This window comes from Rhinolophus sinicus, chromosome 15 (genome assembly GCF_057876585.1).
Source record: "Rhinolophus sinicus isolate RSI-liver-muscle chromosome 15, RSI-T2T, whole genome shotgun sequence".
Lineage (NCBI taxonomy): Eukaryota > Metazoa > Chordata > Mammalia > Chiroptera > Rhinolophidae > Rhinolophus > Rhinolophus sinicus.
In genome coordinates this window covers 75366055-75506340 of record NC_142515.1, presented here as the reverse complement: position 1 = coordinate 75506340, position 140286 = coordinate 75366055, and the positions used below count along the sequence as shown (strand labels likewise).

The window sequence follows — 140286 nt, the reverse complement described above, 5'->3', positions numbered from 1 at the left end:
TGGTAGGAGGAAGCTTGGCGTCCCCGAAGGACGGTGAGCAGCCAGTGCGATTGACCGGTGTCCCCTGGCCAGGAGAACAAGATTTCTTTTATTTGTGGACTCTGGTGCTGCGATGAGCATTCAGCGCCACCAAGGGGCGCTGCTGGACAGTGTTTCCAGCCTCTCCCCCTGCCAAGAGAGCCCCTGGGACAGGGAACCCCAGAGTGCCAAGTTCCAAGCCATGCCAACAAACCATCTCTCCCCACTTACAGCCTCCATAAATAACAGGGGCCATATAAATCTCTCCATTAACTGAGAAGGCAGACACATGCCGTAGGTCACAAAACAAATTCTACCGCTGCTGCCCAGCCTCCATAGCACCTCTGCCCATACAGAGTGCCCCCGGGTGGGGATCTTTTATTTTTAACCTGGTCAGTGGACACAGCCTTTTTATAGCCTTGGGAGGAGCCCCGGGTTTCCAATTTCCAAGGGAAATTTTAAAAAAACAAAAACTTTTCTTCCCAAGAAAAGGAGCTGCTTGAGCCCTCTCAGGGGAGCCTGGCCCAATCTTCTCTCTTCCCCAAGGCTCACCTGGGGTCCCTCTGACCCCTCACCCGGCTCTGTGCCCATCCCTGTCCTGTAAACCCCATCGCCCTTCTCTGATGGCACCCGGGCCCTGGAGGCCGTCAGGCTGGGGGGGGAGGGGCTGAGGTGTGCCAGACCTATCTTTTGCTGGGTCTCAGAGTCCCCTTTTAGCATAAAGGGTTGTGACGCTCTGTGGCATCCTCCCACCAATTCCCAAATTGTGCTTATCTGGCTACCATCCTCATGATCTTTGCCGGCCATCTGCCCTCTTAATAATCTCTATTCCTTGGGTCATTTGATAATTTTTTTAAGCAGACTTTAAAATTAACTTTTTTTCCCTCCTGGAATTAGATAGCGGTGATGGTTACACAATAGACATTGCAACTATACTAAAAGCCACTGACTGTACACTTTACAATGGTGAATCTTATCTCAGTGGGAAAAAAAGTGTATAAAATATGAACTCGTCTTTATTTTTAAACTTGGATCATTTGCAGTATTAACATCTGTGAACTCACATGTTGGGGTGGGCTAGCTACGCTTTGTTCTTTAGGACACATTCAAATAAATACACGGTTATTTAAAAATTTTAGTTCGTCCATGTATTCTATGTATGAATGGGCATGCAGCTAGTAGGCGCCCTATTATGTGCTGGGACGTTTGCATGGGTCACCTCATCTAAACCATACGATGCTGAAGCAGCAGTTACCGTTACCTCAGTTTACAGATGAGGAGACTGAGGCTTACGGAGGGGAAGTACTGTTCCCAAAGTCAGGTGGCCTGGGCCCTAATCACTACTCTGCACTGCCCAATAAACATGTTCGTTCTCTGAAAGAGGAAACTGGACTAAATCAGAGGATTGATGGCCAGTTGGTGGCCTGAGGACTGAATCCAGACACCCCCCACCCCCAAACTGTGTTTCATACTACTTAAACTTTTAAAAGAAGAACAGCTTTTTGTTTTAGTAAGACAATATTTATTTTGGTAAATAAATACAAAAATGAAGCTGGATTTGGCACACAGGCCGTAGTTTGCAGACTCATGCCTTAGATCATCAATTCTCTATTTTTTCTCTTCTAAATGTTGAAAGCTATGCATTTCTCTCGAGCACTGCTTTACCTGCATTCTACACATTTTCATATGCTGTTTTATGCTCAGTTCAAAATATTTTCTAGTTTTGTGATCTCTTCTTTGACTGAAGCTTGGTCACAGATACCCACCTGCCTGTTACCTGCCAGCCCCGAGTGCCATCTGAATTTGAGGTCCTTTGGAAGTCAATGCTAAGCTGCTTCAGCAACTCAAAGGCCTACCTTCCCCGGGACTGAGAGTCAACAAATACTAATTGAGCGCCTACTACGAGCCACGCATTTTCCTGGGCACCACGTATACAGTCGTGAACGAGGCCCTAGGGCCCCCTCGAGTCCAGAACTCGGCTCCATTTCTCTCCAGCCCATTAAACGGCCTTACCATCCACCCACCTATGGGCTCTGGCTCCAAACCTGCTCTCGGTCCCCATTCCCCAACCCAGATCAACAGCTCTTGCCAGCCCAACTCCAAAGTAGATCAGGAATGTCTGCTTCTCCACCTGTGCCCCCTCCCCTCCAGCACTCACCTGCACTGCCTGTCCCCCCCTCCAGATTCACCCCTCTAATCCCTCCCTCCAGCCTCAGCCAGGTTGACCTCAAAGCTTAAACCAGATCACTCCTCTTGTTGGCTTGAAACTGCCACAGCTGCCCATCTCCCCAAGGATAAAACCCAGGGTGGCTAGTTTGCTCAGTTGGTTAAAGAGCATTGCTGCTAACACCAACGTTGCTGGTTCGATCCCTGCATGGAGCACTTTGAGCTGCACCCTCCTTAAAAAAAAAAGAGGAAGGATAAAACCCAAACAGCTCACTAGGGCCTAGTCCCCCTCCTCCTCCTGCTCACCTTTGCTCACTCTGATCTGGCCACACAGGCCTCCTCGCTCTTAGGAGGAGCCACATGAGTTCACTTATTCATTCAACAAACACTTCAGAGAGCTACTGTGCGTCAGGCCTTTCAGGTACTGGGCACATGGCAGGGAATGAGCTTGCGTAGTTGACATTCTAGGGAAGGGACACCATGAACAAAAGAAGCCATAAAGATAATTGTAGAGGTGAAGGTTATAAAGGTTAAGAAATACACAAGGGACATGTGGTGTAGGACGGCTGGGCCTGTGCTTTGGATGATCTGGGAAGGCTTCACAGAGGAGGTGGCATTTTATCAAGCTCATTGCCCCATGAGTTTTTAGTAGGGGACATCAGGGCAGGGGGAGGGGGTTGCACTGGGAATCTCAAATGTCTTCTTCAGTGCCTAGGTTCACTGTCTCTTCTGTAACCTATGAGAAACACAGGTGCCGGGGTCAGGGAGGGAACACTTCCCCGGCCCTGCAGGAGGGGTGGCGCTGCCCGCATTTAGGCTGGGTCTTGCCAACATCTGTTGCAGCAAACAGTGGCACCACCTTCTTTGCCCAGTCCTAACAGTCTTCTACAGGAGTCCACGCCCCCAGCCATCTTTCTCCGGGGACGTGGTCAGTGCCTCACTGGGCCAGCAGTGCCAGGGGCTGGTTGTGTCACTTTTCTGGCCTGTGATGTGACTCGGAGCTGTGCTATCTTTAACCTTGGGCCGGGACACTCCGCTCCTCTCCCTGTAAACACTGCTCAGATGACAGTGCTGGAATCCCATGGGGCAGCAGGCTCTGTGCAAGGCCAAGCCATCAGGGCCTGCTCCGTGCCCTCTGCTGCGGCCCCAAGTAGTCCCAGGAGGACGGGCGCTCTGGGAGGCGAGGCATTTATCCCTGAGCCCACTCACTCACGGGTGCTGAGGACGTGGCAGGGACCAAGGCGGCTCTCACAGGGCTCTGGAAGGTCTGAGAAAGGCAGTAAGCAAGTATATAAGCAAAGGAGAACTTCAGGCCCTGATTCAGTTCTGTGGAGGCAGGAAGTAGGGTGGGAAGCGACAGTGAGTAGGGGGCAGTGGACCTCACGGGTGGGGTGGCTGAGTGAGCTTGGGCAAGCCCCCTCCCGTCTGTGCGCCATCATCCTGGCTGTCCTTGGGCAGGCCAGCTGGTCTCTGAGCTTGTTTCTTCACTGATAAATGGCAGGCAATGGCATCTGTCCCTCGTTTTACAGTAACCCCCATTACATTTGGAGTACAGATGTTTGGGGAGGTGGGCTCTTCCATCCCCTACTCCTGGGCTACTGGTTGGTGCAATTTGAGGGAACCCCAGGACTTGGGCTGGCAGAAAGATGACTTCCGTTCTGCTGGCTGCCGCTGTCTGGGGCCCTGCAGGACCAGGTCACACCTACGCGTTTTGAGCCTATGACACCACCTCATCTGAAACCTGCCTGGGTTGTTTCAGAGTGGCTTTCATTGCAAAGTCTGAGGCCAACAGTATGATTCTCTGGTCTGAGCTTGTAAAGCAAGCAGTTGGCACAGATCAGTTTTCCTCTTTGGTGACCCTCATAAAACCTAATAGCCTTCGTTTCCCCCACCTGCACAGTGGGAATGATGACACCTGCTGGACAGGGCTGTGGTGAGCAGTTAATTAGGTGGCCCCTCCGCACTTAGAAGGGGGCCGGCATATAGTCAGGGCTCAGGAATTACTTTTGCTAGTCTTGTGTCTGCAGGGAGGGCATGGGTCTGAGAGCATCTGCCAATTTGAAACCCACTCCTTTAAGGCAAGGATATATTCACACTGTAGCTGAGTGGGTGTTAGCTGTTCAGAGTTGTTGGGTCCCCAGTGAAGCCAGAAGACAGAGAACCCTCCAGCCCAATGTGCTACTGGAGGTGAAATGTCACCATGGCATGGCCTTCGCCATTGCCATGAGGTGAGAACATGGGGAGATCACCCTGGGGAACAATGGCTCAATCTGTACCCCTAAGGGGACCGGGAACATGCCAGGCACACAGCAGGACTTTCAGGAAGATCAAGCCGTCCTCGCTTCGGTGGCAACCCTACCGTAATGTGGGGCTTGAACTAAGTCAGTGGTTTTCACTTTTTCTTTTTACGCAGTGACACGCTATTTCTGAATGAAACCTTACACAGAACCCCAGCACATAAACAGAAACTCTTCCAGCTGGAGATGGTGGCCCGAGGGCTGGTCCTTTATGTGGGCTGGCACCATGGCCTTTTACTCTTAGTGGCACCCTCTTCCCGCCTTCTCCCTGGCCTACCCCGCAAGGAACTGTCAGGCGGTTGTCTTGGAGCGTTGTCTTTTTAATGACTTAAACAACACCGCCAGCACTCACATTTAAATGGCCTCATTTCTTTATTCCGTGCTTTGGGACAGTAGCTGCGTTTACCGCCTCGATGGAAGGTAAAACCTGGTCTTGTAAATAAATAACATCCTAACTAACACTGCAAATCCACACGAGACCGAGTTTTCTCGGAGGGCGGGACATCCAGGCACCTGCTGTGGCTTCCGAAGGCCTCCATGTAGCTGCCACTGGACAAGGCTGCGGGAAGGCGTGGGGTGAGGATGCCACTGTCCCGAATGTGGCCCTTCTCCTGAGCTTCTGTCCCCTTCTGCCATTCACTGCCCTCTAAACAGGCCAAGAACAGTTTCCTTCTGCCCCCAGGGCATACGCAGTATCGCTGGAGAAAAATCTCCCTGAAGCAGGTTCTCTAGCATGAGCACTTTATGCCCCAAGTGATGGGATACCAAGATTTTGTACCACCTCAGCTCTCAGCATTCAGCATCTCCTCCGTTGACTTACTGACTTCACGCTGCACTTCAGACTTTTTCAGGAAGACCTGGACTCGGGTCCTTGAGCAGCTGTAAGAGGGGCTGGCCATGCCCACAACGAAACTGCACTCGGATGTGATTCATGGGGCTGAAGCGGCCGGAAGTCAGAAACTATGAAACCCAAACCTCAAACCAACCTTACTAGTTCTCGCTGGAGGGAAACTCATGCTAAGCTCAGCACCTTGGGCGTTTTGCCTGATTCTTATTTAGAAAAAAAATTCTTCTCTGATGAGAATGGGAAGGTGGGAGGCCCAAGGAAAAGGCAAACGAGTGAAGTTTTAAGAAACGTACCGCCACCTCCGTTTTAGGGACCAATATCATGGTCTACCATCCTTTACCACATTCTTCACACAACAAAGCTCGTTCCTGAGGGCCTTGGCCCCCCTGCACAACAAAACCACTGCTGCAGGAAATTAACTTATCAAGTCTTAAACAAAATTTCAAATTCTTAAAAAAAAAAAAAAAAAAAAGGCAGCAAAACCTCAGGACTCCTGTGTAATGCCTGTAACCTGCCCACCTACAAATAAACAGAACACCAAACCAGCCGAAAGCTATGTAAGTGGCAGGCTCCCCTGGGCACAGCCCTGCCCGCCCGGCCCTGACTGTGGCAACGTGGGAGAGAGCCGGGTGTGACTGTGCTGGAAAAAGTGACAGGCGGTCTTGCTTCTTGAGTCTCCACCTTGGGAGCCCCCAGTCCTAACACTGCATTCCGCGGCTGGGTTTATCCAGCCATGCAAGGGGCAGAGGACAGCGACAGATTCTCAGCTTCTTCCTGTTTCTAGTAGGGGAGGAAGGCAATGGCTTCAATCCCTCTGCCTCTTGGTAAGAAGGCAAAATCTTCTGAGACCCAGGCAGGTGGGACATGCGGTAGGTCACGTGTCTTCTCCCAATTAAGGACGGGTGTGTGTCCTTCCGGAGAAAGACAATGTCCGAGCACGTGATCCTGAAGGCTTCTAGCACCAACAGCTCGCTAACTGCTTCTCCCACTCTCTGCAGTGGTGAAGGGCCGTGCAGGCGGGAGAGCCCTTCTCCTGTTCCGTGCCACCGGAAGCGCTCAGCGAGAGAGCAAGGACGCATGTGGGCTGTACCTGTCCGGTTTCCCCCTCTCAGAACTCTGTCAGTGCAGCTCGATGAAAGCCTCCAACTCCTCCGGGATGAAGCCTTTGTAGGGGATCTTGTTCTTGTCCAGGGCGCGGGCCGCAAGGCACTGCAAGGTGATGTAGTTGAAGGGCTGAATGGTGCTCTTGGCCAGCAGCTTCTCATCCAGCAGCTCATAAGCTGTTTTCTTGAAGGCATTGGTGGCGTCCATGTGGGCCCCCGCCTCAATCAGGGCATTCATGATCCCTGGGCAATTGTTCTGGGCTGCTATGTGCAACGGGGTGTTGTTGTCAAAGTCCCGGCTGTCTGGGTCGGCCCCGCAGTCCAGCAGCACCCTGACCACCTGCAGGGAGGGGAATCTCCCCACCAGGTAGCGGCCCACGTTCGTGCTCTCACTATCCACGGCCATGTGCAGAGGGGTGAAGCCGTTCTTGCCCCGGGGGGCACACTTCAGCAGCCGGTAGACGGTCTGGTGCTTCAGATGCTCCTGCTCAGCCGTGCACTCCACCTTCTCCAACAGGTAGAGCAGGTGGAGGATGATGGCCAGGGCCTTGGTGAACTGGGCCGAGTCTCCAGGCTCCTTGGGCAGCTGCAGGGCCCGTTCCACTTCCCGGACCCCTTTGCAGAGCACCCCCATGAGGTCTGCAAAGCCTATTTGCGTGCCCAGACTGCCCTTGGCCGCGCGGTCCTGAAGCACATACGAAAAGAATTCGGCAAAGGAGAGGAAGCTGCTGGCGGTCATGGGGCTCAGAGGCTCCAGGTTGTTCTGTTGCATGTCCAGGGCATACTTCCACAGGCGGATGCAGCGCTCGAAATTGCCTGAGTCGGCGTACACCGCGCCCCTGTAACGGATATAATAGGAAGTGTCTGGATGAGAGGGACCCAGGATCCGCTCTCGGATCAACAGGGCCTGCATGCGCATCTCGTCCGGGTCGGTTATAAGTGCTTCCAATTCCTCCGCGGTGTTCACCTCCCTGGAATAGTCATAGGCCAGGACCAGCTGAGGGGGTTCTGGTTTGGGCAGATACGCACCGCCCTGGTGACGCAGCTCCATGGCTCGTCTCCAGTGTTTCAGAGCCCCAAGCAGATCCCGCTTCTTATCCACGTACGTGGCTCCCAACAATTCCAAGGCTTCCACTGCCGCTTCCCGGCTGGTGGGGCAGCAGCTCTCGTAAGAATCACCACTGAGCGGTTCTTCTGCCAAGGAAGTGCAGCAGTGAGACCCCTGGGGCTGCACGCATCCTGCGCTGGTGGAGGGGCCTTCTCGGGTCAGCCCTGGCTGCGCCTCCTCCTCGGCAGGCTGCTCCTGGATGAGGTACTCCACGATGTTGGTGTGGCCCGTCACGCTGGCCGCCAGCAGCGGGGTCATGCCGTAGCCGTCGCGTTCCATGCGGGCGTTGCACCCGAGCAGCAGCTGCAGGATCTCTAGGCTACCGGACTCAGCGCAGTCGTGCAGGGCTGTGTTGCCCTTGGCGCTGCGCCGGTTCACCTGGGCGCCCTGCTCCAGCAGGTAGCGGGCGATCTCACGGTGGCCCTTGTAACAGGAGATCATGAGGCACGTGTGCCCGTGCCGGTTGGCCACCTCCAGGTCGGCCTGGTGCTCGCCCACCAAGTAGCGCACCACCTCCAGGTGCCCATCGAAGCAGGCGGCGCGCAGGGGCGTGGAGTTGGTGCGCGTGGTGCGGTTCACCGAAGCCCCGCGGCGCAGCAAGCTCCGCACTACGTCCAGGTGGCCGGCGGCCGAGGCGGCCCACAGTGGCGGTGCGCCCTCGATGGTCTCGCCATCGAAGTGCACTGAGCCGCCCGCTTCCACGCTTGCGCCACACCGGTCCACCAGGTACTCGACCACGTCCAGGTGGCCATAGCGGGCGGCAATGAGCAGCGGCGTCCCCCCGCCAGCCACCTCGCCCGTCAACTCATCCAGTTCTTCCCGGGTCCGGCCGCTGAGCAGCTTTTGTAGCAGCTGAAGTTTGCCGTCGCGGGCGGCATTGTACACGACGGTGCGGAGGTCCATGGTACGGGCCTCCACCAGGCCATGGGATGGCCGCCGGGGGACGGGGAGGCGATGGATTAGAGCCTGGAGAGGCAGGCTGCAACCTTCACCGTCTCCCCCGCCGCCATCTTAGAGGCTCTTAGGGTGGAACAAAATGGCTGCTGCGGCCTGGTGCCGTTGGGTAATGGGAGCGCGCAGGGAAATGTAGTCCTCTGAGCTGGCCTACTTCTTAGGATAGCGAAAGAACTGTGAAGTTTGAAAACTACATCTCCCAGAAGGCCATGGGCCATCCCCAGCGAACTTTTAGCACGGTGCATGGTGGGAATTGTCGTTCTATTTGCAGCGGAATCTGGCGGAAATTGTCAACCGGAGGACTATAATTCCCGTGATTCAATGTCATCGCGATAGCTTGTGGGACCCGGGGAAGTTTGGTTAAGCATTTCCTGTGGCTGGCTGAATGCCGTAGCCAACAGGAGACGCCCGCGAGTGCCAAAGCACTGCATTGCCCAAAAAGCATGGGGAGCAACTCGGAGCCAATTAGGAGAGAGAACGAAGGCTAAACCGGCCAAGCGATCTGATTCGGGCTAGGCATGGCGGAACAGCTGACCGACGGGGGGCGCTCGGGAGAAGCGGGAAAGCCTGCGGGGCAAGGATGTTAGGGGTGCAGTCAGTGCAGGTGACCCTACGTGTCAATCTCCCGTTCTCACTCACTTCTCGTTCATTTAGTTCCATTTCATTTATTCCTCACTCATCAGTACTGACACCTAAAGGTGGTCACCACCAGTTCAATGCCAGCAGAAATCCTTGGTGTGGGGTGAAGAGGGAAGGCTATTTCGTGAAAACAGCTCAATTGGATCTAAGACAGCTTAGGTGTGAGACATCTCAGTCCAGGGTCTCCAGCGAGGAGACTCTTGCGGTGTTACAGCTCCTGCTAGAGAAATTCAGTCTTGGAGGAAAACTGCAAGCGCACTCCGTTGAAGCAGAGGTGAATGGCTTATATAGAGAGGAGTGCCCATCCCTGTCCCTGATAGGTCCATTTCTATGCAAATAAGGATTCCAAACCCTCACAGTTTGATTGGTCCCTGATCCTCCTCCCATGAGAGGTGAGGACTGTGTCCCTTCCCCTTGAATGTGGGTGGACACGTGGCTGCTTTGACCTGTAGGGTAAGACAGAAGTGGTGCTGAGATTTTTGAGGTTAGGGCGTGAAAGGCCACCAGCTTCCCAGTCTCTCGAGGTGCCCACTCTGGGGAAGCCAGCCACCATGAAAGAAGTCAAGACCATCAGGTGGGACAGACCACGTGTAGACCTTCTGCTCCACCATCCCAGGTGAGCCCAGTCTTCCAACCTACCTTCTGGGGTGTCCCCCTGTGAATGAAGCTGTTTTGGACCTTCCAGACCAGCTATCCACCAGCTGACACCACCCACAGGTAACAAGAAGCACCCCGCCCCCCAACTGAGCCCTGCCCAGATTCCTGACCTACAGAATCCGTGACGTATAAGAAAATGATTGTTTTAAGCCTGTACGTTTTCAACTAGATTGTGATACAGCACTAGTAACTGGAACCTGTTAAGTGAAGCTTGTGGCTTTAATTTGCATGTCTATAATTACTAACCAAATCACGTGGTTCCCCACGAGTTTGTTTACTATGTCTGTTTCCTCTCCAGAGAAACTGCCTCTTCATTGGGAAAATGTGCCATGGTTTAGTTTTTAAGAAACAGTCTTAATGTGTCCTTGAAGGGAATAGATAGATCTGTGTTGTTTAGCTCGGCCTGAGGTATTCGTGTATGTCTTTGTTTCATTCATTCAGCCATACTTATTGATACTCTAAACACTTACTATGTTTTGGGTCACATGCTGGAAGCTGGGAATGTATCAGTGAGCAGACAGACATCTTCTCAAGAACCCAGAATCTGATCAAGGGAGATAACTTAAGTCAGTGTGTGTGGTCAGGGATGTGGGAGTCCAGGGGATGAATAGAGCATTCCAGATTATTCTAGTTATCTATATTGGCTTAACAAAGTACCCCAAGCTTAGTGACTGCTGTGGACTGAATTGTGTCCTCTCAAAATTCATGTGTTGAACCCTAACCCCCAATGCGACTATATTTGCAGATAGTCTTTCGGAGGTGTCATGTAGCCCTGAAAGTCACTCAGTGTCACTTCAGTTCCATGCTATTTGCTGGAAGAAACTTGATAAGTCTGGCCCGCTAAAAGGGAGAGAATCAGACGCCACTCTTTCAGGGGAAGGGAGTTAGAAGTGGGAGGGATGTCAGTAAGTTTGTACGTATGTGGTTTTAAAAGCACACACAGGAGCAAAGACCCAGGGGATGGACCATAGGCACGTTCAGTACCTCAGTGAATCACTCCACGCCTACAAGACAGCTGTGGGGACAGAGTCCCAGAGAGTAGTTTCCAGGCTCTCGGCCTCATGTGGAAAGGTGCTGGCCCGGGTAGTAGTTGGCCATCAGCTGTGGCTAGTTGGCCGTCAGTTGTAACCAGTTAGCCAATTAGCCACTGATATTACTGCCATGGCTGCGCTGGTTGGTCAGTCGTGGGTGGCAGGCAGAGAAGCAGACAGCAGGTTGCAGGTCGTGTGGATCCAGCCTCCAGTGAGACTATAGTGGTATGACTCCCCTATCTATGGCTCCGTGGGTGTTCCTTTGTGGCCTCACCATATCCTGCGTTCTTGTGTGGGGAGCAGGAGCTGAGACCCCGCAGGCCGTCTCGCATGACAAATGGGGCAACGAGCAGGGGCTCCCGCATGACAACAGCATTTTAGGGGAATTCTCCGCCAAAGATGAAGGGACACTCCCTTCTCTTTAAAAGTCCCAACATTTATTGCACAGTTGGTTCTTTTTATAACATCAGTGAGAGATTCAGAGCTAAACACATCTATCAAAAGGACATTTCAATAACGTCCTCTTGATTTTTTCCATCAAGATAAAACATAAACAGACATTGTCCACACTACTTTCTTAGCTGTCTGTGGTGAAGTCTCCTTTTTTTTTAATTTTTTTTTTTTTATAGCAGTCCTCTGAATTGTGAGGAAACACACACGCTTGAATTTTGGGGAAGGAGAGAAGACTCTGCCGTGGGAGAGCTATGTGGAGGCATTTTGGTCACAGCTTCTCCAAGCAGAGGTGACTGACATCAGTGGCATCCAATGATATTTTTGGGGACAGAGCCAGGAGTGCAGTATCCAGGTTCTCAGCCTCACGTGGAAAGGTGCTGGCTCAGGTAGTAAATGGCCATCAACTGTGATCAGATGGCCATCAGCTGTGGCTAGTTGGCCGTCAGCAGTAACCAGTGAGCCATTGGCCACTAATATAACTGCCGTGGCTACGCTAGTAGCAGATTGCAGATTGCAGAGAGGCACGGTTTGCAGTTAACATGGTGGATTGCAGCTAACAAGTGAGGTCGGTTGGCAGAGAAGTGGACGGCAGGTTGCGGGTAGTGTGGCTCCTGCTTCCTGTGTCTCCAACCCAGCCGCCAGCGAGAATATAGTGGTATGACTCCCCTATCCATGGCTCCGTGGGTGTTCCTTTTTGGCCTCACCATGTCCTGCGTTCTTATGCAGGGAGCAGGAGCTGACACCCTGCATGACACCCGGCATGACAGATATATATTGTTTTCTTTCTTATTGAGGGCCTGAAGAGGTGACTCTCTTCACTAGCCTAACAGAAATGCTATTGAGTTCATGGTTCCCTATAACAACAAGCAAGAAAGAAACTTTTCTTAGGGTCTGTAATTTTTAAAATGGAAATAAAATTACCCACGTTAAGTGTACAACTCAGTGCATTTAGTACATTTCCTATGTCGTGCAACCACCACCTCTGTTTCCAGAATTGTTTGTCACACCAGAAGGAAACCCTCTCCCCATTAGCAATCACCCCCAATCCATATATTTATTACATAACATATATAATGAATGTGTTACATAATGTAAGTATATGATATATGTTTATATTATATAATAATACACACCTATAATTTATAACAAAATATAATAATGTTGCATAATATGTAGAAAATATGTAAAATAATATATAATGTATAAAACATTATAAATTCATATAATGTACAAAATGTATCTACATATAGATACATACAATGTATATGTAATGTTTTCTGAACCATTTGAGGAAGTAGGTTGGAGTAAAACTTTTACTCTTAAATATTTCAGTGGGCATTTCCTAAGAACAAGGACATTCTCTCACAGACCCACAGTTCAACGATCAAAATTGGGAACTTTAATACTGATAAGGCCTATCATCTAATCCTCCATCCAAATTCCAATGCTTTCCAAGGTTCTAATAACATCCTTTATAACTACTCTCCCTGGAAGTCAGAGACATTCACAAGCCTCTCGTACTTTCCTTTTGTTGACAACTGGTTTATCACTGAGTCTGAGCCAGGTGGGATAAAACAAGAATGAATTTTTCTCCAATTATTGCCTCCCCTGCTGTCTGTCAAATCTCCCTGTTCTGCCCTGAGGAGCACATTCTGAAACCCACCTGGTCGCTGTCGGTTAAAAAGTCTTACCCTAATACATGGTGATGGAAAAACTGACTCTGGGTGGTGAACACGCAATGTGATATATAGATGACGTATTACAGAATTATACGCCTGAAATCTATGTAACTTTGCTAACCATTGTCACCCCAATAAACTTTAATTTTAAAAAAAGTCTCACCCTGTCCAGTCCTGTTAATTTCCATCTCTGAGCTGTCTCTAACCCCTTGACTGGCTGGTCATGTTACTGGGAAAACTTGAGTTGACGTAGGGGCCCCTGGAACCCCCCTCCCCATGCTCTGTCCCTTCTGCCTTATGTTGCTCATGTGCCTGTTTTGCTGTTTCTGTCCATCCCTCCCTCACCAGGCTGGGGCAGGGCCAAAGAGGGGTATCTGAGCAAAGCAGCCATGGAGAGCGCTGACCATCCACACAGCTGCCTCTTGTCTGGGCTTCTTGGATCCAGAAAGGCAGGGTTGGAAGGGGACAGATTCCAGAGCCTGATGTGGGTCTGGGGAGGAACCTCAGCTATCTCCTTATGATGCCGCCTGCCTGTTGTCATGGAAACCCAAGCCACTCTCTTTGAAGGACCCATTAAGATGCAGGATCTAATCAACGCTCTGGCTTTCTCTGGCAGAGCCCACCTCCCCGGTGGGAGGTGACTGCCCCTGGAGCCCAGGAGAAGCAGCCCCGGGACAATCAGCGCCTGAGTTCTGCCCTCACCAGCCCTCTGCAGCCATGGCTGGAGATGACTTTCTGTGTGACCCCAAGTCTCCACTCCTGTCTGTGCCTTGGCCAACTCCCCTGTGGAAATGAGAGAGGAACATGTCACAATTGCCACGTTGTGTGTACCAAACTATGAGAAGGGTGTAAAATCATGCTTCACAATGCAGACACTGGATGCAAACTGCCCATGTGAAATTCTGGCTCTGCCACCCACTATCTGCAAAACCTTGAGCAACTCGCTTACTTCCCTGAGCCTTGGTTTCCTCTCCTATGAAATGAGGTATAATAATGGTACCTACCCATAGGAAGTGATGTATCTAAAGCTATTAAAACAGTGTCTGGGGAAAAAATGAATATATCCACACTCTGGAATATTACTCAGCCGTGAAAAGGAGGGAGGCACTGACACTCGCCACAGAGTGGATGGACCTTGAACACATGGTGCTCATGAGAGAAGCCGGACACACAAGGCCACACAGTGTGTGGTTCCATGTACGTGAAACGTCCAGAACACACACATCCACAGAGACAGAAGACACAGTGGCTGCAGGGAGGGGGATGGGGAGTGACTGCTTAATAGAAACAGGGTTCCTCTTGGGGTGATGGAATGTTCTGGAAGTAGGTAGTGGTGATGCCTGCAGAACTTTGGGAAGGCACTAAATGCCCCTGAATTGGTTACAATGCAAATTTTATGTGCTGTGTATTTTATAAGATTTAAAGGTTTTTTGATGACGGGACATATAGCGACACTCGCATAGAAGAAAGGCAGAGCCCTTTGTTACTTGGAGCTCCAAACAAGAGGATACAAGGCGTGCACCAGGGACCGGGTGACAGTAAGTGGAAGCTGTAGGGAGCCGCTTCTGTCTGACAAGCGGCTGGGGTTAGCTGGGTTTGAGTCATTTCCTAAGCTCCTGAACAATAGGGCTGTTCCTGCTGCCTGGTGCCCGGCCCTGGGCAATCAAAGCAGGTGTCTGGTAGACCTGGAGGATGAGGGCTGATAAGGAAAGTGGTCCAGCTGTGGACTTACTCAATTGCTCCAGACCAGGGGGGTCCAAACTTTTTCAAAGTTTTTCACCAAGGGCCATATGCGGTAAAATATACAAACAGCTGGCCACTCACTTGAGGTGAAGTACATATTGCCTCACCTGGTTTATTTAAGTAAACTAAATATATTTTTGGAATTTGCTGCGGGCCAATAAAAAATGGATTGCGGGCCTCAGTTGGCCCGTGGGCCGCAGTTTGGACACCCCTGCTCTAGAGGAAGGGATTCGCCTCTGAAGTGGGTCCCTCCCTCCCTCTCTTCATGCCTTCCTTCCTTCTGTAGAAACAGATATTCATTTCTCATCTGTGTAAATCGAGGCATGGGATTGCTGAGTCAAAGGGAAGAAAATAAACTTCCCTTTTGGTTAAGCCACTGTTATTTCAAGTCTGTTAGAGTAACTGGACTACATTCCTTATATTGGCATTCCCAGCTTCGTTGCCTCACTCTCCGGTCCCTTTGCTCCTGCTTTCTGGAATCACCTTCCAAATAAACCACACACTTGGGTCCTTGTCTCAGGCTCCACTTGCCTGGAATTCCAAATTAAGATCATTGGACACTGACCAAGTGTAATAACGTAGCTCAATGACTTGTACCTTCAGTTCAGATGCCCACAGCACCACTGTGGATGATGGCTCATCTTTACCAGGTGTGGCCCTCCATGTTTGCACGTCTGACAACAGGGCTCAGACACCAGCATTTCCATCTCTACTAGTTATTGGGTGCTAGCACTGAACTGGGCGGGGGGTGGGGGTGGGTGAAGGTATAAAGATGAAACTAGTGAAATTAACTGAGGTACCCTCTCCCAGAGGTGTTTGGGAGAAATGAAAGGTTGGTGGGGTTTTTAAAATCATTTTTTTAACCAAAGGAAAGAGTCCCTTAAATAAGAATCAGTGGTTAAAATGCAGATTCTGGGGCCTGCTCCACCTCTCACTTATTGAAACTGGGAGGGTCCTAGGGATCTGCATTCTCTGTGAGCTTCCCAAGGGTATCCCAGCGAGAGATGTCCTGGTTGGGCTAGTTGTTGAGTGTAGCTGGTGGGAAAATGATAGGCAATTACTCTCAGCAGGAAGGGGCCAGATCACGCAGGCTGTGTGAGGACATTTGAATTTTATCCTACAGGCAATGGGAGTCTTGGGAAGGTTAAAGGCAAGGGTGGGACTTGATCAGACTTGTGTTCTAGAAAGACTCCTTGCTGTATGTGGAGAAAGAATTGGCTCTCTCTCTCTCTCTCTCTCTCTCTCTCTCTCTCTCTCTCTCTCTCTCGGTGTGTGTGTGTGTGTGTGTGTGTGTGTGTGTGTGTGTGTGTTTGGGGGTGGTGGTGAAGGGAAGAGACCGTGAGATGACCAGGCAGTGATGGAGGCAGAGGGATGGAGAAGAAGATGGATTTACCCAGAATGACTTGCGTTGGTGAATACGGGGGTGGATGAGGAAGGAAGGGAGTCTGGGATGTGAAGACGCTGCCGCATTGGTGGGGACATGGAGGGAGGGGCGAACTGGGAGTTGGGTGGATTGGGTGTTCAGGTTGAGATGATTAATTTGGAGTGATTGTGAGACCCAGGGGGAAACATTCATAGAAATACCAGGGCAGAATCTCCTCTTTCATAGGGGTCCCTAAAGGGCAGTATCTTGGAAGACTTTTTTTTTTTTTTCCAATCTGAAAGCTCTTCCATTCCCAAAGGATGATTCTAAATATACAGGAAAATCTCTCAGAATTAGCCTTAACCCAGACATTGAACCCCTCTCCCCACCCCATTCTCAAAGAGCCTCTGGCATGTAGGTGTCTTGTAATTGTATTTTCTCTGCTTGTTAATGGACCCACTGAGGCAGTACTCCCGAGAGAAAGATTTCATTAGTCTGGGGCTGAGAAGGGAGACAGGGTTGCCAGAACTAATGAGGAATCAATGCCTCATAATTGCTAATTAGAGCCTGATTCTCTCCTGGGGCTATTAGTAGGCTGGCTGACCCTTGAGTGTCCACAAATTTAATTATACTACCCAATAAGCACCTGCAGCAACCATCATCCTATGATCTCTCTGGGGGAGACCTTGGAGAAGCATGATCGTCATGTATATGCTGAAACCATCAATTCATTTATTGATTAATGTATTGGTTTATTCTCGGATGCCTTTATTGATTCAACAAATGTTTATTGAGCACCTGCTGTGTGCCAGTCCCTGGATTGGGTGCTGGGAACACAGCAGTGAAAATACAATCTCTGCCCTCATGGAGCTCACAGTGTAATTGGAGGTGGCAGACAATCCTGCAAACAGTTCACACAACAATAATTGGAATAAGTACCAGAGAGATGATATCCCAGGTCCATGAGAGTGTATAATACAGACTTGACATGAGGGGTGGTGAGAGAACAAGGGAAGTTTCCCTTGATGAAATGAGGCTTGGATAAGAAAACAGAGGTTGCTGTAGGATGCTTTGGGAGGCAGAGCATTCCGAGCTGAGGGACAGCAAAGGCAGAGGCTCTGAGGCCGGAATGACCTCGACGTGGTGTCTGTGACTGGACTAGGATGTCTCAGAGAACTGGGGGTGAGCCTCGATGGTGCCATAATTCACTTACCAGGCACAAGTTTGCACTTGTCCTGTAGTTGGTCCATGAAACTGATAGGGGGTGGGGGAGAAAAAATCATTCCTGAAATGTTTATTGAAAAGTCTCCATAGAATCCTGGTCTAGGGGGGGATTCGATTACCATCCCTTCACTGATTCCCCAGGAAAGTGTGGTGAGGTGGTTAAGGCCCTGGGTTCAGGGTCAGATGTTTTGTATTTCCAGGACTGTGGAGGCATATGAGTGACATGGCCAACACCATGCATGGCCATCACTGGCATGTTCACGGGGTGCATGCCCCTGTTTTATTCCTTGGAATTAGCCCATCGACTTAGCCAGCTCACCCCCTGGGTAGAAGTGATTCCTCCCTGATCCTCCTTCCCCCACACTAGCTTGTCCATCTTGGGCAGAGGTCGATGGGAATCCACGCTATGGGGAAGCTGTGACTTGTTGTCATCGTACATCAGAACAACAAAATCACTAGTCTTCCACACAGCACTGGACCATAACTTCTCCAGCCTTTGCCACCCTTTGCCCCATGTCTCAGACCCTCCCCCTCTCACTGCTCTTTCCCAGCTTGTAACATCTGGGCTTCTTGCTTCCCCACTGCCTCCTGTCTTCTGTTCCTGGTCCCCCTGGAGAGAGGCAGGGTCTGATCTCCAAGGGCCCAACTCTTACCCATGAAACATGGAATTTGGAGTTGGAAGAACGTGGGGTTGATTTGCAGGTTCACCCTTGGCCTGAGATCCCTTGGGCTATTATTATATACCTGCTCCTCTCTGGTTCTCAGCTTCCTCAACTGTCACCTGGGGTGTGTAATAACACCCATGTCCTAAGGTTAGAGATGGCATGACATACTGTATGTAAAATTCTTCCACAGTGCTTCTCAGAGAAGTCTAGAAAGAGCACAATAATGTAATGTTGGCAGGCTCCGTTCCCCCCCAGTTCTACAGATTGGCCGTCTCATCTGTTGGGAATTACAGATTTCTGTGTATGGTTTCATGTTATCTACTCATCTGGAAAATAATGCGTTGAAAAATCCATTAAATGAGGGACAAGCCTCCAGAAGTGTCAGACACCTCAAACCATCCTCTGTTCCCATTAGGGTACAGGAGCTCCCCGTTACCTGGGAAGCTGTCCTGGGTCCTCGTGCTGAAATGAAGTCGGCCCGGGAAACCCGCTAGGAGCTGTCCTCAGCCTTGGTGCTGAAGCGGTTCCCTTTCTGGGCCCCGAGAGGCGCTGTCCGGAGCCTCGGTGCTGAAATAAATAGCAATTTATTTTTTTGGTCGTCGAAGAGCTGTTCTCGGCCTCGGTGCTGAAGAAACTTGACTTGCTTCCCTCTCTTCCCCGGCACACCCCACGCCCCTCTAGTCTCTGTTCCTCTGACTCTTGGGAACCCTCCTCCCCCAAATTTCTTCACCCTCCCATACTCTTCCTGGGGCCCTTGAGAATGGCAAGGAGGGAAGGCACGGAAAGGTCGCAACTAGGACACTTACCCGCTCCTCACCTCGTGGCATGTTCCCAGAATTTACCGCCCAGGTAGTCAGCCTGGTTGGTCTTCGCTTTCCAGACCGTCAAACTTCACCGTCTTTGTCGCTTTCTGGGAAGATGTCCATGAGCTGACCTGTAAATCAGCCCCATCTCCAGGGTACGGAGTACCCCAGACCACCCCTCCCCCAATGTAGCTGAAGCCCTTCTCCTGTGTGCCTCACCTGCTTCCAGTTTTGTGGGCTGATGCAGGTGTCCAGTGGCTGCCGATGCCGGGACGTGCGCTTTTATGGGCTCCCGGGAAGGCGGGGAGCCGGTATCCCGGGGTGGGGCTTTGCCAGCCGGCCAATGGGACTCCGCCTCGAATACAGCCCCAAAGATTACCTCATAGGTTGTGGCCTCGGCTTCAGAATAAAAGTCTGGCATCTGCCCAAAAACTGAGTAGGGGTTTTTCTGGAGGGGGAGGGGGCAGACACTTATTGTGGTCCCCAGAATCTCCCCACTTGGCCCAACCCCCTCCTGGGTCTTTGAGCTCCCCTTTGGCTCAGGAGCTCTTGCTGGCACCTGCTTCTCCCCATCTCCAGTTTGTGCTATTGCTGGATCAGGAGAGGAAAAGCTGGTAAACTGTGTTGGAGGGAAAACAGGTCAGGTTCAGAATATTTAAGATCCAGATCCAGAAACTGAGGTCTGTGGGAATGTAGGGCTCAGAGGAGCTTGGAGCAGAGATGGGGCTCAAGCCTAGGTATTCTGATTTCCTGACTCAAAACCTGACTCATAACTTATTTTATAGTTTTGCGTTACTGAGCAGTCTCTGAGCCAGAAAACACACAAACTTGGGTTCAAGTCCAGATTTTTTTTCCTCCTTGCTGTGGGACTGTGGATGCAGTCAAACCTTGCTGGGCTCACTTTCCTCAACTGTAAAATGGTGATAATGGTAGTATCGTCTCACAGCGTCGTGATGAGAAGTTAATGATATGGCATGGATTGAATGTTGGAAATAAATCATCAGGACCCGGACTAGGGTGAGGAAGATACCTGCCTCAGGTGCAAAATTTAAAGGGGCACCAAAAAAACTCAATAATCAAAATAAATATTATTTCAACGCAATATTTGAAGAAATCAAAATCAATGCAAAAAATCCACGATGAACAAAACATCAACATTTTAAATAAAGACAGGATCCATATTACTGATTTTTCGTGTTGCCTCAGCTTGGCATGACATTAGAAATAATGTCTGGACATGGTACATTTTCCAATAATGTAGCTATTGTTATTTTTTGAGACATTTCATCCATTTATTTACTCAAAAACTTTTATTGTATTAGGCACTGGGGGCACATACATGAATTCAGCAACGAACCTTCCTTTAGGGAGGGTGAAGACATGAAAAAGTAACTCTATTCAAACATTTGTATGATAATAGAAGGATCTGTGTCCTAGCTTGTGTTTTCCCAACTGTGACAGTCCCCTAAGAGGGCTGATTATTCTGTGGAATTTGAGCTCACAAATGAGCTCCCTGCTGATCACCCATGGATAGAGGAATGTCAGATAAAGCACCTAGTGTTTATCAACAAAGGTGCCCAAACTAAAGGTTAACTCCATCAAGACACTGGGGCAAAGTCTAGTGAAACCCATAGGGAGTGGGTACAGAAGCTATGTGGGATTCTGACACATAGTAACTACTCAACAAATTCGCTGTCAAGTGCATGACTTGAGTGAGCTCATCTGAAACACATTAACTCCTCCATTTCGCCTCACACGGAGAGGCTAGTTCTGGCTTTCCAGTTCCCAAGGAGGAGCAGGGAACTTGCTACAAAAGGAAGAATAAGAAATGGGCATGTAGCCTGGAAATGGCTGCTTTGTTTGTTTATTGTTCCCTCCTTTTCCTTTTTTCATTCTGGAAAAAAAATTCAAACCCACAGGAAAGTTGCAAGATTAGTGCCATGAGCTTCCATGTCATCTTCACCTAGATTCACCAACCCATTGCTAACGTTCTGCCACGCTCACTTTTTCTTTGTCTTTTTCTCTACATTTATCTTTGTCTGTGTCTGTCTCAATCATATAAATGGCAGACAGAACTGCCCCTTCATTCCCGAATACTTCAGCATGCATCCCCCAAGATCAAGGACAGTTTCCCACATACCCATGAAGTAATCACAACCTGAAGCGAGAGTTGTGACACTACTGTCTAATCCCTAGTCCACCCCCAGCTTCACTAGTTGTCCTTTATGCATTTCTTACCAAGTTGGCGTCCAATTGAGGATTGTGCAGTGCATTTCATTGTCCTGTGTTTCCCACCTCTTTTGCAGAGATGTGGGCTTGATAGTAGCAAGATAACTCTTAAACCCCAGAATTTTCCTCCCAACCCAGAGATCTGGTTCGCTCACTGTCTTCAATGTGGGTGTGCTCTACACACAATGCCTTCCCCCCCTTTTTACACAAGAGCTTGTTTAGAGGATTTCTTAAGGCATTTCCTCCTCCAACATTCTAGAAAGACATGGCCAGATATGCACACCCCAAGCCTATGTTTTGGTATTCATTCACTCCACAACAAAAATATTTTTGAATGCTTGCTATGTGCTAGGCACTGGCTGTATAGCAGGGATTGAAATGATTTTTGTCCTCCATTTAGTACGGAAGACAGACAATAAACAAGTAAATAAAGGAATAATATAATCTCACACAGTGATGACAGCTATGAAGAAAACAGACTAGGGGATGTAATAGAGCAGGAGTCTGCAAATTTTTTCTGTAAAGGGCCAGAAAGTAAATATTTTCTGCTTTGCAAGTCAGCTGGTTTCTCACCTGGCTACTCCACTCTGCTATTGTAGCTCAAAGGCAGCCTTGGAGAATATATAAATGAATGGATGTGACTGTGTGCTGATAAAACTTTATTTATAAAAACAGCAGCAGTTCGTTTGGCTCGAGGGCCATAGTTTTCTGGCCCCTGAGGTAGAATGTGACTGGCTGGTGAGAGACACATGGCTTTGGCTGGGTGGTTGGGGAAGGTCTCTCTGGGGTGAGGCCTTCTAAGCTGAGACCTGAAAGGTGAGAAGAAGATGGCCATGGGAAAATTTAAAATACAAATAGTTCCTTGGGTTACTGTTTGTAGGAACAGTTAGTTCCTAGAACCTGTGTGTGTGTGTGTGTGTGTGTGTGTGTGTGTGAGAGAGAGAGAGAGAGAGAGAGAGAGAAAGAGAGAGAGAGAGAGAGAGAGAAAGAGAGAAAGAGAGAGAGAGAGAGAAGAGGATCTGATGTGTGTGTTGGAGGATGATCAAGGGTGGGGTGGAGAGGACTTGTAGGAGATATAATCAGAGCGAGGTGGCCAGGGGTCTGGTCATTCAGGCCAGGAGCAGGTCACACAGGAAAAGCTTTCCCCTTTTCTGTCTCTCTCTCCTTGAGCTTTCACTTTGTGCTGGGCTCCATGCCAAGCACTCCACATGCCAAATATTCCTAAGGCTTCAGGGCAACACCATAAGATAGCTATCATTGTTGTCCCCATTTTGCAGATGAGGAAACTGAGGCTCAGAGAAGCTAAGGAACAAATCCTTGGCTACCTGAAAAGTGAGCAGCAGAGCTAGGATTTAATCAGCTCTGTCTCTTGGCTCCAAAGCTCGTGCTCCTCCCCACGAACCCCCAACGTTGCCTTCATTTGGGGTCCCCCTCATACCTCCAGGAGAGCAGAGGACAACTTTACACCTAGGATTCTGCGATTCTGCTGTCAGTTCTTCTAAGCTAAAGAGTAGATGTGAAATGCCCCATTTTACAGATGTGGCAGAAGCAAGGCACTTCCCCACAGACCACCGTAATCAGGGACTGGAGCTGGGATGGGGACCCCCATCTGCCACCTCCAAGGTCAAAATTCTTGTCAATTGTCCATTCCTTTCCCTGCTCCTTTCCAGAAGTCTTCATACATATATAAGCCTTCATACATATATCATTCTCCCCACACACAATCTCCCCCCGCCCACCTTTTTAGGAATTCATTTTTAAAGACAGGTATATTGAGGTATAATTTATATACAGTAACATTCATACTTTTAGGTGTACAGTTCTATCCATTTTAAGTGTACCATTTTATAAATTCTGACAAATGCACGGTTACATATCTTATGCCATAATCAAGATACAAAATAATTCCCTTACTCCAAAAATTTCCCTCGTACCCCTGTACAGTCTATCTCCTCTCCCGCCCTGAATCCCTGAAAACTACTGATCTGATCTCCATCATTATAGTTTGGCCTTTTCCAAAAGTCATTTAAATGGAATTATACGGTGTGCAACTTTTTTGTATCTGGCTCCTCTCAGTCTTCATAATGCATTGGAGATTCATCCACGTTGCTGTGTGTATCGGGAGTGAGCTTCTCCTTATTACTGGGCAGCGTTCCCTTATGTGGGTGGAGTACAGTTTGTTTAGCCATTCACCAGTGCAGGGGACATTGGGTTCAGGGACATCTCTAGGTTTGGGAGATTTTGAATAAAGCTGCTGGAAATATTCACTTACAGGTGTTTATGTGGACAATATGTTTTCATTTCTCTTGGGTAAATACTTAGAAGTGGGATGCCTGGGCCATATGGTAAGGGTACATTTGATTTTTAAGAAACTGCCAAACTCGTTCTCCAAAGTGGCCATACTATTTTGCATTCCCGCGAACAGTGGATGAGAGTCCCGTTCTTCCGTGTCTTCTTCATCAGCACTTGGTATTTTCAGCTCCTTTTTTAGCCACCTAATAAATGTGCAGTGTCCTCTCTCCGTTTTCATACATAAGGTAGCATTCTATACACACCTTGCAAAACATGCTCTTTTTCACTTAACAGTATCAGGAAGAGAATATAATCCTCAACAAAAAAATCTAGTTGAACAGACACTCTCAGGCTCTTACAGCTCAGAGTGAGCAAAACTGGCATGGCAGAGACTCGGGGCACTGTGGGAACCTAGGGGAGTCACCTGCCCCAGTCCAGTTGGAGGAAGGGAGAGAGGCAAATCAAGGAGGGCTTCCTGGAGGAAGCGTCACTGTATGAACTGAGACCTAAGACTGAGGAGTAATGAGCTGGGTGAAGTTGCAGGAAGTGTGTTCCTAAGAGGAGAAAGAGCATGTGCAAAGGCCAGGAGGAGACTCTGGACTTGGAACATTTGCAGAGTCCTTCCTCCTCTCTCCTCTTTCTGCCTATCTTTGGGTCTAACAGGTCCATTTAAACAGGGGCGGTGACTTGCCCTTGCAAACACTGGCACCTTAGGAGGCTCCATTCCATCTTCCAGAATAATCATAACTGGCGTATTTTTTTAAATCATTGTGCTCTTGCTAATTCAGGCTCTGCCCTTATTGTCTCATTCAGAAACTCAGCTTCATAGAGGGTCCTTTTGCTCTGTTTTCTCCCCTCTGGGTCCCTAGGATCTACCACAATCTCCTGCATCCCAGGAGAAAGGCAGGTGCAGGTAGGCAGAAATGAATGAATCTCATTAGAGAATGTCCCCCACGAGACTTCAGTTAGGAACAGTAGCTAATTATCTCCAGGGATAATAATCCAGCAATGAGTACTAATTAATAGTTCATCACAGTAGAAAGAAGGGTTTAGGAATAAGGGTCTTGGGTGATTCTTCCTCCCTGTCCCCTGCCACACACACACGCACAGCCCCTTCCTCAGCCGTTACTATAGAGACCTTGTTCCTGCCACCCTCATGAGCATTTATAAATCGAGACTGCACAGATGGTGGCCTCAGCAAGCCTGTTGTTCTTTCTTCTAAGGACAGTTTCTGGAGCCCTGAGGATTAAGGAAACAGGGCGACTCTGGACAACACCTGCCTGGGCTGGGAAACCTGACCCTCAGGCCCAGGCAGGGGGACATAATTGGAGGCATTTACCCAGAAGGGACAGAACACACAAACAGGACCACACACAGGCCACCCTCCTCACCTGAGGCCTCCAGGGAATCCCTAATGAAGGTTTCCGGCCTCCCGCCCACAGTGCGAGGCAGCCAGGCACTTTAACACTTCAGAGCCGGTGAGAGAGGAGAGAATTTTGTAGTGTTTGTCCTGGAATTATTGCAGTAATAGCAGCCAGTGTTTCCTGACCATCTATTTTGTGCCAAGCACTGCACGCTTGATGTATAGTAAGTGCATATGAAACACCATGTATAATAATTATTATAAAACTGATGATCATTTATTCGTCTAGAGCTTTGTGCATCAAACAAAGGCAAGGATCTTGTTCATTTTAATCCCAATGCCTGGAATTGATAGTCATTGAATGAATGAGTGAATGATCTAATTTACTTCTCACAGCCACCTTGTAGCATAATTACTGAATCCCATTTTTCAGATGTGGAAACTGAGGCTCAGAGAAGTTGAGGCATTCCCCCAAGGACACCAGCAAGTGGGGGACAGAGGAGGGGTCTGAAAGGAGAGGTCTTCCTATTACAGAACCCCCTACCCCTCATTTGGATGAGGCCCAGACAGGGAAGGCGACTTTCTCCAGCTCACCAAGCACATAAGGGACTGAGCAAGGACTGGAATCTGCCTCCCCTCCCCGCTCCCTGGTGGGGGCTCTCCCCTATTCCCTTGCAGCCCTCGCATAACCACACTGTCCCACAAACAATGGGCCCCAACAGTAGATATTTATGGATGATGCTATAGGGACCAAGCTCGAGCCTTCCAGAACGTTCTGGAACCCTTCCCAGGCTGTCGTCTGCTCTGAGCTCACATCTGTCCAGGAGGCCAGGACATGGAGTTTTGTCCCTGTTTGAAAGATGAGGGGGAAGGGAAGCACATAGTGGTCAGATTGCTAGCTTATGGTCACACCAAGAAAGGGTGGCTGGATGTGTCCCCCCACGCTGCCCTGCTGCTTCCCTAAATGACTCTTCTCTCATACCTGCCAGTTTCCAAAACCAATTTTCTAGCTTTCCTGTTGGTTCTATGACGCTCACAACATCCTTTCAATAAACTCCTTTTCTGTTTATATAATAACATCAGCTGCCATCTACTGAGCACCTCCTAGGTGAGGGCTTCACTTCGTCTCATCCTCATAGTCCCAAGTTCAGTGCTAGTAGCAGAAGCAGGCACAGAGAGGTTGAGAGACTTGCCCAAGCTCACAAAGCAGAGAAGGGGAAGAGCTGCCGTTTGAACCCAGAGCCCCTCTTGTAGCCACACTGTGTGATTGGTGTCTGTGTCCTGCGTGTGTCCAGCCCCTAGTCTCCAAAGGGTGGCCTCAGGATGCAGAGTCTATGAGGAAAGCCAAGCATCTATAGACCTGGTTTCCTGTCCAGCCCTGAGGCCTGAAAGGACCTCGAATGAACATTGAACACATTTCCCCTTCTCAGCTTTTGGAGGTGCTTCAGAAACATGCATAGATAAAATACCTAGTACAATCCTCCTCGCAATCATCCTTCCTCTGACTAACCATCCTAGCGGTGGGGTGAAGGGAGCAGAGAATAAGACCTACATGTGTCAGGGAAGCCCCTCTGATGCTACGCCATTTGTGTAGAAACAAGAAAGGTGAGAAAAAGCCAATTAGTGAATAGAGCCTTTCAGGCAGAGAGAACAGTTGGTGCAAAGGGAACAGCAGTTGCAGAGGCCTAGAGGTGGGAGCCAGCACTGGAGAATCTGAAGGAAGGACAGATCCTCCCTCATGTCCACTGAGATCCTGGGCCACCGCCTGTGGTCAGTGATAAAGTTGGTCCTTGGAGTCTGCGTTCTCTGCAATGAGGCTGAGGACTCAGAGTCACAGTACCCAGTAGGTGCTCGGTTAATGTTTGTTGACGAAAGAATGAACAAAGGAAAGAACTGAAAGGGATTTAAGAGCTCAGCCAGTCCAGGAATCAAAAACTCAAATGCCTACTGGGGCATTTCATGTGAAAGCACCCAATTTGGGCTATTTGAAAAAAAATCACCTTCTCAGAGATTAACACCAAAACTCACCTTCTCCAGATGACACAGGTGCTGTGGGAGGTCCCAGAGGCCCCCGGGGCCCTGGAATGGGAGGCCCGCTGTAGCTTCTGGCTTCTGGGGAGGATTCTGCAGCGGCATGGAGCTGAGGTCGCGGTCATGGTCATCATCCAGCCAAGGTCGCAGAGCTCATGGAGGCAAAGCTGGGCTGCTTGGTCGAGGACATGAAATCAAGACCCTGTAGGAGAGCCGTCTCTTCCCCCTGCCCATCAAGGAATTTGAGACCATTGATTTTTTTTCCTGGGGGCATTCCTCACAGAGGTAGCTTTGAAGATAATGCCGGGTGCGGAAGCAGACCCAGACCCCAGACCAGGTTCAAGGCATTTGTCGCCTTTGGGGACCACATGGACACGTGGGTTTGAGTGTTAAGCGCTCCAAGGAGGTAGCTGCTGCCATCCACAGGGCGGGCCGTCATCCTGGCCAAGCTCTCCATCATGCCTGTGCGGGGGTGAGGCTACTGGGGAAACAAGGTCTGCAAGCCCCACACCGTCCCTTGCAGGGTGATGGACCCCTGTGGCTCTGTGCTGAGATGCCTCCCCTGGCCCCCAGGGGCACTGGCATTGTCTCAGCTCCTGTGCCCAAGAAGCTGCTGCTGATGGCTGGTACCCATGACTGCTATACCTCGGCCAGGGGCTGCACTGCCACCCTGGGCAACTTTGCCAAGGCCACCTTTGATGCCATCTCTAAGACCTACAGCTATCTCACCCCCGAACTCTGGAAAGACAACCATGTTCACCAAGTCTCCCTATCAGGAATTCACTGACCATCTTGTAAAGACCCATCGTGTAAAAACCAGTTTCTGTGCAGAGGACCCAGGCTCCAACTGTGGCCACCCCATAATTTTATTTTACTTTATTTTATTATTATTATTTTTTAAGATTTTATTGGGGAAGGGGAACAGGACTTTATTGGGGAACAGTGTGTACTTCCAGGACTTTTTTTTTTTTCCAAGTCAAGTTGTTGTCCTTTCAATCTTAGTTGTGGAGGGTGCCGTTCAGCTTCAAGTTGTTGTCCTTTCAGTCTTAGTTGTGGAGGGCGCAGCTCAGCTCCAGGTCCAGTTGCTGTTGCTAGTTGCAGGGGGTGCCGCCCACCATCCCTTGCGGGAGTCCAACCAGCAGCCTTGTGGTTGAGAGGACACGCTCCAACCAACTGAGCCATCCGGGAGCTCAGCGGCAGCTCAGCTCAAGGTGCCGTGTTCAATCTTAGTTGCAGGGGGTGGAGCCCACGATCCCTTGTGGGACTCGAAGAGTTGAACCGGCAACCTTGTGGTTGAGAGCCCACTGGCCCATGTGGGAATCGAACCGGCAGCCTTCGGAGTTAGGAGCATGGAGCTCCAACCACCTGAGCCACCGGGCCGGCCCCACCCCATAATTTTATACAAGAAAAATAAAGTGAATCAAACCTGTTTTTAAAAAAAAAAAAAAATCACATGGGGAGACAAACCCCAGTTCGACATGAGGCCTCCTATCTAATGCCTTCATTTTATCTACGGACAAAACTGAATTGAGAGCCCTTAAATGACACTAGAAGTTGTCACAACTCACAGTAACTATGAGCGGAAACCATGATGATAATGAGCTTCTGTGCATTAAATGCCTAGTATATACTTCACGCACATTCTCTCAATAAATACTTACAACTCCCACGAATAAATTTTGGGATCCTCTATATGTTTGTTTTTTTGACTGACGAAGAAACAGAGGTTCAGAGAGGTTAAGGGACTCATCTAGAGTCACAGAGCGGTAAATGGCAGAGACTGGATTGGAACACAGTCTGCCCAGAGCTAAGTCTTTCTATATACTTCCTTCAAGAGTATATTTTTCATATTTTTGTACAGGAGGAAACCAAGACCCAGTGGAGTGTGTGTAATTCAATATAGCCAACAGCAATTGATTGAGCCATTCCTTTGAGATCCCAGATCTCAAAACTCAAACTCATTGATCTGATTCCTGCCCCCAAATCCGGATTTACCCAAGCCAGAGGCTGCGGTTTCCCACACACACAGCAAGTGCTCCAATCCTCCTCCCCTATAGCAGGTGTACACAGTAGGCATGTTACTGATCCAAAAGTTCGTGTGCCACACGCTTCAAAAAGGCCAATGTTCAAATCATCCGAGTTTGGAGTAAGGAAAGGTTTACTGATCAAGAAGTCACCTAATTGAGAAGATGGGGGCGTCAGAGTTTCCTCAAATCCATTTTAAGCAAGCCCAAAGTTCAGGCATCGTTTAAATCAAGGGAAGGGATGGAAGGGACTGTTTTTGTAAAAACTCAACCCCCAAGCAGAATTCCTCCAATGATTAGCGTGTCTAAAGCAGGAGCTACCTATTAGCCTGAAGGCCATGGGAACAAGGCAGGCCCAAACAACACCGGGTCAGTGAGACCCAGCATTTCACTGTTACAGTCGCTTAATGAGTTCTTTGATGGAGGTTATGGAAGCAACGGCGAGACTGCTAGAGAGCGAGGGTTCTGCTTCCCTTCCCTCCCCTCTCAGCTCCTCGGGGCCTACCCAGCCCCCAGCTACAGCCCCCGCGCACTCGGAGCTCTCCCACCGCAATTACGGTAATTAGCTCTGAGCCTCAGGCTCCGGCGGGAGGAGGAAAGAAGGAGGACTTTGGCCGAGGCTGACCCGCTTCTGGGCGGGCCCTCGGATTGGTCCACTGCGGGCACATGATGCACGCTTTGGACTTGTTGCTGGGTATCCCTGCGTTGCCAGGGCAACGCCTGCCGCGAGTCCTCTCCGCCAAGTGCAGGGGAGAAGTGGCTGTGCTGAGGTTCTCCAGACTCCGCAGGAGAAAGAGGCGGGGTGATCTGGAGGGGGAGACAAGCTGCCTCCCTCCCTCAGCTCTCCCTAGGTCCCAGACCCCCAGCCCACTTGCCCTGGGCCCCCCATGGACCTGACATCCAGGTGGGTGGACACAGCAGGTTCAAGGTCACAGACTAGGCAAGGGGTCACGCTGCCCGCCAACACAGACAGGACCTATGCTGGGGACTCCCCTAGGCTCAAAAGGGGTGTACAGACAGAAAGCACACAGACACACAGATCTTGCATTAACAAATAGTTGCTGAAAAGCCCACCAGGCTCAGAGCCTGTGCTCAGAGGGGGATGACACTAGACAAGACACAGACGAGACAGTTTGTGTCCCTGCAATCATTATCTTCATCACTGTCGCCCCTGCACCTGACCGCTCCCACGTGCAGGGCCTCAGCCACGCACTTTACCTGCATTTCATCTTCATCATACCCTACATAAAACCCATTTTACAGATGAGGAAACAGGCTCAGAATGGTACCAGCACCTAGCTAGGACGCAGGGACACCACCCACCCTGCAAGACTGTCTGTTAAAGCCCACATACTTACTCACTGTATAAAACTTTAATAATAAGGATGATGGTAATGATAGTAGCATTAGTTAGCTACTGCTGCATAACAAATTATTCCAAAACTTAGTGGCTTAAAACAACAATATTTAACATTTTAATACATACATCTTGTCATTGTCACCAAACCCGTTAAGAGACTTGGCACCTCTAAGGAAAACGCTGTTCTCTTACATAATCAGGATACAACAAATGCATGAAATTTAACATTAATTTGATGTTATTATCCAATATATAATCCATATTCAAATTTTGCCAACTGCCCACATCATGCTGTTTATAGCACTTTTTAATTTCTTTTTTGACCTGGGATGTAATCAGAATCCTATGTTGCATTTTGTGTTCCTGTCTGAATTGACTATCTTCGTCTTCCATGACATTTAAAGAAAACAGAGTTGTTTCATAGATGCTTTTGGTTTGGATGTGTCCTATAGTCTCTCTAATTCATTTCATTTAGTCAATAAACACTTATTGAGTTCCTACTGCATGCCAGGCACTGGGGTCCCAGCAGCAAACAGGACTTGCTGTAATGAAAGCAGGTGGATGGGTGGTAGAGATGCTTTGAGATTTCCAGCCCTTCCTAATCCTAACATCCAGCTCTTCTGTTCATTCCCCATGTGCCCTTGCACTGGACACTCTCCCTCTCTGGGCTTTAGTTTCACCTTCTGGAAAATGTGGCTGATGCTAGTCTTTACCACCCATAGGGGTTCTGAGAATTCAATGGGAACACACATGGTGAGAGTGGTAAATCCCGAATGGAGAATAAACAAAGTTACTTGTGATTTTTATTATTCTGTGAATCTAGTTCAGGGTTTTTCCTTCTCGGCTCTGCTGACATCAGCCCGAATTGTTCTCTGTGAGGGGGCCATCCGTCCTCTGTACTGTAGGATGTTGAGCTAAGTATCCCTAGTCCCCACCCACTTGATGCCAGGAGCACCCTCCCCAAAGTTGTGACAACCACAGATGTCCCCCGACATTACCCAGTGTGCCCTAGTGAGGAGAATCACCCCTGGATGAGGACCACTGATTTATGATATGTGATTTTAAAGAATGATGCTGATTGAAGCAATCTATAATTAGGAGATCAGACACTCCATATCTGTACAAGTAAGGACTGAGAGATGCTCATGAGTCTAACGTCACTTTCTAAGCATCTTTGAGCTTAGGGTCTCTGGTTTCACAGGGTAAGATTTCCCAAGCTGTGGTCAGACACTCCGTTGGCTTCCCAGCCTGGGGCCCCCGGGCACCACCCTGAGCTCATCTGCGGTGTCCCCACTGGTCTGAATGTGCCTGCCGGCTCAGCGTCTGTCGCCAGCCAGGGGCTCAGGTTTCGGCTCAGGGCAGCTGCTGAGAGGCCCTGACCAGCAGGTGAGGGGCTTGGGAGTGAGGCCGCTCTGAGAAGACTGAGCCTGATAATCCCTGTGTCTCTCTTGTCCCCTGCAGACTGTCCCAGTTCACCTGTGACAGCCAGATCGGGGGCCCAGGAAACAGGGTGAGTCTGTGTGGTTAACTGGTCATACAGAGCAATGTTCTGTGTATCTACAGCAGTGGCAGTCAAAGGGTAGGGGGTTTTGTCCCCCATGGGACATTTGGCATTGATTAGAGCTATTTTTGATTGGAGGTGCCACTGGCATATAATGGATAGAGGCCAGAGATGCTGCTAAACATCCTAAAATGCACAGGATGGCCCACCCACAAGCAAGACTCATTGCCCCAAAGGTCAATCGTGCCGAGGTGGAGAAACCTTGGCTTGTTTCAGGACTACACTCCGCACACATACCCAGCTTCAGCCAAGTGCATACACACACAACCATTTACCACTGCATTCATTTCACCTTTTCAAAAAGAATTTTATTTGTTGTCTGTTTCTTATTACATGAGTGCGTATTCCCTGTAGATCATTTAAAATTAGAGAAAATCACCAATGAAAATGAAAGTCATCCATGACAACCCCATGAGAGGAAATTGCTGCTAACAGTTTTTAATATCCTCCCCTGACTTTTCCCCACTATATCTGTGTTCTCATCCATTTACAAAAATGGAATCATCCAGCACATTATTTCACTTAATAGATGGGAAACATCTTTTTGTGTCTTGAAACTCTCTCCCATGTTATATTTCTTGATGTGGCTGCCCCACAGTTTAAGTACCAAGTGCCCCATCATTGAGCTTCCTGGTTGTTCACAGTTTAGGGTTAAAGGAACTTTGTAACAGAGCTCTTTGGGACTAAATCTTTGTACACATTCACATTTATTTCCTTAAGATAAGTGGTTGGAAGCCGAATTGCCGTATTAGTAAATGGGCTTATTTTAAAGGTTTTCAATGACAACTTATCTACCACCTCCAACCACAAGGCAGTTGATAATTGTATTATCAACTACAACACAGTTTGAAAATGCAATTTGTGAAAAGTTTAAAGAAGGACATGAAGAGAAAAAGTAAATGTTGCAGTTAGTCCCACAATCTCTCTTGACAGTTTGGAGCACACCCTGCCAGAGCTTTTTCTAAATGGACACAAACCTATGTTCATGAATTTCACTTCTAAAAAACATGAGGTTACTCTGTTCTTAACCATAAAATCCCCTTTAAAATAAGTAAGACCATCTTTGTTCCCTCTTTGTTTCCGTTTTAATGACATCAAAAGCCTGGGCCCATCTTACTCTCATTTTTCTCTCGGTGGTGTGACCTGAGGGTTGGAAATGTCCTCATTCATTTGTTCATTCAGTACGTATTTAATGAACACCTTCTGTGTGCCAGACATTGTTCTAGATGAGTGATGAATAAGACAGACAAACATCCCTACCTTCATGAAGTTTATAACCTTGAAAGAAAGGGAGACAGACACTAAGCAAGGAAGCACCCTACATAACATACAGCATTAGAGAAAAGTATAGGGTTACATGAGTGAACATGTAACAGGTGACCAGGGCAGGCTTCCCTATGGAAGCGACATGTGAGCTGAGACTGAAGGATGCATTGGCACAACTAAGAGATGCAGAGAGGAAAGAGTATTCCAGGAAGTGGGCATTGCATGTGCAAAGGCCCTGAGGTGTGAGGGGGCACGATCCATTCTAGGCACTGCAACCAGGCCAGTGTGGAACAAAGTGAGAGAGGGGGGATCCCAATTGGAGATGTCACTGGAAAGGTCCTGTTTCTGATGCTGGCTGGGACTAAAATGGGTGTGAGGAGGTGGGATTTGGGTTGGGAGAAGGCGAAGTGTCAAAGGGACTCCCAAGATTCTGGCCTGTGAGGGAAGATAGATGGTGAGGCTTGATGAGGACCAGGTTTATAGGGAATAGATCATGAATTCAGGTTTGGATTATTCAAGGTATCTGTTAGTGTTGGGGGGCTGTGGGGTGAGGGCATCCAAGAGGTAGGTGGGAAGTGAGTGAGAGGCTGGGGGAGGAGCTAGAGTATCAAAAATGCTGCTGGAGGACAGGCAAAGGTAAGGGGTAAGGTGGCATAATGGCCCAAGCACCTGCTTTGGGGCCTGGTAAACCAGCCCCAAGTTGCCCACCACACCACCACCACTGGGACCCCCTTCTCCAATATTAGAATAAGAACAGGGCCTGGGGAGGGGTCTGTGAGGGTTGCAACTGCAGACCGTGGTACAGCCTCCTTTCTCTCTCCGTCTAGAACTTAGAACATATTTCTATGCCCATTAAATCCAAAGCCAGAAAAATTTATACCAAGGTAGCAAGTATTTTCTTTAGAGAGAGATTGAGCAAGAGTAGGAGCAATTGAGAGAGAGAGAGAGAGAGAGAGAGAGAGAGAGAGAGAGAGAGAAACTGTCAAGTGCAAAACATGTCCTCCTGAAACCATGGTGACCAGTATGACAGGAGGTGGATGCTGATGATATTAATAATAATTCTCTGTGTGGATTTTTCCAGCATGAGTTATTATAAGAGCAAGGCAGCATATAGGCATGTGTGTGTGTGTGTGTGTGTGTGTGCGTGTGTGTGCATGCATGGGTGAGGCTGTGTGTGCATATTTGCATAGCTGTCTGCATGTGGGCACGCATGGATTGTAGGCGTGTGATTCTGTGTGTGGATGTGCTGTGTGTGGGTGTTACTGGGAAGCGTGTGCTCTTTTCCATAGGTGTTCAGAGCTGCCTGTGGTTAGGTGATGAGTCCCATGTGTGTCCAAGTGTTCCTCTACATGCATTTGTGTAATCAGCTCTGTGCACCTGTGCATCTGTGCCTGTGCCGCGTGCACATTTGTGTAGACATTTGAGTCTGCTTGTACACATGTGCGTGCAATGCTGTGTGTGAACGACTCATGCACTTGGATGTAACTGAGTGTTTTCATGCCTGTGTACGTGGGTCATGTGTGTGCGACTCCAGAAGTGTGTATGCACACATTTAGGTGCATGTGCATGAGGGGAGCTTAGAGTAAAAATCAGAAATGAAGACCTATAGTCTAGTTAACAGTACGGTAACAAATGTCAAGTTCCTGATTTTGAGAATGTTCTGGAGTTATGTAAGATGTTTCTATTGGGGGAAGCTGGGAAGAGGGTACAAGGGACCTTCTGTGCTATATCTGCAACTTCCCATAGAGCCTATAATTATTTAAAAATAAAAAGTTTAAAGAATCTGGGGCTGAGAAACACGAATTTCACACATTTTTGTGTCTCCTCAAAATAAGCAGGAGAAAATGCAAAAAATCTTGGCAGCCAACCTATGATTTTTTTAAAGTAAGATTTTTAACTGAGAACATGGTTGATGCCTTAAATCTCATAGGTGGGGGATGGTGATCCAGGAGCCATGAGTATTGGGGGGCAGGGGGAGGGGCTGGGGGGTGAGGAGGCTCAGGCGGACCTGGGCAGGTGCAGGCATGTGGCCATCTGGTGACTCCAGGAGGACGTTGGAGGGCCTGGGGACGCACAGAGTGACGTGCAGTTTCAGCCGAATTGGCGAATGCATGGGACTTCACAGGTGAAAATGAGGAAATTTAATCAAGGCGGAGTGGAAAAGTCAGGGCATCAAATCTCTTGGGGGGAGGGAGGGGTAGAGCAGCTAATCCACCGGGGTGTCAGGTTGTCTGACCACCTGCCTCTGTGGGGGTCCTCCCCAAATCCCAGGGTCTGGAGTTGAAGCAGTGTGGGGGTGGGGAGGAAGACAGAGACACTGAGATGCAGAGAGAGAATGAGGCGGGGAGGGAGGCAGAGGGAGGCAGAGAGACAGACAGACAGACAGAGACGGAGATACACAAAGAAACTATTTAAACATTTGCTGCCTCTATTGAGCCATTGTCTGCTTGCTTAAAAGGACTCGTCCAGGGGGGTGGTAGAGGAGGGAAAAAGGGGTCAAATATATGTGCTGGAAGGAGAACTGACTCTGGGTAGTGAACTCAGTAATGCAATATATAGATGATGTAGTATAGAAATGTACACTTGAAACCTATATAATTTTACTAACCAACGTCACTCTAATAAATTTAATAAAAATTAAAAAAAATCCCTGGGTTTTAAAACAGAATCTTGAATTGGGGCGGCTGGTTAGCTCAGTGGATTAGAGCACGATGCTCTTAACAGCAAGGTTGCCAGTTCAATCCCCATATGGGCCACTGTGAGCGGCGCCCTCCACAACTAGATTGAAACAACTACTTGACTTGGAGCTGATGGGTCCTGGAAAAACACACTTAAAATAAATAAAAGTTAAAAAAAAAGAGAGAGAGACTCTTGAATTACTGGATGAGCTCTCTGAAGTAGTGCAGCAATATTGAGCAGGGATTCCCTGGTTGTCAGGAAAAGTGAGGAATATGTTTTTTCTAGGAATGAAAAACTTGGTGATTTGCTAGCTTAAGCAACCACCCCCTATAATCAGGTTAACCTGGTCTAGAACAAAAAATAAAATAAATAGTTGTTTTTTATTAAGAAAAAAAGGATTGGTCCAATGCATTGGTCCATTGAATAGCCTTCTCTCAACAGGCCAGTAATGTATCGATTATCTATTGCTGTGTAACAAAACATCCCCAAACTAAAAGGCTTAAACAACTTATTAATTTTCATGGTTCTGTAGTTTAGTTGGGCAGTTCTTGCCTGGGTACATTCCTGGAGTTGCATACAAAGGGCAACTGAGCTGGGCTGAAAGATTTAAGATTGTCACATGCACATGTCTGGGGCCTGGCGGGGTGGCTGGAAGGCAGGGATCTCTCTCTACATGCTGTGCATCTGGGACTGGAAACCTAGAAACTACATTTTCCAGAATCCCTTGCAGCTAAGCTCCGGATGCAGTTAAATTCTGTTAATGAAATATAGTGATGCAATGCTCGATGCAGAGGCTGTGTTTCTATCACATCTATGCTGTATTTCTTGGCAAGCATGGTGGGGATATGGTATAAATAGATTGCGAGGGTTCAGGTACCATTCTCTTGTTGGCATTGAAAGGCAGGGCATAGCCATTTTTGTTGCTGTCCTTGGCGGTTGTCGACCAGTTAAACCTGTTTGAGATTGGTTTTCTGTCCCTTACAACCCAAAGAATCCTAACCAGAAAGATGAACTATGGATGGATGGATGTTTTACACAGAAGAAAACAGAAAATTAGTTTAAGGAAAATAATTTCAGTGAGGTCAGGTTCCCAGCTCAACCAAAGCATAAAAAGTTATAACGTTGGAGCCATGAATAGCCCTCGGGAAAACGTTACTTGAACCACAATGAAGTAAACTGAGTCCAGCAGGGACTGAAAAGCTTGCCCAGGATCACACAGTGGTGCCAGATGCAGCTCTTTTCCTCCCAGGTAGGTGGGGGGTGGGGGGCGGTGTCGGAGGGAATGAGAGAAAATTTCTCAGTGTGCAGGATTGCCACTAGAAAAGGAATAAAAAATGAGTCATCAGCAAGATGGTTGAGAGGCAGAGCCCTCAGTTGTCACTGGTCTGAAAAGGACCAGCTCTGAGACAGGATGGAGGGATGTGCACACATCAGGGAAGACTGTGGCCTGGGTGATGTTTTCTTCAAAACCCTCAACTCAGTCAGTTTCCAGGTGGAGAACACAAAGTGGCTCGTGTTGTCAGGGTCCTGGGCACAAAAATGACCTCTGCTCAAACGGTGGCTTCTCTGTGAGGCGTCTTTGGGCACCTTAGGATTTTTCACACAACTGCATCCTATATCCACCATCCCTTTTCCCTCCTTTTTTTCTCCTTAGCATTTAATACCATCTAATGACATAGTTTATGTACTGATACTCTTCCCTACCTACCCCCGCTCCCCAACTACAGTGTCCACCAGAACAGTGATTTTTCATTCTTTTGTGTGCTGCTGTGTCCCAGCTTCTACGAGGTCTGACAATTAAGTTCACGAACTCATCCTAGAAAACGTGCTACATACCTCATTGCTGAATATCACTACAGTCACCTTTGAAGTACTGCCCTTGGGAAGTTATGCACCAACCGACGCCAGTGCCTAGTCCACTCTTCAGAGCAATTTTGGAACTCTTTTTCTGGAATGGCCATCAGAGCTGTCATCATATTACCCTTGATGTCCTGCATGTCATCAAAATGTCTTCCTTTTGATATATCCTTTATCTTCGGGTAAAGAAAGAAGTTACTGGGGGCCAGATCAGGTGAGTAGGGAGGGAGTTCCAATACAGTTATTTGTTTACTGGCTAAAAACTCCCTCACAGACAGTGCCGTGTGAGCTGGTGCATTGTCGTGATGCAAGAGCCATGAATTGTTGGCGAAAAGTTCAGGTCTAACTTTTTCACGCAGCTTTTTCAGCACTTCCAAATAGTAACCTTGGTTACCTATTTGTCCAATTGGTACAAATTCATAATGAATAATCCCTCCAATATCAAAAAAGTTTAGCAACATCATTTTGACTCTTGATTTGGACGGAACTTTTTTGGTCGTGGAGAATTGGTTGACTTTCATTGTGCACTTTGACGCTTTGTTTCGGGATCGTATTGGTACACCCGTGTTTCGTCACCAGTGATAACATGGCCCAAAAGGTCTTGGCAAACTTCGACTCTCCTTTGCTTTTGTTCATCGGTGAGCTCCTTTGCGACCATTTTTGCTCACACCTTTCTCATGCCAAGATTTTCAGTTACGATTTCCCTAACTGTTTCTGTATTGATGTTTATTTGGTCTGTTGTGCTTCTCACAGTCAGCCGACGATTTTGACATACAATCCAATGAATCTTGCAATGTTTTCGTCAGTTCTGCTCGTTACTGGCCACCCTGACCTCTCTTCATCAGTGACACGTTCTCTCCCCTCAGAAAAACATTTAATCCATTGGTACACTGCCATTTTATTCTTGGCATTATCCCCATAAACTTGGACTAACATGTCTCTGATTTTACCTCCACTCTTGCCAAGTTTAACAAGAAATTTAATGTTTGTTCGTTGCTCTAATTCAAGCTCAGACATTCTCACGACAACACACAAAAACATCAACCACAATAATGAGCACCACTCAGCAAGACACCGCCACATGTCCACACAAACACAGCTGTGAGACACTGATATACCAAGGTTATGAGCTGTTTGTACAGGGCTGCCAATGTAAGCGCACGGTGGCAAGTTCGCGAACTTAGTTGTCAGACCGCATATACCCGTATCTGGTGTACAGTAGGCACTCAGTAAATGTTGGTTAAATGAGTGAGTGAATACCATGTATATAATTTAGCCATGAGAAAGAAGGAAAAGCCTTTCATTTGCGACAACATGGATGGACCTTGTGAGGTAAGTCAGACAGAGAAAGACCAATATACTGTAGGATCTCACTTGTAGGTGGAATCTAAAAAAGCTGACCTCATAATACAGAGTCGGGTGTTGAACACACAATGGGATTTATAGATAATGTATTACAGAATTGTACACCTGAAATCTATGTAACTTTACTAACAATTGTCACCCCAATAAATTTTAATTAAAAACAAAACAAAACAAAACAAAAAAAACCCAGAGTCGACCTAGTCCAGTGGATGGTGTGTCATGGTGTCTCATCGATCTGGGGAGACTGACAATACCTTCATCGCCCACCTGCTGGTGAGGAGCTGCACTGGGCAGATCAAGACGTGTGCTCCTTACCAACCTGAGCGCTTGGCCAAGTACAGTCAGATCCTCAGAACGGAAGAGGAACTGGGCAGCAAGTCCACGTTTGCCGGCAGGAATTGCAGAAACCCACTAGCCAGGTAAGCTCCGGGCAGGCGAGTCCCCGAGGCCTGGTCGCTCGTCGGCCTCTGCTCCTGATGTCCACACAGGCAGCTCAAGGCCCCCAGCCGGTACTGCAGGGGCTTCTGCTTGTTCCCTGCCTCTCCCATCCCTGTGACGTTCTCACTGCTTCCTTAGACCTGCTACAAAAGCCAAACCTGCCCATCTGGACCCCTGCTGGAAACCCTAGCTCTGTAGTCCTGTGATTGGCCCAAATCACTCTTTTTCTCACCTCACTTCCTAAGTGACTGGAGCCAAGTATATCTGTGGTATCTCTACTGTAATCTCCAAGTGTTTACAGGTAAGATCCCCAGTGGTTTTGTGTGCGAAATAAAAAGGCTTCAGTGACCCATAAAAAGAAACAAAAAACAAAACAGAAACTGAGTAGAATGGTGGGTACCAGGGCTGGGGGCGGAGGAATTGGGCAGAGGCTGTTGAAGGTCACAAACGTGGAACTCACAGATAAGTAGACCCTGGAGCTCTAACGCCCAGCAGAGTGACTGCAGCCATCAACACCGTATTACAAACTGCAAAGTGTCTCAGAGAATAGATCTCCATTGTTCTCAGCACAACAAAGAAATGGTCATTATGTGAGGTGATGGAGGTGTTAGCTAACTATGGTGGTCACCATATTGCAATATAGAAAGGTGTCAAATCAACACGTACAACTTAAACTTACACAATGTTACTGTCAATTATAAGAGTATTGCAATAAAAAAAATTTTTAAAGGGGTCGGCTCAGTGGTTCAGGAGATTAGAGCTCCGTGCTCCTAACTCCAAAGGCTGCCAGTTCGATTCTCACATGGGCCAGTGGGCTCTCAACCACAAGGTTGCCGGTTCAGCTCCTCAAGTCCCGCTAGGGATGGTGGGCAGCGCTCCCTGCAACTAGCAACAGCAACTGGACCTGGAGCTGAGCTGCGCCCTTCACAATTAAGATTGAAAGGACAACAACTTGACTTGGAAAAAAAAGTCCTGGAAGTACACACTGTTCCACAATAAAGTCCTGTAAAAAAATTTTTTTTAAAGACGTTATTTAAATTTCACTAATTGTCCTATTGATGTCTGGTACAATGCTATTTAACTGAACTATAGATCTTATTCAAATGTCACCAGTTTCTCCTCTTAATGGGGTTCCTATTATTAAATTATTAATCCTGTTATTAAAATTAAATTAATGTAAAATTATAAAATCAATCCTATTGAATATTAATAGGATTCTGATCTAGAATCCCACATAACATTTAGTCTCTTCCAGTTTGAGACAGTTTCACAGTCTTTGTCTTTCATGACCTTGACGCTTTTGAAGAGGACTGGTGACATATTTTGTAGACCGTCCCTAAACTTAGGTTTGTCTGATGCTTGCTCATCATTAGATTGAGGTTATTTTGTGGAAGGAAACTACAGAAGTGATGTGTTCTTAGGGCATCGGATCAGGAGATACACGATGTCAATATGTCCAGTCATCGAAGATGTTAACCTTGACCCCTTGGTTACCGTGATGGGGGCCAGGCGTCTCCACCGGAAGTGACCACTTTTATCTTTGTAATTCATACGTATCTTGGGGGAGACACTTTGAGACCGTGCATGTATGTGAATGCTCAAACTTTTGCCCACTGATTTTAGCATATGGATAGATTTGGAAGGCCAAGCCAACAGAACGATCCTCGAGTTTCTAAGTTAGGCACTGTGGGTGCCCCACCCAGGTCCCCTCAACCCATCCCAGAGTCACCTGCTGTCAGCTCCTGAATCTTACAAATCGAGGGTGTCCTCTGGTCAGGGCACTGAGCCTGGCCAACATGCAGGGTGGGGGAGCCAATGCCCCAGGAGAGCCCCTCAACCACTGGGACACAGCAATTGATGGATAAAGGGAGGGGCAACTCTGAGAACACACGACGTCGTCTTCCTGAGTCCCCAGCAGGCATGAGTCCCTGTAGCTCAAGGTGATCCATCACCTCCTACGTCTCACCCTCCCCGCCCAGTCTCATTCCCCATCCTCTCGCTCCCACACCAACTCTGCTCCCACACCAACTATTTGTCCCCAAATCCCTGATCCCTGTCTCAGGGGCTGCGGCAAAGAACTGGTGTTCAGGGTACTCTCATGAGTTCCAGCTTGGATTTGGGGATTTTTTTTTAAACAGCTTTACTGAGATATAATTCACATACCATGTAATTCTCCTCTTTCTAGTGTACAATTCATGCTTTTTTTTTAATCCACAGAAATGTGCAACTGTCGCCACAATCTAATTTAGAACATTTTTGTCCCCCTGTAAAATACCCCGTCCCCATTAGCAGTCCCTCCCTGTCCCCCACACCCCCAGGCCACTAACCCACTTCCTGTCTCTGGATTTGTCTGTTCTGGACATTTCACATAAGTGGAACCACACAGTGTGTGGACTTGTGTGTCCGGCTTCTCTTATGAGCACTGTGTGTTCAAGGTCCGTCCACGTTGTGGCGAGTGTCAGCGCCTCCCTCCTTTTCATGGCTGAGTGACAGTCCAGTGTGTGGATGGACCACGTTCACCCATTGATGGACACTTGGATTACTTGCACTTTTTGGCTATTATGAATGTACCACTATGAACATTGGGTACACATTTTCGGGTAGACGTACATTTTCATTTGTCTGGAGTATAGACAGGAATGGAATTGCTAGATCCCATGGCAAATCCACATTTAACTTTGAGGAAGGAAATGCTCTGAGTCCCAGTTATAACCACTGTCTCTGATGACCTGTTTCTTATAGAATTGCTGGTTTGCCTTTCCCACTGGAAAGTCAGTCCCCAGAGGACAGGAACTTCCTTCTGTTTTTTCATTGCTGTGCCCCCAGGATCTAGCCCAGTGCCTGGCATGCAGTAGGTGCTGGATAACTTTTTGTTAGTTTACAGAAAGGAAGTGAAGCTCATGGACAGCTGTGCACAGCGTCCATACCTGTAACTACTGATTTCACTGCCAAATGCCCTGGGGGCGGGGGGTAGGCCTGGGCCTGGACCTCCTCTCTTTTCATGCTTGGTTGTGTGGGTCCTTCTGTCTCTGTCTCTTTCTCCATTTCTCTTTCTCGTATCTCTCCCCTCTTACTGCCAAGCGCATACAATTCTTTCATCAGTCAGTCTCCGTCTGTTGGTCTTTCTTATTGTTCTCTCCGCCCCCTGCCACCTCCCTTTCTCTGTCCTGTCACTCTCGATCCTCCCCACTCTCCCCCTTGGAGACTGTGCCTGTCCATTGTCCGTCAGTATCTTCTCCTTTACTGCCTCATTTCCCTCTTTCCCTTTTTCCTGACTTTTGGTCTGTCCTGAGCTCCATCTTGTTCCCTCGTCCTCCTTCTGTCTCCATCTCTGTCCTTCTGTGTCTCTGTCCCTTTGTATGTATGTTTCTGTCTGCTTTCTGCTGTTGTCTCTGCCCCTCTGGCTTCCCTGCCCACCTCCATGCCCTGTAAGTGCAAACAGGAGGGAGCTGCAGCCAGCAGGTCTGGGGACCCTCCTTCCTTGGTTGCCAGAGTGCTGGGGCCCAGGAGGGGCTGCAGGCTCATTACCCTAATGGTGTCTGTGGAGGGCAGGTGCCCAGCCGCCCAGGAAATGGGCCACTTAAGCCTTTTCGAGCTAATGGCAGCCTGTGGCCATTTCTGCCTGCTGCTTTCATGGCTGGGCTGGGAGAGGGCAGAGGGAAGGGAGGAAGAGGGGAGATAGGGGAAGTGAAGTGACAGGGAGAAGAAGGAGGGAAGGTAAGGTGGGAGGGTTATATCTCCATTTCAGCCTGGGGTGTCCTGGGAAATGCATTGGGCAGGCTGGGAGGGGCGGGGAGGCTGGACAAACACTTGCACCGCCACCCCCGCACATTCCCACATGGCGGTACCCCAGAGCCACACACACCCTTGGTCACAGGCACCCCCATGCTGCTCGGGCAGTTCTTGAGACCACACCCCCAAGGCCCCTGGGACCCACAGAGCCGCAGACATGCCGAGGCCATGAGCACAGTCACGCCAGGAGAAGTGCCTGAGACCACGTGCAAAGGTCTTTGCACAGGACCCAACATAGAGAAGCAACACACACAAGACACAGCTCGGCCAAGCTCACACACACGGACATATGTCCACACACATGTGCACACACTCACGCAGTCACAGACACACGAATACATGTCCACGCATGAACACAACGTCACAGGCACACAGACATGAGTCCATACACATGTTCCACGCACACTTGGCCACAGGCACATTACACATGAATACACGTTTCCAAGGACACAGACACGTTCTTGTGTCCACACTCATGTTCCCACACATGTGGTCATGCACATGCACATATACCCACACACATATGATCACAGAGACACGTCACAAATACACAGAGGGACATATGCCACTCACTTGCGGTCACAGACACACATCACAAATACAACCACACACATGCTCAGAGACACCACGTGTCCACATTCATGCACTCATAGTTATACATGGTCACATGTACACACACATGATCACAGATGTCATCAACCCAACCACACCCCGGGTGAGACTGAGGCCCAGAACCCTTACCTTTGGTCACAGACGGAGAGGTCACACTCACACTGACACACACAGAGGTTAAGCAAACAGTGCTTTGCGCACACAGCACCGAGAGGCACGGAGAACTCCAAGGACACGCACTGACAAGTGAATGAACGGTCACGCACACACTTACAGGCTGCATAGGCACCGAGAGCACCTCGCAACCAAACACATACACGTGGGTTGCGAATTCAACTTCACACTCCCTCAAACCCATGGTTAGGCGCAAACCATGTGGAAACAGACACCACAATTACAAATGACACACGCAACTGCAGCCAGCCAGCTTATGTCGTCCCCAGGCTCCGTTCATGGCCCCCTGGCGCCAGGCTGGAAAGCAAGCCCAGCCTGGCCTGAGCCGCCAATCTTTCCCAGAGAAAATGGCCATCCAGATTTTTATATGAAATCACTTGAAAAGAAAAAGGATATAAAGAGGTGTGGCCCAGACCAGCAAAACTGATGATCTAGAGCCAGCCTCCAATTCGCACAGGAACCCGTCACACCATCAATAGTTGGGCAACCCCTTGGCCTGTCTGAGCCTCCACCTTCTCTTCTAGAAAATTCTGTCATAACAGTCCTCTTCCCAAGGGCCTACTTGGAGGATCACGGTGAGATGCCAGCTCAACCAGGGAACAGAGGGAGGGCTCCTGCCCTCTCCATCTCCCTGTGTCTGCCTGCCTCTCTCCCTTGATCTCTCTGTCCTTTTCTGCTACAGTCTTACCCCACCTTGGTCCTTCTGTCACACACATGCACACACACCAGCCAGGAGGAGGCAGGTGAATTCTGCTCTTGGCTGAGCTGAACTCTCACAGCTGCTTTGATTTTGAAGAATCAGAAGTGGTGTGTATGCATGTGTGTGTCCGGGCATGTTTGCGTGTGCCTGTGTGTGGGCATTGGGTGGATGGAATGGCGGGATGCGTTCTCGCGAGGGGTCTGGGTTTGAGACCAGCCTCCACCTCCCCAGGGAACTGAGCTCTTCATTTCTCTGAAGGGCCTGTTGTACTAAGTTGGATAGGGGCCCCTCCATCCCTCTTCCGGGGAGCCCCCATCCAGGAGCCCCTACCCCCCCCTCCTGTGCTCTAGGCTCACACCGACCTGGCTTTCAGTCCTAGCTTGGACTTGTTCTGTGACTTTGGAGCCCTCTCAGAGCCTCAGTTTCCTCATCTGTAAAGTAGGGAGAATAGTCGCTATGAGGCAGGGTCGTCACGTCCCCTTCCACCCTATCCCCTCCCTCTTCCCTCCTCCCCCCTCTTTTCTCCTACCTCCTTCTTGACCTACTGAATTCACTGGGATTTTGCACAGCCCTGCAAGGTGGGGCCGGGCCACAGCCCCTCCGTCCTGCCTGGCTAATTGGGGTGCTCCATTCTCTAGAGGCGGCTCCCCCAGCCCCCTGGCCCCTCCCTGCCGCTGCCAGCTCACTCCCGCAGACAATGCCTGGAGCCCACCGTCCTTCAGAACTGCTGTAATTTGGTCTAATTCAGCCCGGGAGATAGCGATTAGAGCTAATAAACAGACCCCTACCCCGCTTTGTCTCACACAATCCCCAACCCTGCTTCTATCTCCTGCCCACCCTCCCTAACTCCCGTCCCCCCACTGCTGTCTAGCTCCTCTCCCTCCTCCCAGTCAGGGGAGGGCAGAAAGAACAGAAAGGCCCTCTACATCTCAGTTTTCCGATTTAGGAAATGGTTATACAGTTGGTCCCCAGGAACTGGTGGGGACCTGTCTCCCCTGCACCACTGGGCTGGGCAGCCTGCTGTTCGAAGCAGCCCCCTCCCCTTGTCCTAGAGACACCAACTGGCCCCATTCCTCCCTCTGATCACCCTGCCTTTTCTCCCCATCTCTCTACTCTGCGCCATATCCAAGGTCAAGGTTGGGACCAGGGGCTCATGGTCCTGGCAGGCTGGAGTTGGCTTTTAAATAGGGACCGAAAGAGAATTCTGCACAGAGTTTGTTGGCTTAGCGGTGTGGGCAGGGCTTAGGGGAACCAACAAGGGGGCAACAGTCAGGACCAACAATATATGGGGGTTCATAGGGTGAGGGGAGGGAGCAGACAATGAATCTCCTGAGAATCCTGGGAAAGCGCTGCATGCCACCAGATATCTGGGCACCCCATGGCCCAGTCAAATTGACACATAGGATTAACCTTCGCATAAAACCATTCTTTATGAGGACAAGCTCATGCAACCCTTCACAACATCCAGACTTCGCAAGTGAGAACCTGAAGCACAGAGAAGGCTAGTAGTTTATCTGATGTCATATAGCAATTAAGTAGCAAGCCTGAGATTTGTACCCAGGTGCCAATGCCTGAGTTCCTAACCCGGAGGCTATAGTGCCTTACGGTGTGAATACCGAGCAAATGTCGTAGACTCTTGGGCAAGTCGGCCATACTTCCTCAAACACAGGAAGAGATTTCTAGAAGGGAGTTGAGAAACATTCATTCATTCATTCATTCATTCATTCATTCATACAATTAATGTCAACACCACAGGTTGTCTGCTGTGGACAGACCAATGGCTAAGACACGTGGGCCTGGTGTGGGGAAAAGCAGAAACAGCAAGAAGATTTCTGAAGGGATGATCTGTTGACATCAATGTTTTTCTGCTTGAGTGGGAACAGGTCAAGGGGCAACTAGGGAGAGGGCCAGGCTGAGTAACAGGTGAAAGGGCACCAGTGACTTGCTAGGTGCCAGGTGCCTGGCCTGGGAAGCCCTCCCTGTGCATCATTACCCATTTAGTGCTCACAACAACCCCAGGAGGCAGGTGCTGTCATAACCCCCATTTTACAGATGAGAAAACTGAGGTCAGCGCTGGACACTGCTTGCCCAGTATCATAGGTGGCACCCAACAAGTACAGTCTGTGATTGTTGGAGTGTCTGTGCTCGTTATTTGTTATATGACCTCCCCAGCGATGTGAGTGGGTGAGGAGTGAGAAGCAGGCCTGATGCACAGACAGCATGCAGCAAAGGAACTGGAAAACTTGGCTGACAATTTATTGTGCGTTGTCACATGATGGCTCAGCCTGGTCAGCGGTTGGATGTCAGTCTTTTTTATTGTGGACTCCTGGAGGGTATCAGGGATGAGAATCCCCATGTTGGATCTGAGGCACAGAGGAGTGTCCATGGAATGATTCTTCCAGTCAATGGCAGAACCCACACCAGTGCCTGTACCCAGAGGGGCCCTGAAGCCAATTAAAAATCACCATGGATGTTCTGTATTGGGCATATATTATGTGCCAAGCCCCATGGTTATGCCTTATTTTATTTAATCCTCCCATTACCCTCCATGAGATAGCACTGTTATTATCCCCATTTCACAGATGAAGAAATTGAGGCTCAGAAAGGGAAAGCCACCTGCCCAGTGTCACACAGCAAGGCTGAGTTTACCAGGCCACACAGAGAAAATGAGAGAGAAACTGGGTCCTGGGGAAATTCCAGTAGGTTCTTTGTGTGGGTGAGGTTGGGGGTTGGAGAGACAGACAGGGGAATAAGAGTTTTCTCATGTCCCTTTGTCACTCTCCTTCCAATGTCCCATCTCTCCTTACATTTAGCCTTCAGATGAGGGACGGTTGATTGTGCAGAGCTAAGAATACTCCTGAACAATGCAAAGTGGCCTCGAGAGACAGAGAAATGAGTGGCAGAGAGAGAAAGAAGGAGGCAGGGAGGGAGGAGAGTCTCACCCTGCATGCACGACTGCCCCCAGCCCCCAGGCTTCCCCCTTTTGTGGCTTCTGCCAACCTCCCAGTTCTTCTATATCCTTTATCTACCATTCCTGCATCCCCATGGCAAAAATAACAAGACTCCTTTGCCACCGTCTCTTGATGAAGAAAGCCACTTCTGTATGTATAAGCACTGGGTTAACTGTGGCAGGGTATAGAAACGTGTGGTCTGGAGTGAGAATGCCAGACTTAAAATCCCCACTCCCTGGCTGGCCAACTTGTGGCTTCACCTCTTTGGGCCTCAGCTTCACCATCTGCATAATGGAATTAACAATCAGACCTCACAGGGTAGCTGAGAGAATGAAATATATTAGAAGAGTGTCCAGTGCCCAGGAGGTCTGTAATAAATGTCGTCTATTATCGTGGATGTGGTGATTGAGGTGTGTGAAATAGAATTTAAGAAACTCCAAGTGGCAGGAATTGGGAGAGGGCCTCCAGCATGGACTCAGACAAAAGGCATCATTTCATACATCGATGAAAATGGCAGATATGGTGGAGTGGGGAGTTCCCAGCTACTGCAAATCTCGCCTGATAATCAAAGAATTACCACCATGGTATTGAGAATAAACGTGATTATTGTTCTTATGACACCGAGGGAACAAATAATTTAAAAGTATTTGCAATAGCCAAAATTCCTCTTAGCTGTTGCAGGGGCCAGCGTGAGGATGAAGGGAGCAAGATTGTTTATGAAATTAATACCTCTTTCCCTCTTTCTCACCCCGTTTCTCTCTCTCCAGTACACAGCTCCTGGAGTAACTTAACTCTGAGCCTTAGTTTCCCCAACAGCAAAATGAGCATAATGAGTGTCCAAACCCCCATAAGGACAGTTATAATAAAGATGGGATTAAAACACCCAGTTCAGGACCCAGCACCTTAGCCATCATTATCTAACTACTGGTTAACTAATTCGCTAATTTTCATTATTTTCTTAATTAATTTTTCATTGAAAAAGTGAAACCAGTTCACAGAGAACGTCAACTGTTTCAGAAATGCCTTCTTTATTGTTTTAAAAAGACTCCAAATAAATATTCTATATTCTTACCATTTTAGTGGGTTTTAATTACGAAGCGAATGCTTGGCTCATCCAAATTCAACATGACAAAAGGGTGTACCATGAAAAGCAAGGCTCTCTCCCACCTGTTTGAAAAAGGTTCCATGGCCTTTTATTTTTAGTTATCTTGATTACCTTGAACTTCATCTGTGTAGAAGGCAGTCTAATCTAGTTACTGCTAGAAATTACCTTCCTCACGGTGTCTCCTAGTTGATTGGAGCAATTTCCCAAGCGTATCTATTTTCACATGTCTGCCTGTGCAAAGAACAGCCAGCCCCATCTGTTGTTTGCCTTTTTTTTAATTTCAAATGTCTGGGGGGGGGGGTGCTGGAGAGGGGTCTTTCTACATCAGCACATCCCCCGGCTCCCTTCTTAACTCCACTGTATTGGGGGGGGGGTGTGCCATTTTTTATCTAAATGAGTTGTAAATGAAAAGAGGTTTTTATATTAAAGCCATGATTCTCTTGTCTCCTGTGCTTTTCTGTATGTTTGGGATAGTTTAGAAAATAGAAACTCAACCTGTATAAAAGTGGATGAGTGAAAAGCCAGTCCCCCTCCATCCAAGTGCCCATGCGCCAGCCCCAGGTACCTCACCCAAAGGTCATAGCCAGCCACCCTTGCTGCCCATTTCACGGATTCCTTCCAGAGATATTTCATGCATATACCCAAATATATATATGTCCAAAAAAATGTATACACAGTTTAAGAAAACTGTATTGAAATTGCAATCCTCAATATTTACTGATAACAAAAGATGAATACAAGTCACGTTTGACTTCTGCAATTACAGGAGGGGCTCAAAGTGGTTACCATCAGCGTCCAGACACTTCTGATTACAGCGAACTACTGCTTGAGCAACATTGACCAAACATTGTCCACTTGTATACATTTTTTTGGCACCACCAGTGTATATATCTATATCTATATCTATATCTATATCTATATCTATATCTATATCTATAACTATATCTATATCTATATCTATATCTATATCTATATCTATATCTATATCTATATCGCCTTTATGGATCGAGATTTCTATAATTGACTGCGTATGACATACACCTCCCCACACTGCCCTAGCTCTGAACACAAAGTGTTCTCATTTTATGGTTCCCACAAACTGTGAGTGGACATTTGGGCTGTTTATGTTCTTTTGCCCAGAAACCTATGAGGCTACGGTGTCTTATATTCATGACAGTGAGAAGGCTGATGTTCTAATGACTGTTTCAGATTGATGGCCTTTTATTTGATTTTATTTTTAGGTATCTTGATTACTTTGAACTTTATGTAGTAGGCAGTCTAGTTTCGTGCCATGCACTTGGGAGCCAGACCCCCCTGGCTCTGACTCTCCATTCTGTTACTTAGAAGCTGTGTGACCTTGGGCAAGTTACTTAACTTCTCTCTGTTTCCTTGAGCATGTTACTAACCTCTCCGTGCCTTGGTCTTCTCTCCCATTAGAAGATGGTTGATAATGCTGATAGTGTTGGTGTCATGAGGTTGATAGGAGGACTCCATGAGTTTAAAATGTGACATTTTCTTAGAACAGTTCCCAGCATGCGTTTCCACTATTTCATGCATGTTAGTTTCAGACATACACAGGGTCTGATGCAGCGAGCTTTTGCAAGAAATGTTTTCCACGCTGGAAACATTGAATCTCTATGCACTGACCTTTCCTTTCTCTTTCCTCTTCCTTCTACATTTGCTGAAGTGCTCCTAGAGCGGCTAGACCCCTGCTAGGACAGGCCAGCACCCCTGACTGCTGAGGCAGCCTGCTTGGAGACAGAGACACTTCTGCAAACTCTGGGGTGTGTGTTGGGGCAGGGGAGGGTCGGATTTTGAGATGCGGAGGTGTGGGGCTCAGCGTGCAGCTGGATGGGAGGATGGCGTGGGCAGCGGGGAGGGGGTGATGCTGGGGTTAAGGGAGACTACGTGATACTCTGCCGGCCGTGCCCCTGCTGACACCTAGTGGAAAGACGAATTATCACCCTTTTCAACCAAGGTGGCTCTCTGAGTGTGTAGGCACCCCCAGAATACCTACCTGACCTCACAAGTCCCCCACCACTATTTCCATCTTTTGGCTATCGTGCATCCTGTTGCTGTGAATATCTGTGGACAAGTTTTTGCAGATGTATGTCTTGTGGATGTATGTCTTCAGTTCTCTTGGGTAGATACCTAGGTGTGGACTTGCTGGATCTGATGGTCATTCTATACCTAACCTTTTGAGGAGCTGCCAGACTGTTTTCTATAGCAGCTGCACCATTTTCCAGTCCCACCAGCAATGTGCAAGCATTCTAATTTCTCCACGTCCTCGCCAACACTTGTTATTGTCTGTCTTCTTGATTATACGCATCCTGGTGGGTGTGAAGTAGTAAGTCTGGTCAATATTAGGTTCTAACTATCCCTCAGATCAGCCTCCTCGTCACCAGCCCCAGTCCAGCTTGGACTTCTGCCCTGGCACCTCCCCAACCCCACCCCACCCCAATTTGCAAAGCAGGTGGTCATAAATACTTGTTCAATGAACAAATGGATAGAATATTATGCAGCCGTAAAAAGTAATGTTACAGAAGAATGTTTAGTGAGGAGCGAAGATGTGGTCAGCAGAATAATGCCCCCCTCCCCAGGTCCACATCCTAATCTCAAGAACCTGTGACTACGCTCCCTTACCTGGCAAAAGGGACTTTGCAGATAGATTAACTGAAAGATCTTGAGGGTAGTTTGCATTAGCTGTGTCGGACTGATGTAATCACAGGGGTCCTTGTTAAAGGGAGGCTAGAGATTCAAACTCAATGAGATGTGACAATGGAACCAGAAGTTGGAATGTTGTAGCCAAGGAATGCAGTGGCCCCTAGAAGCTGGAAAAGGCAAGGGGACGGATTCTTCCCTGGAGCCTCCAGAAGTAACCTGTCCTCCCTCACCTTGATTTTAGCCCCCTAAAATCAATTTTTGGACTTCTGACCTCCAGTACTGTAAGATAATAAACTTGTGTTGTTTTCAGCCAGTGCCTGTGGTAATTTGTCACGGCAGCGGTAGGAAACTAATACAGAAGTATCAGTATATATTACTGTGTGACAATTGGGCTCTGAGGCAAAAGGAAAACTATGTGTCTCTCAGTATATGTTTTATGTATTTTTTAATGGCTAATTTCCCTCCCCCCTGAGAAGTAGATGTTGAAAATGTTTGCATAAAGTTTTTGCATCCATTAAATGCAGGAAAGTAAAATTATAGTAAGTTCTTAACATTGCTTTAGTATACCTACTTTTAAGTTTCAATATGCTTTAATGCTCTGGGGAAAAATAGCCTGTCCTGTCAAAACCTGTCCTGATTTAAAATTTTGGTATTTGTTCATTATGGAGTTAATCTGTCATTAATATGATACTTTAGAATCGTGCAAAATATTATTTGTCTCGATTATTCAGTTTTTTGGAGACCCGGTAATTTTTGCAGCTGAGGCCAGTGCCTTACTCTTCTCACCAAATCCTGGTCCAGTGGTGGTGGGGAAACACATTTTACAACAGTCTGATCCTACATTCTTGCCACAACCACCCTTCCCTTCTCTTAATTAAAAAAAAAAAAAAAAAAAAAAAGACTTCTTTAAAATGCAAAAAGTTAGCTCTGGGTTATGAGATGAAAATTATTTTTCATTTCGGGCTTTTTTTTGTTTGTTTCTTTTTTTGCTTTTTTCCCCTTCTTCCAAATTTCCTGCCCCTAGCGTGCAGACACTAAAAATACTTTACAGAAAGTTGTTTTAGAAAGTGATTTGGACTCAATCAACATTGTAAATACCTGTAGACACTTAGGTGATATTTTCAATAAAAGTGCTATGAGATGAATTAATGAAACATTGGCTTCCAAATGGGTTTGTGAGCAATTTTTGTGTTTGTTTTAAATAGGACGTGTGTTGACGATAAATAAAGACGTATGTTTATTGGATGTTTTCCTCCTTTCAGATTCCACTACATCAAGCAGAGTGGTGGGTACTTAGGAAAAGCGGAAATCATCTCCGACTACCGCAACCAAATGAAATTCCATTTTAGGAACTACGATGTAACAATTGTTATAATATTGTCTTTATATAGTAATCTCAAGAAGTCTCGTCTCCACGTGTTTCCGTAGTGTAGCGGTTATCACGTTCGCTTCACACGCGAAAGGTCCCCGGTTCGATCCCGGGCGGAAACAAAAAGGTCTTTCTTGCTTGCTATACAGTTTTAAGTTTTATTTCAAAGTAACAGTAAATTTAAAAGTTACTTCAAACTAATAGCAATTCTAGTTCTATAATTTTATCAGAAAATTTTAAATGGGTAAGGGTATTTTAGAGACAGAAAAGCTCTATGGATAGCCTGCGTTGGCCGGGAATCGAACCCGGGTCAACTGCTTGGAAGGCAGCTATGCTAACCACTATACCACCAACGCGACGGCGGGCAATACTTTTTCCAGGCATCCTTAGCCAAAAAAAAAAAAAAAAAAAAAAAAAAAAAAAAAATCACTGGATTGGCTGGATGATACCAAGTTACATGGGGGTGTTTCTCCCTGTCGTCCCGGTGAGCACCAGAAGACACCGCCCATGGGACGTTCCACGCCACGGCCCTCGACGGCTGTACCTGTACGTCTCCCCCCAGTGCCGAGGCAGCCTTGGTGCCGGCCGGGAGGTGGCCAATCACTGGCCACCGCCTGGGCCGCTCGACTTCCGGGTCAAAGGGGCCTGAGCCGCCTGGTCCCCTGTGTACGCTGTCTCCGCTGTCCCCCGCGCCCGCCACTTCCGGGGCCGCAATCCCGGGCATGGAGTCGCGAACCTGAGGCTCCTCCGGCTCCGGGACACCCTGCTCTGCCTGGCCGCCTCCCCGCGCCAGCTCCGAGCCCCGGTGAGCAGCACCCGCGCGCCCCGTCCCTCCTCGGCCTGGAACTTGAACCCTCCATTGACCCGCCCCGCCTTACTCCCGACCCTGGACCCGCCATTGACAGGCCTTCCCAGGGCTCTCCGCCCCTGCCTCCCCGCACACCGCCCCCGCCGTGTCCCACTCCTGGTCCTGCCAGTCTCTACCTCGGTTTCCTCTCCGCCCCGCCCCCTCCTCTGCCCGGGCTACCGCTCAGCCTCTCCCCGGCCCGGCCTCGCCTCTACACATCCTGTCGCTGCCCAAGCCACCTGGCTCTGGCCCCTTCTGGGGTGGCCGCGCCCAAGAACGCCCTCTTTTCCTTTCAGGCTCTGGAGGCCCCCACCTCTCCCCCTCCCCATACAAACACACGTTCCCTATATGAACGTAGAGGCCATCTCTCAGACCTTCCTCTTGCCTCTTCACCAGTGCTTGGTCTCCCCCACACACACATCCCCACAGGGTCCAGCTCCTCTCAGCTTCCCCTCCTCCCAGGCCTGTCCAGCCGCCCACCTTCTTCGCACAGTTTGAGACCAACCTTGACACTTCCCCATCCATGCTGCCGCTGAGCCATCGGAAGCGGCCTGTTCCCACTACTCCTGTCAACCCTCCCATCCCCCACTGTGAGGAAGTCACTTGCCTGAGCGGCAAGAACGAACCTGCTTTCGAGGAGCTGGGACTAAAGCCCAGACTTGCACTGTGGTCACCAACCCCTGCCGTCCCTGGCAGAGTCCCGAGGGAACTGGGCTCCGTGGGAGGACCTTTCTCCTAGGTGTGGTTCAGCGCATGCAGACAGCACCTCAGGGCTGTGAGGCGGGAGGCCTGGCTAGAATCAGTCCAGGTAGAGAGAATCAAGCCCAACAATTGAGACTCCCCAGTGGAAGGAGAGCAAGTGGTTAGCCAGTCCCTCCATTAACCCACCTCATTAATGACACATTTACTCTGTCAAGGTCTGTGTCCCATGCCTGCAGCTGGAATGGAAACTTTCTGGACCCTTTAGAAGGTCAGTTGTGCTGGGGTGGGGCGGCCAGGAAGGCTGGGTGTGGGCTGGTGAGATTCATTTGCCTGCTCCAGGATATAGAAGTCAGCAGGAAGTGGTTTTCTATAACCCTGGGGTGACTGCCCAATGGGACCATTGGCTGGAACCCAGGCCAGTGGCTATAGCTTTGTGTGCTCTTGCTGAAGACTTTTCTTTCCATCTGGCATCCCCCTCCAGCTGCCTTGGTAAGAACCCCCTCAAAGACTGAGGGAGAAAAAGGGAGGGTGCTGATTCCACCTAGGTTTGGCAGCGGTGTGGCTGCACCCTCCCACACCTAACCCAGTGCCTGGCATTTGGTCAGCAAATGGTGTGCATTCTGGTCCTGAAACAGATGTTAGTCCAAGTCTCCTCCAATTCGCCCCTTGGTGTGATATTAAATAACTTGTTTAGTTGACAATATTAGCTGTCATGTAGTTTCTGCTATGTCAGGTGCTTTACCTGCACAGTCTCATTTAATCTTCACAGTAGCCCTCCTGCAGTCCCATTTTATAGCTGGGGAAATTGAGGCACAGGGCGGTTAAGTGACTTCCCCAAGGTTACACAGCCCATAGTGGCAGAGTCAGGATCCTAACCCATATCTTTGACACCAGACCCCACTCTTTTCACCGCTGCACTGAGAGTGAGCCATTGATTCTTTATGGTGACATGTTGCTTCACCTCTTCCCTATGATCTCCATCCTGCTTTCTTAAGCATTTGGGCATCTGCCTGTCATCCTGGGACCTAGCTTGTCGAGAAGGTGGTTGGGTGCTGATCACACCAGGAGGCCAGTTCACTTTAGATAGCATTCAGGTGAGGACGGTGACTTTCCCTCAACCTAAAATGTTTGTGTGCTTCCTATGTACCGGGCACGGGTCTGGGCTCAAGATACATCAGAAACAGGACAGATACGGGCCTGAGCCTGTGGAGCTGGCACTTCAGTAAGGAGTGCTCACTCACTCAGAGCAGGGGTTCTCAGCCTCAGAACTAGTGACATTTGGAACCGGGTCATTCTTTGCAGTGTGTGGGGCGGGGGCCATCCTGTGCATTGTGAGACGGTGTCTCCAATCAGATTACCTGTAACATGCCCCCCCCAGTCGTGACAACCAAAAATGTCCTCTGGGGGGCAGAATCGTCCCTGGTTGAGACCCCTGGGGTTAGGGCATTCCACTGACTCCCCAGGAGGTCCTGTGTGCTCTATACTCATTTGACCTACTGAGGTCCTGGGATACTGCATACATTTAAATACATGAACTGAGTAGGGAGAGGGAGAGGAAGTGACTCACAGATGCTGGGGATCATTCTGGTTTATAAAACCCCACATGACCATTGGGGATTTATCCTGGTGCAGTGTGAGCCTAAGAATTTAACTCAATTTTTTCCCCAAATAATGAATGCAGAGTTTCTCCTCCTCAGCGCTGCTGATACTGGGGTCAGATCGGTCTGTGTTGTGGGAGACTGTCCTGGGCTATGTGAGGTGCTTGGCAGCATTCCTGACCTTCACCAACCCCCATCGGTGGGGACAACCACAAATATCTGCAGGCATCGCCAAGGGTCCCCTGGGGGGCAGCATCGCCCCCACTGAGAACCACTCTCCTAGAGTGAGTGCTGTGCAGAAAGACCAGGTGTTGTGATGGGGGTGACACAGTAGCAACTTTGCTTCAGGGGCCAGGAAAGACCTCTGGGGAGGTGATATTGGAACCCGAAGGCTCAAGGGAGCAGGTCAGACAAAAAGCAGGGCAAGGGTGTCCTATGCAGAGGGGCGGCCAAGTTCAAAGGCCCTGAGGTGGGAATGAGTGGTGTGTTTAGGGGAGAGTAAGGCCAGTGTGCTGGAGGTCATGGTCAAGGGCGGGAGCAGGTGAGGTCACGGAGGCCACCAGGGAGCAGCCCCAATGGAGAATTTGGGTTTATTTCGTTTCTGGCAAGTGTCCGTGGATGGCATCCTCAGGGGCATTTGATACTCGCATCTTCTCAGGGACTTCACCTTGGGAGAACCCCTCGGCAAAGAGATGCTGGTAGTTGGCAAATGCCAGACAACCTCTCAAATTTCAGGGCAGTGCCCAAATCGTCTGCCTCATCAGAATGCCCTTGGCTATGGGTATTCCCCGGAGGCATGGAGGGCGGCCTGGGGAAGTAGAGGGAAGAAGGGGGGGGAGAGTGTGCACCCCTGGGCTGCCTGCTGGGAGTTACAACCCTGTGGTCTCTCCCCTCCCAGGTGCCCCCACCCTCCTGAGGTCAGCTGAGTAGTTAATGCGGACGGTTAAGAAGCTACGTCTGGACAACGCGAACACAGGAAGTTGGAGGAGGTAAGGGGCACAGCTGCGGGAGCCCTGATTGCTGGGGGCATTGCAGTCTTAGGTCTGGGAAGATGCCTTTGCCCCCCCCCACTCCCCTACATTTCTGCATTTCCCCAAAGTGCAGTTTTGGTTCTTTTGCGTGAAGTGGCAGCGTGGGCTAGTGCAGGGTTTCTCAGGCCTGGCACTGCTGACATCGGGGCCAGGTCACTCCGTGGAGTGTTGAGCAGTGTCCCTGGCCCCCACCCACTTGATGTCAGAGCACCCCACTCATTGCCCAGTGTCCCCTGGGGACAGATCAGCCCCCAATAGAGAACCACTAGCCTGGTGGTTAGAACACGGGTTTTGAACCCAACAGACTTGGGCTTCCCCCGCCCCCTTCATTGTCGTGACTTTGGTCGGGCCATTTGACTTCTCTGAGCCCACTTGCCAGTCTCCCAAATGGAGCTGACCCCGGAACGCACCTGCCAAGGTTACAGTGAGGATTAAAGGTAATTACACAGGTGCGGGCATTTGTTAAATTCCACATCTGGGGCCTGGCACAAGACGAAGAGACCACAGGAATTCCTTGACCGAGTTGACCTATGTCAGTATGAGTTTTCTGACTCTCAGGCTCATTTGCTTTTATCGAGCGCAAGCGATTGGGGAGGTTGGAAGGGAACTGAAGATGGTTCTGGAAGGTAGGCATGATGTTAAGCATGGTGATTCGTTCCCCAGACGCAGGCTCTGAAAACAGGCAGTCCCCATGGCTGATGGGTAAATGCGGCAGGGGGTCGGTTAGTGACAGGGACCCGTACCTCCCTTCTCATGGGTGGGCACAGGCCGGGCTGCACGCTAACTGTATGGCTGGTCGTAAAAACTGGAGGCCCCGGCTGTGCAGGCAGAGGGTGGCCTGTTGTTTCCTGGAAACCCTCAGCTGCAGGCACACAGCGAGTGTCCTGAGGGCCACTCCCTCTGGAGCCTCGATCCCTTCCTTCCGGCTCCCCTTTGCCTGGCACCTGCCTAGCTCACCTTCCCTGACATCACTGTGGTCAGCCTGAGCTTCCCAGACCTGCGGCCAGTGCTGAGACTCCACAGTTCCTTTCTGCCTTGCTCCTGTTGCCCTCATCACAGGCCCCGTGTGCGTCTCTGGCAGACGCCCCAGTGGGCAGTGGCCCCAGCCCTTGGAGCACCAGCTCAGACAGAGATCACAGAACTCCCATTGGGCCGTGACAATGACTGAACCGGGAGGTCCCTTGTAGTTGCTGGTGGCACCACGGGCTGTGAGGCACCCTATCAATTCGCAGAAGGAGAGTGTAGGTGGACCTGACCTAAGTGGCTTACAATCCAATTTCATTTCCCAGCTGTGTAAACTCTTGACTAGAGAAGCCCAGCCCAGGCTGGCACTGGATGGGAGAGGGCGGCACAGACTTGCTTCGTCAGGGCCCCATTTCGTCCACCTGTTCCTCTTCCCCCAGTCTCTCCCTGCAGCTGGGGCTTTGCCTCTGGGGAGGACAGAGGTGAGCAAGGGCCAGGCGGTAGCACTAAGCCTTAGCCTGCCTGGGAGTTCAGGCTGCCTGGCCGCATCTAGAAGATTCCTAGAAGTTTTTCGTGATGTTTCATTTCGTATCTCATCTCCTGGATTGTGTGGTTGCTCCTTGGGCTCTCTGCAGTGATTGGAGGCAAGATCATTTTTACCACTCTTTGCTGTGGAAATAAGCCACGTGATTTTGTGAGTGCTTCAGCCAGGCTCTTAGCTTCCCCTTTGGGGGCCGTGGAGGTCACAATCTGTTTTTCTGCATGAGCGAGGCTTGAATTGCAATGGCAAGAGTTTGGGAGGGTTAGGCAGTGAGAGGAGTTCCCCTGGCTTGGTGTCCTGGGCTTGCTGGCAGCTCTTGGGGCCATGTGGGTTCTGGAGCGCCATGGTGGCCCCACCCCAGCCTCCGCCTGACACCCCTCAGTGAATCTCCCGCCCTCTCTGGGTTTTGTTTATTTGACCCGAGGGCCCTGGAGGTTCTGCTGGCCTGTGGTCTATGTCTTCAAAGCCACTGTAGGAGGAGCTCAACTGACTGCTCCTTCTTACAGGGTGCAGGACACATCAGCTCGCTGTACCCTGCAAGCTCTGACCAAGTCATGTAGCACTGATCAAGGGGGGACATTTCTCCTCCCGTCTGTTACAGAATTTAGTTAGAAAAGGAACTCGGAAAATCAGCCTGCAATGGATGCTCAGAAGCCATAGGTACCCTTCTTGGGTCTCTTTCTGGCCCCACCTCTTGAAGCAGGCAGAGGTCCTTTGTCTTCCAGTAGCCACTCTGTGGGGTCTCCTGCTAGCAGGGAACAAAGCCTTCCAGGAATCAGAGGGCGCCTGAGTGAAGGGGGGCACAGCTCTGCCTGTCACTTCTCTAAAGCCCTTGCCCTGTGCTGTCCCAGCCGCAGGGATAGCAATAGCTTCAAGTCCCACTTCCGACAAGGGAACGTGGACTTCTGCTCACAAAGCTGCTAATCCCGGAGCACCCATTCCTGGCGCCCAGCAAGGCCCTCGGCCATTTGGGGCCCCAGAGGAAACCAGGGCCAGCCTGCTTCCTTTGGCTGGCCTCATGGGACGACCCTGGCTCTTCCACAACCAAGTCCCCATGCTGTGTTTAGATTTCCCTAAAACAAATATTTGCCTGGCCAGTCCAGTGTGGTCAAGAAGTGTGCTTAGCAGAGAGGGTTGGGGGAGGGCCGCAGCTGCTCCTGGAGTGGGAGGAGAGTGGGACGGCCTCTGAGGGGAGGTGTGCCCATCATCCTCTCACCTGAAGTTCTCACGTCCCCAGCAAATATCTGCCTGCTTCTCTGAGTGCCACCAATGAGGCACAAGAGTTTCCCCTGCTGGACAGCAAGCTGACAGCACTGTGACGAGGTTTGGTGATTAATTCTCTGTGCTCAGGCGTCTGCATGGGCGAGTGTGTCTCTCATAGCTCTCTGTGGAATGCCCACTGTGCCAAGGGCCACGTCAGGTTCTGGGGACACAGCTATGCAGACATGGAGACAGGCGATTGACAGACAGCTGTTGTGACTGCTGCTCTGAGGGCTGGATAACCAGATGGCATGTTTAAGATTGCTGGAGAGACCAGCTTCCTTATGCATAGTCGTAGGTTTCTGAGGAGCTGACAGGTGTTTCAGCTGAGATCAGATTAGAAGTTCGTTGAGTAAAGAGAGGGAAAAGGTGTTCCAGGCAGAAGGGCCAGCATGAGCAAAGGGCCTGCAGTGGGGAGGAATTTGGCCTGTTTGAGGAGCCGGGAGAAGGCCAGTTTGCCTGGGCCCTAGTGATGACGGGATGAGGTTCAAGAGTCTGGTGGAGGTCAGAGGAAAGAGCTTTGAAGGCCAAGGTGAGGACTGTTTTTTATACTAGTTGCTGTGGAAAACCAAGGAAGAGTTCTGAGTGATGGGATCAGATTTGCACTAGATGTGCAGACTTGAGCTGTAGAAGGTTACAGTCATTCAGTCGAGAGGTGACAGTGGCTTAGATCTTAGCATTCATGGTGTTGGAGAGAAATGGAACAATTTGAGAAATATTCGGGGGGACAGGGAAAGCTGCACGGTATGGCGCTTAGCTGGGGGAATTGGGGTGTCTGCTGAGAAGGCAGCTTATATACAGAACTCAGGGACCACTCCCTTTCTCCTTGTCTTCCTGCCTGCCCCTTCTTCCTCATAGCTTCTCGCTGAATTCCGAGGGGGCGGAGAGGATGGCCACTGGGGCTGCGACATCCGACCGGGGCGACGCGGTGGAGATGGAGGAGCCGGCATCCTGCTTCCAGGTGCAGAAGCACTCGTGGGAAGGGCTCCGGAATATTATCCACGGCAGCCGCAAGAACTCAGGCCTGATCGTCAGCAAGGCCCCTCATGACTTCCAGTTTGTGCAGAAGACGGACGAGTCAAGCCCCCACTCCCACCGCCTCTACTACCTGGGTGAGCCCTCCCGGCGCCCTCAGGCAGCTTCAGGGACAGCTGTTGCTGAGTCCTCTAGTTTCCAGAGGTCCTCCTAGGTAGAAGGTCCAAATAGATGAGCCTGGCCCTGAACAAACTGCCACCCACGGTGACATGTGTTTGCAATGAAGGTCTGGCCCAAGGGTCCTCCAAATAGGTCAGCTGTGCGTGTGAGGGGAGAAGATGGCCGTCCCATGCCATCTGTGTTGCATGGTTCCGTGGTTTGGGCCTGGTACGTGGGCCGGAGCCATTGAGATTGTTTCCAGTACCAGTCAGCGGGGCCTCCTCCTGAGTCACTTCCCAGCTCCTGCGCTGGGCTGGGCTGGGCTTACGCAGTGGGAGTCACACGTAACTACAGTAGGGGTGGCTGTGGAGGGATGTGTTACAAGGCTCCTGAGGCTCATGGAAAGCTGCCATATGCCCTGTGGGGTAACGACCGAAGGTGGCCTGCCACATTTTTATTGTCCCTGCCCTAGATACCTGGATAAGCATGTTAATTGCTAATTACTTCCTCCTCTGAGTGTTGCCTCCCGAGCAGCACTTTCTACACATCTGTAGTTGTTCACATATTTGTGTTCCCTGCTGGGCCATGTGAGAGCCTTCAGGGCATGGAGCAGGCCTCCCGCACCTGTGGCCTCCTGGTAGGTGGGCACTCAGTATCTGCTGAGCGAATGAATGTTGCCCTACTTTGCCTAAAGGTCCCACAGGGCAGTTCCAAGCAGGTTTGAAAGCAGCATGCCACATGATTGTTGACCCAGGGCAGGTTTTTAACCTCAGCACTCTCCTGGTAGGGTCAGTCTCTATATCCTCAGTCCCTGGGACAATGCCTGCTCTTGGGCAGGCCCTCGGTCAATATTGGAGGGAACGATGGAATGAACAAATGAAGGTCATCTTCTGCCCAAGGCTGACCCCCGGCTATGACTGTGACCAAGCTGGATACCAGATGGCTCTCCCCTTTCTCCAGTCAGTGCAGGCCCTCCTCATAGAGACCCACGTGGAAACCAGATGATGGTTTGGCAAGCACTGGGTTAGAAAGAAGAAGGGTCTAGAACGGGGGTCATCAAGTGATGGCTGGCTGCTTTTGGAAATCTAGTTTTCCTGGTGCCCAGCATGCCCACGCGTTTACATTCCGTCTGTGGCTGCTTTCCAACAGAGGTCATGTGGCCCATGAAGCTGAAAAGATTTACTATCTGGCCCTTTACGGGAAACAGTTTGCCAGCTCTGGCCTAGGAGAGATTGGGGCTGGATGTGCTTCGCATTTTGTTTAGACAAGAGGGAGCCTGGCTGTTAGGACTGAAAGTGGCCAAGACTCATGGACTCTGCTGGGCTGTTGCCTCTTTGTTCATGCAGTTCCGTGGCCCCCTGACCCTTTTCTCTCACTTTCGTTAGCCACTCACTCACTCAAGTTCAGGTTTCTGTCCTGCTCAGGGTACTTGTATGCGTTTCCTGGGGCACTATTGTTCTAAATCACTACCGACATGATGGCTTAAAACAACCAAAATGTATTCGCTCACAGTTCTGGAGACCAGGATTCTGAACTCAGTTTCTCTGGGCCGAAATCAGTGTTGGCAGGGCCGCGTTACACTCCCTCGGAGGCTCTAAGGGAGAATCCGTTTCTGGCCTCTTCCAGCTTCTGGTGGCTGCTGCCACTCCGCCGCTTGTAGCTACACCACTGTAATCTTTGCCTCTGTGGTCACATCGTCACATCTCTGCCTCCTCTTCTGTGTCTGAAATCTCTCTCTGCCTCCTCCTTTATTGTTATTATTGGGGAATATTGGGAAATAGTGTGTTTTTCCAGGATGTCAAGTCGTTGTTTTTTCAATCTAGTTGTGGAGGGCGCAGCTCACTGGCCCATGTGGAACTCGAACCGGTAACCTTGGTGTTATGAGCACCGTGCTCTAACCACAGAGCAAACTGGCCGCCCCCTCTGCCTCCTCCTCATAAGGCGTGTGATTACATGTGGCGCCCAGCTAGATAATCCAGGCTAATCTCCCCAGATCAAGATCTATAACTTAATCCCATCTGCAAAGTCCCTTTCTCTACAGAAGGTAACATATTCACAGGTTCTGGGATTAGGACGCGGACATTTCGGGAGCCATTGTTCAGCCGGCCACAGAGCTGCTTTAAGGGACAGAAATCCTCCGAGCTCCTTTGAGCCATTAAGTGTGCCTTGTAGTAAGAATGCAGGGGCGTCTCAGGGAACCCCCACTCCCCACTCCAGGACTCATGACGTGGCACCCCAAGCTACATGGAGCCCAGGCATCTGCCCTGCGTGTATTCTTCTCCATGGGTCCACCCTCAATGCCCACCTGCCTTCCACTCCCAGGTTTACACCTCTAGGTTCCTGCCACCAGAAGAAATGGCGAGCTTTCTCCACGTGGCTGGGGGAAGGACTCGGGTTGGCTCGGCATGGGTCAGACGCCTACATGTCCAGTAGGCAGCGGCCCGTGTGCATGTCCGTGGCTGGGGTGGGTGTGTGCCCGAGGTCCACAGGAGGCTCTGAGTGCCCACCCCAGTGTGTCGGGGCAGCTCCAGACAAGGGCTGTGGATACAGCAAAGACCCCAAAGCACGCCCGGGACAGCACAGAGCTGTGCTGCCTTTTTTAGGTTACATTGCTCAGCCTTGAGCTGATTTCAGTCTGTATCACTAACACCCGTGGGGGTACCCTTGGTCTCTCTTCATGTCCTAGTTCCTGGGGCAGGCCTTCCGAGAACTCCTAAGTATTTGTGATATGGCTTTGCCCCAGCCCACCACCCGGGACAATGCTGGCAGCCAGCAGACTTTGTGGGTAGAGCAAAAAGGGCCTCCAAGGGCAATGTGCAGCCGGCCGCTCTAAGCTCCACCTGCCCCCTGCGATCCCCCGGGACCCCTGCCTCCTTGGTGGGCACAAGGTTTTGCTGTGTGGGGCATGTGGAGCCAGTCACCAGGTCCTCAGGGCAGGCTCTTTCCAACATGCCTGATGAAGTCCAATGCACTCGAAATGGAGCAGAAAAGAGACTTTGCTGGATGCTGCCGGCTGCTGCCAGGAGGATGGGATTTGGGCGGCTCAGGTTCCCAGGGCTCAAACTGCAGTGTCAGGGAACCCTCCCTTCTGGCTCTCCTGCTCCACGTGGCTCGGCTCCTCCCTACTGCACACAGGCAGCTCATGTCAGACAGGGAGGGCACAGGGCCCCAGACAGCTCTGGGAGCCCTTAGAGGGGACATGCAAGACCACTGTGTCCTCGTGTCCTGTGTCAGGCCCAGTGCCACATGCCCCCCGCCCCCCAGGCTGGTCGCCTAGACCACAGGGCTGGAGTTGGTACTTGCGCAGGCCTTGGCCACCTGCCACACAGGTGAGGGTTGGAGGTGGGGGCAGTGTGCTGGTCCTAAAGATGGGGCAGAGCTGGTAAGAGAAGGCAGAAGAGGGGCAGAAATGGCAGAAATCAGCGGCTGTCATCGGTCATGTCAGAACCCCGCGTAGTGCGCGGGTCGGCACTGTCCGAGGTGCCAAGGACCGTCATCCAGGGAATGTGCTGGCTTAGGCCATTAGGTGTCATCGCTTACTCATCAGCTGGGTAGGGAGGCAACCCCGATGTCCTTGGCAAGGCCACGCTGTTGACTTCCTGTTTGGAAAGTTCCGGCTCTCGCAGAGAGGCCTGCAGACAGGCTGTGCAGAGCACACGCCATGGGCGGCCCAGCCCAGCAGCGTCATGTCTGCCTAGCTGGGAACGAGGCAGGTCAAAGCAGCTGAAAGCGCCCTTAGAGATCAAAACGTGACTGTTTCCCAGCCACACACCTAAGTTAACTTTCCATTTGCGTTCAATCCGCTTTAAAAGGAACCCTTATGAACCTAATAATTTTCTCCAAGTATGTTCTTTTACTAGCTATACGTCACGAGCAAACTTTATCATAAGTGCAAAACCCATGTCACTTGCCATATCAAGAAGCTACTTGACCACCCATTTTTGTTCTCTCGTGTTGTTTCTTCAGTAATTAGGCCAAGATACTCAGCTCAAACATCTCAGTGATGGAAGACCCTGTCACTACTGCTGATGTGCTGAAACCTGTGGTTGTAGCTTGTCTGGGTGGGTGTGCAGCCAGGATGTGCCGGCAGGATGACGCAGAAGCAAAAGGAACTAGCTGGGCCCAGCCATGCAGAGCCTGAGGCCAGCCCCCACCTGAGACCCCCTCCTATCCTGGGCCAGGTCACCCATTCTGGTTTTTTCCCTCTTCCCCAAAGGGATGCCTTACGGCAGCCGAGAGAACTCCCTCCTCTACTCCGAGATCCCCAGGAAGGTCCGGAAAGAGGCTCTGCTGCTCCTGTCCTGGAAGCAAATGCTGGACCATTTCCAGGTGAGCTATACCTGTTGGGCACTGCCCATGGGTGAGGGAAACAGGCACCGGCCTCATCATTAGGCTGCACACCATTCCCCTCAACCCCTGAGGGCCCAGCCCACCACACAATTCGCGCAGACCCTGCAGAGAAGAGCGTCCAGCTCAGGCACCTGCGTGCCACTGCCCTCCCCCTCCCCCAGGCTGTGCTCCAGCCACAGAGTCTAGGCTTCAGATAAGAACCCTTATCAAATCATCTCTTCCTTTTAAATGCCTCACCAAAGACTTGAACTAACTTGGGCCAGGCCTGTTTTATGGAGACTTGGCTAATAATGTCATGTAGCATTGGCTCGATTCTAGGGAGAAGATGGTGGGTGAGGGACTAGAGTGCCTTTTTCGTTGGTTTATGTTTGCTTAGTTTTTTCGATTATAGAATAATGACAGTACCAAGGTGTGTGTGTGTGTGTGTGTGTGTGTGTGTGTGTGTGTGTGTGTGTGTGAGATGAGTGACACACTCTGAATTTCTCCATGCCAACACAACAGCTCTCCCTTTTGTCTGTCCCTTTAAGTCCCCAAGCCCACGAACTTGTATTCAGGTAGCTGTTGTCACAGGGTAAGGAGAGTCTTGCTCTGGGTTCTGCTTTTTTATTTACTTATTTATTTATTTTTTGCTTTTGAAGACCTTTTTTTTCTTTCTTTTTAATATAAATTTTATTGGGGAACAGTATGTTTCTCCAGGGCCCATCAGCTCCATGTCATTGTCCTTCAGTCTAGTTGTGGAGGGCACAACTCACTGGCCCATGTGGGAATCGAACCAGCAACCCTATTATTCAGAGCTCGCGCTCTAACCACCTGAGCCGTACGGCCACCCCAGGGTTCTGCTTTTTAAAAATGTGTTTCTTGTCATTATTCTTGCTCATCTCCACATCATCTTCCGAATTCTCAGGACAACTGCGTAGTGTCCACAATGGTTTCCCTGCCTGGATGCCCCCAGCATTAGTCGTTTAGGTGGTCTCCCAAATTTGCCCTGCCCCCACCTGTGCAGAAAGTATGAATGTTTGGTGTTGAGTAGGTTCAGCTCAATGCTTTTAGCAGGAAGGGGTGGTGAAGAGGGTGGGAGGGTGTCTATAGGATTGGAATCGGGGATCAGGGAAGAGCATTCCAGCAGGGTCCTTCCCTGCTGTGGCACAGAGGACAGCCTGTCTGCCTTGTAGAGATTCGGTGGGGAAAGGGGCACAGGGAAGCCCAAAGATGGGCCGAGAGGGGAGTTGCTCCCAGTGAGCCCTGGAAACCTGTCAGCTAGCCCCCATTGTCCCAGGGCCGCTGGGCACTCTCAGGCCTCCAGGTGTGGACTCTGGCAACCTGGTCAAGGGCTGTGTTCCCGTTCTACTCAGCAGAACATTCTCTGTGGTGAGGACCCAAATAAGGTAGTCAGGGCCCTACCAGGAGTGCCCAGGGTGCCGGACCTGGCACCTGTCTGACACTGGCATCTGTCCCCGTGTGTCCCAGGCCACGCCCCACCATGGGGTCTACTCTCGGGAGGAGGAGCTCCTGCGGGAGCGGAAGCGACTAGGCGTGTTCGGCATCACCTCCTACGACTTCCACAGCGAGAGCGGCCTCTTCCTCTTCCAGGCCAGCAACAGCCTCTTCCACTGTCGGGACGGGGGCAAGAACGGCTTCATGGTGAGACCTGATCCCTGGCTGGGGGCGGGTGGCCGGGTGGCCGGGGTCCTGCCCCCCTAAGCCGGGCCTCTCTGTCCCCAGGTGTCCCCCATGAAGCCACTCGAAATCAAGACCCAATGTTCTGGGCCCCGGATGGACCCTAAAATCTGCCCTGCCGACCCCGCCTTCTTCTCCTTCATCAACAACAGTGACCTGTGGGTGGCCAACATCGAGACAGGCGAGGAGCGGCGGCTGACCTTCTGCCACAGGGGTGAGCTGGGTGGAGGGTACCAGGTCCTGGCCGGGGCAAACAGGAACCTGCACCCAGGGGTGTGGCCTGTGGGGCCAGGGCTGGGCCAGCACTCCCTGGGGACGGCCATGGTAGCCAGCAGTCCAGCTTCTAAAAAGCACCCTGCCCCCACTCCGCTCACCTGGATCCTGCTGTCACGTGCCACCCTCCCATGTGGCCCTCCGTGGCCTTCCCTGCCAGGCACTTACTGTGGGCCTCTGCTCGCTCGGCCCCTCCTACTTCCGCTCTCCTGTCCAGCTCTATGGCTCCAGCTCAGATCTCTCACCTGCTTCCCGAGTTTCCCTCACGCCCCTGCACACCAGAAGTGACCTCCCTCATCTGCAGATGTCTGCAGGTCGTGGCCGCAGATCGTGGGTCCCTGGCTCCCCGTCCTGCCCCACAGCTCCAGTGTCCCTGCTCTAAAGCTGAGTGGCTCACCCAGGAGCAACTCAGGCACTGGCCATGTCCAGGGACACTTCTAGTTGTCACAGCTGGGTGGGATGCCACTCCACAGCTCGCAGGGCCCAGGACGGCTCCACAGAGAGACCGGGCCCGACATCAGCAGTGCCGAGGGGGGAAACCTGCGCTAAACGAGACTCCTCATCTCTTGCCTGCCTCTCTCCCCGTCCAGGCTTATCCAGTGTCCTCGAGGACCCCAGGTCTGCAGGCGTGGCCACCTTTGTCATCCAGGAAGAATTCGACCGCTTCACCGGTTACTGGTGGTGCCCCACAGCCTCCTGGGAGGGTAGGCCCCGTTCCAGTCTTTAAAACGCCCTAAACACACTTCTTTTAGTAAGAGAGTCCCAGTCTGTGTGCTTTTCTGCTCTTTGCTCTTTTCACTTAAAAAATCCCTGACAACCTTTCTGTCGACATCAGTGTGTCAGTCCATCCGGCTGCTGTAACGGCACCACAGACTGGGGGCTTCTGCCCTGCAGACATTTATTGCTCAGGCTCTGGAGGCTGGAAGTCCAAGGTCAAAGTGCCAGCAGATTTGGTACCTGGTGGGAGCCTCTTCCTGGTTCATAGCCCGTGCTGCTCGCTGTGTCCTCACATGGCAGAAGGAGCACGGGAGCTGTCTGGGGCCTCTATGCCATTATATCGGGGTGGTAGCATTTAACATTTGAATTCGGGGGGACACACACATTCAGCCCTTGCAATCAGCACACAGAGAATGCTTTAATGACTACAGACGACCTGGCGGCATGAATGAGCCACGGTTTATTGAACTAGTTCCACGCTGACAGACAGTGGCTGTTTCTGCTCTTGGGTTTTGGTTTTAACTTGGTGTCCTAAACAATGGTCTGGTGAACCAGGACATCTTACACATGTCCTGGGGGGTGAGCTTCTGAGAGTCTGTCAGTGGTTCTCAGCCAGGGCCCTTTCTGCCTCCAGGGAACAGTCCACAATGTGTGGGCACATCGGGGGTTGTCATAACTGATTTTGAGCTGAGGCACTGCCACTCCCAAACCATGTGGCCTCAGGCCAGCCACTCTGCCTCTTGGACCTCCGGAGCTCCGCCTGTAAAGCAGGTGTGGAGGGGCCCCACCTGCAGGCATGTTTCTGCAGACATCTTTGGTTTGTCCACAGTGAGTCATAGGTGAGGGTACAGGAAACAGCAGATGGGGAACCTTCTCAGCAGCTGAGGAAGGAAAGGGCTGGTCGAGGAAGAATGGCTATGGGCTTCGTCCCTATGACATCCACACTGCCAGTCACGTGCTCCTTTCTGAGCTGTCACCACCTGGTGATTCACTTACTTCTCATTAGTGAACTTTGTTGTAATCCTTCTCGAACCTGTGTTAATCAGCTTGGGCTGCTGTACCACGTCCCACAGACTGGTTGGCTTAAACAGTGGACACTTCTCTTCTCATAGTGCTGAGGCTGGAAGTCCAAGACCAAGGTGTGGGCAGGGCTGGTTTCTCCTGAGGCCTCGCTCCTGGGTGTGTAGATGCCGTCTTCTCCCTGTGTCCTCACGTGCTCTTCCCTCTGTGTGTGTCTGTGTCCTCATCTCTTCTTATAAGGACACCGGTCCTATTGGATCAGGGCCCACCCCAATGAGCTCATTTGACCTTCGTCACCTCTTTAAAGACCCCCATCTCCAAATAAAGTCACATTCAGAGGTCCTGGGGGTCAGGACTTCACCATAGGAATTTGGTGGGGACATAACATAATTCAGCTCATAAAAACCCTACCTCGCCACCTCCCATGCCGTTTTGTGCTGGGAATAGCTTAGTTCTTGTCCCTATTGCACAGGGAAGGAAACCGAAGCCCCAAGAGGAGACATGACTGGCTGAAGGTCTAGTAAAGGGAAGAGCTGGGGTTCTAACTGTAAGGCTACCGCTCTTGTCTGGACCCTGCTGTGACAGAGCAGGGTCCCCCATGTGTACAGGAGGCATTTGGACTCCCGGCACCCTCAGCGGTATCCCCTGCCCCTCCCAGGTTCAGAAGGCCACAAGACATTGCGAATCCTCTACGAGGAGGTCGATGAGTCCGAGGTGGAGGTCATTCACGTGCCCTCTCCTGCCCTAGAAGAAAGGAAGACAGACTCATACCGGTACCCCCGGACAGGTGAGTTCCCAGGACAGGTGAGGTGGCTGGTCAGTGGCCTGAGTCCTTAGAGCAAGGTGACACACCAACCAGGATGCGCCCAGAGGACCCAGAGAAGCAGGCCAAGCTCGGGAACAACAGCAGAGCCAGCACCACGCTCGGTGGTGACCGGCTCCCTGCCTCGGGGCCCAGGAGGCAGTAGGAGCTGGGGGGAGATGGTGAGGGGTGCGGGCCCCATCCTGGGACGTGCCAGACACTTACCATCTTGTGAGAATACAGACTTGAGTTTGTCCCGTTTCTCAAGAGAAACTGGAAATCCAAACTCATCCGAGAAATCTCCCAATTCTTAAACATCACTCAAATTATTTAAAAATACTTAGTGAACTGAACAAAATACACATGCAGACCAGATACAGCCTGCAGTCCCCTTGTTTGCAACTGGCATGGAAACATATAAAAGAGTCATTGTCACCTGCAGTGAGCACCTACTGTGTGCCTTGCTAGATAGAGCCTTCCTACAAGGTATTTCTAGCCCCCCCACCCATGCAAATGGGAAAAGTCAGTCTCCCCACCTCCCCATTTGATACCTGAGAAAACTGAGGCTCAGACGTTCCCTGCCTGGGGTGTTAGAGCCATGACGGCAGAATTGAAATTCATTGAAATAACTGGAGCCTGAACCAAACCCCACCCCTGGAAGCTTGTCTTGGTTGTCTGTACGCCTCCTAGTAGCTCAGGGCCATGGCTGTGTCACATGGGCTATGTGCCACCTTTCTTCGCAGGTGGCTTTATTACGGGTGTGTCCCGTCTTCTCAGCCAGATTTTAAGCTCTGCAAAGGCAGGCAGTTGTCTTCCTCGTGTATGTGTCCCCCCGACCCTCCCAGCAGCACAGAGTCTGATCTATGTCCTTAAACTGTAAAGAGGTTGTCACGTCACTGTCTGGAACGAGTTCCGGGCCCAGTGTGAGAAAGTTCTGCCTGAGGACTCTGTGCGAGACCAGAGAGGGTGACGTGCCCACAGGGAGACCATTGGACACTCTTCCTCCCCTTGCCCCCCCACTGCCTGTGTCACCTTTCTGTGGGCATCACCCTGCACCCTCCACCCCCACACCTGCTCTCAGCCCACGGGAGCGACACCTGCTGGGCTCACCTTGCTTTCATTTCTGCAGGCAGCAAGAATCCCAAGATCGCCTTGAAGCTGGCCGAGTTTCAGACCGACAGTCAGGGCAAGGTAAGAGGGGCCAGTGTATCACGGAGAAGCTTCCAGATGAGAAGAGTGGCTGGGGTATGTGTTGGAAGCGAGTAGATAGTTGGGCAATACCAGCAAGCTGCTCATCCCCTTCCCAGGGGCGGGTGCTCCCTTGGCCAACTGAACCTGAAAAGCATTTCCCAGAGTCCTAGTTTCCAGGCCAGGCCCTGCATCTTCCCCCCAACCCCCCTCCCAGCCCCCCGGCACTCTTCGCCTCACTCTGAAATGATAAGAGGTCCCCATCACACAGGGAGTTGTTGCTCAGGTCCCCATAGCCAGGGGGGCAAGAGAGGCTGTGGCCAAGGGGCTGTAGGGACGGAGACACCAGGCGTCGAAAGGAAACACCCCACATGTCAGAGGTTAGAGTTCAGACAAGCCGAGAAAGCCCTTGCATATTTTTGCCAAAACGCCTTCTTGTGGAATGTTTCACAGAAAAGTATGAGATAAAATACACTTCGTTTTGTAATTTAGTGGTCGGCTTTTGTTTGGGGCACATTTAGGCCCTAACCAGATCCCTTCTCCATTCTTGACCAGAATATTCTAGCATACGTGACATGGATCTGCCCTAAGTGGCTTTGTTTTAAACAGTCCCTGGCCCTGTCAGATGAGCAGGGTCCTGCGGGGGTGTGGGTTATGCCAGCAGAGCCGGCAGCTCAGGGACGGGGTGATGGCCCACTGGGGTGTGGATATGCTAAGGCCATGCCTGCCTCTCTCCCCATGACCCTCCTGGGAGATGCCGTGCCAGCTTCGTTTAGGCTCCAGGAAGCTGTGGCATCCAGAGGCTGTCTTGCCGAAGGCCACCTCACTCTACAGTGACAACCCACACCAGGACCCTTGGTTTTCAGCCAACAGGCTGTCATAACAAAGCACTACACACTGGGCGGCTTAAACAACAGAAGTTTATTGTCTCCCAGTTCTGGAGGCTAAAAGTCCAAAGTCAAGGTGCGGAAGGGCTGGTTCCTGCTGAGGCCATGAAGAAGGGTGTGTCCCAGGCCTCTGTCCTGGGCCTGTAGATGGCCGCCTCCTCCCTGTGTCTCGTCACAACGCGCTCTGCCTGTGTGATGCACGTGTCCACGTTTCCCCCTTTTATAAGGACACCAGTCCTGTTGAATTGGGGCCACCCTACTCCTATATGACCTCATCTTAACTCATGACACCTGCAGCCGCTCTATTTCCAAATAAGTCCCCATTCTGAGGTATTAAGAGGCGAGGACTTCAACATACGGATTTGGAGGGACTCAGTGTACCCCGAACAGTGGCCTTCTGCTCCTGGGTAGCATGTGGTCAGGCAGGAGTGTGACCCGAGTCTGTCTTCCCTTTAGATCATCTTGACCCAAGAGAAGGAGCTGGTGCAGCCCTTCAGCACACTCTTCCCGAAGGTGGAATACATCGCCAGGGCCGGGTGGACCCGGGACGGCAAGTAGTGAGTGTGTCTGACGGGATCCAGGTCACTCACATTCGGGACCCTGGGTGGGCCACTGGGTAGAGTCACCAAAAGAAGCATTCCCTTTTCACTCACTTCCTAGCCCTTCTGCTCGGGTCAGGGACAAAGATGTCTAAACGAGGGCCCTAGACCACAGCCCGAGGGCTAAATTCTTACCACCACCTGTTTTCGTGAGGCCAAGAATGGTTTTCACAGTTTTCAGTGAGTAAGGGGGGAAAAACCTGAAGAACAATAATAGCTCATCACACTGGAAAACAGTACGAAATCCACATTTCAGGATGTGCAAATAAAGTTTTATTGGCACAGGGACACGCTCATTTACAGACTGTGGCTGTGTTTGTATTACAATGACAGGGTTGAATCGTCGTGAAGGACACTGTGTGGCCCACAGAGCTGAAATATTGTCTCATTGGCCCCTTTACACAAAGGATGTGCTTCCCCTGCTCAAAACACTTTCCAGGCCCCCCTTCCTAACAGAGACAGCTGTTGGGGGAGCCACAGGCTCTCACCAGAATCGCATATCCCTGCGACGGTTCTCTGCGATTTGGGTTTAGTTGCTCCCTGTTTATGGTGACATGTTGCCTTTCCACTTACAGTCCTGACAGATCCCCATTTAAAATACGTTTAAGTTAAAAAGAAATTCCAGAGTTTTTGAAATTCTGCTCTAAGATTTTTTTGTTTTCACTTTAATCTTCTGACGCTGCTCTAAGATTTAATGATGTGAGACGTTTCCAGAAGTCGGGTTACGGAGCCCTCCTGTGTTACCCTGAACATGCATACCAACCAGGAAACCTTTGTGTGTGGCGGGGTTGCTTGGTCAGGTGTCGGTGGGGTCAGCAAAGGGGGGTGTCAGCAGCGGTCCTGTGCTGGCCCTGAGCCCCGCTTCTCGCGCCCTCTCAGTGCCTGGGCCATGCTCCTGGACCGGCCCCAGCAGCGGCTGCAGCTCGTCTTCCTGCCCCCGGCCCTGTTCATCCCCACCACTGAGAATGAGGAGCAGCGGGAGGCCTTCGCTAGAGCCGTGCCCAGGAACATCCAGCCATACGTGGTGTATGAAGAGGTCACCGACGTGTGGATCAACGTAAGGGTGGGGGCGTCCCGGGTGCACCCGGGGTTCCACGACAGCCTGAGTCAGCCCCACGTAGAGAAGTGAACTCAGGCCTCCCCCTGCCAAGGAGGGAGAGTCAGCGGGGACTGGGGGGGGGGTGGCCTCACGGAGCCCGAGCTGTCAGGGCCTCACCTTCCTTCGCAGGGCACAGCCCACCTCCTGACACGCCTTCTCTCTCTGGACAGGTTCATGACATCTTCTATCCCTTCCCCCAGTCAGAGGGGGAGGACGAGCTCTGCTTCATCCGCGCCAACGAGTGCAAGACCGGCTTCTGCCACTTGTACAAGGTCACTGCCCTGCTAAAGCCCAGCGGCTACAACTGGGACGAGCCCTTCAGCCCCAGTGAAGGTGAGCAAAGCCTGACAAGTGCCATTGCGCTTTGAGGCAGCCGTCTGTGGTTTGATGCAGTTTGTTCTCTGACCCCGCCCTGTATTGGAGCCGGCTCCGAGGGAGGGGGCAGATAAGGAAGAAGCCAGCCTTCCCCACACATTCACAGCCTGGCGAGGGTGTACATAGCCAGCTATGTGTTCATTCAATCAGCATAGTCATTGCGCATCTACTATGTGCCAGGCCCTTCTTATACCAGGCGTCAGCAGACTATAGCTGCAGGTCAAATCTGGCTAACTGCCTATTTCTGTAAATAAAGTTTTATTGGCACATGGTCAGGCCCATTCATGTACCTGTCATCTGTGGCTGCTTTCATGTCACGATGGCAGAGTTGAGTAGTAATTCAAAAACCATGAAAGATGCTGTCCTGGGAGTCATGAGCATGAGAAAGGAAATGCAATGGAATAAAAGGTTAGAGAGTGAGGGGCTTTCTTTCTAGAACGGGAGGTCAGGAGGATGTCTCTGGGTCATGTGCCATGGAGCAGAGAGCTTGAGGACATGGTGGAGGAGGCAGAGGCAGCCACACAAGAGTATTCCAGGCCATGGGAGCAGCCTGTGCAAAGGTCCTGGGGCAGGACTGTCCCTGACGTGTTGGAGGAACAGCGAGGAGGCACTTGCGGGGCTGGAGGAGTGAGCGAGGGGGCGAGAGGGAGGAGGTGAGGGCAGGGAGGGGACGGGGGCAGGTCGTGCAGGGCCGTGTGGGCCACGGGGGGACTTGGGCTTTTATCATTGATCTGCACCAGTTCAAAGTGATTCCTGGGTCGCGGTATGGATCATAGCCTGAGGGACGAGGAGAGGGACCAGGGACTGGGTTCAGGCAGTGCATCAGGCTGACCCACATGATTGGATTCTGGATGCACTTCCACTGCCGAGCCAACACAGTTTGTTGGTGGATTTTGGATTTGGGGTCTGAAAAAGAGAGAGGAAGGCACGGATATCTGGATGGTTTCTGGAGGTCCAGTCTGAGATGGAAAGACTCTGAAAGGAACAGTTTGAAGAGTGAAGAATCCTGAGCTGGGTTTTGGACACGTTCAAGGTGAAGTGCCCAGAAGTGGGAATGCTGTGTGGGCAGGTTCCCATGTTCAGGAGCAAAATGGATGCGTACTGGGAGTGTGGCCGTCTTGCATGTGGATGGCGTCTCAGCCTCAGGACAGGACAGAGCACCGAAGGGCCGAGCCTGGGTAGGGAAGCGGTGTGGTCTGAGTGCCATGCTGGGGCCCTTCAGGCTTGGAGCAGGGTCCCCATGGGCACTGCTGCCATCAGGGCCGGGTCATTCTCTGAGGTGGGGTCATCGACACTGGGAGGGGTTAGCAGCATCCCTGGCCCACCCACTCAATGCCAGGAGAACCCTTCCCCAGTCTTGACAATCATGGATGTCCCCAGACGTTATCCAGTGTCCCCTGGGAAACAGTCGCCCCAGGACCACCCTATAGTTGAGAGGTAGAGCCCACAAATGAGCCTGAGGCAGCCACCAGCACGGGGCAGAGACCTGAGTGAGGGTGTGTCCAGGGTGCCAGGAGCCAAGGGGAGCCTGAGCGTCAACAAATGAAGCCACAAGCTACAAGGGGTCGAGTAAGACAGGGACTGAGGAGTGACTACTGTCTCAGCATTGTCACTCAAAATGCAGCTGTCACAGGCCGGCTGAACTGTCTCCAAGGAGCATTTTCTTTGGCTTATTGGTGTTTTGCTTTACGATTTGTCTGCTAACTTCACCGCCACCCACACCTAGCGTTGGGAGATGTCACTTGGAAAGTCCTCATTTCTGCCTCTTGAAATGGGCCGGCTGAGCTAGCATTTCACCTGGTGGTTGTTGAGTAGAGCCTCCTGCTTTTGAGATGGATGCACCTGGTTTCTCATCTGCCCTTTGCGGGGATCCCCAACTGCATCCCCAGCTTGCGCTTCCTGTCACACACCTCATGCCTGCTTGATGGCAATTGAACAGATGAGAAGGCAGGACGCCATTCACTTTGGATTAGAAGGAATTGGTTCCTGAAAGGCAATATCACAGTGTCCCGGTGAGATAGGAGAACGGCCGTTTATGGCACTGGCAAGAGGAGTGTGCCCATGTGACAAGGTGGCTTTTGCAGAGGACAGTCCTGCTAGAGAGGCCCCTACAGGTGTGGTCGGTGGGGCGCTCAGCCAGGAGAATCATGGGCTTGAATCTGGGTGGCCACGGAGACTTGAGAGTGAAAGGGAGAGCAGGGTTCAGAGAGGGGTGGAGTAAGGCAGGGGGACCGGCCAGTAGAGCCATCGCCCAGGCCTGGGGGAGGGGGCCGTGGTGGCAGGAGAATGGAGGAGGGGCAGGGCCAGCCTAGGACTGAGCGGATATAAACTGGCACTTGGCAAGTTGTTGGCACCAACCTGGAGTGCGTGGGCTCGGGTGAGTTTGCTGTGGTGGAATTCGGTCTCAGTGCTTTGAGACCCATCAGCTTCGCGGGGTCCCTTTCACCTCTTTTCCTTTCCTTCCTTCCAGATGAATTCAAGTGCCCCATCAAGGAGGAGATTGCGTTGACCAGCGGTGAATGGGAGGTTTTGGCCAGGCATGGTTCCAAGGTACCAGAGACTCCATAGATGCTTGTATGCGTACGTGTGTGCTCCTGTTCCCTCCTGCCTGGAGTGCCGTCCCTGCCTGGCCCGTGCTCCCTCCGGCTCTGCTCCATCCACAGCTCCAGCATGCCCAGGGCTGCAGGGACTGCGGTGTTGACCGTCTGGACACACTCTGGGTCCAGGCAGGATACAGGGGCTGTTCTGAGTACGCATTGTTGGATGCCGATGGGTGGGGCCTGGCCCATTCTCAGCACTGCCTGGAGCTTTCATCAGTTAACCTCTTCCTGCTCCATAAAACCACTTGTCCCTGGGAGAGTGGTTTGTGGGCCTACTGTGGGATTGTCTGGCAGCTTCCGCCCAGGGCCCACCCCCCCACGCCTGCCCCAGGAGGTTTGGGAACAAAGGCAGCAGCCGCAGGGAGGATGAAGCGTACCTGCCACTGCCCCAAACACACCAGATGTACACAACTCCAGATTTTACAGAGGGCCCCCTTAATCCGACTTCCTGGCTCCCAGTGTCACACCAGCGTAAGTGCCTCCTGGACCAGAGGCAGATGTTAGAGATGTGAGCACGCATGCGTGCATCAAGCGCCGTTCCTACGGTGAGAAATGTAGCGGTCAGTAAACCTCGAGGAGTGATGCCAGTAGGACAGGCTCCGTGGATAGCGTGCTGCTGACGGTGTAGCCACACCTGCTGGAATGCTCTGTCACCCACTTGTAAGGACATCACTACAAATTGTCGGGAGAGAAGCAAGTTGTAAAAGCAGGGAGCGCAGTCCCGATTCTGTCTGCTTTCACATTTGCAGTTTGATGTGTGAGGTGAGGGTGCAGAAGCTTAGGCATCGAGAATAGAAGGGCGGTTGCCTGCTCTCAGTGGCTCTGCTGTGGTTGCAGCTGGTCTTGCTGGAGGGCTCCCCCGGCCCATAGTCTAGCCCTTCCCCTCACTAGGCCGGGAAACGGAGACTCCATTTCCTCATCTGTGAAATGAGAACATCCAGTAGCTCTGATTCTTTCATCTTGACGGCCAGTCTCTCCCTCAGCACTGCTGACATCTGGGCCAGGTCACTCTCTGTGGAGGTGTCCTGGGCACTGGGGGGTGTTGATCAGCACTCCTCGGCCCCACCCACTCTACACCAGGAGCACCCCCAGTCGGGACAAGCACAGATATAAGACATGGCCAGGTGTCCCCTGGGGCAGAATCTCCTCGAGTAAGGATCCCGCTTTAACGTAATTTGAAGCCCTTGGCACGCATAGCGTGTGGCAGACAAGCCCGTGTTACCACCTTCCTCTATTACTGTGACCATTTTACTGTTAACGTGCCTTTTTACCCAGAAATTAGAAAAACAGCAGCAGCAGCATTTTAAAAATTAAAAAAGGAAAAGAGTGATCCTCTGACGTCCCCGCCTGAGACCGTGTGCTCCCGGCCTGTTTCGGCGCCCCCTCTAGAAGGCCATGGCCTCGGTGGGTCCCAATGCCTGGAGAGTGCCTCCTTTCCCGTTTCTGCACCTTCTCACGTTGTTCTCATAACTCCATGTCGTTTGGGGTTTTCCAACGACATCCTCTATTTCTGGAAAACTTGCATTTATTGAAAAAGTACAGTAACAAGGAGTACATCAGTGCTTGTTGTAATAACTGAGTCATTCCAGATAAGACTCAGCTCAGAATCCCCTTTAATCCTCACCTCGAAGCGCCATAGTCTCGTCCCCTCCTCTGAGATGACCACAGAGGGAAATCACTGCAGACCTTTCCTATTTGCACGTGTCATTTTAGGAGGTTTGTAAAGGGTTTTACAAAACAGAGTTTTCCATGGTCACAGAATTGTGCCCCAGTTATGGGACCAGTCCCCCCGTTCTGACCTTCACGTTGTCGCCTTCCATTCATCTTTGCTCGTCTTTCTCCTTCCATTTTGAAATCCCTCCCCAGGTAAAGTTCCCGGGCACAATTCCTAAGGGGCACAATTGCCAGTGCAGAGGACACATATTTCAGTGTTTTGCACCCATGTTGCCCAGTTTGCCACAGAAAGGCAGTGCCTATTCCAGCCCCAGAGCAGGGTGCTTTCCTCTCCTGCTGAGGGCATCACCTAAGAACCACACAGGGATCTAATGAGGGTTCCCCTAACAAACTGGTGGGGCAGAGAGCGCCACCTCTTAACCCCACGCATCTGGCTCAGAGGGGTGGGCTGACCCCACTTGGGACCAGAGCCTGGGGTGGCAGGCCCTTGGGCCCAGCACAGCCCCTCCCTCAGCCTCTGTCCAAGGTACGTGTTGGGCCCTGAGCTCCCACCAACCGCTCTGGCACACCTGGAGGAGCTGTCCAGTGTTCCGATTCCAAGTCGCCTCAGGACGTGCGGTTAGCCCAGCTAGATGAGGGGCGGCTCCCGCCCCACAGGGTCTGAGAAGTGTGTCTCCCCCAGACCCCCCAGACACTTCTCCAGCCACCTAGGGGGAGAATGGTTCCCTTGACCGCAGAATGCTGGGCCTTCCCTGTGGGGCAGGGAGAGGGGTGGGGCCGTGGGAAGGCAGACATCTCACCAGGAGCTCCTCTGCTTCCACAGATCTGGGTCAATGAGGAGACAAAGCTGGTGTACTTCCAAGGCACGAAGGATACGCCCCTGGAACACCATCTGTACGTGGTCAGCTATGAGTCAGCCGGCGAGATCGTGCGCCTCACCACGCCCGGCTTCTCCCACAGCTGCTCCATGAGCCAGGTGTGCACTCCCCCAAGCCCTGATGTGCCCGGCGCCATTGTCCCTGCACCTGCCTTTAGCCTCGCAGAACATTCTAGAACATCGGGCAGCAGCTACCCATCTAGGGAAAGCACTTGGTAGCAGTTTGCTGACTGTAGAACCAGTGAGATGAGTGGGCTGTGGTATCAGAAGGTTCTGGTTTTGAGTACCTGGGGCCCTTGGCCTGGGGACAGATTCCTCTGGGCCTCAGTTTGCTTATCTACAAAATGGGGGTGATGTTAATAATAGCCACACCACGTGGGTGGAGTTTTGAGGTTTAAATGAGCAAGCCCACAGGGTAAAGATGGTAAACATTCAGTGAAGGTTGGTGTGTGATGAGGCGAAGGGTGCAGAAGTGGAGGGGAGAGGAGAGGTGCTCAGTGTCCCCATCTTCCCACAGAATTTCGACATGTTCATCAGCCACTACAGCAGCGTGAGCACACCGCCCTGCGTGCACGTCTACAAGCTGAGCGGCCCCGATGATGACCCTCTGCACAAGCAGCCCCGGTTCTGGGCCAGCATGATGGAGTCGGCAAGTGAGTACCCCCAGACCCCCCAGTACCTTGGCCGAGTCCTTCCCCGTGGGAGCCATAGCTTGTGCGTCTGTAAAATGAAATGTGGCCCTATTAAGAAATGCTTGTGAGTAGAGCTGACCTGGTGCGTGCAAGGCAGGGCGCAGCCCAGAGCCCTGCCTGCTCAGCCGCCCCAGCACCCAGCCCCTCCTGGGAGCCCCGAGAGTCCATCATGGAACATGGCCACTGGCCCCAATTGTCCTGTGGGCCCTGCCACCTGGGACTGTCTCATTTCCACGCTGCAGTTAAGGACTGCACCGCACAAAGCCGACTGTTCAGGAGCCAAGTCTGCCAGGCACAGCGGTCCCTGTAGGGGCATCCTGTCCTCAGCGCTGCTGTCTCCAGGGGCACAGAACAGATGCTCAGGAGCCTTTGTGGAAGGAGCCGGGCTCAGTCACAAGTAGGGCCTCGGGGAACAGGAGGCGGATTGTTGGTTTGTTCAGGAGCCTGGAGGTGACCCCAGGTTCCAATTCAGAACCATGGGCAAGTCACCTAAAATGTTCCTTTATCTACAAAACGGTGCAGCGGCATTCGTAGAATGAATGAAAATCAAACCCTCAGTCCAATGCACACAGGAGTCGATCCCTGTAAAGGAAGCCCTTCCCTGAGCCCAGCCCTGCCACTTGCTAGATTTCCAGACATTCTAGGAAATAGGCCTTGGCATTTGTAGAGTGTTTCACGGGCTAACAAGCATCTTGTTACATCATCACCCCTTGGAACCTAAGTAGATAAAAGGCCTCTCCACCCAATAGCTCAGGCCCTGACTCTCCCCGCATCACTTGGGACGTGTCGGAGTTGGACCCTCGGCCCTGGTTTTATAGACGAGGAATGCTCCTGACGCCCAGCCCTGCGTTTGCAGGCAGATAGACTCGGGCACCATTTCCTGAACATGCCGATTGTACTGTGTTTATAGATCACCTCTATGAACAGTTAGCAAACTACAGCCTCGGGCCATATCCCCACGTGCCCTGTATTTATGCATCATCTGTGGCTGCCTTAGGGCCCCAACCCCAAAGCTGAGTTGTTACTACAGAGACACAGATGTCTCCTTGGCACTTAAAGCCGAAAATACTCTCCAGCCCTTTCTAGAAAACATTTGACAGCCCCTGACTGACGTTACCACTTACTTATTTAACTTTTAAATCCACACTGTTTGTCTGAATAATTTTATCTTAGACAAAACTTCTCCTCACCAGCATCATTGGAACACCAGTGTTGTTTTGCAAAAACGAAGGTAACCATAAAAATCAGAGAGATGCAGACCATGAAAATGGCTGTTAGACAAATGCCAGGACTGTTGTCACCTCCATGGGTGCTTAGCCAGCATGGAGCTGCAGGAGCTGATTCCAGCCAGGCTGTGGCCTGGCCAGCGCTTACCCACAGGGAGCAGTCACTTCCTGCCCTCAGATTCTGATTTAAACTCAGGAAGTACAGGATGGGGTGCCTCCAGGCCGCCCTCTGCGGCTGGGGGCCACGCAGTGGAGTGTGGGTATCGGCCAGCTGTGGGCTCCCACTCAAATAGCCACTGTCTCTGCAGGCTGTCCCTCGGATTACGTGCCCCCGGAAATCTTTCACTTCCACACGCGGGCAGACGTACGCCTCTACGGCATGATCTACAAGCCGCACGCCGTGCAGCCAGGGAAGAAGCACCCCACGGTCCTCTTTGTGTATGGAGGCCCCCAGGTGGGTGCCGGCCCTGCTCCCCATGTGAGCCCCTCCTTCCATGCCAGGATTCGGGTGGCTCACTCCATCTGCACTGACCACACAGAGCTCCCGGGCCCTTCGCACTTCTGCCTTTAGGTCTCTACGTACCATATTCTCCTGGATGACCTCCCCCTCCCCCTTTCCCTGCTCGTGCTCCCTTGTCCCTTTGGGAAGCCCCGCTGACCCCCATGTGTTCATTTGGGCCACCAGCTCAGCAGTGACCCACTCTCACCCCTCGTCACCAGCATGGCGACAGAGGTAGCCATGGGCCCTAGGCCCAGTTCTCTGAGAAGGGTACAGGCCAGCAGATTTGCAGATTTGGCTGGCAGATTGGCAGGTGGGTCCAGCTAAGACAATAGTTCTCACTTGTGGTGTTCTCTCCCTCGGGAAACTAGGTGATGTCTGGAGACATCTGTGGTTGTCACAGCTGGGGTGGGGGGTGCTCCTGGCGTTGAGTGGGTGGAGGCCAGGTATGCTGTCAACACCCTCCAGTGTCCAGGAGCCCCCCCACACACACACACACAGAATAATGAGGCCTCAGATATTAACAGTACCAAAGTGAGGAGCTGCTTCAGGTCAAGTTAGAGAGTAACTGCCGCTGCCACTAACCCACCTCCCTCCCCCACCAGGTTTTATGTCTCTTTAGAGATAATTGAATAGAAAAGAGGCAAAACATGGCTGAAGAAATACAGGCGGATTCCAGGCAGGGCCCAGCTGAGAAGGGAGTGTAGTGTGAGTGGGGCCTTCCTCTCTGTAACATGTTCCAGGCACAAGACCTGGTGCAGCATGGGCCCCGATCCAGAACCCTTCCGGGCCCTCCATAGCCTTCACAATAAAGTACAGGCTCTTTGGTTAGGCTGTAAGACACCCTGGCTCTGTCCCGCTGGCCTCTGGCCCGCCTAGCCCATCCTGCCTGGCATGTCGTGCTAGATTTCTCACCGTTCACCCAAAGCCCACATCCTCTCTTCACCTTTCCCCCGCAGGTGCAGTTGGTGAATAACTCTTTCAAAGGAATCAAGTATTTGCGGCTCAACACGCTGGCATCCCTGGGCTATGCTGTGGTTGTGATTGATGGCAGGGGCTCATGTCAGCGAGGACTTCGGTTCGAAGGGGCCCTGAAAAACCAAATGGTAACTTCTCTTCCCAGTCTCCGCGCCCTTCCTGTGTGGTGAAGGAAGATCTGGGGTGTGTTGATTGGTGGTTTGTTGTTGGCCCTAGGGTACCTCCCTCAAGGAACATTCTGGCCAAGATGCCAGGTGCAAGTGGGGTGGCCTTTTGGAACCACAAGAAACATCTGCTTTGTTGCTCAGCTCTGAGCTTTGCCCTATGGGGAGACAAGTATACACCCATCCCACTGGTGCCTGAGACCCAGACACAGCCAGACATGGCATAGGCCCAGTTGGCAGGAAGTGCCAAGGGCTGGCCCAGACAGGGATTGGTAGCTGTAGAAGTGGTGCTAATGGTGATGGCGGCGGTGGTGGTGGTGGTGGTGGTAACGGTGGTGGTGGTAGCGGTGGTGATGGTGGTGGTGGTGGTGGTAACGGTGGTGATGGTGATGGTGGTGATGGTGGTGGTGGTGGTGGTAACGGTGGTGATGGTGATGGTGGTGATGGAGATGTGATGGTAGTGAGACAGGGGATGGTAATGCTGCTGCTACTGATGGTGACGATGGTGGTAGTTGTGGTGGTGGTGACTGTGGCCATGATGGCGGTGGGGATGGTGATGGTGATGGTACCAGCTGTTTATTGGGCCTTAGTATGTTCTGGGCCTTGGAATGCACACACCATTTCGTGTCACCCTCACACCCGCTGTAAAATGGGTCCTATTCGGGTTAATATGCTCATTTTTGGGGCCCAGAGAGGGGATATGACTTTCTCAGAGTCACTCAGCTAGGAGGTAGCAGGGTAGGGTTGGTGCCAGGCCGCCTGTCTAACCACCACCCCAGAGAGCAGGGAAGGTGTGAACAGGGCCTGGAGAAAGTAGTATCTTCCAGAAAGCTGCTTTGATCCAAGAGGAAGAGGGCTCCCCAAAAGGGACAGAAGTGAGATAGCAGTGCCCAACCCCGGGAGGAGGCCACTGAGAGGTACCTGGCCTCGTCCCCCAGGGCCAGGTGGAGATCGAGGACCAGGTGGAGGGCCTGCAGTTTGTGGCCGAGAAGTATGGCTTCGTCGACCTGAGCCGGGTGGCCATCCACGGCTGGTCCTATGGAGGCTTCCTCTCGCTCATGGGGCTGATCCACAAGCCCCAAGTGTTCAAGGTGGGTCCCGCCCCCGCCCCCGCCCTCCTCTCTGCCGTCGCCCGCCCGTGCCCCTCGGAGCCCGCCCCCCTAGGGGAGGCATCTCGGCAGGGGCCTTGCCACGTGGCTGTTTCTCCCCGCAGCAGCCCCACGGGGCCGAGCCCCCCTCCTCATTGCCCGCCACTGCTGACCCCAGGACGGCATCCGGCTGCACAAAACCCCGCCAGCAGCTCTCTGTGGGAGGCTGAGCCCGGGACCCCGGCCTCGGATGGGCAGAGGTGGGGCATGGTGTGAAGAGCGTCGGGGGAGGGGCCCCCAGGCCGGCGGCACTGTCCGGGCACCGCGGGGCGGCGATGAGGAGGAGGAGGCAGGAAGGCAGTGGGACCAGGGAGGGGCCGATCCCGGCCTCAATGCACCCGTTCAGCTCACCCGCCCTCCCTCAACAGCGCACAGTCCATGGGGACACACGGTCTGAGGGCCCCTCCCTGCCAGCCCCCGTGTGCATGCCCGCTCCTCATGTCCTCCGGGAGGCCCCAGGACAGCCAGCTGAGCGCAGACACCTGGGAGCTGACCCATGTGCGTGTATTTCTCTCCTCTCTCTCTCTCTACCCTGTCCGTCTCCTGTGGCCCTCAGGTGGCTATTGCAGGCGCCCCCGTCACCGTCTGGATGGCCTACGACACAGGGTACACAGAACGTTACATGGACGTCCCGGAGAACAACCAGCTCGGCTACGATGCGGGTTCCGTGGCCCTGCATGTGGAGAAGCTGCCCAATGAGTAAGGCTCCACCTTCCCTGGGAGTGCCTGTCACTGAGGTCCCCTCACCCCTGACACTGCTCCTGTGGCTTCCACTCCTCCCTCTCTCTGCTTGAGCCTTCAATCCCCTCCCGCAGCCCTCTCCTCTCTGTTCCTCACAGGAAGTGGGCACCCCAGCCCTGCTTTCAAAAAGATGGAAGGCAGGTTCTAGATTTGCACCACTGTGTGCGAGGGCTACCCTCACCTCCCGAGCACACGGCCTACCTGGGCTCATCAGTCAGTCTTGAACCTGAACAGCCCTGTCTTGTGGGTTTTGACAGTTTGGATTTACATGGTTGTAATATCCGTGTCCATGAGACCAGCTCAATGTCCCTTGTCACACTTTCAGCATTGGCAACTGATTCTCTGATTGAAAGAAAACAGTGTTGCCACTTTCTGCTGTGGCTCTCCGAGTACACAAGTATGCCCAGGTCCCATGACTTGTGGGGGTGCCCATCATAGGCTGACCCCACCTGGGTCCCTCTTTCAGCAAGGCTACTCTGTGTGGTTTGGAGTGTGGCCTGGGCTTCCTGGGGACGCTTATGTGCAGCCAAGTTTGGAACCCCCAGCTCTAGACCTGTGCCATCCAGTGCGGAAGCCACCGGCCACACGTGGCCACTTAAATTTAAGTGCACATTCACTCACATCCACTGAAGTAATAAACCCATCGAGACAGATACAGAGGGTTAGTTGCCAGGGGATGGGAGTGACTGCTGCTGGGCACAGGGTTGTTCCTTTGGGGTGATGGAATGTTCTGGACCTAGATAGAGGCAATGGTTGCACAACCTTGTGAACGTACCAAATACCCATGAACCATTCACTTTAAAACGAGATGATTTTAGACTGTGTGAATTTCACTTCAATAAAGTATTTTTTTTTATAACCAAAACATTAAAAAATATAGTTCTTTGGCCACTCTTGCCATATTTCAAGTGCTTAGTAGCCATGTGTGGTGATGGTGGTGATGCTAGGACTACATTGGATTGGGCAGGTCTAGAATATTCCATCATCCCTGAGTGCCTCGGGGTGGCACTGCTCTAGAACTTTCCCTGTAGCTTAGGGCTTTTCACACATGGCCACACACACCCTTCTCCCCTCCTTGCCTAGAAGGAAACGAGGGGGCCTCCCTGACCCACCAGTCACGCGCCCTGGCTTTCCATTCCACCACTGACCCAGGGCTGGGGAGGGCCTCTGGGACGAACTGCCCCGGGGTGGGAGGAGAGGGCCCCCACTTCAGACCCTCCCCCGCTTTGTCTTCCAGGCCCAACCGCCTGCTCATCCTTCATGGCTTCCTGGATGAGAACGTGCACTTTTTCCACACAAACTTCCTTGTTTCCCAACTGATCCGAGCAGGAAAACCTTACCAGCTCCAGGTGGGTGGCTCCTGGACGCTTCCGGGTCCCTCCCAGAAGCCGGCAGGGTGGGCAGCACGATCAGGGCGGCGTCACCTCCCATTGCATTTGCTGCCTCTCCCAGAGCATCTGTGGTCACCCTGCACCGCCAGCCTCCACCCCCACCCTGGGCCCCCTGGGTCCTGACATTCTTTCATCCTTTATTCAGCAATCATGCATCCCGGTCTGTGCTGCCCTCAGTGCGGGGAACAGCGAGGGAACACGGCCAAACCCACCCCAGCCCAGGGCCTGCTAGAGGGAGGTCGGTGCTGCCAAATCCCGCAGGCATACGTTTTATTTTAAACGAAGAAACTGGGTTTGGAGGAACTGTCCAGAGTGCTGAAAGCATCCAGGTGGAGGGTTACCTTAATAGAGGTGTCAGAAAATTCACAGAAGAGGTGATATTTAAGGGTGCTCAAGAGTGAGTGGGGAGTCAGTCAGGCCGAGAAGGGATGTGTGAGTGGAGGATACCAGACACAGGTAACGAGTCGGAGGAAGGAGCCTGGGGACAAAAGACCAGGGTAGCTGGTGAAGTAACCTGGGGACGAGTTGAAGACCAAGGCAGGGCCACTGGCTGGGGCCTCAGGTGACAGATGGGGCGTTCGACAAGGGGCAGAGCCTTGGTGGGCCGCTAGACTTTGGCATTAAGGGGGTGGGTCTTGGATGAGGGGCAGAGCCTCGACTGGATTTTGTTCTAAGGATGAGGAGACATGTACAGACCTGGGAACGGACTGTGACCGCTCTATTTGTCATGTGACCAGCATCCCTCTGGCTGCGCTATAGACAGGGGCCAGTGAGACATAAGCCATAGTCAATTGTCCTGGCAGGAAAGTGGCCTGGTGGATTCTGGAGGTCGGAGGGACAGAGTCGATCACATGCTGCCACCACCATATCTGTGCTTCCCAGATGCCTCCGTGCTCTCTCCTGTCAGGGGAGCCCCATCACTGAGGGTCACAGGATGGCGGCACAGGCTTCAGGGATCTGTGACTGGACACCTCCTTGCTGGACATACAAGTAGCAGGAGGGAGGCAGAGCTCCGGGGGCGTGCAGAGCTGTTGGAGTGCCTCTTGGCAGCCCCCACCCCCAACCGCACATGCCCCTCACAAATAGGCCAGAGGCAGCAGCAGAGCAGGGTGAAGGTCAGGGGGCTCAGGATGGAGCCTCGGGTGTCTGGAGCCTGAAACCCTGAGCTGGGTGCCTGGGGTAGCCGCTCCCTCCCGTGGGGCCTTAGGTGGCAGGTCTGTTAACCTCAGGCCTTGCTTCCTCATCTTTGAAATGGGCACAATAGGCTGTGAGGGCCAATTGAGTTCTCAGGGAAAGCATTTAGCACTCGGGGTGGGCCCAAAGTCCAGAGCCCCCACCTCCCTGGGGGAAGCTGAAAGAGAGATGAGACACTGTTGGAGGGGGGAACAGGGCACTGTTTGAGGGAGATGGATGGCACCCCACTTTATGGTTCAGACAGTTTGTTCACCCATATTTGTCATAGGCCAGGCCTGGGCTGAGGGCTAGGAGCACAGTGAGGAGCCAGGCAGACCTTCTCCCTACCCTCACAGCCCAGGAGGAGGAGGAGGAGGAAGTAACTAGGAGCCAACGTGGCATGAAGGAGTGGGTGCATTGGGGTCTCTCAGGCAGTGCCAGTGCCCCAGGTGGGGAAGGCTTGGGGCCTGTGAGGATGCAGGAACAGCAGGGACCAGGAGACCAGGTCTGATGTGAGGCTGGCAAGTCCTTGCAGAGCTCTGAGCTGGGGTCAGTCTTGTGATTCATCCAGGGATGGATTAAAGAAGGCAGGTGTGGAGGAGGGGAGAACTCTGGGCAATTTGATGCATTTCCCTGGTAATGGGCTAGGGCAGTGACATGGGCCCAGAGAGGAAGGAGTAGTATAGTTCAGAAACCCATCTCACCGGCAGGAAGAGGCGAGGAGTGGGCTTCCTCGTCCTGGTACCAATCAAGTTCTTTGGGAAAGTCTGGAGCAGGTTTTATGCCTGTCCCATAAGCCTCCAGGGCCCATCCGGAAGCTCTTAGAGTGTGGGAGTCCTCGCTTCATGGCCAGAGAGAGGCAGGACCTGTCCTGCTGTTGCTGTCTACCTGGGCATCTCCTCAGCCAGGTCTCAGGCACTGGGTGATTTTTAGGGTGTGGCCCTTGGAACCAACGTGTCGCTGCCCCTCTGTGGGAATGATCCCTTTGCAGTGGTGAGCAGACCCAGGAAACACTTGGCAAAGCTTGGGAGGAGGCCGTGCTGGGGGCCTTGACGTGTGCAGCCCACAGGTGGCCTTTTGGTAAAGTGGACATGGCTCCTGAGGTCTGCAGTCCCACCACCTCCACCGGGATGGGTTCATTGCACCTCCCTGGGTTTTGGGGGACAGAGTGGCAGTACCGTTTCTTAATCTTTCATACATGTAAGTGCTCTGCGTTTTAAGAGAACCCCGCAAAGACCCTGCAAAGTTTGAATACCCCGTTTTTGAGCGGGCTGGCTGTAGTCAGGGAGGTGGTTACTTACCCAGAGTTCCACAGCAGGTCAGCCAGTGGGAGGGAAGGATTCAAACCCAGGTTTTTCAGCTCCAGAGCTTGTGTTCTGTCTTTGGAGGGGGAGGGGGGATTCCAGGGTGCAGAGTCCCGGTGCCACCACTCCTGCCTTCTCTGTCCACCCAGATCTACCCCAACGAGAGACACAGCATCCGCTGCCCCGAGTCCGGCGAGCACTATGAAGTCACGCTGCTGCACTTTCTACAAGAACACCTCTGAGGGCCTGCGCCCACCGCGGCGCACACTTAGAGCACAAGTGGCTTCACCGCTGCCACCACCGCCAGGGGGACCAGGCGGAAAAGACCGAGTGGACCCACAGGCCCCCTTGAGGTGCCGTCTCCGCGGACCCCACTGGACAGCCCCGCCCCAGGCCCAAGCTGCCGCCTTCACACCCCAACGCCTTTTATCATTTTTTAAAATGCTCCTGGTTTCTTTGCCTGCTGCTTCTTGGTTGTCAGGATGGAGAGATGAGGCCGCCACCCACGAGGCACTTCCTAAAGCCATCCACTCCCGTCCCCATTGTCGGGAGTGGGAGGCCTGAACTCCACCGGGCGCTGGAGACACCAGGTCTGCCGCCTGGGCCCTGACCCGGCTGCCGCGCCCAGCACGGAAGCATGCAATTGCCTTTTCTCCCTACCTGCCCCACTTCCTATTTGTGTTTTGTTTGGGGGGACGTTTTTCATAATTATTTAAAAGACAGAAAGCAAGGGGTGCCTAAATCTAGAATTGGGGTCTGTTGCTGGGCAATGGGGTTCAGCCCAGCCAGCGCCCGGTGAGCCACCTCTTCCGAAGGCGGGAGTGGGGGGTGATGCAGCAGCGGGAACAAGGGAGGGCAGCCCTCCTGCGCCCGCCTCTCCCCAGCTTTCAGGCAGGCTCTGAACGCGGTCAGCTCCGGTCTGCTGGCCAGTGGCTGCTGCCCGCTCCTCAGCCCTGTGGCTACACGTCTGCCTGGCCCGCACAGACCAGGTTCCAGGGTTGGGAGTGGAACCATCCCCACCTCAGGGTTATCCTTACTCCTTCTTTTCCCTCCCTGCCAAGAGTTCTGCCAGGGGCGGGCAAAAAAAAAAAAAAACAGAAACAAACCACCTCTACATATTATGGAAAGAAAATATTTTTGTCAATTCTTACTTATTCTTTTATAATTATGCGTGTAAGAAGTAGGCTCATTAAACGATTCCAGATGGAAGCGTTGCCACTTTCCTGAGGTTCCTTCTTAGCCCTCCGCTGGTGATGGGGGCCTTTCTGAGTGCGTGGGGTCCGGGAGGCAACTGAGCCAAAGGCCTGGTGGTCTTTGCAGTCAGCCTGGGGTGGTCTGGTACAAAAGGGGGCAGGGGCACCGTGCCCAGACTGGAAGATGCCCCATCCCTCATCAGAGTGGCCCAGTGAGGACAGTCCAGAGGTCCTGATGAGTCACTTAGGGACCCAGCATAGGATGTGGCCAGGGCCACAGCACGACCTGAGGGGAGCACCCTGGCTGGTTGCTCTGTGGGCCCCCATTCCTTCGTTTTGCAGGTATGCTTGTCTAGAGGCTTGATTTGGTATTTGGGGGTCAGGAAACCCCCTCTTCATGTTTGTCCCAATAGCTGAGAGACCTAAAGACTGGAAACTGTGTAGACATCCTTCGTGGTATTTGAGTATCTAACAGCAGGATGGTCTCACCAAGCACGATCCCCCTCTCCGTCCTTTGGGAGGCTCAACTTTTATTTTTAATGGTCTAAAAAAGTAAACGTAGTGCAGAAGGCTATAGAGAGGAAGGATGCCCTCCTTCCCAAGAGGTAACCCCTGGGTTGCCTCTCTTTTTAATAGCTGCATTCTATTCAGCTTTGTGAATGTGCCATAATTTATTTTACTAGGCACTTATCAAGGGATAACAAGTTATTCTGGGCTTTTTGTCTCAATCAGGTCAGCAGGCTTTGTCTGTAAAGGGCCAGATAGTAAATATTTTGGGCTTTGTAGTTTGTTGCAACTACTCAGCTCTGCCTTTGTAGTTCAAAAGCAGCCACTGACTATATGTAAATGAGTAGATGTGGCTGTGTGCCAATAAAACTTTATTTACAAAAACAGACGCCTGGCTAGATTTGACCCACAAGCTGTAATTGGACAACCTCTGGTAGAAATGATACTGCAACCAATAGCTTTGTACATATTTTGGGCATATGTTTGAGTTCATTGGGTAAATTCCTAGAAGTATCAGAAGGCATATTCAGTTTTAATTTTCAAGAATATTGTCAAATTGCCTTCCAGTGTACACTGTGCTAAGGGGATAATTGTGCCTGTTTCTTCATTCCTTCACCCATACTATGTGTTGTCAAACACTTTTATCTTCGCCAATCTTAGAGGTGAAACATGGCATCTCACTGTAATTTGAACTCAAATTTCTATGTGTAGGAATATTTTCACGTTTCAAGACACTTCATAGTAATCATTTGTCTACCTTTCTTTTGATCTATTGGCCTCATTGATTTGTAGACACTCTTTATATATGAAGGAAACCAGTTCATTGCCATACATGTTTTGCAAATTGAACTATGTTGCCGATTTTAAGATGTTGCATGGGTAGGAAACAGCCAATGAATTTTTAAACTCTCAGGGACAAGATGTCTCTCACTTAATCCACTGTGAAATAAAGTGGGGAGGGACCTAGTCAAAATCACAGAATGATAGAAACTGGTGACAAAGGGGACACCGGGGTCGCCCCAGGAGACTTGGCAACTGGCACCCCTCAATCATCTCAAAGCAGGAACTGCCCCTTCATCAGCACCTTCTATCCCTACCTCGTGCAATCAGCACTCAGATCATCATGAGACGGCATCCATTGGCCAAACGTCAGCCGTATTCCTGCCCTGACAGGTCCAGAAAGGGAAGTGGGGTGCCAACAGGAAGGGGGAATGGATGATGGGCAGCTACAATGGGACAAGTGTCTGCTGACAGGTCTTTGTCTCTCCGAGGTGGCAGGTGAGAAGTTTCTGTTTCTTCTAGGTTGATACATGGCCACTTGTTTTTCTCACACTGGTGGGTTACTGTCAGCAGGAGGGTCCCTGATGCTGTTTAAGGTTCCCTGTGCACGTGCTTGATTCCTTTCTTGGTGGAGGTGCTCATCTCCCCTAATTGGCCGGAACCCATATGCAGTAGACATGAAACCCTGTGTTATATCATATCTGTTGCAGATATTTTCCTGATTTTTCATTTGCCTTTCAAATATGTTTATGGTACTTTAAAAAATAACTATGCGTATACACACAAAGGAAGTTGCAAAAATAATAGAGTCCTGGCCGGCCCGGTGTCTCAGGCGGTTAGAGCTCCGTGCTCCTAACTCTGAAGGCTGCCGGTTCGATTCCCACATGGGCCAGTGGGCTCTCAACCACAAGGTTGCCAGTTCAATTCCTCGAGTCCCGCAAGGGATGGTGGGCTCTGCCCCCTACAACTAAAATTGAACACGGCACCTTGAGCTGAGCTGCCTCCCGGATGGCTCAGTTGTTGGTTGGAGTGCGGGCTCTCAACCACAAGGTTGCCAGTTCAATTCCTCGACTCCCGCAAGGGATGGTGGGCTGCGCCCCCTGCAACTAAAATTGAACACGGCATCTTGAGCTGAGCTGCCGCTGAGCTCCTGGATGGCTCAGTTGGTTGGAGTATGTCCTCTCAACCACAAGGTTGCCGCTTCGACTCCCGCAAGGGATGGTGGGCTGTGCCCCCTGCAACTAGCAACAGCAACTGGACCTGGAGCTGAGCTGCGCCCTCCACAACTAAGACTGAAAGAACAACTTGAAGCTGAACAGAACCCCCCACAACTAAGATAGAAAGGACAACAACTTCGAGAAAAGTCCTGGAAGTGCACACTGTTCCCCAATAAAGTCCTGTTCCCCTTCCCCCACCCCCACCCCCCAAAAAAAAAGATTAAAAAAAATAATAATAATAATAATAATAGAGTCCTGTGTACCTTTCACCCAGCTTATATCTTACTAACCATAGTACATTGTCAAACCAGGAAACTGACAGTACAATGCAATTAACTAGACTTTAAATCTTATTTGCATTTTATCAGCTTTCACATGTGCTCATTTCTGGGTTGGGTGTGTAGTTCTTTTCCACTTTGTCACCTGTACAGATTCCTGTACACCACAATCAAAATATGAACTGTCTATTCACCACGGAGCTCCTTCATGTGATCCGTTTATATCCACACCCACCCTGTTTATGGTGTCCTGACCACAGAGGTCTGTGGTATTTGTATCAGTGGTTTCCTTTAGGACTGCTAGATACCATGTCAAGAAAGCAGGATCTTTGGAATGATGGCTTTTTCTTTTAATCCTTTCAGTGCGTGCCTTTTGGTTTGGGAGTGTGTGCGCGTGTGGTGTGTATGGCAAAAAGGGGGAAACGGAACAAGAGGCACTGGGGCTCAGTCTTTCTAAAAAGAAAACACACACACACACACCACACATCTACCCCTCTTTAGTAGGAGACTTGAACAGCTCACAATTGAAATAAGTGTCGTTACTGACAGCTCTTGGACACTGAATCCTTAATAGGAACAAGCTGAAGGTCAGACAGCGGTGAGGATAGGAAAGACATGAACGGAATCATGCTGTGTAAAACACTGAAGGAACAGGACAGAGTTCATCAAGTTTATGGAGCCAATTTCTAATGGATCCAGACCAGACAGTTGCAAAGAGGAAATTTCTTAACAGAAGCAGGTATCCCAATTTAGGACAGGCAGACACTACTGAAAAGCATGACATCTGGAGTTTCTCTGTGGAGTAATCAGCCTCCTACAGGAGCCACCTCACCTCCCTGAAACTGACCTTCATCCTCTGTGTCTGGGGGTAGAGTTCCTCAAAGAGTGGACTACTTCCCAGCTTAGGGGTTGCTTGTGACATTTTCTCTCTGTAGTCTGTTGTTTCAAGTCAGAAAGAGCTAGGAAAAGCAGCTTAATTCTGGATACTCCAGATCTGGCCATTAGTGTTTTCTTGAAACTCTAAGCAATTTGTTGAGGACCCCCCCCCCACACACAAAAAAATTCAGTCGAAAACCTGGGATTTCTTCATTGGCATCTGATGCTAGTTAACAGCTAGAATTTTGAGTTCTTAACCTGCATTCCCTCAGTGAATCCTCCTGACAATCCCTTGAGGTTAGTTATTTTTGACTTTTGATTTTGAAATAATTTTAGGCTTACAGAAAAGCTGCAGATCTGACACAGTTCTCTAATGCCCCTTGCCCAGCTTCCCCTAATGTTAACATCGTATGGTACAAGCCAGATTATTGAAGTCAGGAAATTAACATCAATACAATCCTATTATCTACCTATGCAGACCTTGTTTGGATTTCAGCGTTTCTTCCTATAATGTCATTTTTTTTCTGGTACATGATTGTTATAGACTAAATATTTCTGTCCCCCCAAATTCATGCTGAAACCTACCCCCCAATGTAATGGTATTAGGAGGTGGGGTCTTTGGGAGATAATTAGGTCATGAGAGTAAAGCCCCATGAATGGGATCAGTGCCCTTATAAAAGAGACCCCTCACCTCTTCCACCACGTGAGGACACAGGCAGAAGAAAGCAGTCTATGAACCAGGAAGTGGGCTTTCAACAGCCAGAGCCTTGCTCTTGTACTTCCCAGCCTCCAGAAATGTCAGAAGTACACCTGTGTTATTGAAGCCCCCCAGTCTATGGTACTTTTTTCTTTTAAACAAATTTTTATTTCAATAGCTACCTCACACTATATAAAAATTACTAGTAGATTAAGATCTAAATTTTTTAAAAACAATGTAATAGACATTTCACCCCTCATAAAGTGATATCCCCCCTCCTCCAATCTACTACCCCTCTGACATCGTATATAGCTGTTACAGTTCCGCTGACTATTCCTTATGCTGTACTCCATATACTGTGACCATATATATATACATATACATATCATATATATAATTATATAATTATAGTTGACGGTCATTATTATTCAGCTTCAGCTTCAGATGTACAGCGCAGTGGTCAGGCATCTACACCGTCCATGAAGTGGTCTCACTAATAAGACAAGTGCACATCTGACACCCTACAAAATCTTTACAACATTATTGATTATATTCCCCAAACTGTCTTTCATATCCCTGTGGCAATATTTTGAATACCAATTTGTACTTTCTAATCCCCTCACCTTCCCCCTCATTCCCACCCCCTCCCAACCAGCAACCATCAGTTTTCCTATACATCTCTGAGACTATTTCTGTTTCGTTTGCTCGTTTATTCAGTTCTTTAGATTCCACGTATAAGTGAGATCATATGGTATTTGTCTTTCTCTGTCTGACTTATTTCACGTAGCATAATGTTCTCTAGAGCCATCCATATCGTTGCAAACGGTAAGATTTCATTCTTTTTGGCTGAGTAATACTCCATTGTATAAACGTACCACAGTTTCTTAATCCAGTTTTCCACCGATGGGCATTTCGGTTGTTTCCATGTCTTAGCCATTATGGTACTTGTGTTATAGCAGCTGGAACTAAGACAAGGATTCCATCCAGGACCCCATGTTGCGTTTAGTTGTTTTGGTCTCCTTATTCTGTGATGGTTCCTCAGCTTTTGTCTTTCATTATATTTTTAAAGAGTACTGCCACCTATCTTACAAAACGTCCCTCAACCTGAGTTTGTCTGATGTTTGCTTATAATTAGATCGAGGTCGAGCACTTTGGGCAAAAATTCTACAGAGTTGCCACCGATAAGGTGTGTCCTCAGTGCATTCTGTGGGCAGTTCCATGATGTCGCAGTATCACTTTCGGTGACATTAACTTTGATCAGTGAGCTAGGATGGTGTCTCCATTGTAAAATTACTCTTTTACGCTTTGTAATTAATAAGTATCTTCGGGAAAATACTTTGAAACTATGCAAATATCCTGTTTCTCATCATACTTTTTCCACCACCAATTTTTAGCATCCCATCCATGGATCTTGGCTGCAACAATTATGAGGTGTTTGCCCAATGGTCATCTTCCATTTCGCTCCTACCGTCTATATTTATAATTTGAATTTTAGTGATGACCTTTACCCTCATTCCTTATACATTCACTAATTGGAACAGCTGAAGGGTCAGTAACATAGCGAAACCCCGCCTCCAAGTTGGAGTCCCGAGCTGCGGGGACGGAGGGGCGGGGCGCCAGGTCACGTGACCACGGTGACGCCGACGTGGCCTCCGGCGGACGCTTCACGTGTCTCTCGCTGCGCCCCGCCCACCGCCCCTGCTCGGCAGACCTGATCCCAAGATGGCGGCGCCCAGCGGAAGGAGGAACAGCAGCGGCGCCGCGAGCTTATGGCCCGTTCTGCTCTTGGCAGCCGTGGCTCTGAGGCCGGCGAAGGCAGTGTCCGAGCCCACGACGGTCGCTTTTGACGTGCGACCGGGCGGCGTCGTGCACTCCTTTACCCAGAGCGTGGGCCCGGGGGTAGGTGCCACTGCTGAGCCGGAGGCTTGAGCGAAGTGCCCGCGGGGACGGGGCCTGGAGAGGGGGTGCAAACTTGGGGGCTGGAGACTTTGAGGGGGCTAGGTCACTAGCCTCAGTCCCTGTCTCTCACATGCCCAGCGTGCCCAAGCAGCCCTATTCCCCAGACCCAGGTGAGTCCCCGACCAGTGGAGGGCAGAGCGGACACAGGTGGAGAGTGGGCATTGGAGCCTGAAGGGGTAGGTGCCGCCAGGCCCGGTAGAAGATCAGTCCCGCTGCAGGTCCGACTAGGGAGGAAATGGACAGACGTTGCTCTTCCATTGCACAAGGTCCCCCATCTTTTTCATTGAAGTGTGAGGCCAGGTTCTCTTTACCTGAGGCAGCGGGCCTGGGTCTAGTCCTGTCTTGTCTCCAGCTTGTTAGAGAAGTCGCTGCCTCTCCCGTCCTCTTTTGTGTCGAACAACCATATCTATAGTACCTATTTGTTGCTACTTCCGTACAGCTCGGAATTGCGCTAAATGCTTTATAAGTTAGACCCATTTTGCAGATCAGTAAACAGGCTTAGAAAGATTTGCACCTGTCCAAGGCCCACAGCAGCCCAGAGATGGGCCCCCACCTGTCTTTGCTTCCGGAGTGGGCCTCCAGGTGTCCCAAAGTCTGGGCTCCTAGAGGGAGGGGTAGGTGCTAGAGGGGGTGTGACCCCCTTCCTGTTCTTCATCCCCTAGAAGCCACTTGGGTTGTTTGACCAGACCTAGGAGCTCACTAGTAGGGAGGCAGGCAGGGGAATTCCACGTCTGCAGACACTGGCAAACCTGCAGGGCTGGTTCTATCTCCTTCCCCTTAGCGCAGATGCTCACAAGTCTTGATTCTGGATCTCAGAAGAAAGCCCTGAGACCTTGCACCTTAAGCACGAAAGATTACTTCCTACCAAGCCTTTTTTTTCTCTTCCATTTTCTAGGACAAATATACTTGTGTGTTCACTTATGCTTCTCAAGGAGGGACCAATGAGGTGAGTTGTACAAAATTCCATGTAATTTAGTGTGACAATGTCTGTTTTGTCTTACTGAGATACTCTCCAGGGCCGGTGGGGTTGGGTCATGCATGTGTTAACTTACACGCATTGAACTATTCTTGCTTAACCAATAAAAGCGAGAGTGCTCAAGTTAAATAGTGACCGTAGATTCCACTCATCATTCCACAGAGTGAACAAATGTCTGGACAGAAGAAGGGACGTGAGATGTGACTGCCATTCCTGTGAGCCTCTATTAAGAGTTTCATATTTGTTTTCTGTGCTGCCTAACAAATCTCCACAAACTTAGCAGTTTAAACCAACACCCATTTATTATCTTAGTTCTGGAGTCCTGGTGGTTCAGGTGGATGCTTCATAAGCTATCATAAAATCAAGGTGTGAGCCAGGCTGGGCTCTCAGCTTCCAGGCTCAGTCAGTTTGTTGGCGGAATTCAGTTCTTTGCAGTGTAGGGCTGAGTTCCCCATATCCTTGCTTTTTCTCTAGCTGGCGGCAGAAGAGGAAGTAAGATTCCAAGCACAAGAATGGCATATGTAGCAAGGAGTGTAAGTCGCCACTAGAGGATGAGAATGGCCTCTGCTGGCAGCAAGGAAATGGGGCTTCAGTCCTTTTACCACAAAGAACTGATTTGGCCACCACCACTTGAGTTGGAAGGAGACCCCAAGCTCCAGTAGGAACACCTCGATTTTGCTTGTGAGACATCAAAGGACCCAGTCCCACCACGCCAGACTTTTTTTTTCTTCCATCCACCCCAACCTCCTTCCCCTTTGGTAATCATCAGCTTGTTCTACATATATTAGTCTGTTTCTGTTTTGTATATTCATTTGTTTTTTTAGATTCCACATATAAGTGAAATCATGCAGTATTCATCTTTCTCTGTCTGATTTATTTCACTTAGCGTAATATACTCCATCCATATTGTTGTAAATGGCAAGATTTCATTCTTTTTTAGCGCTGAGTAATATTCCATTGTATACATATATGTACCACATCTTCTTTATCCATTCATTTATGGATGGACACCTAGGTAGCTTCTTGACTATTACTAGTAGTGCTGCATTGAACGTAAGGGTGCACCTATCGTTTTGAATTAGTGTTTTTGTTTTCTTTGGATAAATACCCAGAAGGGCAATTGCTGAATTGTATGACGGCTCTGTTTTTAATTTTTTGAGGCCCTTCCATAGTGGCTATACCAATTTACAATTCTGCCAACAGTGCATGAGGGTTCCCTTTTCTCCTCATCCTCACCAGCACCAGTTATTTGTTGATTAATTGATGATAGCCATTCTGACAGGAGTGAGGTGAGATCTCATTGTGGTTTTGATTTGCATTTCCCTGATGATTAGTGATGTGGAGCATCTTTTCATATGTCTGTGGGTCACCTGTATGTCCTCTTTGGAGAAATGTCTATTCAGGTCCTCTGCCCATTTTTTGATCGGATTGCTTGTCTTTTTTTTTTTTTAAGAGTTCTTTATAGATTTTGGATATTAACCCCTTATCAAATGTATCATTGGCAAATGTGTTCTATTCAGTAGATTCTTTTGTCTTATCGTTTCCTTCACTGTGCAAAACTTTTTAGTTTGGTGCAGTCCCATTTGTTTATTTTTTCTTTTGTTTCCCTTGCCAGAGGAGACATAGCCAAAAAGATACTGCTAAGAGCAATGTCAGAGAGTTTACTGCCAGTGTTTTCTTCTAGGAGTTTTCTGGTTTCGTGTCTAACACTTAAGTCTTTCATCCATTTTGCGTTTATTTTATTTTTGTATATGTGTAAGAAAGTGGTCCAATTTCTTTTTTTTTTTTTTTTGCATGTATCTGTCCAGTTTTCCCAACACCACTTATTGAAGAAATTGTCTGTACTCCATTGTACATCCTTCCCTCCTTTGTCACAGATTAGTTGACCATATGAGCGAGGATTTATTTCTGGGCTCTCTATTCTGTTTTATTGATCTCTACCGTGTTTCCCCGAAAATGAGACCTAGCTGGACCATCAGCTCTAATGTGTCCTTTGGACCAAAAATGTGGAGTATTAAAGTCCCCAACTATTACTGAATTACTGTTAGTTTCTGCCTTTATGTTCATTAATATTTGGTTTGTACATTTCAGTGCTCCGATGTTGGATACATAGACATTTACAATTTTTATATCCTGTTCTTGGATTGACCCCTTTAAAATTATGTAATGTCCTTCTTTGTCTCTTTTTACAGCTTCTGTTTTGAAATCTATTTTGTCTGACATAAGTATTGCTACTCCAGCTTTCTTTTTGTTTCTATTTGCATAGAATATCATTTTCCATCCCTTTACTTTCAGTCTGTGTGTGTCTTTTGATCTAAAGTGAGTCTTGTAAGCAGCATGTAGATGGGACTTGTTTTCATCCATTCTTTCATCCTATTTTTTTTTTTTTTTTAAGATTTTATTGGGGAAGGGGAACAGGACTTTATTGGGGAACAATGTGTACTTTCAGGACTTTTTTCCTTTCAATCTTAGTTGTGGAGGGTGCCGTTCAGCTTCAAGTTGTTGTCCTTTCAATCGTAGTTGTGGAGGGCGCAGCTCAGCTCCAGGTCCAGTTGCCATTGCTAGTTGCAGGGGGCACAGCCCACCATACCTTGCAGGAGTCGAACCGGCAACCTTGGTGTTGAGAGGATGCACTCCAACCAACTGAGCCATCCGGGAGCTCAGCGGCAGCTCAGCTCAAGGTGCCGTGTTCAATCTTAGTTGCAGGGGCGCTGCCCACCATCCCTTGCGGGACTCAAGGAATTGAACCGTCAACCTTGTGGTTGAGAGGATGCACTCCAACCAACTGAGCCATCCGGGAGGCAGCTCAGCTAAAGGTGTCGTGTTCAATCTTAGTTGCAGGGGGCGGAGCCCACCATCCCTTGCGGGACTTGAGGAGTTGAACCGGCAACCTTGTGGTTGAGAGCCCACTGGCCCGTGTGGGAATCGAACCGGCAGCCTTTGGAGTTAGGAGCATGGAGCTTTAACCGCCTGAGCCACCGGGCCGGCCCCATGCTATGTTTTTTGACTGGAGGATTTAGTCAGTTTAAAGTAATTATTGAGAGATATGTCCTTATTGCCATTTAGTTAATTGTTTTTGGTTGTTTTTATTGTTCTTCTCTGTTCCTTTCTTCCTTTCTTGATCTCTTTCTTTTTAACTTCCTGGTTTTCTTTAGTGTTTTCATTGGGTTCCTTTTTCTTTATGTTTTTGTGTGTATTTTTTGTATGGTTTTAGTTTACAGTTACTATGGGGTTCATATATATCCATTTATATCTATAGCAGTTTATATTAAGCTGATAACCATTTAAGTTCAGTCTCATTCTGAAAGCACTACATTTTTACTCCCTCCTCTACTCTTTATGTTTTTGATGTCATGTTTTATGTATCTCCTGACTATTTACTATAGTTATAGCTAATTATGCTTCTATTGTCTTTTAACCTTCATATTAGCTTTTTAAGTGGTTGATTCACTGTGATTATTGTATATTTGCCTTTACCAGTGAGTTTTTTTTCTTTCTTATATTTTCCTATTTCTGGTCATGGCCTTTTCTGCATAAAGAAGACCCTTTAACGTTTCTTGTAAGGCCTGTTTAGTGGTGGTGTGTTCCTTTAGTTTTTGCTCTCTGGGAAACTCTTTACCTCTCCTTCAGTTCTGAATGATAAAGTTGCCAGGTACAGTATTCTTGGTTGTATCTGTATTCCTTTCTTTCAGCACTTAAATATTTCCTGCTTCTCCTTTCTGGACTGTAAAATTGCTTCTGAGAAATAAGTTCATAGACTTACAGGGTTTCTCCTGGATGTGACTTCTTGTTTCCTTCTTGTTGCCTTCAAGATTGTCTCTTTATCCTTCACTTTTCCCATTTTAATTACAATATGTCTCATTGTGGGTCTCTTTGAGTTCATCTTGTTTGGAACTCATTGTACTTTTTGGACCTGGATGTCTGTTTTCTTCCCCAGATTAGGAAAGTTTTCAGCCTTTATTTCTTCCAATACTTTTTTTGCTTCTTTCTGTCTCTCCTCCTTCTGTAATCCCTGTAATGCAAATGTTAGGGGGCTTTATGTTATCCCAGAGATCTCTTATACTGTCCTCATTTTCTTTAATTCTTTTTTCATTTTGCTGTTCTGATTGTGTAATTTTTAGTATTATGTCTTCCAGGTCACTAATCTGTTTTTGTGTATTAAGTAATTTGTTGTGGATTCCTTCTAATGTGTTCTTCACTTCAGTTACTATATTTTCATCTCTGATTGGTTCTTTGTTATTAATTTTCTATCTCTTTGTTGAAGTGCTCTCTGAGTTCCTCTTTTCTACTCTCAAGTTTGTTGTGCATCCTTATGACTCTTTCTCTGAATTCTTTTTTTAAAAAATTACTATTATTATTGGGGAATATTGGGGAACAGTGTGTCTTTCCAGGATGTCAAGTCATTGTTTTTCTAATCTAGTTGTGGAGGGTGTGGCTCAATGGCCTATGTGGGAATCCAGCCAGCAGCCTTGTTGTTAAGAGCTCGCTTTCCAACCAACTGAGCCATCCGGCTGCCCCTTCTTTGAATTCTTTTGCAGGAAAATTACGTATCTCCGTTTTATTAGGGTTTTTCTTCTTGTTCCTTCATTTGAGGCATATTCTGTCTCCCCATTTTGTTTTACTTTCTAGGTTTTTTGTTCCTGTGAGTTGGATGGAATAGCTGTCTCTCCCAGTCTTGAAAGAGTGGACTCTCTGTAGAGTGTGTCGAGTAGTTTTGGCAGGCCGGTTGTCGTTGGGGTGAATGTATGCAGTGCCTGGTGTGTTGCCTGGCCTGGAGGAGCGGATTCCCCTTGGGCAGCCTGGTGTGGCCAGGGCTGCTCGGTGCATGCTTGGCGTTTCCTGTTGCTCTGATTGTCTGAGAGCGGGGTGTGAGCGGAGCTGCTGTGTGCTTGCATCTCAACGCCCTACTAGCTCTGCTGTTTCTCCTCGTGGGGCAGCCTTGTGTGTGCATCAGCTGCACACTGTTAGTTCTGCACCTCCTCCAGGCGGGGCAGACCCACACACCCAGCAGTGCCCACCCACTCCACTCAATCCTGCATGAGGGTACCTCAACATTTTGCTAACTCTGCACTTTCTTTGGGCAGGGAAGCCCCATGTGAGCACACAGCAGCACTTCATTATCTCTGCACTTTCTCTAGACAGGGTAGCCCTGCAGGCGGGGACCGCAGTGTTTTGCTCGCTTCACACTTCCCTGGCCGGGGAGCGCACCCAGCCCAGTGGGTGCATGAAGCAGCACCCTGCTATACCCGCTGGGTCATTCTCCAGGTGGAGGGCCCCTTGTATACACGCTTTGGTGCCTTTGTGTTTCTGCCGGATCTAGCTCCAGGCGGGGTGGCTGGGGGCGCTGCAGTGCCCTGCAGGTGGGCCAGAGAACCTGGACGGAGCTCCTGCCTGCATCCACATGCAGGGGAAACATAAACAGTGGCGCTCACGGGCTCCTCCAGTCCTGGGTTTCTCAACTCCCAGAGAGCTCTCTTGGTTCCCAACCTTCTCTGAGCTGTTCCTCTCCTGATTATGCAGAAGCTGTTCAGTTGGCTCACAGTTGTCTCTGAGGAGGGAGTGCTCTAAATATAGGTGTACATTCGAGGTGTTCTTCGGAGGCGCGAGCTTCCATCTCGGACCCGCCTTCTGAATTATACCTTTAGAAAGGGTGAATTGTACAGTATGTAAACTAGTAATTGGTTCCCACATTTGTGCTCCAGGCAAAAAGCATCTAAGTGACCATTTCCTACTATTATAATTAATGAAAAATTGCCCTTGTTCCCATTAATGAAAAAGCTGTGTCATTAAGCCAGGAGTACCAGTAATCGGAGTCCGTCATTACTCCTGGGAGGGGCCTATAGACTCATTTTACTACTAGTAAACCATGAAAGTGTCTTAGGCAACCCAAAGGCAACAGTAGGTTTTCCATTTCCATGTGGCCAGGTTTTTGGAGGCCATGGGTATTAGAATATACTGGCAGTGGTGTTTGGGAACCAGGCTAACATTTTCATTTTTAAAATTTTAATTTTTAAAAAGCTAACACATTCACATCATCCAAAAAGAAAAACACGTAAAACATTGACAGTGCCTTTTACTTGTCCAGTCCCCACCCACATCCTACAGGTAACCACGATGATTGAAATCTTGTGTCTTTTCCCAGGACTTTATGCTTACGCAAGCAGGCATGAATATATTGTCTTCCCTTCTTTTTTTTTTTGTTTTTATTTTTCTTAATAGACTGTTTTAGAGTAGTCTTAGGTTCACAGCAAAACTGAGCAGAAGGCACAGAAGTTTTGTTACAGCCCCCTGCCAGCTGCCCCCATAGTCAGCAGCTCTGACCATGCACTCTGGTGGGACATTTGTTATAATCGATGAAATGACATTGACACATCATTGTCACCCCAAGTTCATAGTAGACGTTACAGTTCACTCTTGGTGTTGTGCATTCTGTGGGTTTGGTCAAATGTGTAACACGTTATGACGTGTGGTCACAATTGTAGTGTTACACAGAGTAGTTTCACTGCCCCTGAGCAGAGTGGGGGCACCTGGGGGCCAGGCTGTAGCCAGAAGGCCCAGGAAAGGTTCACTCTGCAGAACTGGAAATAAACCTGAAGCTCTCCGTGCAAGCACGGCCCGTGCGTGGCCCGGACTGAGCCCTGTCTTTCTCCTCTCCCCAGAAGTGGCAGATGAGTCTGGGGACCAGTGAAGACCACCAGCACTTCACCTGCACCATCTGGAGGTGAGCTGTGGGTCCCAGCAGTGGGGTCTCCTGAGAAGAGGTGCCCTGGCTCAGGCTGCTGGGGGCAAGTGCACTGCTGCTCCGGGCAGCAGGGACAGTGGGGCAGACAGACTGACAGGGTCCTGCACCCCTGGAGGGGTGCACCGAGGGGGTGCCATACCGTTGGGAGTTGGCAGGGGCGGGAGGGCTCCTTAGGGAAGCACACTGACCCTGAGGCCAGGAGGAGGTCGGGGGCTGGTGGAGTACAGTCCAGGGAGAGCGGTCCGACTCCCCAGATGCTCCCCTTTCATTGTCACCCTCAGTCACATTCATGGTTCATGGGCTCAGTCTCCCTGCCATGGGCTCATTCCTTGTCCACCCTTCTCGTAAGCCCACTGTTGGCGCCCCGCTTGATGAGGGAGTGGTGAGCCGGGGAAGGGGTGAAGGACGGGGAGTGCGCGGCCCTGGGTGGGGAGGAGGCGGACGGGACTGCATAGAATCGTGTCCCTCGGCACCTCAGCCTGGAATGCGTCACCACAAGCAGAAGCGATTCCAAAAGCATTTATTATGTACCTGACAGAAGTCCGAGCTATGGCTCTGCCCTCAGGACGGGGGTGCACAGGGGACAGACCAACAAATGGGACACAATGAGAGTGGTGACATTAATTAAAGGACATGGCACATTTTAGGCATACCTGCAGGTGTCGTCCCACAGTCTCCTGCTCGGTGCTTTACAAACAGCCGCTGTTTACTAAGTGCTGTTGGGGAGATTTTTGCCTGTTCTGCCGGACTGCCCCGGGGCCCAGGATCCTAGCGTGCTCACCAGGCTGTGCCCTGTCTGTGCCCTGCCCCTGGCCTCAGAGGGAAGCATCACAGAGGCAAGGAGCCGGGGGAGCCCTCATTCTGGGGAAGGCCCATTATGGGGCTGCATTCCTCCTGCAGATCGCTGCCTCTCAAGGGGCATGTGAGCAGCAGCCCGCCAGTGGGCACAGAGCTAGGCCACACAGGCGCAAGGACTTGCTCAGCCGCAGACACCTGCTGACCATGGGGCTTCAGCCTGAATGGGCCTGGCCTCCAGATTTCAGACATGGACCGCCCCTCCTTCTGCACGGACTTAGAGAATGTGGGAGGTTCCCTGGACACCACCATCCCACCTCCTTCCTCCCTGACCTCGCTGCTGCCTTCTCTACTCCCACCCCCATAACTGTCTGCTTTCCACACGTGGCCAGATGGAGCTCTTCACACTGCAGGCATCATTGTCCCCTTGCTGTCACAGTCCTCCCTTCTCGGCTTTCTCTCTGCTCTGGCCACGCTGACCTCGGGTTTGCCCGACTTGCACCCTCTGAGGGACCTTCGCAGCCATCATTTCCTCTGCCCTGGACAGCCCTCCCCCTCTCCTTCCTGGTTAATTCCTGTATTTCTCACCCTCCAAAATGTTGCTGTGGCCCCCATTGCAATACCTGGGATGTCATTGACACCTGATAAAAAGGATTCAGTGAACTAACGTGAGGGTCCCGGTCCTACTGGGCAAACAGGCTTCCCAGTAAACAAGCCCGAAGAACATCCTGACAAAGAGGAAAGAGGGGCCCTGTACATCCTTCCCAGAATCAGCAACCCTTGGATACAGTTTCCACCTTGATGAGCTGGGACCCGCAGCCCTGGGCTGACCCCTTGCCCATCTTTCTCTGCAGGCCCCAGGGCAAGTCCTACCTGTATTTCACACAGTTCAAGGCGGAGGTGCGGGGTGCCGAGATCGAGTACGGCATGGCCTATGTGAGTATCGGCTGCGCACAGTGGGGTGGCTGCCCAAGTCTCCCACCATGGGCAGTGCCTTTCAGCCCCTTGGGGGGACAGGCAAGACGAGGAGAGGGACACCGAGCCGTTGGAGGGAGATTTTGTAATGTAGAAGAACACGGGACACTGTGCAGACCCCCGGCCTGGAGGCGCAGGGGCAGAGGGAGTGGTGGCACCTGGAGAGGGACCCTGCTGACCCTAGAGGCGGGGTGGGTAGGCGGGGCAGGACATGGACACCCTGGCGTCCCTTTCCTACCACCTGCCAGTCTTCTGCTGGCGCCCCCTGCTGGAAAAGCCAACAGGAAGCTAGAGGGCAGGATGGCCTGGATGCTGAGCCCTGGGACAAGAATGGGGACAACAAGGGTGGCAGTGCCTCTAGAGGGGCAGGCGCTGTGGCTCACTGGTGTGCTGGTGTGTATGTGGGGGCTCACGGCCTTTGGCTCCAGGGACATGAGGCTCATGGCCTGAGCAGCGCCTCCTCACGCGCTCCTCACCCCTGGGGCCTGCTCCAGAGGCCGGCCACACCGCAGAGCCTGTCCTGTTCCTGGACTGGGGGCAGCAAGGTTGAAAAACACTTGTATCGGTCCAGGTTCAACCAAGCAGCAGAATGAGGAGGCGATGGGCATCAGGAGACTTAGTGCCAGGAATTGGTTTCTGCCATGGGGCACTGGCCAAGCAGGTCTGGAGTCCAGGCCAGGCTGGCAGGAAGGGCTGGCACTTGAGCATGGCAGCTGCTGCTGTCCCTAGGTGTGATTTCGTCTTCCTCAGGGAAGCCTCAGCTGTGCCCTGAGGGCATTCCCCGGTCATGGAGGTAAATGCCCGTGCAGTCAGCTCAGGACGGACTTCTGTCACACGTACAGAATGGATACCTTCACAGCAGCACCTGGTGGGCAGTGGATGACAGAACTGCGCTGTCGTCCTGGGCGTGGCTGCCCCAGGGTGACAAGTCAGACACACTGTCACGCCATTGAACTAATTACTCCCCAGCATCCCTTCTTACTTTAAAATTATTCATTTAGCTGATTTGAGAGACATACAATTCTGATTTTTAAAAAGTACATTCAAGCGATTGTTGTACTTGTCTCATTGCCGTAAATTAACTAAAGAGAGAAAAAATGAATTAAGTGCCTTCTTCCCAGGATTTGGAGTGAAGGCATGAAGTTTTAAGCAGGTTGACAGTCTCTTGAGTGGATTAAGCAGCCACTTCTCCTGGATCCCTCTTGTGTGTGCTCAGAAGTGTCACCTGGCTCTTTAGTCAAAACACGAGGCTCTAGTCTGTGCCTCTCGGAAAAGCAATCCAAATCGTGTCCTTTGCTGATTAGGAGAGTTTCCACTTTTTCCCTTTCAGTCTAAAGCTGCGTTTGAGAGAGAGAGTGACGTTCCCCTGAAAAACGAGGAATTTGAAGTGACCAAAACAGCAGGTGCGTAACAATGGATTCAGGACACGGAACCCAGGTACTCAGGGAAGGTGGGTGAGAGGTGACAACAGAGCGCCATCAGGGCCGAGTGGTGAGAGGGTACTGCCCAGGGCACCTCCTGACTAGCCCAGCTGGCTGCCCAGGTGTCCACAAGCTGTTCTGTTAAGGGCCCCATAGTAAATACTTTCAGTTTTGTGGGGCAGGCGGCCTCTGTTGAAACTGCTTCACCTGCCCCCATAGGACAAAGGCCACGCCACGAGTCAGTGAACAGGTATGGCCGCGTTCTAAGAAAACTATGAATGTGGAAATGTGAATTTCATATCACTTGCTCATATCACAATACCATTTTTCTTTAGATTTTTGTTAAAGCTGTTTTAAAATATGAAAAGCACATTTTCGCCCACGGGCAGCAGGCCACTGTGCCAATCCCCACTAAAGAGCTGAGAGCATGAGAACTTTTCCCTGTGCTCCGTGAAAGGTGGGAGGGCAGTGACCTTCACACCACCTGGCTATCCTGGGCTCTGTGACCAGGAACAGAGCGTGGTGGAGGAGGTGGGGGTTACCTCCTGAGGTCCCAGGAGCCCCTGCTCTGAGCCTCGTTCAGCCACGACAGGCAGATGCTACACAGAAAGGGGTTGGGAGCCCTAGAGTTGGGGCTTGGCATGCCAGAGCAAGAGGGCACAAACAAGTGGGCAGGATAGTGGGACAAGTCAGGGAGAAGCCCTGAGGGCCCTGGCTTCAGGGGAGAGAGGAGAGGAGGGAACCCATGTGGCTGTGGAAGGGAGGGGGCTACAAAGGGGTGGCCTGGATCTGGAAGGAGCCCTACCTGCAGGTCCTCTAAGGACCACTCAGAATCGAGGTCAAGGACAGAGGAATTTGGGTTACGGGCACACCCTGAGCTCCAGGGCACACAGTAGAAGGTGCACAGGGAATCGGTATGGCTAGGGGTGCAGGGTGGGGGTGAAGGGGTACAGAGCCCCTGACGCTGCTGTAAAAGCATTGTATGGGCCTCGAACCAATTTGCCAGTGTGAGCAGGTGATGCAGCCCGGGCCCAACCCCCATCCAGTCTCAACATGGCAAAAATTACCCCGTTTTTCCTACCTTGAACTTTCCTGCAGCCTCCCAGTTCCCTCAGGGCAGGCCCACCAATCTCTCTACCTTTCTTCTGTCCTTCACCTGTAAGACTTTCAGGGCAGTGATCCTTTCCATGTGCAGCTCTCTTTGGGGACTGCTTTCCTGCCCTGCCAGGCCCCACTAGGCCCCACCTTGGCCCAGGACCCGGAGTGTTTGTGGAGTGGTGAGGGCCCTGCCATGTGTTTCTTCTTTTGCAGTATCGCATAGGCCCGGAGCATTCAAGGCCGAGCTGTCCAAGCTGGTGATAGTCGCCAAAGCATCTCACAGTGAGCTGTGACCGGCACCTCCATGGAGGGCGGCTTTCCCTCTGAGGGGGCTGAGCCCCGTGAGGGCCAGCGCTTATAGGCTTTCTAGGGGGACTGTTGGTTTTCTGCTCAGGCTGATACTGCCCTGCTCGGAGGGGTTTGCAGGGCGGCTGAGGCTCTGGGACAGAGTCTGGAGGGCCAGGAGGTTGAGGTTGTGCTGGACCATTTCCCCAGCCCCCCAGCACCCCTGGCCCCACTCCCCTCTCGCTGTTCTGAACAGAGTGTGGGTCTGAACCCCGCAGCTTGTTGTAACCAGGAAAGGCATCGGCATGAGGTGGGGGTACAGCTTTTCTGAAGCCATCACCTCCCCGTGGGATCAGATCACGCTCCGGCTGCTCTGGGGAACAGTGGTCCTGCTGTCTGTGCCCACACTGACTGTTTTCTTACAATTTTACCCAGGGGACACCTTTCAGACTAACTGGGAAAAAATGAAATGTTCTTTTGTATTTAAATAAATAAGAGTTAAAAAGCAATTGTATAGACTGGGTGTCTGGCACTGGTGTCCACCTGGCTGGGTGTGAGGAGCCAGGGGCCATTCGACGGCAGGAGGCTGGCTGTTCCCACTTCCCTTCCCTGTTGGCAACAGGTGGGCTGTGTCCCCCAGGACACATGGAATCTCTGGACCCAAGTTTTCCTCAGGTACAAAAGCAGCAGGTCCAGGGGAGGGCGACTGTTAGCCTGCTCTGAGGACCCTTCCCTGAACATGCAGGGCAGACCCCGCCGCCCCCAGCAGGTCACAGAGGCCGTCCTGGTAGAGTGAGTGCTCCAGGGCAGACCTGTTCTCTGATCAGACTGGTGATTTTGCTGTTTTTTAAAGCGGGATTGCAGCACCCTGATTTTTTTTAAAAAACACCTGCAGGAAAACATAAATAAATGAAACCCAAAAACGTCCCCACCACTCATAGGGGCCCTGGTCTCCCAGCAGTGGGGAGCCTGACCCCGGCTTGACCGTGAGTCTGACCTCTGACCCTGTCTTTGTGAGCAAACAAGGGGAAAAGAAATGGTGTGGCTCTTGCCTTCTGTCCACAGGCTGTGAAGTGGGTCCTCGCTCATCAGATCAGTGCAGGCCTCTCTGTACCTTTCACTCACCTTGTGCCAACCTGAGGACTCGGGCACTGCTGGGCCCCCCTTGCCAGAGCAGCAGTGGGCCAAGGGCGTTAGGGTTCCTGCCCAAAGTTGCCCACCTGTGGGAAGCGGAGCGAGGCTCCAATCTGTCCAGTTTCAGACTGGCATGTGAGTGTGAAGAATAACAGTTCTCAGAACAAACAACAATTGAAAAGGGACCTCGGGCCCTGGCAATGACTTTCAAGCACACACATTCTGCCCCCTCGCGAGAGAAGTTCTGAAGGATCTACGTGAACAAGGAGGGTCACTTGACCAAGAACGGCCAGGCTTCAAGGTCACAAGGTGAGCACAGCCATCTGCAGATTGCAACAGGGCCCAAGAGACAATCACCCAGGGTGTCCTGCTAAACCAGGCAGTTGGACACTGAGCCCTGAGGTGTCGGCCAAGGGAAGGGGACTTTTCCATGCTCAGCCCAGAGTCACCACTTCCAAATCCCTGGGTATCAGCAAGGATGCAGAGCAGGGGGTGTGATGCACGGGACACAGAAGGGCATCTCTGGACACACACAAGTTCCCCTTGTCCCCATGTGACATGTATGTGCGTCTTTGTGGAGCTCTCAGGTTCTTTCAAGAACAAAGCCACCCTGGCCCAGGACCTTCTGTCATGAGGAAGAGCTGAAGTAAACCCTCATTTGGGTGTGCAGCCACTCCGTTAGCCTCATCCCAGCGCCCAGTACAGCAGAAATCGATGCTGTCAGCAAGGGCCACAGATGTGTGACATTCGCCTCCAGCCTTGATTTAAAAGGTGAAAACTGATCGGACTTCCAGTCAGGATGGCGGGTAGGTAAATGCTGTCCTCACCTCCTCCCACGGCCACATCAAAATTACCACTAAATTACATAACCACCTCCTTTGAGAACCATCTGAAGGCTAGCTGAATAGAAGTCCTACAACTAAGGACAGAAGGAAGAAGCCATATTGAGAGCGGTAGGAGGGGCAGAGATGTGGAGCAGGCTGGTCCTATGCCCATCTGTGATGGTGAAGAATCGGGAGGGATATCATGGCTATGGAGGTCCCCCCTGAGGAGTGAGGGGTCCCAGCCCCACACCAGTCTCTCATGCCAGGAAGAGGAGTCCCCATCACATCTGGCTGTGAAAACCAGTAGGGATTGTGTCCAGTAGAGACTGAGGCACCGCTCTTACAGGGCCCGTGCACAGAATCACTCCCTCACAAACTCACTCACTGAGCCCCAGAGCAGGGGCAGCAGTTCAAAAAGCACCAGGGACATGCAAGGAGCAACTAAATTGACAAACTTCAGGGCAAGGGCTGGAGGGGCAGGAACTGGGGCAACTCTCCAGGGACAGAAGTCCTGGCAGAAGCCATTGCTCCTTTGTTGAGCTCCCACACACCCACCCAGCTGGCAGGCACTAAATCCGAGCTCTCCTTTAACCTGGCCAACAGCCTCTGCCCCGCCCTGGTGATTCTCTGAGACCCCACCCCACCGAATTCACTTACCCAACCCAGGCCGCTTCCAGCAGCTTCTCCACATAAGCAGCCTGCCTTGGCTCACACTGCAGACTTCCACCCAAATCCACAAACCTCACATGAGTGGTGGCTGTCCTAGGATTGTGGGGAGACTTCTCAAAGTTCCACAAATCCCACACAAGTGGCAGCTGCCCTTGACTCACACTACAGACTCTCAAAGGTCCACAAACCCCAAACAAGCAGTGGCCGGCCTCAGCGTGCATTATAGCTCTTGCCAAGTGGCTCTAAGCCCAGCACAAGCAGTGACTGGTGGCAACTTGAATTTTAACTCCTATCAGGTGGCACCAAGCCTACTACAGGAGGGCACACAACCCACACAGCAGACACCCCTGGTGCACTTGCTTCAGGTGACCAAGGAGACTGTGCCAGTCTGCCCACAGGACACCTCCTATGTAAGGCCACTCTGTCTAGAATGGGAGACAGCATATCTACCTCAGACATTGAAACAAACACAGGGAAGCAGCCATAATGAGGAGACATGTCCAAAATGAAAGAACAGGACAAACTGAAAAACAAAATACCATGTTTCCCCGAAAATAAGACCTAACCAGAAAATAAGCCGTAGCATGATTTTTCAGGATGCTCGTAATATAAAATAAGCCCTAATGCGTCTTCTGGAGCAAAAATTAATATAAGACTCGGTCTTATTTACGGGGAAATACAGTTGGGCTTATTTTATATTACAAGCATCCTGAAAAATCATGCTAGGGCTTATTTTCCAGTTAGGTCTTATTTTTGGAGAAACATGGTAAATGAAATGGAAACAAGCAATTTACCAGATACAGGGTTCAAAACATTGGTTATAAGGATGCTCAATGAACTTAGCGGAAGAATAGGTGAGATCAGTGAGATCTTCGACAGAGATAAAAAACATTAAAAGGGATTGAAAACGAGCCAGTCACAACTGAAGAATACAATAACCGAAATGAAGAATACACTAGAGGGAATGAACACCAGATTAGATGAAGCAGAAGACTGAATGAGCAGTCGGGAAGAAAAAGCAGGAAATTCCCTAATCGGAACAGAAAAGGAAAACAGAATTTTAAAAATTGAGGATAGTTTAAGGGACCTCTTAAACAACATTAAGTGTATCAATATTCACATCAGAGGGGTCTCAGAAGAAGAGGGGGAGCAAGGGATTGAAAACCTATTTGAAGAAGTAATGATGGAAAACTTCCTGAACCTGGTGAAGGAAATAGACAAGTCCAGGAGCACAGAGTCCCAAGCAAGATGAACCCATAGAAGCACCTCATGGCCCACACCAAGACACGTCATAATTAAAATGCCAAAGGCTAAAGACAAAGAGGATCTTTACAGCAGCAAGAGAAAAGCAGTTAGTTACCTACAAGGGAGGCCCCATAAGACTGGCAGCTGATTTCTCAACAGAAACTTTGCAGGCCAGAAGGGAGTGGCAGGAAATATTCAAAGTGATGAAAAGTAAGGACCTACAACCAAGATTACCCAGCAAGACTATCATTTAGAATCGAAGGACAGATCAAGAGCTTCCTAGACAAGAAAAAGCTAAAGGAGTTCACTACCAAACCAGTAGTATTAGAAGTGTTAAAGGGTCTTGTTTAAGTAGAAAAGATAAAAAATAAGAGTAAGAAAATACAGGAAAGAAAAAAATCTCACTGACAAAAGCAACGAGTAAAATCAGTGGATCAACCAAAGTTACAAAGATTAAAAGACAAAAGTATGAAGATTAGATATAATTATAACAAATTAAAGGTCCCACATAAGCATACACACACACACACAAATATGCCAAAAATGCCAAAACAGAGGGGGTTGATTAAAAACGGTAGTGATTTTAGAATGTGTTCAAACTTAAGTAACCATCAACTTAAAATAGACTGCTATAAACATAGCTTGGTATATATAAAGCACATGGTAACCACAAACCAATAATCTACAAGAAATAAAGGAATTCAAACCACACTATAGAAAGTCATCAAAATTCAAGACAGCAAAAGAATAAGAAAGGAACAGAACTATAAAAATCGGAAAACAAAATGGCAATAACGACATACCTATCAATAATCACTTTAAATGTAAATGGATTCAATGCTCCAATCAAAAGACACAGGGTGGTTGAATGGATAAGAAAACAAGACCCACACGTATGCTGCCTATAAGAGACTCACTTTAGATTGAAAGACACACACAAGACTGAAAGTAAAGGGATGGAAAAAGATATTTCATGCAAATGAAAACAAAAGCTGGGGTATTAATACTTACATCAGACAAAATAGACTGTAAAAGAAGGGCTGTAATGAGAGACAAGGGCATTTCATAATCATAAAGCAATCAGTCCAACAAGCGGACATTCGCACACCCAACATAGAAGCACCTATATATATAAAACAAATACTGATGGACGTAACGAGAGAGACTGACAGTAATTGTAGGGGACTTGCACACCCCATTGACTGGACACATCACTGAGACACAAAATCAACAGGAAACAGCGGCCTTCAATGATACATTAGACCAGACATACTTGATATTCTGAGGACATTTCCCGCAAAAGCAGCAGAGTATACATTTTTTTTCAAGTGCAAACGGAACATTTTCCAGGATAGACCACATGTTAGGTCACAAAACAAGCTTTAGTAATTTTAAGATTGAAATCACATTGACCTATTTAAGCATTTTCACCAATCACAGTGGTATAGAACTTAACAACAAAAATATCTGATTAAAAAATGGTTAGAAGACCTGAATAGACATGTCTCCACAGAGGACATACACATGGCCAATAGACATATGAAAAGATGGTCATCGTCACTAATCATCAGAGAAACACAAAACCACAATGACATCTCACCTCACACCTGTCAGAAGGGCCATCAATAAATCAACAAATAACAAGTGTTGGCGAGGGTGAAGAGAAAAGGGAATCTGTGCACTGTTGGATTGCAAACTGGTGCAGCCACTATGGAAAACAGTATGGAGGTTCCTCAAAAAATTAAAAATAGAGCAGTCATACAATCCAGCAGTTACCCTTCTGGGTATTTAACTGAAGAAATCCAAAACACTAATTGGAAAAGATACATGTGCCCCTTTGTTCACTGAAGCATTATTTACAATAGCCAAGATGTAGAAGCAACCTGTGTCCATTGGTAGACAAATAAAGCAGATGTGGGACATACATACAATGGGATCTTACTCAGCCATAAAAAAAGAATGAAATCTTGCCATTTGCGACAACATGGATGGACCTATAGGGTATTACACTAAGTGAAATAAGTCAGACAGAGAAAGACAACTACCATATGATGTCACACACTCGTATATGTGGAATCTAAAAAAATAAAATGTACATACAAAAGAGAAACTCATAGATACAGAGAACAAACTGGTGGTTGCCAAATTGGGTGAGTGGGGATGTGTGTGAAAAAGGTGAATGAATTAAGCAGTACAAATTGTCAGTTATAAAATAATCACAGGCATGTAAAGTACAGCATAGAGAATATAGTCAGTAATACGGTAATAACTACGTATGGTGCCAGGTGGGTACTAGACTTATCAGGGGGATCACTTCTTAAATCATATACATGCTGAACTACTACACTGCACACCTGAAACTAACATAATAGTGAATGTCAGCTGTAATTGACAAAAAATGTAAGGCAAAAACCTGGGAGAGCAGAAAACTCAGATGGCACCAAGCAATTAAGTTGCCAGTTCCACATCATGCCAATGGAAGACGTGTGCTTTTATTTAAATCGTTCTGCAGTGCTCTTTGGTTTTTCAAAATTAAATCTCAAGTTGATGAGGAGTCGAGAGGCTGGACAGCCCAGCAGAAAAGTACAAAGCCTTATGCACATTGATAAATTCAGTCAGCAGAGACTAGGGCAAAGGATTTCATCTGGGGCTTCTTTGGGCACTCAAAATGCACATTTGCTCTTGAATTTGAAGATCCGTCTCTTGACTAGAGGAGATAAGAGGGGAAGTTGGTTGTAGAACGGTGGAGTAGGAGGTAGGGCTCTCGGTTGAAAGACTTTGGCTTCAGGGAAGCAGAAACCAAACCACAGAAAGAGGTCATACCTGGGGTCATAATCTTGACAGCCGGTCCAACAGGCCAGAGAGAGGCAAAAAGGAGTCGTGGGGACTGTGGCAAAGCAGAGAGGAGCCACCTCTATGCAGCTTAACCAGTGAGCAGTGCAGGCTTAGGTGAGTTTTTGAGAGAAACGCCCAAATTCAGATTGATATGCACAATTTCCCCAGTTTTAAGTGTTAGCTACTGATTCCAGATGTCTCAAACACTGGTGGGGCCATGCAAACCCACCTTCTCACCTAATAAGGCCTGCAGGCCTCCTGTCTGCAACCTTTACCCTGAACATACCTGACCCAGTTCTGCAAAACAGTCACGGGACACTGTTCCCCTCCCCCAAGGGCGCCCAGAATAACATTTTTGACCCTGACATAGTCAGACCTGCAGCCGTGTTTTGCAACCCATGCCCCCTTCTGACAAAAATCACAAATACACGTGTCCATCGACGTCCCGAGGTGAGAATCGCTGTATCTTCCAGGTGTCCCCAAAGCCAAGATTTGTTGAGCTTTGCTTTCTGATAAAAATGTTTGTTGGTGTGTTTGTTTTCCACACATGAAATGGTCATTTAAAAATGTGCCTGCATCTCAGATGGCTTTACCCTCGCCCCCTGCTTGGGGAGGCGCTCCCTCCCCTTCCACGTGAGTGTGAAAGCTATAATTCCAACCAAATCGAAGCGTCCTCGCCCCCACGCCTGCACCCAGCACAGCCCTCTCTGGCTTCCCTGAGCTCGTTCACCAGGTGGCCGGAACAAAACGTCCAGACTGGGCGGGCAGCTGAAGCAACCAACAGAGACTTGTTTGCTCGTGGTTATGGAAGCCTGAATCCCCAGATCAAGTTGTCGGCCAGGCAGGTTCCTTGCGAGTGCCGTTCTCTAAGACTCTCCCAGCTTCTGGGGGCTGCTGGCAATTTTTGGCATCCCTCGGCTTGTAGACACATCCCTCCAATTTCTGCCTCCATCTTCATGTGGCCTTCTCTGTGTTCCAATTTCCCCCTTTTGTAAGGACCCCCGTCACACTGGACTAGGAGCCCACCATGCTCCACTGTGATCTCATCTTAATTACATCAGCAACAACCCTAGTTCCACATTTGGGTCATACTCGTATGTCCTGGGGGTTAAGACTTCAACAAAGGAATCGGGCGGCGGGGACACAGCTCACCCTATAACATTCCCTTCCAGTTCAGCATGACCCCTGTCTGAAGGAATGAAAAACCCAGGTGGCATCACTAAGTGGGCAATGCCAGTTTTCAGATGATGTCAGGTTATTTGAGGGGTGTAAACCAGCCCCCCCTAAGGGTTATGGAGATTCAGGACAGGTGGACCGGGCAGGGAGCAGCCTCGAGGAGGGTGGGGAGGCTGCTGGGCTGGCCGGCTATGCTGGTCTCTACGCTGAAGTCCTCTCCTAGTGGGACTGGGCGGGAGAGGCGACATGGGTCCATCAAACTGCTGCTTTAAACGGTTTCGCATCCTCTGAGAGGGGACAGGTCATCTGTCTGTGGAGTTGGGCCAGACTGGGAAAAAAGAGGTCATAAAAACCCCAAATCCCACAAGTCACCAGCCCCCAGCAGCAGGACCACAGAAGGGTCATATGCTGTCCTCGTCCAGCATCCTGGTGAGCCCGTCGCAGATCCGGCGCAGGTGCGAGCGGTACGGCTCCGCGGGGCTGTAGAGCGCGGCCAGGAAGTCGCAGTCGGCAAAGTGGCCAAACACGTGGTTGATGCGACCGTGGGACTTGGCGGTCAGGTGCGCGCCCACAGCCTGGTGCAGCAGGTCCCGGCACTCGAGCAGGGCAGCGGCCAGCACGCGCCGGTCAAAGGTGAAGTCCACCTGGTAGAAGCTGACCGCCGTCATGGCCAGGCGGCGCGCCCTCTGGCGGAAGCGCTGCAGGAGCGCCAGCTCCTCGCCGCCCAGCTGGCCGCCACGGAGCAGAATGCCCAGCTTCACCGCCACCTTGATCAGGTTCTTGACCACTTTCTGAGCCTCCTTGCGGCTGCGGGTGAACTCCTTAGTGGCGCGGTACAGCTCGTCCAGCACCTCACTGCTCGTGTCGTCCACAAACACAGCCACTGTCGCCTTGGACGCCACCTTGCTCAGGAGCTTCTTCTGGGCCTGCAGGGCCAGGCTCTTGGTGCTGAACGTGTCCATCAGCCCTGCGGGGGTAAAGACACCCAACATCAGCCCCCATAGCCCCAGGGCCTCAAGTGGCTGCCTGGGGACCACTTTTGTTTGTTCCTGTTTTCCCATGCTCCTCCCTGGTGAACTTCTATACATCCCCCAAAGCCTTGGCCCCCACGCCCCTACCTCTTCCCTGGTAGACTCCTATATGGCACCCAAGGCCCTGCCTCTTCCCTCACAGCCTGGACACCACCTCCTCCAGTAAGCTATCCCTGAACAGCTAAACTGACAATTTGGGCCACACAACACCCCAGGAGTCCATCTCTGCTCTACTCCCCCTGGCTTTGATTCCCCACTGGCCTGCCTCACCCCAGGCCCTGGTGGAGGCAATGGGCATGACTCCTTACTGCTACGTCCTTGGAGACTCCAGAAACATCTGCCAAATGAACGAGGACCTGCCCCGAGTCCTCACCCACTGCCCCAGGCAGTGGTCAGAATCCACCCCATCCCAGCCCCAAGCCACCCAGACCAGGAATGCCACATGGGCGCCCACTCACACCCAGGGACCCCCACAAAGCCTGTCTTTGTGCGAGCTCGGACCCTGGGAGAAGTCTCAACACTCGGCTACCCTCTCGCCTGCACTTGGAGGTCAGGGCAGACATGGGGATTACTGACCCAGGCTTCCTTGCCCCCCCCACCAGCCACCAGACCTCAGGGCCACACAGACCAAGGCCAGAGCAGAGGTGTCACTGACTCAGGGCGGCGCAGCAGGCCGTGAGCTGGCAGCATGTGCTTGTCTTGATATTTCCACCTGGTAGTGGGGGTGGTGGTGGTGGCCCATTTTGCAAAAGAAAACACAAAGGCTCAGAGAGGCTGAACCACTTCCCTAAGGCCACATAGCAACACAGTGACTGCCTTCCCCCAATACCTCTGCACATCTCACCCCCTCTACCTTTCCCAAGTGACGCCTGTAAGCCGCCCTGAGTCTTGGAGGGCTGGGAGCTGTCCCCCATGACAGGACCAGCACCAACATTCAGGGCCTGCTCCCAGCTCTGATCATTCAATCAAGCAACATAACTGCCCTGTGCCTCAGTTTCCCCATGTGTAAAATGAGGACGATCAGAACTAACTTGGTCCTGGGGCAGAAGCTCGTGGCCAACCCCAAAATCCCCTGGGCAAGAGGCTGGACGCCACCGCCTGGGACCCCACCATTCAAGCTCTAAGACATTCAGCAACCTGGAGGTGCAGACCCTCTCTGTGAGCAGCCACCGCATCACAAGCACCTATGCCTCCTGGGTGCCCTCCCACCAGTTTCTCTAGAACATTCTATTCCATTCCCTCTAACTGAAGCCCTTCTCCCAACTCATCCTGTAAACTGTGTATCCTTCAAGTCTTGGTATCACTGTCACTTACTCCTGGAATCCTTCCCAGATGTCCCAGGCTGGGCCGGGTGCCCCTTGGCTCCCATGCGTCCTGGGTGTCCTCCATCGTGGCCCTGAGCACCTTGGTTTCCATGTCCAACTCCCTCGACCAGTGGCACGTGTCAGGGCTGCGCCTCCCTTGTTCACACCACGTCTCCGATGGCCAGTCCAGGGCCTGCTACTCAACGGTCCCCCAGAGGTGTTTGTTGAATGCATGAGGGAAAGGATGTCTACAAACATGGGAAACAAGAGGGGACTCCCAAGACCCTGGGTGCAGTCTCCTCAGTTTACAGATGGACAAACTGAGGCCCAGGTTCTTCTGCCTACCTCAGTCGCTATGTGAGCCCCCTCTGGGCCTTCACTTTCCCATCTGCAAGTCCTGACATTGGGTGTGTTGGTTCTGGAGGGGAGCTGGGCCTGTGTATAGGCTTTGGGAAGGGCCTGGGCCCCTAGCAGCACCCCCCCCTCCCCGAACCCAGTAGGAAAAGGGGCGGGGGTGGAGGCAGCTACAACCTCCCTTCCCAGCCTCCACACTCCTAGCCCCTCTGGCCAGCCCCCAGACCTGTCACACCTGAGCCAGCACAGCTGCATGTCCTTTCCTCCTCCCTGACCCATTGTTCTGCCAGAAACATCCCCATTCAAGTAGCCAGAGAAATGACTGCTCTCCCGGGGGATCAGGCCGTGGCCCAAAATAAACTCCAGCCTTCCTTCCTGCTTGCTGCGCTCACCCAGGTCCGAGGGCGGGCAAGCCAGGAGATGGCCACATCAGCCCTTCTGAGGCAGGAACTGCCCCGGGGCTCGGGGCCAGACACCCAGTGTCCCTGGCCCCTGCCCACCAAATGCCAGAACACCCCACTGTTGTTACAAGCCAGAAAAGCCTGCTAAAGCTTCAGGGGCTCTGCCAGAACATTCACTCAGTTGCTCAATGAGCATTTATGGAGCACCAACTTTGTACCTGGTGCTGGGAATATAGCAATGACCAGGAGAGATCCGTCCCTGCCTTACTGAGGACCCCTACCCAAGCCACCTCCTTATTACAAAGGAACTGGGGTGTTCCCGTACTACCCTGAAATGGAATCCATAGGCACTCTCATCTACCTCTACCTGCCAGCTTAAAAGTAAAATTAATAGATGGTGATAAAGGCCACCATCTGAGGAGGTGGAAGAGTTGGGTCTGGAATGTTCCATGTTCTGTTCAGTCTGGATCCATACGAATGTAAAATATCATCAAGCTAGATAGTTGTAAATCTCTGTGAACATACGAAAACCCAGCAAAGTGTATACTTTAAAAGGTGAATTTTATGGTATGTGAATTATATCTAAATAAAGGAACATCTAACATTTCTCCAAAGAAGATATGCAAATGGCCAATAAGCAACTGAAAAGGTGGTCAACATCATTGGCCACTAGCGAAACGCAAGTCAAAATCATAACGATAATACCACCACCACCCCCTCACTAGGATGGCTCTCATCAGACAGACAGACAAGTGCTGGTGAGGAAGTGGAGAAACTGGAACCCTCACACACGGCTGATGGGAATGGAAAACGGGGCAGCACTGTGAAAACAGGGTTTTTTTGGCAGTTCTTCAAACAAACATAATTATTGGCAATTCTGCTCCTAAGCATCTACCCCAAAGAAATGAAAATGTACGTCCACAGAAAAACGTGTACGCACATGTTCACAGCAACACGATTCATGTGGCCAAAAGTGGAAACAACTCCAATGGCCATCAACAAATGGATAAACAAAATGTGGTTCTTCCACATGCTGGAATATTACTCGGCCATGAAAAGGAGGGAGGCGCTGACACTCGCCACAACGTGGATGGACCTTGAACACACGGTGCTCATGAGAGAAGCCGGACACACAAGGTCACACAGTGTGTGATTCTATTTATGTGAAGTGTCCAGAACAGGTAAATCCACAGAGACAGGAAGTAGATTAGTGGTTGCTAGGGGTTGGGGGAGGGGGCTGGGGAGTGACTGCTGATGGGGACAGAGCTTCTTTTTGGAGTGGTGGAATGTTCTAGAATTTGAACACTTTAAAACGGTGAATTTATATCTCATCAAATGGAACACTTACTATACATATTAAGTGTATATACTTTATATCTCTGTGGCCCTTACTATATATATTTCTTATACTTCATTTTTATGTTAAATGAATTTAAAAAGTTTTTAAACAGGATTTTCCCAAAACTATAATACAAACAGAAAGTAAAAGGATTCCATAGTTGAGATTTGTAAATCACATCCACATTGCCAGGCACTCGTAGGTTCTCAACATGTTTGATTACCAAGGATTTCCCTCCTGAAAAGCTCAGACTCACTGCACTTGGGGATGGAACAAATCTATGAGGGGTTCGCCCCATATGGGGCATCACAGTGAACATATAGCTATAAATTCCTATCAAAAGAGGGGTTCATCTCCACTCGATTCAGGAATATTCACTGAATATTAAAACTGCAAACCCCACTCGTCGGCTTATGTTTCTGGCAGGATGTTAAGAAGTTGTGGGGCTGCCCTGAGCATGGCTGGATGCCTCGTGTCCCTGGATCCTGCCCCCAAATGACAGAATATCCTGCTATTCTCACAAGCAAAAAAAAGCCCTCCAAATTTCCAAAACGGACCCCTAAGAGATGTTGTCACCCACGCTGGAAGGAGGAGGTGTCAGAAACCGGTGAAATCGAAATAAACAGGATAATTTCAGGGAGAGATAGGAGTGGGGAGTGACAGCCAGGAAAAGGCAGGTGACCTGGGCTGGGGTGGTCAGGAAGGCCTCTCTGAGGTGGAGCCCCTAAAGCTGGAACTGAAAGGACAAGGTCTGGGGAAGATTGAGCCAGGCCGACTGAAGTCTGTGCAAAGGCCCTGGGGCAGGATTGTGCCTGGCATGTTGGAGGAGCAGCAGGAGGCCCGCAGTCCTGTCCACAGCCCCTGCAAAGTGACTCCAGACAAGCCCCACACCCCTAGGGGCAGCTTTCCCATCTGTGAATGGGTGTCCAGACGCCAAGTGGCTGTCTACTCCTGCTCCCACTTTCACCCTCTGTCAACCCTATTTCATCCTTTGGACTCCAATCTCTGTCCCCGTCCCCATTCTGGACACTCCAGCTCTATTAGCTGGAGGTCACTCTCCATTCCCCTACCCCTACCCCCTGGCAACCACAAATCCACTCTGTCTCTGTGGATGTGCCTGTTCTGGACATTTCACGTAGATGGAATCACACACTACATGACCTTTTATGTCTGGCTTTTCTCACTAAGCATCATGTTTTCAAGATTCATCCACATTATAGTGAGTGTCAGTGTTTCACTCCTTTTTTTGGCTGAATAATAGTCCATACCTTTGTTTTAAATATAATGTATTTAACAGTAAATTCATAGTCTGCCATTTTGAATAATGACAAAATTATTCAATGGCAAAATTCCTGAAAATACAACAAGTGGCTCTTGTGAGCTGGCTCCAGCATGCCACTGGTCCACGGGCAGCCCGCCCCCACATGAATTCTTCATGTCTCACACAAAGCGTGTCAATAATTGATGGATCCGCTCAGCAGAGCCAAGCCAGCCACCCGGTCTCTCCTCTCTTGGCCCTGGCTGCAACGGCCCAGGGTGGCTTCAGAGAGCAAATGCCCATCGTGGCAAATGACCCCCCAGTTCCTATTCCCACGCAACCCCAACATCAGGGCACCACTGCATCGAGCCCTTTATTAACCACCACTCAGATGGCTCAGTCAGTGCCCATTTTAGATATGGCCAAAGGGAGAGGGGAATCTACTTGCCAAAGGAGGGGGAGACACCAGCGGTTCTCAAAGTGGGTTTCCCAGAGCCCTTGGGGGCCACCCCAAGGACGGGCAGGGTCTGACCACCTGCAGGCTGCAGTGGAAGGCAGGACACTTTTAACTGTGGTGAGATTTCCACCGAAGAGAGTTTGGGGGCCAAACATGAACGTTGGGAGAAAACTGCCCAACCCCATGGAGGGCAGGACAGGATAGATTGGGACTCAGGCTGAGCAAAAGATGTTTAACAGCAAGTGGAGGCTTCAGGGTCACAGGGCAGGAATAGGGGTGCACCCCTAAATGAGTCCTGGCTGCACCCACTTCTCACCTCTCCACTGCCTCCGCCCTAGTCCCCTGGTCCCTCATGTCTGTCCTCTCCGCAGCAGCCACGAGAGGGCGCCTCTGAGCATCTGAGTCAGGTCCCACCCCTCCTTTGCCCACAGCCCTCCAGTGTCTCCACCTCCCTCTGGGTTAAAGCCCAAATCCTGCACGACCTGCCCTGTCCCCGTCCCCTGCCTGCCCTCAATTCCTCCCTGTCGCACTTGCTCACTCTGCTTCACCCGCGCGCTCCCCGCCTTGCGCGCCCTTTGCATGAATGCCCGTCCCCCCAGGTATCCACATGGCTGTTTCTTTGCTCTCGTTCAGGCCTCAGCTCAGAAGTCTGCTCAGGAGGCCCTCCCAGAACACCCCATCCATCTGACTCTCCATCATCTTCATGCAGTTGCAATTAAGTATAATGATTTTTCTGGATGAATGGCTCTCTCCCAACCCCCAATCTTGGCTCACAGTAGGTACTCAGAACTTGTTTGTTGAATGAATAAACGATCTCTCAGTACCAGAGGGGCAGAGAGATCTCCCTCAAGGACGCCACTGTTTAGTCAGGGAAACAGGCCCAGAGAGAGACAGAGATATCCCAAGGTAACATAGTAGCTAGCACAGCAGCACGAGACCCTCTGGGGGTGGGGCTCCCCCAAGTGGACATTCCCCAACCTCTACCACCCCACTGGACAGAAGGGGAAACTGAAGCCTGGAAGACAGGACTTCAGAAGATCTCAAGAACTCAGCCAGAGGTGCCTCTGTGGAAGCTCAGGAGGGTGGGATTCCAGAGGAAGTTGTCTTGTGGAGGGGTGTAGAGGATCCCAAGGGAGGTGTGCATACTGTGCACCTGGGCCAAGTCCTGTCAGCTCTAGGCCCCCACCTCTCCGTCCTTAACACCTGGGGCTGCACCCAGACAAGCATGACTCATTATTCAGCATCTGACTTTGGGAGAAGGCTGTTTCCATGACAACAGCTGGAGTTTTGTCCTAGGCATCTTCTCGTGACCCCATTTGACAGACAAGGACACTGAAGACTCCTGAACCCACGTCCTCAGAATGCCAAGCAACCAAAAGGCCCCTCACCTGCCCAGGCCTCAGTTGAGAAAACGGAGGCTCAGGGAACACCTGACACACTCAAGGCCACACAGCAGTAGGGGACACCACAGGCTTCAAATCTGTAGCTACCTGACTAATCTCTTAGCTTAGGGACCTACTGCCCTGTCCCCCCACCCGACCCCACCCCACCCCCATCAGAGCAGGGTAGAGTCCCACACCTGCCCCCCAGGGATCTGGGGACTCACCCACCACTGGTGTCCCAGGCCACCAGAACTGCTAAGTGATAGAAGCACAGCCCAGGTGTTTGTGTGGCTGAGGCACAGCTCTTTGTTCCGGTTTCCATAGGTACAGCGTCCCTGGGCTGGTCCCTCCTCCGCCCCTCCCAGCCACCCAGCCCTTGCTTGGCATTCCCTTGGCCCGGCCCATCTAGGCAAGTTGTTATGTTTTAAAGTTGGCGCCGTGGGCCTGGCATGGCAAAGGAGGAAACAGCCTGTGCAAAGGCCCTGAGGCAAGACCATGCCTGGTGTGTCAATGTGGAGGCTGCTGCAGCTAGAGCAGAGTGAGTAAGGGGGAGAGTAGGAGGAGTTGAGGGCCAGGAGGAGACAAGCAGGACCCACATACCTGCATTTAACCCTGGAAGCAGCCCTTATCCCCAGGGAGTTATGTCCCACCCCATTATACAGATTGGAAGCTGAGGCTGGGAGAATCCAATCATCTGTTCAAGGTACCATGGTGAGTGGCAGAGCGGGCACCCAGGTTTGTCTAATTCCAAAATCTGAACTCCCAACCACTTGCCCAACTACCCTCATTCAGCCACAGCCCCTCAGGGCCTTCACCTTCCTCAGCTGGGCTCAGACATATTCAAGAGGCCTGTTTACATATGGGGCTGCACCTCCTCCAGGAGGGCCCCCAGAATAGAAGAGGTAGTGATGCTTGCAGATATGGGACAGCTCACCTGCCAATGACCTTAGCGGGTGACAGTCCCAGTTCACAGCTGGAAAAATTGAGGCCAAGGCTTCAGGCCACTGGGAAACTCCCAGATGGCCAGTCTGGGTGGGCTCGACCTTGGCTCTGCCAACAGCCTGGACCAGCAGGAAGCCACACTCATTTCCACCTCCACACCTTTGGCCAGGCTGCCCACCACCTGAAATGCCCTCCTGACTCAAATCTGCCCTAGCACTTGGCGCCCTGCACGATGGAAGGAGCAGAGTCCATCAGAGTCCTCATGGTGGGGTGGGGGCGCTGGTCCCAGAAAACCGCCCCAAGCCGGGTGAGGGTATTTCAGACTCACTGTGCCTCCCCATAACCCATACAGCAAGAGAGTGCCATAGAGACAGAGGGAAAGGGAGAAACAGAGGGCGAGGGCCAGGAAGAGGGAGAAGGAAATTCAGGCAGGAATTCAGACAGGGGTGGGGAGGGAGTGGGGTTTGCAGAGAAATGGGGGGGCAGGAGAGAGAGTCAGTGGGCGGCTAGGTGGCACCCGAGATGCACCAGGCATCGCTCTGTCACCTGCACTCTGAGGCCCGTAGTAGATCCGACCTCCGGGGCTCCGTCCCGCCGCCTCCGAGGGGCCGTTGAGCCAGCCTCCTGACTTGCGCCTAATAACCGCGCGGGGCGGAGAGGGAAACTCAACCCCGCCCCACATCGCCCCGCCCCATCAGGGCCACGCCCCCGCTCTGCCCCCTCCCACGAAGAAAGGACCTAAGAGAAACCGGATGGTGAGGAGGTGGGCCGAAGACATGGTCTCAGCCAATGGTAGGGCGGGCGGTGTACGAAGAAGCCAATGGGAGGAGCTCATTGCCACGGGAGGGGGCGGGGCCTGGGACGGGCAGGCGGCTCGGGGGATTCCTCCGGAATCTCGAAAGGGGCCGGATGCTGGGGGCGCGGCTGCTTTGGTGGCCCCGCTGAGAAAAGGGGAGGAAGGAGACAGAGTCGAAAACAGAGACCCGGGAGAAGCGAGGAAGACTGAGCCTAAAAGAAAAACAGACCAACCTTGCGGTTCTGGACCGGCCCCTTCCTCCCTCTGGGACTCAGTTTACCCACCTGAGCAAAAGGAATTTGCGCAGAGCTTGTTTCTTAAAGTACGCCTGGGAACCCTTTATATCAGAAGCCTCTTAAAAAATGCAGATTCCGTTCCCCCCAGACGCGCTGAATCTGACCCAGAGTTGAAGATCAATCTTTCTTGGCTGCTGCTAAATTCTTGGGATGAGGTTTGAGGCAGTCGTTAAGTGGACAGGCCTGGAGACCCCACCAGGGGAATCCCAGATCCATCCTCAATTTCCGTGGGAATAAGCCTCCTGGCCGCCAACGGGTGGGGCCGCGGGGCCAGCTGGGCACCCCCTCCCCCCAGAGGATGCAGCTGTGAGTCCTGGGAACCGGGCCCAGGAGCGGCTCCCAGCCCCCCTGCCGCTCCGTTTCCTCCCCGCAACCCCAACCTGGGGGTCCCAGTTGCAGCTAGAGCCAGGGAAGGCCCGAGCAGGCTAGACAACAAATGTTTGGTCAATGCCTAGTCCTGTCCTGCGTGTGGGGGACACACAACCCTGGCACAGACCTCATGAGGCAAAAATAAATGAAATGTCTCTTTATCCCATTTTGGAGGGGGAAACTGAGGCCCAGAGAGGAGAAGTGAATTGCCTGGGGATATGCAGGCACAAATGGCAGGGTCAGGATTCAAACGCAGGACTGCTTGGCCCACCTCCTTCCACCCACAGCTGGGTCCTACTCTCTCTAGTCCAGGGTTTCTCATCCTCAGCACTGTTGACCCTTGGGGCTGGTAATTCCTGCTTGTGGGGGTAAGAGGGGCATCCTGTGCACTGCGGGGTTTTGAGCAGCGTCCCTGGCCTCCACCCACTCAATGCCAGAGTAGCCACCCCCACCCCAAGTCAGAACAACCAAAAATGTATCCAGTCATTGCCAAGTATTCCCTGGGGAGCAGAATCACCCCGGTTGAGACCTCCTGTTATAGATCCATTTCTTCCTGCCCCCAGCCCCAAATTATGAAGACCTCTTATTTGGATGATGGTAGCTAATGAGGGTCACAGAGGCCGAGGAAGCTGTTTTTAACACCTCATCAAACCAGAGCGGATTGTTCCAGTGAGTGCCTGGTGGGCATGGGAATGGGCATGGGCAGGCGTGGAGTGTGACCCAGGTGGGTTCCATCCTGGCGTTGTCTGTATCTGCCTGCATGTGTTCATCTCTCTGAGCCTGTTTTCCACACCTGAGACATAGGAATAATAAACCCTACAGATCCACAAATAAGGCAACGAATAAAAAGTGCCCAGGAGGATGTGAAGAAATTAGAACCTTTGAACATTGATGGTGGAAATATAAATTGGTTCAACTTCTGTGGAAAAGTTCAGGGGTTCCTCAGAAAGTTGATCATAGAATTACCACAGAACCCAGCAATTCCACTCCTAGGTATCTATCCACCCAATGGAGTTGAAAGCAGGGACTCAAACAGATATTTGTACAACAATGTTGATAGCAGCGTTACAACAGCTAGGAGGTGGAAGCAACCCAAGTGCCATCCACAGATGATGGGTGAACACAATGCGGTCCATCCAGACAATGGAATATTATTATTCAGACCTAAGAAGGAAGGAAATTCTGACACACATGGTACAACATGGATTAACCTTGAGGACATTATGCTCAGTGAAATAAACCAGACACAAAAGGACAAATACTGTGCGATTCTACTTATATAAGGTCCCTAGAGGAGTCAGATTCATAGGGACAGGAAGTAGATGGTGGGAGCCAAGGCCTGGGGGAGGGGTAAGTGGGGACTTAGTGTTTAATGGGGGCAGAGGTTCAGTTTGGGAAGATGAGAAAGTTCCAGAGATTGATGGTGGTGATGGTTGTACAGCAGTGTGAATGTGCTTAATGCCACTGAATTGTGTGCTTAAAAATGGTTAAAGTGGTAGACTTCATGTTACATATTTACCGCAATTTTAGAAATGAGTCATTTAATATACCAAAACACTGAGTTGTATACTTTAACTGAGTGGATTGAATGGGTGAATTATGTCTCAATAAACCTGTTTGTGTGTTTTTTAATTGCCCAGCAGCACATCTGGTGATAATAACAACAATATCATAACTAGTATTTATTGAGTGCCTAATACGTGGCAGTCACCGTTAGCATTTTACATAAATTGGCTCATTGAATCCTCTGTTAGCATTTTTACACTTTCTTAGTGATGCCGTTTGAGAAAGACTTGACCAGCTGGCAGTTTTTACATAAATTAACTTACTGAATCCTCACAGTGTAACCCCGGGACTACAAGTGTTCCACTTCACAGATAGGTTGCAACAGAGGTGATATTAGAACCTGGGACAGTCTGAGTGGGGTTGCCCCAGCTGTCCAGGGAGCTGAGGGGCTCCTGAGCCCAATGAGAAACAGAGGCTCAGCTCGGAATTGGGGCACAGCCTGGAGCCGGTGGCTCTATCCCGAGTGGGAGCTCAGCAGGTGTGGAGGCTGGGTCCTGGTCCCCGGGGTCGTGGCTACTCCGATTCCGACCGTGCCCGGCAGGGGGCAGACTCTGCTCACAGGCGGGCGGGCGTACTATTTCCTGAATGTGTCGCCCCGGCGGGCGCGATCTGAGTGCGGTTTAGGGTGCCAGGTCCAAGTCACCCCAGAACCACCAAGCGTCACCTGCATCCCTGATTACAGAGCTTACACCCCACCGAGCTGTGTGACACAGAGCAAATGACCCCCCTTCTCTGGGCCTCTGCCTTGCGCAATGGGATTTCGGTGGTGGGGAGGAAGATGAGGAAAGAGAAAGCCTTTTCTCCAGGAGCCTCCGCGAACCCCTCGCTTGCCGGCTTACCCACTGCCCAGGCGGTTTGCGGGACTGGTAGTGGCGGTGACCAGAACACCCGCCTCCCATGCCTCAAGCTCAGGCGTAACTCCCACGTACCCGTGATCCACCTGTCCCCAGCCCATCTTGTCTATCAGGCGAGATACTCCCAAGGCCATTTAAGAAAGGGAGTGGGTGGGCGGGCCCAGATGGGGACAGGATGAAGGGACGAAACTTGCTGGCGCCCCCACTGCAGGCCAAGCTGGAGGGCTCTCGTAACTATCCCAAGGGCCCCGAGGGTGGGGGACTGGCATCATCTCAGGGTAATGGCCTTGACTTGAAGTTAGGGTCACAGGGCCCTGGTGGGCGACACCTCCCCAAACAGGGAGGCAGAAGGAAGGTGGGCGGGAAGGTCCTAAAACAAATTCAGTCCTCTGCCTCCGTTACACACACACACACACACACACACACACACACACACACCTCCCTTCCCGCTGAGGGAAGGAGCAAGTTGGCCCCAGCGGGAGGATGTATTTACAAGGGTCAGCCCTGCAGACGCCGGCTGACTGGCTGCCTGCATGGGAGAGGTGGGCATCTGCGCACATAAACTCCTGGTGAGAACCTCTGTGCACACGTGTATGTGGGGGTGTGTGGCTGGGGAGGGTGTTAGCCTTATCTGCTGCTGCCCTGAGGGTAAGGAGCTCCATGTCATTCCTGGCAGAAGGAATCTCCACTTTCTGGAGCCTCAGTTGCTTCATCTATAAGATGGGTGCAGTAACAGCACCAGATTCAGAGATTTGTCCAACTCTGAGGACACAGTGGGCTCAGCAGAGGCCTGGCACACATGCACCAGCAACCGAGTTAGGGCCATGATGGGGTACACGCAGGCAGTTGTGGGAGCTCAGACTAGGCATGTGACCACACCTGGGGGCCCAGGGAAGCTTCCAGGGGAGGTGACAACTGAACTAAGACTTTAAGAAAGAGCAGGAGTCAACCATGGGAAGAAGCAGGAAGGAGGGTCCTTTTTATTCTTGGTTTGCTGACCTTGGGCAAATCACAGGTCCACTCTGAACCTGTGTTTCTTCATCTTTAAATCAGACTCATGATACCCACCTTAAGGGGCAGTTGCAAAGACTGTCTGAGGAGCTGCAGGAGAGTGTTAACACAGCAGGAGTGCCCAGAATGAGGACTGGTTAATATTATTTTGTGATTTTGTTGTTGTTGTTGTTGTTGTTGTTGTTGTTGTTCCCTGCCCTCAGGAGCTCCCAGGCTGTAGGAAGGAGGATAAAGACACATGAAGGGCTGAAGTGGATGAAAGGCACTCTGGCAGGAGCAAAGGTGCAGAGGTTAGGAGGCTCTGGGGCTCACAGGGAATAGTGTGTCTTCTGATCAGACCACAGGGACCCTCAGGACAGCAAACACTGGATATGAAATTCCAGACTCCATCCTGGGTGCAGTGGGGAGCCATGGAGTGTGTTAGAGCCAGGAAGAGGCTAGTGTATTGGGAAATCCCTCTAAGGGCCAGCGTGGGGTGGACAGCAATGGGCAGGATGGAGTTGAGAGGTCTGGGAGGAGAGGGTGTGGGGAAGGACAGGGAATGCCTGCCTTAATTGTACCCCAGGGGTAGAGAACCTGTTGGGGATCCTGAGCAGGGGAGATGTGGGGGACCTGGCTGAGCTGCCTTTCCCTAGGGAAGACAGTTGCAGTGGTGACAGTTGGGGGGCCATTGGCAAGATGCAGAATCCACCTGTTTGGGGACATGACCAGAGTTGAGGACAGGGAAGTGCAAAGAGAGGGTGAAGGTCAGAGTTGGTGCTGAGCCACTGTTTTGGCTGTGACTTCCCCACCGCCCTCTTAGACCTGGGCTCTGGGGATTCCACGTCCCCTAGTTTCTCCAGGTGGACCTATCTCTCCTTGGTCCCCTCAGGCTTCCTGCTTCCCTCCAGGGCTGTGCTGCCAAAGGAGCTGCCTTCCTTTAGGGCCGAGACTGGCCCCGCTCAGGGAAGGCTGAGAAACTCTCAAGGTCCCTGGCCTTTGCTCAGATCAACGCCTGCTCTAAAACCTTCAGTGGCTCTAACAGCCCCATGCATCACCTCACCCTCACCCTCACCCCACTGGCTGCCCCCATCATCCTCACTTCTGACAGTGTTCTCCTAGTTTCTAGAGGACACAGGGCCACACCTTTGCTTAGCTCTTCCCTCCTTGCACTCCCCAACTCAGCTGGCAAGGAAGTCAGGGTTCTGGCCTGTCCCACCCGAGGCACCTTCCCATGCATTCATGTCTCCCACAAATATTTAGTGAGCACTTGCTTTATAGCAGGTACTGTTCCAGGCACTGAGGGTCCCATTGGGGAGGAAAATAGACAAAATATGCCACCTTCATGGAGATGATTTTTCAGTGAATCCTGAAACTGAAATGATGCAGTTTATTTAAAAATTACAATCGTGCAATTCTAAAAGGCAACAGACACTCAGAGAGAACTTGGAGTCCTGGTTGGACCTGGAACAAAACAAAAAGGTATTAGTAGAAAAGCAGGAGAAATCCAGAATTGTGCTTTGAACCCATACCTGCCTGCATCCCTGTCCAGTCCAGTGCTTTCCTTCACCCTTGGAGCACTTCTGCTGTCTTTTCCGACTGTCTTTCCTTCCCATAGCTCAGTCTGGCCAGCCTCTCTGAGGTCTCTAACTATTTTCCTAAGGCCCTCCCTGCAACAGCTTCCTGCAAGCCCCCAGAGGGTCAAGGCAATACAGGAGGGCTTCCTGCAGGAGGGAGCTCCTGGGCAGCAAGGTGTACTGAGGATTGCGCCCGATGGCCTGTGATGTTCCCATTGGTTTGCTCACCCTTACTTCTCTGGGAGGCTCAGGGCTTAGGTGGGAAATCTATTTCCTCTGCTAGGGGCCTGCCTCTGACCTCAACCTCCCACCTCTGGGAGGTGTGTGGGCAGAAACCTGACATGATAAAATGATAACTCGGCAGCCCAATCCCAGCCCCATGCCCTGGAATCTGGGGCAACAAGCACCTTCTATGCATTATCTCAGAGTTCCTGCCTAGGCCCCTTGAGGAAGGCATTGTTATAGTCTCCCTTAAGCAGATAAAGAAACTTAACATAGAGAGGGAATTCACTTGCCTGAGGACACACAGTAAGTGAGAGATAGCTGGGATTGGTCTCCCCTGGGCCACTGCATTCTCCCTGTGGCAGCTGGAGGGTACCTGTGAGTCAGGTCCTGTCCCCCCTTTGTCCACAGCCCTCCAGGGCTCCCACCTCCCTTGCTATTAAAGCCCAAGTCCTCCCCATGGCCCACAAGGCCCTGCACGACCTGCCCCTGTTGCCTCCCTGCCCTTACCTCCTCCCTCTCTCCCCCTTGCTCACTCTCCGCTAGACACATGGGCATCCTTGATGTTCCTTCAATACACCAGGCACAGTCCTGCCCCAGAGCCTTTGCATGGGCTGTTCCTTCTGCCTGGGATGCTGTTTCCTGAAGATCTTCACAGAACATCTCCTACACATCAGCTGAGGGTGAAGAAGGTGGAGGAGACTCCTGCTAAGAAATGGGTGAGGGGGTGGAGATGCTGGAATGCCTTCTGCTCCCTTTACCCCTCCCCTGTTGGAGAAAGACCTTCAACCCTCCCAGTGGGTTGTGGTCACTGGGAAGTCAGTTGTTCTCTTTACCTGGGCCTCTGTTCACCATCTGTAAAATGGACAGGTAGTATTTCCCAAATCTGTGCCAATGGTTTCTTACATTTTCCATTTCCCCCATATTCATATTGTTGAATATTTCCCTCTAAACCTGTTCCCATTTGGAACATCAGTAAATGTAGTAGTTTTTAAAAGTCTTTTTTTAAATCACAAAGGTGAAAAAATCAGCGTCTCTTGTCATAGGTAGAAGGCAACTGAAAATACAACTTATTCTGAATCTCACTGGCTACCGCTGTCTGGCACGTGGTGGGACTAGCAGATGGAAGAAGTGTTACAGACCTCCCAGGGCCCAACTGTGACTTGAGAAAGATGGAAATGACATTTAAGAGGAGTCTCTGCAACTGGAGTTTGAGGTTATTTCCTACCACGCACTCCCACAAGTCATGTTATTTGTGAACTAGAAACCCGCAGCACTTTGGGCCACGCTGGCCACAGGTCCTAGGATCAGGTGCTGAGACTTTCATCCCCTACCGCAGGCAGACCCTCCCTGACAGCCAACATCAGATATTGTGTCTGCTTCATCGGTCGTGTTTCCTGTCCATCTCATTGTGCTCCATGAAGGCCAGAATATTGTCTACCTAGTTCCTTGCTGTGTCTCCAGAACCTAGAATAGCTTGACATACAATAGGTGCTCAATAAGTGTTTATGGAATCAGTGAATATACCCATGTCCTAATCTACTTGTGGTTTGGTCAAATAATGATTCCCCCAAAAAGATGTCACGTCCTAGTTGCCAGAACCTGTGCATATGTCACCTTACATGGCAAAAGTACAGAAGTAATTAAGTTCAGGACCTTGAGACGGGGAAGTGGTCCTGGATTACCTGGGTGAGCTCAATGTCATCACAAGGTTGTTACAAGAGGGAGGCAGAAGCACCAGAGGAGACGTGACAACAGAAGCAAAGGACCAGAGTGATGCTGTTTGAGAAAGACTTGACCAGCCATTGCTGACTTTGAAATGGAGAAAGAGGCTGTGGGCCAAAGAATGCAGCAGTCTCTAGAAGCTGGAAAAGGCAAGGACATGCGTCTCCCCTACAGCATCCAGAAGGAACTCAATCCTGCTGACACCTTGATTTTAGGCCGGGGAGCTCCGGAGGGAACCTGAAGAGGAGAGAGGAGGTATCAGGACCCCGGAGAGCCCCGCTCAGCCTGATGCCCACTCAACCAATATTTACTGAATGCCCGGCACTGTTCTGGGCTCTGGGGATGCAGCAGTGAGAAAAACAGACAAAATCCCTGCTCTTGTGGGGCTGACATTCCAGTGGGGAAGACAATAAACAATCGAATACAATACATAATATAAAGGGTAAATTCTCTCACCAAAAATGAAGCAGGTTATCAGGGAAACAGAGTGTCCATAAAGGATCTCTGAGGAGGTGACATTTGAGACCTGAAGGAGGTGAGGAGGGAGCCATGTGGATGTCTGTGGGAAGAGTATTCCAGGAAGAGATAACAGCATAGGCAAAGGCCCTGAGGCATTAACTCTGTGAGCTGTTGTTTTGGGGACTGATAGAGAGATGATGGAGGAGGATTGATGCTTACTGAATGCACATATTCAGTGCTCTCAGAGATTCCATTTTTAGCTATACTCCTTAGAGAAATACTTTGCCAAGTGTATAAAGAGCTGTGTAAAAGCTGTTCGCAGCAGCCGTGTTCATAGTATTAAAAACCAAGAAGTAACCTAAAAGTTTGACAGGCAAACAGGTAAATGAATGAAGGCATATTAAAGGATGGACTAATATAGGAATTAGTTAGATTAATACAGTAATGATTTCTGTCATTTACTGAGCACCTACTACATGCCAGGCACTGCACTAAGGACTTTATGTGATAACATATAGCATCCTTTGGAAAACCACCCTAAAAAGTAGGGAGTCTTAGAATCTACATTTTTAAATGTGGCAGCTTTAAAATATGTTCATGGGGGAGGCCGGTTAACCCAGTTGTTTAGAACGTGGTGCCAATAAGACCAAGGTTGCTGGTTCGATCCCCACATGGGCCAATGTGAGCTACGCCCTCCTTAAAAGAGAGAGAGAGAGAGAGGAATATGTTCATGAATTCTTTGACAATGTCTTCAAGAGGTGGAGCCTAATCCCTCTCTCCTTAGCGATTTGCTTTTCATGCCCAGAGTGAGGCAGAAGTGACAATGTGTGCCTCCTAAGACTAGGGCATAAAAGGCACTCTGGCTTCCTTCTTGTTCATTCAATTGGGGGTGGGGTGTGTGCACCAGCCGCCATATTGGGAGGATGCTCAAGCCTCACTATGGCGAAGTCCATGCCAACAGAAACTGAGGCCTCCCACCAACAGCCGTGTGTGTGGATGTGGGGACAAAGCCAGGAGTGCAGTTTCCAGGCTCTCGGCCTCACATGGAAAGGTGCTGGCTCAGGTAGTAAATGGCTGTCAACTGTGATTGGATGGCCATCAGCTGTGGCTAGTTGGCCGACAGCTATAACCAGGGAGCCATTGGCCACTAATATAACTGCCGTGGCTACGCTGGCAGGCAGTGGAGTGTGGATTGCGGATTACAGAAAGGCGGATTGCAGTTAACAAGTGAGGTTGTTTGGCAGAGAAAAGAGGACGGCGGGTTGCGGATAGTGTGGCTCCTGCTTCCTGTGTCTCTAACCCAGCCGCCAGCGAGACTATAGTGGTATGACTCCTGTGGGGGCAGAGCCCCAGAAAGTAGTTTCCAGGCTCTCAGCCTCACATAGACAGGTGCTGGCTCAGGTAGTAAATGGCCAACTGTGATTGCATGGCCATCAGCTGTGGCTAGTTGGCCGTCAGCTGTAACCAGTGAGCCATTGGCCACTAATATAACTGCTGTGGCTACGCCAGCAAGAGAGGAAGAAGAGAAAGAGAAGAGAAGAGAAAGCATGGGGGCTAGCAAGAAGATGGCGGCTGGGCTGGCAAGTGTGGATGGCGGTTTGCGGACAGTGTGGATCCAGCCCCCAGTGAGAGTATAGTGCCGCCAGAGAGAATATAGTGGTATGACTCCCCTACCTATGGCTCCGTGGTTGTTCTTTTTTGGCCTCACCATATCCTGCGTTCTTGTATGGGGAGCGGGAGCAGAGACCCCGCAGGCCGTCCCGCACGACAAATGGTGCACCGAGCAGGGTCTCCCGCACGACAAATGGCGCAGCGAGCAGGGTATGGTGCCAGCCAAAGCTCTCCAAAGGACGGTGAAGCAGTCTGTGTGTATGAACACCCAGTCTCAGGAAGACCAGGAGGAGCAGCTGCCGGAGAGCTGGACCCCCGTGGAGGGGTGGGAGGATGTGGACGGTTCTCCCACCGGCACAGGAAAAGCCATGTAGCTGCTGGAGAGATGGAGCCCCGTGGAGAGGTGGAAAGATGTGGACGGTTCCCCAACCAGCACAGGCCGGAGAAAGCGAAGGTCGTTGCAGCCCTGTGGGCCGGGAAGTTCCTGCTCGGGCAGCCCGGATGCAGGACTTGTAGTCCCAGGAGGTAACGCTTGCTGAGTCCTCCGTGGGAGATAAGGGTGAGGTCAAGGTCGTCTCTCACCCTCAGGACAGTCCTGGCGAATGACTATGGACTATGGGAAATTGCCTTCCATCCCTAATTTAATGGACCGCTTGACTGTTTGTTTGGGAACTGTTGTTAGTGGAACTGGGGGATATTTGCTTTTGTCTCTTGACTGGCCGCCATTGAGAATATGTAAGCACCTTGATTGTGAGTCACTGTTGTTCCAGCAGGGTACCCTGAGAGGCACAGAGAGAGTGGCAGTGTCCTGAGAGCCCTGGCTGTGTCCAGGAAGTGTGGCTGTGCCCACAGAGAGTGGCAGTGCCCTGAGAGCCCTGGCTGAGTCCAGGAAGTCTGGCTGAGCCCTGAAGATACCCTGGCTGTGCCCAGGAAGTCGGGCTGTTCCCAGAGAGAGTGGCAGTGCCCTGAGAGCCCTGGCTGTGTCCAGGAAGTGTGGCTGTGGCAGTGCCCTGAGAGCCCTGGCTGTGTCCAGGAAGTGTGCTGTGCCCAGAGAGAGTGGCAGTGCCCTGAGAAATCCTAGCTGTGCCCGGGGAAACTAGTGGTACCCTAAGAAGTCCAGGAAGTCTGGCCGTGCCCAGAAGCACTGGTGGTGCCCTGAGAAACCCTGGCTGTGTCCGGGAAGACAGGTGGTACCCTAAGAAGTCCAGGAAGTCTGGCTGTGCCCAGGAGCACTGGTGGTGCCCTGAGAAACCCTGGCTGTGTCTGGGAAGACAGGTGGTACCCTAAGAAGTCCAGGAAGTCTGGCCGTGCCCAGAAGTACTGGTGGTGCCCTGAGAAACCCTGGCTTTGCCCAGAGAGCCTGGCTGTGTCCAGGATATTGCATTCACCCCCAGGCTTCTTGCACAGGTCCCCTCGCGGAAGACGCTTGTCGCGTAGATTGTGAGGCGAGAGCCTGTAGGGGTGGAGTGTGGGGGCAGAACCCCAGAAAGTAGTTTCCAGGCTCTCAGCCTCACATAGACAGGTGCTGGCTCAGGTAGTAAATGGCCAACTGTGATTGCATGGCCATCAGCTGTGGCTAGTTGGCCGTCAGCTGTAACCAGTGAGCCATTGGCCACTAATATAACTGCTGTGGCTACGCCAGCAAGAGAGGAAGAAGAGAAAGAGAAGAGAAGAGAAAGCATGGGGGCTAGCAAGAAGATGGCGGCTGGGCTGGCAAGTGTGGATGGCGGTTTGCGGACAGTGTGGATCCAGCCCCCAGTGAGAGTACAGTGCCGCCAGAGAGAATATAGTGGTATGACTCCCCTACCTATGGCTCCGTGGGTGTTCTTTTTTGGCCTCACCATATCCTGCGTTCTTGTATGGGGAGTGGGAGCAGAGACCCCGCAGGCCGTCCCGCACGACAAATGGTGCACCGAGCAGGGTCTCCCGCACGACAACTCCCCTATCTATGGGTCCCTGGGTGTTCCTTTTTGGCCTCACTATACCCTGCGTACTTATGAGGGGAGCGGGACTAGAGACCCCGGATGGCACCTTGCATGACAGTGGACCACCGTGGAAGTGGTTCCTCCAGCCCCAGCTGCACCCCCCAAACAACCACCTCATGAGGGATTCTAAGCCAGAACCATCCAGATAAACCACTCTCAGATTTCTGATTCTGAGAAATCTTATGAGATAATAAATATTTGTTGTTTTAAACTATTAAGTGTCAGAGTATTTTGTTATTCAGCAATACTAACTTACTAGACTAGATGAGGCAATGAGGCACAGAGAGGTTAAGTAATGTTCCCAAAGTCACAAAGCCTGTACATGGCAGAGCTTAAATTTGAACCCAGGCAGTGAAAATTAAATATTGAGTGAAAGAAAAACAAGTTTCAGAATTATAATATATACATAGATAGATAGAGATAGACATAGACATAAATAGATAGATATAGATGGATAGATATCATATGAGTACATTAATGTATATTTTATCCTATCACTGTTCATGGATATGTGTGTGAGAGTATGTCTGTATATAGACATATAAAAATGTGTGAATGAAGGTGGGGATCAAATGAGATTTCATCTTTAGTTCTAATGTTTTGTGTTTCTTAAAAAATGAAAAAGGCCTGGAGCAAATCTGGCAGGTGTTAACCATTCACTGTCAGTCCGGGGTAGAAGATGCACAGGTGTTTTCTATATTAATCTTTGCACTTTTCTTTCCTTTTTCCTTTTCTCAACATTAAAAATAAATGATTCTAATCAAGAGAGAAAGTTGTGGAGGATTTAAATAGGTGGAGTGGAATTGGGAGGGCATTCCAGGCAGAGGCACCAGCTTCACAAAGACATAGAGGCAGTGGGGAGCCTGGTCTTTTTGGGAAGTGAGGAAAACTAGGGAAGTCGTGCTACACCCTGGTGGCACGTTCAAATCATGTATCCAGCGCCCAACTCCAGACCAGTTAATTCAGAATCTCAGAGAGGGGCAGAGTCGGGGTAGTAGGTGGTGGTAGGAGTTAAAAGCCCTCAGGTGGTTCTAATAGGCACACAGGGTAGGGAAGGAACTCTTGGGTACAGGGTTCTGCTCAGTAGCCACTAAAAACATGTTTGCTGAGTTGTAAGTGATTTATTCAGGGAGACTCATCGAGAAGGTGAGGGGTAGGGGCAGGCGTCTGCCAGCCTGTCGTTTGGACTTAGGAGAAGCTGGGCAGTCACAGACAAGTTCCCATAATTGTACTTAATGAATTGCCATCATGAGCCTAAGAGAATTCCAGGGGATGACAGGTACTATAAAGAAAATGTCAGAAGATGATGGCATGGAAAACCACGCGGCAGCTTTTTGAGCTGGGTCTATTCTGTGGAGGAGGTGACATTTGAGCTAAGACCTGAAAGGTGAGCTGGCCCTAGAAATCTGTGGGAAAGGTGTGCCACGTAGAGGGAACAGCAAGAACAAAGGCCCTGAGGAGGCAACAAACATACAAACAGATGGTTCCAGCACAGGGTGACCAGGGCTGTGACAGGGGACCCCAGAGGTGGTGCAGATTGGGGGGAGAGTTGTCAGGGGAGGTTTTGATTTTGAGGAGGAGGAAACGGGGATCCAGATATGAAATGTCCCAATTCAGCCCTCTCACTTGTCAGCAAAAATGCCCTCTCTTCCCCTGTATCCCTTAGGGAAATAGCACCTGAATCGAGGCTTTTATTTTCTTCCAAGTGAGGTGAGTGAACATGATCACCTTTCATCTACCCAATTTTAAATTTAGCCCAGTGCACAGGGAACTCAGTTCAGGAAAAACACCAAGTTATAAAAATAAAATTCCATTCTCTGTCTCAGGCAGCAGAGGGAGCAGAGCAGAGAGAAATGGGGGATTTACAGGGTGGAGAAAATGGACAACTCACAGGGCTGCTGGGACAGGAGACTTCTGGGGTCATAGACCCAGGCCCCCCACCTCCTACAGGCCTTCTCCCTGACAGCTCTTCCCCACACAGCCGTGACCGGAATGGTTGATCTAAAATCCAGATTCATCCCATCCCACTTGCCCCAGACCTCCCTTGGTTCCCCACTACCCTGCAAGCAAAGCCCAAACTCTACTGGCCCCATCTCACTCAGTGCCCCAGCTAGAGAAAACTGCTTTCAGCCTGTCTCACCTCTAAGCCTTTGCCTGTGCTGTTGCTTCTGCATCTCCCCTACCCTTTCTAGAAACAAACCCGAAGGAAAAAGTCACACATGTTGTTTTAGTCATCTCTGGCTTTGTAAGAAATGACCCTGAACGGAGGCTTCAAGCAACGCACATTACTACTTACAGTTCCTGGGGGTCAGCTTAGCTGGGTGCCCTGCTTCAGGGTCTTATAAGACCACATTCAGGGAGACAGTAGATGGTGGTCTCATCTAAAGGCTGGACTGGGGCTGGCTGGGCTTCCAAGTCTACTCCAGTGAGTGTTGGTGTCATTCAGTTCTTCATGGCTGTTAGCCAGAGGCTGCCCTCAGTTCCTTGCCAGCTGGCTTTCTTTATCAGGGCAAGCATGCAAGGAGAGCCAGAGAGAGAGAGGGAGGGAGAGAGAGAGGGAAAGGGGGGACGAGGGGGAGAGACAGGGTGGAGAGGAGGGGGAGAGAGAGAGAGAGAACAGGCAAAATGGAAGTTACTATCTTATGTAACAACCTAATTACTCTCAGAAGTAACATTCCATCACTTGCTAAATTCTATTGGTTAGAAATGAGTCATAGGCCCCACCCATACCCAGTTGGAGGGGATTACACAAGGGTATGGAATTGAGACTTCATTAAGGATATCAGTTTATGCTTGTGCCTGGAATACTATGCAGTTGTTAAACGTGATAGGGGAATTTTATTTTATAATATGTATTATCCTGTTACTATTGAAAAAATGTATATATATATATATATACATTATATATACATTATATACATATATATATCAGGGGTGCCAAAAAAATGTATACAAGTGGACACTTTGGTCAACTGTTGCTCAAGCAGTAGTTCACCGTCATCAGAAATGTCTGGATGCTAATGGTAACCACTTTGAGCACCTCTTGTAATTGCAGACGTCAAACGTGACTTGTATTCATCTTTTGTTATTGGTATATATTGAGTATTACAATAGTAATACAGTTTTTCTTTCTTAAAACGTGTATACATTTTTTGGCACCCTCTGTATATTTATCTTGTTAACCCTCCTTCTCCTGTACTAGAATATCAGCTCAATGAGTGTGAGATTTTTGTCTGTTTTGTTCACTGCTGTATTTCCTTTGCCTAGCACATAGTAGATGCTCAATAAAGATGGGCTGAACAAATGAATTTACACACACACACACACACACACACACACACACACACAGATTCTTTGATTAATGTCTGCCTGCAACCCCCCCCCCCCAAGCAAAATCTTGAATGTCAGCCCCCTCTTCTTAAATGTTCCCCTGACCCCTGGGAAATCAGTGGTCTTGACCCTGTCTGTCAACTTCATGCTGGTTGCTAGGCAACCCAATGCTCTTGACTCCCCCAACCCCCAACTCACATTCCTTTCTTGAGTAGAACAGATAAGCTCTTCCCACCTCTCCCCC

General features: G+C 50.7%; 4 protein-coding genes, 2 long non-coding RNA genes, 2 other non-coding genes and 1 pseudogene across 18 annotated transcripts; 4 read left to right on the top strand and 5 right to left on the bottom strand.

The window, feature by feature from the left end:
* Positions 1-4780: 4780 nt before the first annotated feature.
* FEM1A (fem-1 homolog A) lies at positions 4781-8575 on the bottom strand. The gene has a single exon (XM_019744243.3). It carries the CDS (start codon positions 8440-8442, stop codon positions 6448-6450), a length of 1995 nt encoding a protein of 664 aa, XP_019599802.2. The 5' UTR covers positions 8443-8575; the 3' UTR covers positions 4781-6447.
* Positions 8576-11235: 2660 nt separating this feature from the next.
* LOC109453858 (uncharacterized) lies at positions 11236-19065 on the bottom strand. Of its 2 annotated transcripts, XR_012498029.2 has the most exons (4): positions 18970-19065; positions 18754-18881; positions 18384-18514; positions 11236-13735 (listed from the first exon to the last, which is right to left on the bottom strand). It is a non-coding gene; the product is annotated as an uncharacterized LOC109453858 (long non-coding RNA). The 2 variants fall into 2 exon arrangements; XR_012498028.2 differs by having other exon boundaries at positions 18754-19015.
* A 7770-nt stretch (positions 19066-26835) lies between these two features.
* LOC109453861 (small ribosomal subunit protein uS5 pseudogene) lies at positions 26836-27529 on the top strand (annotated as a pseudogene).
* Positions 27530-52631: 25102 nt separating this feature from the next.
* Positions 52632-52704, top strand: TRNAV-CAC (transfer RNA valine (anticodon CAC)). Its single transcript has one exon. It is a non-coding gene; the product is annotated as a tRNA-Val (tRNA).
* Positions 52705-52866: 162 nt separating this feature from the next.
* On the bottom strand, positions 52867-52938 carry TRNAG-UCC (transfer RNA glycine (anticodon UCC)). Its single transcript has one exon. It is a non-coding gene; the product is annotated as a tRNA-Gly (tRNA).
* Positions 52939-53252: 314 nt separating this feature from the next.
* DPP9 (dipeptidyl peptidase 9) lies at positions 53253-89326 on the top strand. Of its 5 annotated transcripts, XR_012498027.2 has the most exons (23): positions 53303-53387; positions 54347-54399; positions 56628-56718; positions 60383-60636; positions 64875-64987; positions 66476-66649; positions 66731-66899; positions 67549-67662; positions 69354-69482; positions 70627-70688; positions 72029-72129; positions 73051-73228; positions 73441-73603; positions 76116-76195; positions 78743-78895; positions 79314-79449; positions 81023-81168; positions 82173-82319; positions 83294-83446; positions 83569-83703; positions 84060-84202; positions 85482-85593; positions 88262-89326. XR_012498027.2 is itself a non-coding variant. In XM_019744013.3 (22 exons), exons 3-22 carry the CDS (start codon positions 56663-56665, stop codon positions 88352-88354), a joined length of 2676 nt encoding a protein of 891 aa, XP_019599572.2. In that variant the 5' UTR covers positions 53303-53387; positions 54347-54399; positions 56628-56662; the 3' UTR covers positions 88355-89326. The 5 variants fall into 5 exon arrangements, 4 of the variants coding, with proteins under 4 accessions (XP_019599573.2, XP_019599572.2, XP_074193725.1 ...); XM_019744013.3 differs by lacking the exon at positions 83569-83703; XM_019744014.3 differs by lacking the exons at positions 54347-54399; positions 83569-83703 and having other exon boundaries at positions 53253-53387.
* Positions 89327-95341: 6015 nt separating this feature from the next.
* MYDGF (myeloid derived growth factor) lies at positions 95342-108420 on the top strand. Its single transcript, XM_019744049.3, has 6 exons — positions 95342-95559; positions 96515-96565; positions 103255-103316; positions 104987-105068; positions 106438-106510; positions 107840-108420. The coding sequence occupies exons 1-6, from the start codon at positions 95383-95385 to the stop codon at positions 107917-107919; spliced, it is 525 nt and encodes a 174-aa protein (XP_019599608.1). The 5' UTR covers positions 95342-95382; the 3' UTR covers positions 107920-108420.
* Positions 108421-113833: 5413 nt separating this feature from the next.
* TIPE1 (TNF alpha induced protein 8 like 1) lies at positions 113834-125487 on the bottom strand. Of its 5 annotated transcripts, XM_074337622.2 has the most exons (3): positions 124809-124894; positions 118140-118325; positions 113834-116761 (listed from the first exon to the last, which is right to left on the bottom strand). In XM_074337622.2, the coding sequence occupies exons 2-3, from the start codon at positions 118192-118194 to the stop codon at positions 116196-116198; spliced, it is 621 nt and encodes a 206-aa protein (XP_074193723.1). In that variant the 5' UTR covers positions 118195-118325; positions 124809-124894; the 3' UTR covers positions 113834-116195. The 5 variants fall into 5 exon arrangements, with proteins under 5 accessions (XP_074193723.1, XP_074193724.1, XP_019599606.1 ...); XM_074337623.2 differs by lacking the exons at positions 118140-118325; positions 124809-124894 and adding an exon at positions 125343-125487; XM_019744047.2 differs by lacking the exon at positions 118140-118325 and having other exon boundaries at positions 124809-124930.
* A 5004-nt stretch (positions 125488-130491) lies between these two features.
* LOC109453921 (uncharacterized) lies at positions 130492-140027 on the bottom strand. Of its 2 annotated transcripts, none has more exons than XR_012498301.2 (4): positions 139009-140027; positions 132618-132894; positions 131443-131640; positions 130492-130597 (listed from the first exon to the last, which is right to left on the bottom strand). It is a non-coding gene; the product is annotated as an uncharacterized LOC109453921 (long non-coding RNA). The 2 variants fall into 2 exon arrangements; XR_012498300.2 differs by having other exon boundaries at positions 131443-131637; positions 139009-140025.
* Between the last annotated feature and the right edge of the window lie 259 nt (positions 140028-140286).

Coding starts and splice junctions, on each gene's coding strand:
- FEM1A (XM_019744243.3), bottom strand. CDS start 8,442: ATGGACCTCCGCACCGTCGTGTACAATGCCGCCCGCGACGGCAAACTT.
- DPP9 (XM_019744014.3), top strand. CDS start 56,663: ATGCGGACGGTTAAGAAGCTACGTCTGGACAACGCGAACACAGGAAGT. Junction 70,689..72,028: donor AGACCGACAGTCAGGGCAAG/GTAAGAGGGGCC, acceptor TCTTCCCTTTAG/ATCATCTTGACCCAAGAGAA. Junction 72,130..73,050: donor TGGACCCGGGACGGCAAGTA/GTGAGTGTGTCT, acceptor GCGCCCTCTCAG/TGCCTGGGCCATGCTCCTGG.
- MYDGF (XM_019744049.3), top strand. CDS start 95,383: ATGGCGGCGCCCAGCGGAAGGAGGAACAGCAGCGGCGCCGCGAGCTTA. Junction 96,566..103,254: donor CTCAAGGAGGGACCAATGAG/GTGAGTTGTACA, acceptor TCCTCTCCCCAG/AAGTGGCAGATGAGTCTGGG. Junction 106,511..107,839: donor TGAAGTGACCAAAACAGCAG/GTGCGTAACAAT, acceptor CTTCTTTTGCAG/TATCGCATAGGCCCGGAGCA.
- TIPE1 (XM_074337622.2), bottom strand. CDS start 118,194: ATGGGAGCCAAGGGGCACCCGGCCCAGCCTGGGACATCTGGGAAGGAT. Junction 116,762..118,139: donor ATCTGGGAAGGATTCCAGGA/GTAAGTGACAGT, acceptor TTACCCCCGCAG/GGCTGATGGACACGTTCAGC.